This window comes from Aspergillus tanneri, assembly GCF_003426965.1.
Source record: "Aspergillus tanneri strain NIH1004 chromosome Unknown AapTan_3_pilon_pilon_pilon, whole genome shotgun sequence".
Lineage (NCBI taxonomy): Eukaryota > Fungi > Ascomycota > Eurotiomycetes > Eurotiales > Aspergillaceae > Aspergillus > Aspergillus tanneri.
The window spans coordinates 4,477,507-4,615,300 of NW_022984630.1; the positions used below are offsets into that span (position 1 = coordinate 4,477,507).

The window sequence follows — 137,794 nt, forward strand, 5'->3', positions numbered from 1 at the left end:
AGTTTAAGGTTTAAAATTTAAAGTTTAAGACCAGCATAATTAATTTAATGCCGAACTTCGTGCTGTTCAGCCAAAAAGGTGTCTAGACATATTTCAAGCCAATACAGTAACTTTCTAGGTTAATACTAAATGTCAGGCTAAAAAATTACTGTATTGGCTTGAAATATAGTCTAGACACCTTTTTGGCTGAACGGTAAAAAGTTCAACAGTGTCAGGGCCAAGGTGGGCAACGATAAGTTCCTGCACCGATTAATCGATTATTTATTGATAATTGGCAGACTCTCACCGCCTATAATATCTACACCGCTACAAACATTTTTCTTGATTTCTTTATCTTTTTCATATTCTTTTATATTATCATACAAAAATAGATTCTGATGCAGATTCATCTAATATTTTACCTTTACCCACGCTAGGTTCATGTGAAATGCAGTTAAAAAGGGGGAAAACAGCCACAGCTCAGCTAACATGGGCTTATACGCGTCCAGCACAAGATGGGGAGGCCCAATTTTATAAAAACTCCTTAATCCAGTACTGTGTATATTGTACTGGATTACTGCATAGAACTTTAGTTACCACTAACATGTGAAATTATCTCTGGTTAAAGCATTAGATTATTATTAACCCTATCCTAAGCACACTACAACAAATAACAATGGATCGAGTACAGCAACTTTATTATAAAGCAGAGTCCTTAGGGAAAAAAGAAAAGGTTAATTCTCAGGTCCTTTAAAAAGTATTAAATCAAGATATTATTAATAAGGCATTAGTCTTATTAATTGTTGTACGTGTTGAGAATCTCGGGGAAGAAGCTATGTCGTGAGGTGCTAGGATAGCGGTGACTGGATAGTATATTGAAACTATCGGTGCGATCTAGTATCGCATGGTGAGTATGTTCTTCTATCTAGGAGAGAGAACGTAGACAAACGCTTCCTTATGTCTACGTGTCCCTTAGCCCCTGAATGTGATATATCAGATGGCCGCAGGACTAGGATACCCGAAGGTGCCTTAGGCATCCTGATTTTCAACAGTACGGAATCTTCTGTTTTATATTGTTGAATGGCCTGAGTTTCATGCTTTTTACCGAGTGCTTAATCCTGAGTTAAAGAGTTGTATTATTACAGCATATAACTCAGTCCCTGTAAAAATCAAACAATTATGGCAGGTACATATGGATATTGTATAAAAAAAACTTTAGTCTGCTTTGTTAAGTATTCACCTTATACTTGATATCTGGACCTCTCCAAATCGGCTGCTTTTTCTTGGGATTTGTGCTTACTTTGTTGAACAAAGTTAAGACTAGTTATTAAAAGCTCTCCTTGGTCTTTAGTGGAGAGGAGAAATTTGTTACTCTTTTTCCAGTGCTAAAAAATTATGGGATTATATAAAAGCTTGGATCTATTATTTATAATAATCACACTGCAAATTATAAGCTTTGCCGTATATTAGCCATATATCTAGCTACCAGGCCCATTGCAGAGCCAGTTTCATCAAAATTGTAGATATCTTGTGCAATTCGATGTTGTGTTATAGTGATTTGTACGCGATCAACCCACTCCCTAAGAAGCTTAGAATACTCACATTTAGCACGCTGGTAATTATACCGTCGATAATATCTTAATTTAAGCTCATCACGCCGTTTGATAAAGTTATATACCCAATTTACACCAACTGTCTGAATAGGTGTAGTACCACGGTTGGAAAGCAGAATATTAGCCATTTCTGTTGGAAATCAGGATGCCTAAGGCACCTTTGGATATCCTAGTCCCGCAGCTATCTGATATATCACACTCAGGGGCTAAGGGAGACGTAGACATAAGGAAGCGTTTGTCTACGCTCTCTCTCCTAGATAGATGAACACACTTACTATGCGATACTAGATCGCACGATAGTTTCAGTATACTATCTAGTCACCGCTATCCTAGCACCTCACAACATAGCTTCTTCCCCGAGATTCTCAACAATTTCTTGTATATTGTCAAGGGTTGAACCCAATGTATTGCTCAGGCATGGCCTTCGCTCCTATATAGGGCGCTAGATGCGACTGATCTCTGATTAGTCGTCTTGTACCTTTTTATATGGTCAAGTGGTTTTATCTCTACTAGCGCAGAGACAACCAAACCATCGCATATTGCCTTTTTTTTTTTTTTTTTCATATTTAATATCTTACATACAGTAATACAATATTTATCTGGAAGAAACCAACAAGGTTTCAGATAGAATAAGATTATGCTATTATCTGGAACAAACCAACGAGGTTTCAGATAAATCAGATTATGCTATCCCGTACTACAGTACATGAAGCAACGTTGACAATTATAGAGCATAAATAATTGGCGCAAGGAGATCCGTAAACTAAGACAATTTCTTCGTTACACTATCTTTAAATTTTTAATATTCCTTCTGATGCAAAATCTACTGTCTTTAGTTAATGCAGTGATTACTGGTCCCTAGTCGTTTTTTGAATAATGCTTCTCCTTATTTTACTTGCAGGAATTTAGCCTGCAATCTGGGCTTTACCAGCTCCCCTTATTAAAAGCTTTACTGTCCATGTTCCTATGGCTGGTAGCAATTACTTATCCGACTTGATTGCCCATCAACAAGACCCAAATTCTCAATATCTACAGAAGTCTCTTCCTCCAGCTGCGCAGAAGCGCCATGAAACTCCAAAACTTGAACGTCTCATCAAACGTCAAGATGAATCTGGATTTTCTTGGAATGATTTCCCAGACAATCTCAAAAATGCAGGCGTGACAGAGACTGAGAATGGTGATCCACAAATCTCGGATTCTTTGGAACAAAGCGTTAACAACATTGCACTTGAGGATGAGAACACTGCCCCTGGGGACGAGAATACAGCCTCCGGGGACCAAAAGATACCCACGGGGACCCAAGTAGCAGGTTATACGGAGGGAGAGAACGGGCGCCGCTATCCTATTTATCATGCATCTGACGGTCACCGTTATACAGGTGATATAGTACCGGACGACTTCTTTCGAAGGGAGGGGTCTTGGACCACTTCACCTCGTCAACCCCTAGATATTCCCCCAGGGATATCCGTGGGTGAAGGCTTGGACAATTGGCTTAAGGAGCGTATTAAAAATCTTCCGGGGACTATTGTCAGACCCACGACACCGCGAGAGGAAGTGCATCAAAATTTAATCAATAACGGCAACTTTTGTGACGGGTTCAATGCACATTGGGCAGAAACCGCCCGCGCCAGAACTCCTAGGCCTGGTAAATTTGGAAAAGGTCGTTCCTAATGACTGAACCGTATACGGGATTGCAAAACAGTGCCAAGGCGCTATACTCTCTAATTTTGGAACACTATCGTTTTTTTCACTGCTTCTTTAGTACGAAACCAAAACGGTACGGCATCCCTTTGGAATTTTCCAAGGAGATTCAGTCGACACAGCTACGGTCAACGCTGGTCCTGTCATTATTGTTTCGTGGTATTCCATAGTGGGAGAGAGCCTTCAAGAATGTGATATGACTACACCTGATCACATAGATACAAAATAATGGGATCTAATGGACCAAGTTTCTACTCCGCCATCAAATGCAAGATTGGGTTTACGATAGATGGCATTCTGTCGAGTAGTTTGTTAAAGTTCAGCACTGAGCATCAATACTTCCCACGTTCCATGCCGAAAAATCTCGCATCATATCTTGCATAACCTCCATGTATTCACGTTCCTCAAATACAAACTCTAGCAGAGACACAAATATCCCTTTGCTCATTAACAAGGATGAAGCTAGCTAGCAAACGCACGTGTGGATAGAATGACAGAACACATAAAAGTACCCAGGCAGTTCTGTCGCTGAAATGATAAACTTAGCACTTGTCATGATATGAGCATATATAGTAGCTTGGTGTTTGGTCGTCGACCAAACATTGTGGCTTTTTGGCTTGTTGGCGTATATGGTTGAAACCAAGCACTACCGTTTTGCTACAGCATGGCTCAGAAAGACATCCGCATGACTATATAATGGCAGGATCGTGTTTAGAAATCTTCTGTCTTCGTGAGAGCTAAACTGTTGTGAATCAAGGCTCGATCTGGTAGAAGAGTTTCATTCAGATCAATGCTGGTGTGGCGGCAGGCAAATCAGATGGATAAGATCACATTGAGTCCTATATCGAGAATACTAAAGATGGGGAGGAAAGGAAGAAGGTAGAAGGGCGTTGTCATGGCGAGCGACGATATGGTGTGAAGCTTTCCAGTCCTAGCCCTGTGCCCTCAGCCCTTCCTTATCCCAATACGGCCTACGTGCAAACCATATTAGCATCACGTCACCGCGTTAACCTGAGCGCAGTGTCCAAGGCCAGGTCGTCACAGCTGAGACTTACAGTAATGGAAGATCTTGATCTCTTGAATCTAGCATTCCAAATTCCTCCAAAATAGAGTATGCATAGAACTCCTGATCAAAAGCTGGATAAAGTCCTTTCCCTAATATCTTTTATTGAAGATTAGGAGTGGTTAGGTAGTCAGTCACCAATCGAGCAGAATCCCCTACGTCCTTTAGGTCGTTCCGGTGCGTCAAGATCATCCCGAGCTTCTTCGAGAGCTTCTTCGAGGGCCTCTTCGATCGAACCAGAGAACTCGTCGAATCAACCTCAGACACCTTACCGGCCCAAACAGGCCCGTGAACCTTTAACTGTACGACGATCCGCTAGATCCAGAGAAATCCCGTCCTCTGCTCGTCTATCTTCGAGGCGTTTGTTTGACGAATTACCCTTAACTGTTGAGCACCGTGAGGATACCAAGTATCGTCAACTATCTGATATGTCTGGATTAAACACTTCAAGTCACCAGCCTAGCGGCCCTGGTGGAAACTCTTCAAGTACGATCAGCTACCAAGATGGATGTCCCGTAAATACCCCTTTACCTCCTGTTCCGACAACATATCCTTCGCAGGATGCGTTGGCCCAAATCCTCACCTCGATAACCCAGATAAATAACCGGTTGCAACGACTGGAAAACCGGGATAACAACCGATCCCAACCCCGTCAAGGACCACCCGGACCACCCGGCGATCGCGGACCTCCAGGACCTCCTGGCCCCACGGCAAATGGAACACTTGGTGGCCCTTGGAAAACAGAAGAAATGGGCTACTTCTGGCCAGACCTTAAGGAGGATGTCGCGTTGAAACAAGTGAACAACCACGCCTACTACAAGGATATTAATGTATTTGTGGACAGGGTTAAAGACATAATAGCTTATAAAGGTGAGGCGATGGTAAAAGCTAATCATCAAGCCTGTCGTCGGGGATTATTCTTAAGCTGGTTTATATCGGAGCTTTCGGAGTTTGAGAAGGCAGCTTTGCGATCCTTGCAACTTGCAAAAGGTTGGTTAAGCCAACTTAGTAAACACTTCAACCCAAACCCTCTAGAAGCTTTAAACAAGGTTAACGTGCTTAGGTACACTTATGGAGACGTAACCGCAGGTAAATCCCCACAAGCCTTTGCAGAGGAGGTTATTTGTTTAGCCCGAGCTGCGGAGATTACCTCGCCGTTTTAGCAGATAGCTATAATCTGGAATGCCTTGGATCCCATTTTATAACAGCACGACAGGCAACCGACGCCAGATACCTCGAAAACGGAATTCTTGCAGGAACTTAAACGTCAACAGTTTCTATGGCAGAACCTGGCATCCTGTTGTCTGACCCCTAAAGGCCCTCCTTATGGTAAAGCTACTCCGCAGGCCCAGACACAGAAGCCCTTTGAAAGGAATAACTGTCAAGGACCTCAAGCTAATGCCTTTAGGCAGCCCTTTAGACCTCCCCAGGCTTTTTCTTACCCGTACTACGCTTAGCCACTGTTCCAAGCCTCCCCGTCTCTAACGCCGAGATTTGGATACTCTGCCTGGACGTCAGATAACGGACGTGGATATAATGGGTTTAGGCATCAGCCTGTTTACCAACCGAGTCAAACCAATGGTAACGGTCAACAAATGACCCCGCAAGATCTACCAAAACCACAGCTCCAGATCGCAGATAAACCAGCTAATCCTGCGAACTTTAACCAAAGCTCTTGGAATCGTCAAGGAGCATTAACAAATTGTTCCAAACAAGCGAGAACCAGACACCCGCAGGGATTACAGACCAACAAGATACTGCGTATACTGTTAATAATACTGGAAATACTTACGCACCGCTATCCGACGAACACTTTGTCCCTGATAACGCCGCCTTTTAGGGATTTAACAATCATCAGTATGGCGAGCTATATAACGAATCCTTTAACGCCTATAATACGTACACTACAGAGGTCAAACCTCTGGAGGTTGACCGGCAATCTGACTATTTGCCTTTCGTTGAACTAAGTGGCGTTGACAAAAGTAATGTTGGTGATATAGTTACATTATGCACCTGTTGCGGTCAAGCCTACTTGTTAAATAATCAGTTGCATAAGCACCTTCTTTCTTGTTCTAACAGTGGACATAACACCCAAATTCTGACTGTCGAAGCCAATTCGGTTGAAATTGTTAAATCAAATCGAATTCTTAATATTACTTCCTGCAACTTGGTAAATATTCGGACGTCGCGTTGCACTACCGCAACAGTTGGGTTAAACCAGACGTTAACAAGATATGTTTGGATTCCGGTGGTTTTTTAATAATTATTAATAAGACTTTTGCAAGGAATATCCCAAATATTAAGATTAAAGAAGTTTCTCCAATCACGGTAACAGGGATAGGAATAACAAAGTACTATTTAATAAATGCTGCTATTTTTTCGGTTTATTTCGCGAAGGCCTTACCCAGGAGCTCCGAGTCCAAGCTTGAAAGTAAATTATGTGGAGCTTTTTTTGCTAAAATTACTATATAAGTGTATCTAGTTCCTTCTATTTAGGCCAAGTTGTTAATAGGCATTAACATACTTGTGCCTGAAGGGATATTACTTAACTTTGCTTGTTAAAGTGCTTTAATTACTTCCTACAAAGGATTTGTTTTTTCTATTATCTGCAAGGCAAAGCCCTGTTATTAACCCAAGCAGGCGGTATATACTGCTCGCCGAGCGGTTATTTTACTAAGGACCCAATGCAAAATTCCTATTAAGCTAAAAACAGGATTACTTGGAGACCGCGACTACACTTTTAAGCCTTGGGATAGTACTCCTTTGGTATCTCGGCGTATCTAGTAAACAACTCCTTTTCTTTTAAAGTCTTAAACAACCAAAACAAGCCAGTGACGCTCGCAAGGCGCTACCGCCTAGGTACCTTGCTTAACATAGACAACTGTTTTGCCACTGCGTACAGGGCTAAATTAGATCCCTTTCTGCCCAGTGGCGAAGATCTAGTAATTCCAACTTTTAGTTATCCCTACTAGCCAAAGAAACCGTCAGTTGCTAAAGGCACTGCGGGAGTAAGCTTCTCTAATCTTCCTGCCTTAATAAATCGGGATACACGTCGTTTCGCCGAACAACTCTGAAAATGCGAGGAGAATTACAGTAAACCTAGATTTATATATTACTGGTATATTAAACGTTCGTTTACCAAAGCACTTTAGGCTTTCGAAGCATTCCATACCTTATTAGTTGGTACCGAACCACCAACCGGGCTCGATTTAGTGTTACCCAATAGCATTACCATCCATGGAAATGGCCCTGAAGCCCTTAAGGTTCAACATATCCTCGAAAATCACAATATTTGGGCTTTGCCTGATGGTTCCAATATAGGAATTATAAAATACCTTGGAATAAATAAATGGAGATTCCACTACAACCAGGCTGGGAAAAGCACATTCCTAAGGCAAGGATTTACCGGGTAGGACCCAGGGGGGAGACCGCTATTAACAAGATATTTAGGCCCTTGTGCAAGGCTAAAAACCTGATTTCATAGCCCTAGCGGTTATCCAGTATTTGTCGTGATTAGACCTGTATGGAATAATAAACTTTGTTAGTTTAAGATTAAGGAATGTGTGGTTGTCGACCTTTAAGCTATAAATAAAAAATCTAAGCCCGATCTTTATCCTTTACCTTCTCAGGAAGAAGTTATTACCATGGTTAAGGACTGTCTGTATATCTTAGTAGTTAACACTGCCAAGTTCTTTACTAATAGCTAGTTAAACCTAAGCACGTAAATTATCTTGCCGTGGTTACCCACCATGGTCAGGAGGTTTTCCAAGTAGCTATAATAGGATATATTAACTCTATTTAAAGACACATAGACCGAATTTTTAAAGACTTTCTATTTACTAGAGCTTATATTAATAATGTTGTTCCTACTTTCAAGATACTTAAAAACTATATTAAACACCTAAACAAATTTTTCAAGCGGTTCGAGCAGTTAAATATTAAGCTTGAACCTAAGAAAGCCTTTATAGGATTTCCTTCGGTTAAACTACTTGGCCAAAGGGTTAATAGGTCCGGGCTATTAACCCTGGAAGAAGAACTCTAGGCTATACATAACCTTTTATTCCCGAAGACTCCCGCTAAGCTAGAGCACTATCTTGGCCTTACCGGGTGGTTTCGTCACTATATCTCTAGGTATACTTGATTTTCTAGCTGGGGCAATAGTTTTCTCTTTTCATTTTAGACTTTTTTACTTACTAAGTAGACCTAAGCATACCCTAAGGCTAAGATGAAATTCTCTATATTTTTGTTTAGATAAATTTATTTATTTATATTTATTCTTCTTAAATAATTACTCGTATTAGGTAGAATCCCCTGATCCACTTCGAGACTGGAGAATTAATAGATCCGACCAATCAATTGACAGTTAGAAATCTATTTTAGCACTTTGACCCTTTCTGAGCTTTCTGGCCTCCTCGCACTAAATCATGACCCCCTCCGAACTGCGACTCTCCACTCCACTCTTTTTGTGATTGGCACAACAGACATAGCTACTCCAACAAAATTGGAAGCCTAACCAGTCGCGGGCAAATCGAACGAGTTGCGGTCTCTATAAACTAATGAATCCCATCCGACTGGTTTGATTCTTCTGCCAAGCTCGCGTTCTTTCGGATCCTCACACGAAATATGCTGATTCCTCGATGTCTTCTCGCCTGTTCCCATCCTCATCTTCGACACGGAGTCCGGCTCCCTCGGTCGCGTCTCAGGCTACTGAGTCGTATACCAGTGAACCATCACCACACTCAAGCCACGAATTCCCAAACAAAACAAGATGCCGTTCCTCGTGACACAACTCCGAGGCCGGTGGCCCGAAAACTTCAGAGACCCATTGCATCACTATTTGACTGGTTTTCACGCTCTCAAAGCCGACGACCATATATTACCCAACTGTGCCTTACACCGCTGATATTCTGTCTTGGGGACTTTTCAGCACAAATGATAGGGGATGATGATGATTTCGACTATTATCGCTCGCTGCGGAGTGCCATCGCCGGTTTTGTTATCGCGATTCCTAGTTATGAATGGTTCCTGTTCCTAGGGCGGCGGTTTAATTACAGCTCACCCTCTCTGTCTTTGGGGGCGAAGGTAGCTGCCAACCAAGCCATTTATACTCCGCTGTTCAATGTCTATTTTTTTGCAGTTCATGGACTTCTCGCCGGGGATGGGCTTTGGGGTACAATTGAAAGAGTGAAAAATAAAGCATCTATAAGTATTCCCAGAAGCTTTCTATTTTGGCCTTTGGTGACGACATTCAACTTTTCATATATCCAACCCCAGTCTCGGGGAATTGCGACATCGATATTCTCTGTTTTTTGGCAAACATACTTGAGTTGGTTGAATACTTCTGCTGGAGGGGGAAAAGGAAAGGCCACATGCAATTCTGGGTCATCTGGGGTGACTGCCGTGGAAGGTTGAGATCGTCCAATGCTCATGTTCGACAACTAACAAAATCAACGTCTTGCGATCATAGTTCTCCGGATACATATTAGACCTCTTGTGCGAACATATAAGAGAAGTTGCTATGTTATGTTAGACTCCTGGATCCTTCCAGTATCTGGCTGCGGCACTAGTCCACATACCCACACGGGGCCCCGCTGCAGATCTAGCTTGCCTCTAGGGCCTCATGCTCATGTTATAGTAGTGGGGACCCGTAAAATCTTAATAAATATGGGGTTAAAATAAGTCCAAATGCTCTAGCATTTGGATATCCTGTATCTTATTCCAATGTCCGGATATTAGCTAATCGTGCCGGGCGCCCCTATATCACCCGCCATTAAATTCTCGCTAGGGACGCTCGCTTCATAGCTAGTTAGCTACCCCTCGCGGGCATTTTCTACCCCCGGCCATCTGCAACCTCGCACCTCGTCGTTTCTTTCCATTCTTCGGAAATCAGCCATTTCCGCTCGGTTGAGACCCTGCCTTTAGTCTATATCTATATCTATATACATATGTCGCTATGCCAGACGAAGAGCAGCATAAAACCTCAACGAGGAACGCCGCTCCACCCAACAATGCAGAGCCCAAAGTCAAAAGCACCGCCAAGGAGGTCCGACTGCTCGATCACTTCACATGGGCTAACTTCACCTGCACGCAGTCTACCGGCGGCGTGGCCATTCTCCTGTCCGAAACCCCCCATCAATTTCGTGGGCTGCAGACCGCCGGTGTCGTAGTCTTCATCCTTAACCTAGTCCTGTTCGTCTGCTTCACCGCAGCCATGATCTGTCGGTTCGTACAGAGACCTTCGAACTTACGCAGATCCGTCACGGAACCCCCCGAAGCCTACTTCACAGGCTCTCTATGGCTCTCGATGGCGACCATCATCATATGCATGCAGCGTTTCGGTGTTCCTCACGCCGGTCCTTGGGCCATCGTCGCCGTCCGGGTTCTCTTCTGGGCCTATGCTGCTATCACCCTGACGTATAACGTCGTCATCTTCGTCGTCATGTTTGTCGTTTACCCCCTCGAGCCTGGCACCATGAGCCCACCAATGTTTTTGATGATTTTTAACGCCATGCTGACCGGCACCGTCGCGTCGTGTATTGCGGCACATCAGCCTCTCTCACAACAAATGGCCATCATCGTTGCCGGCATTGCTTTTCAGGGTCTTGGGTGGATCTTGTGCCTTCTCTTTCTTCCGCTCTTCGTGGGCAACATGCTTATCAACGGTCTCGGTCCGGCAAACCAGAGACCCGGACTCTTCATATCCGTGGGTTCATCGGGATACACCATTGTGGCTCTCATTGGGTGCGCCAAGGCGATCCCTGACGAATATGGATACTTTGCGAAGCACCCTACTGCTTCGGAAACCCTGAACGTCGTGGCCTTGTGGATAGGCATCTTCCTTTGGCTCTTCACATTCTGGCTTTTCGCGATTGCACTGGTCGCTCACTTGCCCATTATAATTTCCAAATGCGGCAATAATAATATGGCGCAGCCACAGATGAGTTTCACCCTTCCTTGGTGGGCCATTGTCTTCCCGAATGTTGGCTTCACAATTGCCACGATTTACATTGGCGAGGAGCTGGAATCCAACGCCATATCTTGGGTGGCAACAGTCATGACCGTGCTAGTCTTTGCGGCATGGCTCATGGACTTATTCCTGCATCTAAAGTCTATATTTCAAAGGCGCATCATGTAACAAATGTTGGCAAATCGACAATACATCCCTTGTCAGATTATCTTCAATGCTTTATGCTCCAAATCGGGCCAAGTGGTCGTATATAATTTGCTATCACAGTGGTTATCAGTGGGCGAATTTTACGCGATGTCGCAGGCATCTCCTAATGAACAGCCCGGGCTGGGACAATAGAAACTTGTGTAGCCCAGCCATACGTAGGGCATAGGCGGCAGACAATACGGCTACGGCTACGCGCACGCTTAAATTGCTTTCTAGGACTCTTCCAAGGCTACGTGAGGTCAATTAGCGAAGACCCGGCTTCTACCACACTGCACATGGAGGGACATCGTCGACAACTGGAATAGGAGACCATGTATACTAGTACTCTTAGCTTAGCACGTCCCCCATGCCCCAAGGGAGGCTCTAGGGAGACAGGCCACGCCTGGTTCTTCCGCTGGACGTTAATGACGACTACTACTACTACTACTACTACTACTACTACTACTACTACTACTACTACTACTACTACTACTACTACTACTACTACTACTAAAACAATAGAAACTTGAAGATGGAATCCATTCCAGAATTATCGTAATGTAAGATAACTAGAAGAATTTCCATCCCAAACATAGTAGCATTTCCCTTTGTTAAAGAGAGAACAGCGCAAATAGCATTTCCCCTTTGTTGGAAAGACAGAAACTGTTCAGCATCCATTCACCTGCAATCCTACTGGCTCGTGTAGGTTGCCACCAGCTATCTAGGACTCGAGAACCGAAGGGATATCGACACACTTAGGGTGCAGCTCGATATTGCGCTGGCTCCACCAAGGGTTCTTCGCGGCGATCAAGATCAAGTCTCTCCCCTCCACGTCGGCGTATTTTCCTAGGTAGAACGAACATAAACCGTGAAAAAGTGCCCAAAGAAGAACTTTTTGAAGAAATTGTCCTGGTTAAGGTCGATGTTGACAAACTCGATGTTACGGTTCTGCGGGACATTCTTTCCACCGAACAGCCCTTCCAGGATCTTGATCTTACCCTTCGTGTAGTCGTCGGCATTGGAGTCGAGGAAGGTGACGATGGCCTGCTTTTCGGCCGGATCGGAATAGGTAGCCACTTCAGTGTGGGAGAATTCGTGCAGAGGTTTCAGTGCGTCAGAACCATGGCGATTTCGTTGAAAAACATGGCTATCTGCTTGAGCAGGGTGACGTACCAGTCCACTGTGCTCAGCAGGGCGATCCGGCTCCCTCTCAGCTTCTCGGCGATGGTCTTCTGCTCGCTTGAGGGTTCCCTCGTGGAACTCGGATTTCAGGAACTTGACCGAGTCCTCGAGCTCGGATTGGTAGGAGGAGTTTGTGATCTTCAGCTTGTGGAAGAGATCGAGGAAGATCGAGAAGAACTGCTGAACGTGATAGAGGGGGTATTCCCGGTCGGCATGACGTAGCTTATACTGGATCAGCGAGGTGCCGTGCTCCTTGCACAGAGAGGCAATCTTCCCGCCTCCAGAGAGAACGATCAGGTTTTTGTTTCGGGTCATCTCTCGCATGGTGTCGAAGAACAGGCACGGCTCGACCGACCAGCCGCTATAGCAGATGAATGCCAGCGTGGCCGGGTCTTTCATGGTTTCTCTGTCAACAAACCAGTCCAGGTCGTAGTCGTTAATAACCTGGACGTGCATCGGGATGCGCTCCGTTAGAAGTCCTTGACGATGTCGGACACCACCGAGGAGCATCCCATCCCATAGAAGACGACCCTCTTGAACTGCCCAGACTCGATCCTAGAACGCAGTCCCTTGTCCAGTCCATTTAGGTCGTACTCCTGGGCCCAGAGGATGCTTTCGAAGAAAGGATCGCCGAGCATGGGCTCGAGACGCTCGAGGTGTGGCTGCGTCTGTTTCTGCAACATCGTTTTGAATGAGAAAAGCCCAAGGCAAGGAACGGCTTATCAGTGGTATATAACAATAGTTTAGCTTGGGTCTGTAGTCGAAAAGATCAGGCTTTGGACAGTGGATATAGCAGTATAGCGATGTAGGAGAGAGATAAAAAACTATAGCATTCTCAAGGAGTCTACCTGGGGTTCTCATGCCATTATATAGGCATATTTGATCCCCCGCCTCATTCTCAATGAGTTGTACTCTGCCTTATTCAGAAGGTACCGGTGGCTGCGGAGTTCACATGCGTGTATTAGTTGTACTTTTGGGAAGATGCAAGGCTTATCCTAGGCGTGTCAAAGCCAAGCTCTTGGTATAGATGACATCACCCATCTACCGCTCCTCGCGACAAACAATTGCCAGAGAATGAACCCTTGTGCGAGTCCAGACTTCGCCATCGCCCGTACTCTCGACCAATATGTCTCTACTATCTCGACTAACCTCGCTATTACAATGATCGCGCAAGGGGAATCTCGCCGACCTCAACATCCAGCCCCTCGAGCCGTACCGTCAATACTACCCCGGTGATATTGTGAAGGGTCTCGTGGTACTAACTGTCGTCAAGCCTGTACGTATCACGCATCTTACCGTTGCTCTACATAGCTTTGTCCGCATATTCAAGAGCCCTAGTGCTCGCTTGACCGCGCAATAATTGCCTCTCCCTCTGGATCAAGATTCCTCATACGAGGCCATGCAGATCTACCTAAGGGACAATTAGATAAATATCTCATAAAAACAACGGTGTATTCTGCTATACTATCTCGCATACATAAGGTGGAACATGCCTAATATGCCCCTCCATGGTTTGAGACATCACATTTCCTATGTCAATAAAGGATGCCATTCACGAAGAGGGCTGGTATTTTGCACAGGATTTTGAATTTATTGGTACTTCTGATCTCGGGTATACAGGATTGTAGCCACGTCCGGATGTAGAATCTGAAACCGTCATCCATGCTGTGTTTTCGAGCTTTGTCAACGGCACCATCTCCCAGGACGCCAACTGCCATAATGGTGCTGATGGTGGCCCTGGTGTTAGCTGCGCTATCGATTTACCCGGCAACTACTCAAACATGTATCACCTCCGAGTTCAAAATACACGAGGCACAACTTGGAATGGCACGTTAATTAACACAGTCACTGGCATCGAGACACATATCGGGTCGTATACACTGCCAACAGGCTCGCTCGGTATTCAGGGGACACAGCTTGGGTTTGTTAAGTGGTGGCCTTTCAATAATGGGTTGCCGGCGACCTGTGAGTCTCTCAGTCAAACTTTAGTGGTTTTTGGGGTACCCACAACTTCAACAGATGGTGTCGGGCCTGGAGAATTGGAGAATGCATATGAGGTGTATGATTGTGCCGGCAAGCAAGACTTTAAGTCCCAGAGGCTGTCAGATGGCGTTGAGGTCAAAGTTGGTTTCAAAAAAAGCCCGCCTTTATCCAAAAAATATTCACCGTACCCTGGACCGTATCCAATGTGACATCATCTGGCCTTTCGGATCTGTCATTCCCCATTACATTCAAAGAAGCTGACAGGGATGGAAAGTATATATTGTCGCAATTATTTAGTTTTGGCAACCATTCCTACGGCTGGTCCCTGGGGTTCCAACCTGCCTCTGCCAATGGAAGATTAAATTATCTGCAGGCAGAGTTCCATGGTTTTGTTCCTGGTACTACGACAAATAACAAAAATTGCGGGCCTTGCAATTATGGGTTATCGACTCCTGCTCTGTTCTTTTCAGGGGGGATTTTTCTCACACCTACCACTTGACGGTCCACAATAGTGGAGATACAACTTGGGTCGGCACTGTAACTAACATTACATCTGGGAGAAAAATTCATATTGGGTCTTACAAACTCCCTCCGGGAGGGGGTGGTATTACTGGCTTCCAAAATGGGCAAGTAAGATTTACAGAGAACTTTCAACGACCAACTGCTAGCAACTGCAGCTCACTGGGCAATATGTTCGTCGTCTTTGGGAAGCCCATTACATCGGTTAATTCGGCTGGTTCATCAGACCTGGGAGATGTGCAAAGCTCTAGTGATTGCGCTGAATATGGCAGCAGAAAGGGCATCAATGGAGTAGAGGTATATATCCACTCCGGGAATAGGGGTGATAAAGGGAAAGTGAGTTACTACAGACTGCCCCTGCTGATCTACAGGAGCTGACGCCGAACTAGAACCAGGACACACCCCAAGAAACACCCGGCCCTGCTCAGCCGGCTCAGGCTGTTACAGAAACAAAGTTGCCGCAATCCGCTGCTAGGGGCAGTTCTGGGGATGGAACGTCTTTAAACGCTGCTTGGGATGGACAGCCCTAAGCGCCAAGGCTGACGAGGGTCAGGTTACCCACAAATAGTGGGAACATTATATTTTTTTTTTAGATCAATTTGATGTCCAACCTGATTATCAGGGCCTAGGTCGAAACCTGCCCGAGGCACCAAGTCTGCTTCATTCACTGTTGATCCCACAATGTAGAGATTTCCCACATTTCCTGTACGATAGAATTTTTTCTTCCTTCCTTCTCTACGTTTGATGTTTCGTTAGATCGCCACCTTAGATAGAATACATCCATTTTACCAAGGTGTATATGATCATCACACTTGGATCCCTTCGGCCACTCAGCTGCTCTGGATGCGCATTCGCCGCGATCTTCTCGGTTATTATCTTTTAATATTCGAGAATTTGATATTCGATACACCCTTATCAAATAACTCTGTGTCCAGCGCGCATCCAATTAAAAGAAAAAAAATATTATTCACTTCACAGATGGCTGCACCAATATGGCTTCTGAACCTCCTCACGGAACTAGCGTAGAAGGCCTTCAGCAAGACCACTAATATCACCAAGGCCGCTAGCTACATCACCAGTAGCACTATCACCACGAAAGATGCCACCAAGAATGCCACCATTGGGGCTTTCACCACTGCTTCCACCAATAGGGCTGTGTCGTTATGCAAGGGAGGTTCTCACTACACAAGATACTCGTCGATTTGCCTTGGGTTTCACACTATGTGGATCTAATATGCGTCTGTGGGATTCGATCGTGTGGGAGCTATCGCCTCATCGCCCTTTAATGAGGCTGACCAAGGAGCATCCGTTCTGGTTAGCCGCGGAACGACGAAAATACTCGCAGTTATGTTGGACTCAGTCTTGACAAGCTCTTAGCCTGAGCCTATCCAGTCAGGATCCCATTTGGCGGAGGGCTTACCTGAAGATCTACAAAGTAACTAGTTAAGAAACATACAGGCCCAGAGGAGCTCCAGACGAACATACTCCAAAAAATAAATTGAAGATTATATTTAGAGCATAGCTCTTTGTGTCATTTAATGTATCGGTTAACACAGCATTCGCCAATAGTTACTTCTTTTGATGGCGATAGCCTGGCAGAGAGTATGATCTGGGCTAGATAGCGTAACGTAGCAGGACACCGAATGGCCCAAGACAGATAGAATAGCTCCCTGCGCATCACTTCCCCTGAATTCCACAACAATGAAATTCAGATAAGACATTTTTACCAATCGTACTCTATTTCCCCCTCCGAACCAGGAAAGAAGGAAGGAAAGCAGGAAGGAAATTACGTGATGTACTTCAAGGGACAATAGGGACAGTAGGGACAGTAGGGACAACAGGAACCATAGGCCCGAGAAATTAAATGACTCCTAGCCCTTTACAAGTACATTTGGAATTAATTGGCGCAAAACACGAAATCACTGCTATCATCTTTTTCAGAATAGAATCTATTATTGGACTGGAAAATATTCAGCTCGTCTACGGGTGGTGTAGGGCATCCATGGCAGGATTGGAGTAATTCTTTGCTAAGGACAATTGTTGCTATCTGTGCCGCGGCTATATATATTTTTATAATGGGCTGCAATAATTAAATAAATATACTTCCCATGGGCGTAGATATCTTATAATTATAATATGTAGTATTATGTAGAAGCTAAAATACAGGCCAATGCAGTGGCTATCCCACACCAACGGGCGTACTATGGAGGCCTTCAACTAGCTCTTCGGCTTTTCGACTATTACTTCCTAGAAGGTCTCCGCGCTGGCGCCCAAGATAGTAGAGCAGCACACGGAGTTGGCAGGAATCCGAGCGTGCAGCTCGATTAGGATAGAAATGGACAAGTTATTTTAATTCCCGACATTAATAGCAGGAGGAGTGATTGTGCGTCAAGTGCTTATTTTCTCTCGGAATGGCTACCGCATGCAGAATTGGAGGCCTACGAGCAACTAAGGGAGTAGTGACCGACTCAGTTTCTCGAGTACCGATCGTAGTCCGGTAAGGAGTACTCTTCCTTACTGGGCCGCACGCACCGTAACAATCTGGGATTTGGACACGTAGTGTTTCTCTCTCCCGGACTGTTCTTCACAGCCAACGAGCTCAAGGCAACGCTCTTCTGCATCCTGCTGAATACGACTAGGAGTTGGTGCCAAACCCAGATATTCGGCCGCTGGCGCTGCGCAGCAGTCACTTTAGTCCACCCTTGGGGTTGTCCACTTGACGATGTGATCGCCATCCAATCCTCTATAAACCTGATTAATGCTTAGGACCATTGCTTGAACAAATACGCGCCCCTACTCTCTTCCAGCTAACAACTCCTAAAGTCCCGGGCAATCCCTCGTCGCATGCCTCCGCACTTTGTTCCTCCGGGGGGCCGCCAAGCAGGCTATTGTTGGCGATCCACCGAGTGGATTCGGATGGTCAAAACGCTGGGACTGGAAGATCTGATTGTCCGCTATTTGGAAGCCAATGTAGCACAGGGAGGCCGGTTAAGATTCTGTACTTAGGTGGATGCACAAAGCTTTTTTCTCTGCTTTATTTGTACGCAGTAGTTTGTATAGGAGACTGCGGAAGAACTCGATCATCAGTAGAGTAATGGATTAAGGAGCTCTTGACTTAGAATAAAAAAAACAATAATCCCCGTGATAAAGTGACCGATAATCAAAAAGGTGTAGTTAGTGTAAAAAGGTATATAGTATTAAGACAAAGCATTCGACAAAGTGAAAGCCCAGGCTTCTAGTAAAGCCAATATAGTGAGTCATAGTAGGAAGTTTCGGCAAATAGCTATTGCAGCCAAAATAATAACACACCGTCTGCTTGCTATAAGCAACGAATATCATCATTGTAGCTACAAGATAATTTGGATTACTATTTACTAGTGGCCAGGTTTATACCAATATCTGTATTCTCGAAAGCTCTATAAATATTTCTATGTTTCATTGTGTATAATATTTTAATATATATAATATAAAGCATTATGACCTGTTAATTGTTTTGAACAATACAAATTTACTAGATTTATCTATATTAAATATATTTCTATCTAAATAATCTATATGAAATTTACTAATTATTCGTCCTATTCTATCTAGAGTGCTTATCTCCGCGGGTTCGTGTGGCAAGCGATTATCTGGTGCCGCGCTGTGATGGATTTGCATTCTACGTTTTGTGAAAGTTCGTGAGATACAAGATAGCATTCCACCGGTAGAAAATACAGAGTAAGACCTTCAGAACGGAGTAGTAAACTGACAATGAGGAGGCTGAGGTTGGGGCCAAAAAAAGCGACCCCCACTTGCTACACCCCTGACGTACAGAGTGGCCTGTTGTACGGGTTGGGTCTAATGTTCAGTCTTGTGTCTTATTCGTATGATTACTGCATATTTTCGCCCTGTTGCTCAAGCTTCTCATTGTCCCTGTGTATGCAGTATGTTCTGTACATAGCAAAGATAAGAGAGTCGAAATTCTGTCGGATTGTTTCGTATTTCTCCCAAAATATGAGTTTCATATCGCGTTAGAAATCCGTATCTGAGAGATTAAGAGAATATCTACACATTCTGGAATAGCTGGCAGTGCGATTTCTCACTGTTTTGGTAAAGACAGGCGAATGATTTAACATTAAACTACACAATCATTTGCTAATAAAAATGACATTTATGAGCACTATTTATAGACTTCGAGAGTGGGGTATAAGGCAAGGAAAATGTTACCAAGTAAGTAAACTCTACGAGACCTAGCGCTCCATCGGCAGAAATTTACCTCCAGAGAGGGATAGTCACGGTGCATAGCTATCCAACATCCCCACTCGAGCACCTGAATAAAGTTCATCTGTCGAGATTAGTTTACTCCGTTGTGCCAAGTTGTATCAGCTCGTTGACATGTATAAATATATATGCATTCATAATATCACATTTCCCCTGACGATCCTTGAAGTTAGGCCTCCCATACGGAAGGATTTTATAACGCTCGCCCACACGGAACTGGGGGTTACATCATTCTTCTTGGGACATGACAGAGGCTTATAGAGCAAGGCCTCCCAGAGTTGTGTGGCGTCGCTGATAGATGCACAAATGTAGCCTTTAGCTTCACAGTGGATCCGGCAAAATGGCCTGTTATTTCCGGTTATAGCGGATACATCTTCCTATGGGCTTCAGCACTGGATCAACCGCAAAATCTTCTCAGATTATTAGAGAAAAAGTTGACTAAGAATGGTAGCTGCTGCGCCTTTCGAGAAAGATGAGGATATTGTCTGGGTTCTTAGATACAGAATATAAAGATCCCGGCGCCTCATGTCACTCTATCATCCCAATCCTTTTCCTCTACTTTGCCTACTATGAAAACTATGAAATTTACCTCCGGCTTTGGGATTGCACTCTCGGTGCTCGCTGCTATTTCGCAAGCCAAACGTTTAGACAAACCGGCCTTGACACCAGACCTGGGCTATCTCTTGCAAGGAAGCGTAGACAACCTGCATCCAACCCACAGTACTTGGGACAAATGGGGCGATGGTTGGATACCCGAAGATTGCAAGAGCATGGCCCAGAACCCAAATCTCAACCTTAACCTCAATCCTAGTGATTTTGAGGTTTACAATGTCCACTACGATGATGTAGGCAGACACTGACTCGATTGAGTCCCTGGAAATTATATCCCTGGCTAATATTTATAGTGCGGTGATGCATGGGTTTTATGCCGCCACAAAGACTCGCCAGTTGATCTAGTTACCACAGTTGACATATTCGGCAGGCTCCCTGTGAGGATGCGCGATTGGGTAGGTCATGGGCACGGAGAAAGTTGCAGAAATAATAAATACTAAGTACAGGATAGGTCCGACATGTCATGACTGTCCCAGGAAATGACTACGCCTTCAACTTGAATGGCAACATTGTATTTTCCGGTAGGACCAGCACGAATATGGATGTCGCAATCCATGAGACCGGCCACAGCCTTGATCTACTAAAAGCATATGGCGAAGTTCTATCTTGTATGCTTCTATTCCTTATTTCCCTATAAAATTGCCCTGGGAGATCCCTCGAAGTAACCGTTCGCATAGCCAGCCAGACTTGGATCGACAACTATAATCAGGATTCGAACGTGCCAGATAATTACGCGCAATCAAGCCAGATTGAGGTAAAAGAGCCCTGTTGAAAGACAATGATTACTAGCTGCAGCTAACTAATGCGCCTCTTTATTTTTTCTTTTCTTTTTTTTTCAGAACGTTGCTCAAAACACAGTGGTTAGTGTCTTTGATAAAATTGTTCCTGGGGGGTTCGGTTCTGTCCAGCCCAATTGGCACAATATTTTCCACCAGTATGCCACACTGAAATCGAAGGCTGGGGATCTGATCCTGCCTGGCGGACAATGTGATCGCCGCTTAAAGGACTCGTCCCCAATTCCCATGGATTCCAACGCCAACGAACAGGGGTTGCTGTCTTGGAAGCCAAGAACGTCCTTCGTCAACACTTATAACAACATTGTGACAAATTTCGAGCCGTTTAATACAGCAGAACACTGTAAGGAATCCTTCTCCTAGCCATATAGTACAGCACCATCAGAGTCAAAGATGGAATAGCTCTATTCCCGCTAGTTGTCGGATCAAAGTTATATATGGTGATAGAAGCTTAGGTCGGGTTGCGGTGATTCTAGAAATATATAGCTACATGGCAGATGAATTTATGCTTCCTGTATTTAAATCATCCATTGTTGTCTTCCAAAGTAGAGTAGATGAATGCGTGGGCTATCGTAGACGAGAATTAATTAGGCATAATTTCATCACAGTCATCATATCATTCTGACTTAGATACATTAGTGTGCTGTTCAAATTACACATTTTATACATTTTATGTAAAATCCTTGTAGCTGAATTTGACATTGACTATCTTTCTGCATATAAAAATAGAAAGAAAAGAGAGGAAAAAGGAAGAGTAAAAGACCTACACTTTAAAAGGCACAGAAAAAAAATATTACTATCATGGCTTTCCCAGAGGTTGTATACCTCAGGCTCGCTTGATCGATAAGTATTGGCCTTAAAAACCATTCTCACGACAAGGTTATTGTTATGGGATCTGATTGATAACAGCTGTTGTTTTGAAACCTGATCCCTCGGAGAAAACAAATAAAAGGTGGAAATAGCACCGTGAAGCTCGTGACCAGTTGGCAAATTATCTACGTCGCTTTCCCTCTCTTGGTTACTCAAAACTATTCAACCCAATCAAAGCCGCAAGTAAAAACATAAATACAACAATAAATATGGCAGCGACACGCCCCACGTGGTTGATCACTGGTGTCTTGTCGGGCATGGGCAAGTCGCTTGCTTTGGAGGCTCTGAAGGCTGGCTACAGAGAGTCATTGGAACCACACGCGACGTGGGTAAGGCAGAACCGCTTATCCGGAATTCTCAGCCGAAGGTGGTATATAGATGGGCTTATATCCTACTAAAAGGATGCCTAAGCTCAGTTTCCAAGTGCTCTGAAGAACACAGTGTTGATGTCCTCGTCAATAATGCGGGCTATGCCTTCATGGGCGTTGGTAATACCAGGTCAGTGCTTCGCGGGATATTATCATGATAGAAGCTACTAACCTATGTAAAGTGAGACTGAAGTCTGTGATCAAATGGAAGTCAATTTTTTATGTGCCTCTTCGCACTGTCCGAGCCTGTCTCCCAGTCATGCCTGCATGGAAATCTTGTCACATTATCCTTATTAGCAGTGGCGCTGGGTAATTATGTTTATTTCCACGTTTTTCTTCCCAACCTTTACCTAACAAAATATCACCTAAAAATAGCTTCATAGCCCGTTCTGGATGAGCTATTTATTCTGCCAGTAAATTTGCTATCAAGGCTGTTCACGAGTCCCTATTCTACGTCGTCAAGGCCCTTGGTATCAAAGTCCTTATAGTGGAATCCGGTGGGTTCCGTGCGCCTTTTTCGAGCCGGATCCTTACTGCTGCTTAATTTGAGAATGACTTCAGCGAGGGTTACAATGGGGCCACGGTGTCAAGCAGATGGTCGCTGAGTCCCGACAGATCACGTCCATTCTGAATTTCGTTAAAGGAGAGCCCGACAAAGTGGCGCAGGCAATCATCAATGCTAAAATTACAGGTTATGATTATCTTTGTATGCCCCTGGGAATAAACTGCGTGGCTGCATTGGAGTCCAAGATCGGATAGCTACAGAGGGACTTGGGGGCTGCCAGGGCATTTGCCACAGATACAGACGTTGTTTATCTCATTCAGTTCAATTTTATAAATGGACAGAATAGGCTCCGAGCGGACGCAATTCCCAGTCTATATTGGCCAATGTAAAGAAACTGGTAGACATAATGTTCGTCATAGACAGGATAAGCAGCATATATTCAATTAATCACTCATTTTCATTCTCCGCTTTTGTCCAAAGGCTAAAAGAAGAAGAATGTAACCATACAGACCCGGCGCTGTTCCCGCAGTTTCGCATCAACTTAAGGCCTAAGCTACAAGTCGACGCCGAAGCTGTTGGATCCCACCTGGATTGTATGCGGTACGCGTATGGACGCCTACAAGGAACAGCTACCATGGATGGAAAGAAGTGTGGTGTCTGTTAACAAGGAGATTACAAGTGTTGATCTTACCGCTTTGTTAGATCAGGATCAGAACCTGAAGGAGAAGGCTGTAGCTGCGTTAGCTGAGTTAGCTGCATTAAAGCAAGCTAATCGGTCGTAGTTCGCCTCGTTCCCAGCCGAATTTAACTACTTGTCAATGGAAGCCGGCTGTCATGATTGGTCTGATGCTACTAAAAAGGTGTGGCTGGACAATGCATTGAAGTGCACGATAAATAGTCAATTAATTAACGTAAAAAAGAGAGCTTTGAGGAATACTGCAAGCAACTTCGCCAGATAACTAGCTGACCAACTAGAAGAACACAATCGCCACAACTACTGTTATACCCAAAGGCCTTAAGTACACCCCGCATGCTACCTGCAATTACATGGGGCCCTTCTCAGGCTACCAACTCTCCGAACTAGATCACTACATTGATTGCCACATCCGAGAAACAGAAGTTCACACCCGCCCCGATAGTCCCGTTGGTGATCCCATGGATGGGGAACCTACCCGAATGTTTCCAAAGGCCTTCCCCCCAGGGCTAAATAGGTGTCGATACCTACACTGCTTCAGTAGTAAACATTGAGTTGAGAAATATAACGCTGCACCACCCGTCGCCTTAGGTATACTAGTTAACGTTAGTAACATATTTCATAGCCAAGTGGTCGGCCCCACAGAGAGGTCACCCCGCATACCTTCGATCACTTTCAACCACCAAAGTGGACGCTAAAATGCACATTTAAAATTGATTAAAAATAACAATTAAAGTATGTAAATTTAGATATCCGATTATGGCCCTGAATTATTAAGTAGTTGGAGCAGGTGGGAGAAGTAAGGAGACAAATAAAGTCGTATTATTTTATTTTTAGTGCAAAAATGATTAAATTCTGCAGTTGTGTGGCTCCCATGACTATTTATAATAAGCAACCGGTAGGAATTAACGGTTGCAGCCTTGGTATGCTTATCAAACACGTCTTTAAGCCAAAGAAGACCTAAATTATTATTAGTCCAGCCATTTTTACTAACTCCAATTACCCATTCTGCAGGTAGGCCCATATACCAAGCCTTTTGGTGTTGTTTTGCAGCGACTATAATCATTGGTGGTAAGGCACGACGAGTAGACTGTATAGCTTTAGTTAGAGTAACCTATTCTTAATTTCTTGGCTGAATTATACACGCGCGGGAGGACACTTGACCAGTAATAACCTAGTTGCCATTGTCTTATAGTTAGTATAATAATATATAGAAAAAAAGACATTGGTAATTATACTTTTGCAGTTGGTCATTCCCATAGGAAATCCGGACTCGTCAAAATTATAAATACTTCTATTTATAATTCCATATTTTGCAATTATATTCTTTACTAATTGAAACCGGTTATTTATAGTATCTGGATCTTCGCATAAGGGCTTTCGTAATCATATCTGCGGGCATATTTTAATTTGTTCTTTTTATAACGTTTAGTAAAGCGGGAGACCCAGTGTTTTCTGATTAAGGTTTTTGTAAGAATACTGGCCACTATCGGGTACGGTCTCGATTCTAGAGACAGCCCACGTTGATCAGCATCAGGGATCCCTTTTTTTAAGGCGCCTTCCTGTATATGTCAATTTTTTATTGTTTAGTGTTGAACAAACGCGTGGAGTACGGCCATTGGGCGCTTAGTGCCGTCCGAGGCACTCCATAAAGTTTAGCTGCGGCTGAAATAGATTGAATATTGCCTGATTTTATTGCTTGAATTGCAAATAATATTGTGCCTTTATTTTTGAAGAGATAAATGACGCGTTTTGATGGCCATTTTGGTGGTTGAAAATGATCAAGAATTGATTGAGCTATGCAGGGTGAGCTCGGTGATATGTACGTAGATCTCCTGATTAGATAAGGGTCGATGACGCACCAATCCAACACATACTAGGTTGTAGGATCCGTCTCAATAATTGCTGTTGCAAACACGTACCTCCTAAGCTACATGCATGCTCACCGCTGACCGTTACTACGACTTTCACATAGGCCCAACCCACAATCACATCCCACATAATCTAGCATGCCACGAGTGAAGCGAAAGACTAAGGCAAGAACAACCGAGACCTGTTTGTACGACTACCGCGTCTGACATTCATACTAGGCCGAGGACCTTGAACGAGTCCGTGAGAACCAGCGCAAATGTCGACAACGCCAGCGCGACTATGTGGCCGAATTAGAAAGTAGGATTGCATCTTACGAGGAGGCTGAATCTCAGGCAAATTTGATTTTGCAAGCCACGGAACAGAGGCTTCGCAACGAAAACGAGAGGCTTGGCTACGAAAACGAGAGGATTCGCAACGAAAACCAGGTGCTTCGGAACCTGTTAGCTTCCAGTGATGTGGATCACATTGCCCTGGGACAGCATCTCACGGAGGAGTATCGAGATGGGGCGTCGGACGAGAATCAATTAGGCCTTAGTCCTGTAACAAACACAGCACCGTCCGCTATTGAACTGTACTCTGATCCGACACCCTTACATGTAAGTCTGCTCACTTTACGAATGAGAAGTGCTTGAGCAGCGTCTCCAGCAGCTGTGGCTAACTTGCCATATGTCAGGCAATTTTTGATTCGGTTGAGTCTCCCACGACGATGACAGAAGCCGTAGATCTTGTATCTCAGTCACCATCGGGCCTGGCACTTTCGCCACCTACAGCGTTTTATTCTTCTTTTGGCCTTCCGATGCCCAATATCTATGCACCGAATTCGCTTGAAAGAGTGTTGGAGCCCCATCTAGTTGACTTTCTGTCTCTAACTAACCAGAATATATCTGGTGAAATCGCCGCGGGATTGGTCGACGCCGTTCACCAGGATACAACCCTTTGCACTGTTGCAATCCAGATTGTCGATCTCTGTAATAAGAAGAACGTCAACATATTGGAACTGGATAGTAAGCTTCGCCGCGGTTATAGAAACGCTAGCTCCCCGCTAGAAGGATGCAGAGTGGATAACTGGGTTCTGCTGTCCGTGCTTGCTGAAATTCTATAATATCCCCTTCGCCTGTTGAGTAATAGCGAGGTATTTACCGTGACAGACCTGGTATGCAATCGTTTACAATTTACTGGACAAGAAAGGATAACAGAACTCAGCTAAGCTGTTGCACTACTCTCATGAATCCCCCTTTTCTTACGCACTATATCATGCATATCTTCCCTACAATAAAACAGTCATTAGAAGTATATTTAAAAGTGGTGACATACCACTCACCTTTCCTACAGGGGGTCGGTTTTGAATGTGCATAAACGGTGACATACCAGTTATTGCCGACCAATCAGAAGGTTTGTTCTACTGCTTATGCAAGATACATTTCAATAGTAGTTTTAATCCCTCAGCTTGCAATGAATAATGCCCCTCCCTCTTTCAAAACTATGAGCTCTGTCATTTGGTACATTAATATAAGACTTTGCACCTTTTCCCCTCACACCTGCCGAGCAATTTTTGCCAAAACGTGGCCTACATAATCGTTTCCCTCACCACTTAAGCCCACTCGTTACGTAAGTATTTCATCAAAGGAAATCTTCCTGAGATGGACGGAAACATGTATCAACAGGTGCAGTTCCGCTATGGCGATATTGCTAGACGCTCTTCCGTCACTGGCACTCAACACGATGGCGAAGAGCAGATTGCCATGGCCTTCGGCTACAGCGCAAAAGAGCTTTCTACTCTTCCAGAAAAAGCAAATCTGGGTTTAAGCTGTGGCAATCCTATGGCATATGCGAATATAAAGGAGGTAACAAAGGACTAATGTATGCTTATGGATTGAGATAATATTTCTAATTTGTATTTTTCTAGGGAGAGACAGTCATCGACCTTGGTAGTGGAGGTGGCATCGATGTTATTCTGGCAGCTCGTAAGGTCGGACCACAAGGGAAGGCCATTGGAATAGACATGACAAAGGTGAGACGTGAGATTGCACCACTACATGCGATCAGGAACTGACAAGTCCATCAGGACATGATCGAACTGGCAAAAAACAACGCCAAGGCCGCTGACTTGTCTAATACCTTGTTTATCGAAGCATCCATCACCTCTATTCCGCTTCCAGATTCAACTATTGACTGTATCGTCAGTAACTGTGTCATCAATCTCGTTCCACGAAAGGACAAAGCGTCTGTATTCCAGGAGATTGCTCGTTTATTGAAGCCTGGTGGAAGGGTTGCTATCAGTGATATTCTGGCAAGGAAGGAGCTTCCGAGAAACATCATCGATGATATGGCGCTCTATGTGGGATGTATTGCAGGTGCCAGTCAAGTTGCCGAATATGAGGAGTATCTCGAGCGCGCCGGATTTAGAGGTACGAATTTCTGCAGAGCCATGATCTTATATTGATTATACTATATTAACTCGACTTCAGACATTTTGATTCTCGATGCGAAAGCAGATCTTAACATTTATAAACAGTCACCCTACCTAGCTCAGGGTGGTTGCTGTGGGTCTGTAGATTCCCCTTAAGAAACCGTCAGTCGATTTTGCTGAAATTAATTTTAACGAGTGGGTTGGTAAGTTTCCAATTAATACTGGGTTAGCAAGGGTATTGATAATCTATTTAGGTTCTTTTCAGATTTATGCCATCATGACCGGTGGTAGTCTCTGATTATTTTGGACTGTATTTGCTGCACATGTCTTTGCATCCTTCTATGTTTCTTTTCCTTTCACTCCATTGAATGTAATCAGATAGATAGCCAGAAAGAAGGAAACTGACCTAAATTGAGTGGATAAACAGTTGTTCCTGCAGCGAAGTATTCAATGAAACTGATTTGGGTGAAATAAATAGGCACTTTATAATAATTCATTTTCTTCCTAGAAGTTAGTCACTAATATGGACATCGTTTCTAATCCTTCCAACTCAATTTATTCGCTAGAAACTTCACGGCGTAGACGAGCCCCAACAGCACCGGTACCTCAATAAGAGGCCCTACTGTAGATGCAAGGGCCTGGTTACTATTCGCTCCAAATGTGGCAACGGCGACAGCAATAGCCAGCTCGAAGTTGTTGCTAGCTGCAGTAAAGCTCTGTGTTGCTGCCAGCTTGTAGCCGAACCCCATTTTATATGTGATGAGGAGGGTAGTAAAGAATATAACCGTAAAATAAACAATAAGGGGCGCTGCAACGCGGATAACAGAGACAATTTGATGCACCACCTGGCGGCCTTGGGAAGCAAACAGTACGAGGATTGTGAACAAAAGACCGATCAAAGACCATGGGCTAGCCCACTTTAGGAAAACTTCATCGTACCATCGCGCACTTGCCCATCGAAGGGTGAAACGTGTAAGTACTGCGGCGCCCAGTGGAATGCCCAGGAACACGGCGACGCTTTTGGCGGCAGTGGAGTATTCAAATTGAACAGAGTCGCCACTGATCACTTGGATAAAGAAGACGCCTAAGGGTGCGAATAGCACCATTTGAAGAAGCGAATTGACAGCAACTAGAATAGCGCAGTATTCGCCATCACCCCCTGCTAGCCCGGTCCAGATCAAGACCTATTGGAAAAGGGTGAGTATTGAAAGGTACAGTGACAGGCTGTGTAGGCTGAGGTTTGCTGGGACCGACTCACCATAGCGATACATCGCGCCAGTCCAACAAGGATCAACCCCTGGCGCAGCTCTGGCTCATCAGGCAGAAAAGCCCACGATAATGCTAGCTAAATGTGCTCCACATTAGCAATTTTTCCATGAACCGCAATAAGGATCAACTTACCATGAAGAACGGAGCGATAACCCAATTGACAAATATGCTGAAGGCGATCTGGATCCAAACCTGACGGGTCCGAAAAACATGATGCAGAGTCTCGTATCGCACCTTGCAGAGGATAGGATACATCATAACCAGAAGGCCGATAGCTGTCGAAGCAAGATTGGTAAATGAAAGTCATTAATATCACCAGCAGTGCTCACCAATTGGGACCGAGACTCCTACGAACTTGCCCTTTTGCAACGCAGGTCCAGTGTTGGGAACGAAGTTACCTAAGATAATCCCAATCGCCATAGCAAGGAGGATCCATAAAGCGAGGAACCGGTCAAATATTCCCAGATTCTTGAACGCGGATTGTTTTTCTTTGGAGCCATCTGATAACCTTGAACCGTCCTGTTTTTCCACGTCGCAAGTCAGTGGACGGATCTGGCCAGCAACAGCGGAGGGTGTCTCCGAGTGAGCTTGAGTCACTACACAGGCCATGGTTGCGTAATTCTGATTTAAAAAAAATATGATGAGGAAAGTAAAATGGTTGATAAAGAAGACACTGCCACACTCGTAGGAAAGGAGACTGCTATGTCAGATGGGCTAGTACGGATGAATTTATAGACATGCATCAAGGCAATTTCGCCCGCTAACAAAGAATGGGATGCTGTGGAAGCTGTCTCGACCGGTAAGGCCAAGACAGTGTGTGTAGTGTGTTACATAGAGACCTGTTCTATTTCGTTCTTGAATATGGCTTGGCAACGGAAAATCCCGCCTGGATGTCACTGACAGATGTTGATTGGACAAGGCCCGGGGAACAAGGCCAATAAATATCAGATATTCGGCTAGTCCCAAATAGGAAAGAGAATACAATTTGCAAGAAAGCCTTAAATATATTGCTATATGGACTTTATTCTCTAGAGCCACTGCGACTTTCCCCTTCTAAATACCGCCGCTTTAATAATTTAATGAGGATAACTACTCAAGCCTTGCTTAGTAAGTATTCACATCACGGATAACCGCCTAGTGAGCGCGCAGAGCCTGTTCCGTGAGTGGCTCACCCTTTCATTCTTTATTTTACTTTTGTCAGCGGCTGAACCCTTAGAACCTATGAGATAGGTTATGTACAAAAAGGAATCGTTGAAGAAGGAAAGAAAGGAAGAGGAAAATGAGCGGTAAACAAACAAAGTTGTTAGGGACCTACCATATTCGGTATGGTCACGTGGCCTTACTTAGTACGGGTGCCATTATTTGTACAGGGCATAATCTTACTTATACAGGGCACTAAACTACATTTGGCATAGTATAAAATTCCTCCAAGGGATGGATCTTAATTATACAGGTCTCTTAGTAATATCCTAATTAGGAAATATTTTGATATTATTGATGTTTACATATTTATATCTAGGGATAACTTCAATACAATAAGCATTATAATGGATTATTTCTCAGATAATGATACTCCTTCTCAAATACCTTCTCCTGAATCCGGCACACAATTTAATACTGCTTTAGAGGCAGAAAAGGCCGCAAAAGCACATGCTCTACAATATGGCTATGCAGTCATAGTTGTTCGACGCAACAAGAACCGCAATGGTATTATTAAAGCAGTTTATCTTGGCTGCGATCGAGGCCTAAAGCATACTTCAAGATCTGCTGGCCAATGTGAGGCTAAATCTCGACGAATTAGCTGCCCTTTTAGCATTCGAATTAGCTATTTAAAACATACAACAAAATGGACCTTAATTGTACAGAATAAAATATATAATTATAGGCCATCACCAGCTATTGCACATCCTTTAATTCGGAGAGAAAAGGTTAAGCAAAAAGAAGAACAAATTAAGGCCTTTATTAAAGTTGGCATAGCAACTCGAGAAATTATTCGAATACTCCGTCAAGAGAACCAGGATTCTTTAATCCAGCGACAAGATATCTACAATCTACGGGTAGCAACATATAAAAGATTTCTTGCCGGAAGAAGCCCAATCCAGGCCTTACTTACTATCCTTCCGGATAAAGGTAGTTGGATAGTACAGCATGCTACTCAAACTGGGCATGTTTCTGCTGTATTTCTTACTCATAAGGTGTGCCTTCAGCGGCTAAAGCAGAATCTATATATTCTTTGTATGGACTGTACATATAAAACCAATCGTTTTAAGATGCCTCTTCTTAATATTGTTGGTGTATCAGCTACTGGAGGCACATTCTATGTTGCATTTGGCTTTTTAAGCATAAAAAAAGAGGATATTTATTCCTTTATTCTAGCTTTAATAAGGAGAGTTTATCGGGTTCTTCGGCTTCCGCTTCCTCTTGCAATTCTTACAGATAAAGAAAAGGCTTTAATAAATGCAGTTACACATTTATTTCCTGAAAGCAATTATCTTCTTTGTATCTGGCATATTCTTAAGAATATCACAGCAAAAGCAAAGCCTATGATTGCTCGTACAGTTCAAATTCAAGACACAAAAAAAGAGAATTGAAGAAATTGATAAGCAGATACAAAATCTTGAAAAGAACTGGACCAAAATTGTCTTTGCAGCCACAATTGAGGAGAAGAATCAGAGATGGGAAGAATTTAAACAGATATATAACTCTTTTCCAGAGTTAATACACTATCTGGAGTGGGAATGGCTTCAATACTTTACAGCAAGAAAATTTCTTCATTGCTATACCAATTCCTATACACATTTTGGAAATACAGCAACATCTCGCAACGAAGGTGCTCATCATAACATCAAACGGGATCTAGATTGTACTACAGGAGATCTTTTAATGGTCACAAGGTCCCTGGAACGTACAATAATAGATAGAGACGCAGAAATAGAGAGACAGATTGCTGAAGATATGGTACGATGGCCTATATCTTTAGAGCTGCCTCTTTACCGGGATATAAAGTTCAAAATATCCCAGTTTGCACTACTAAAAATCCGTCAGATCTACAAGAACCATCTTCCTAAAGGCCCTGGGAAGTGGCAAATTAAGCCTTGTACAGGAAGCATCCAGAAAACACTAGGAATTCCTTGCATCCATATTATTCAAGAATATGCAGACAACCAGAGATCACTAAATATGGACCATTTTCATCGCCAGTGGTGGATAACAGGCTATTTAAAGGAACCACTAGATCCTCGGCTTCTAGTACTAGATCCACTTGTTGTGCCTTCTTCCTACAGCAGTCGATCAAACAAGCGAGAATTATTATTATATGAGCGGGTGGATCGGGAGGTACGAATAGCTCAGAGAGGTCAGGAACTTGCAGCCGCTGCAATATCTGCAGAGGCAATATCTGCAGAGGCAATATCTGCAGAGGCAAGGTCTGCAGAGGCAAGGTGTGCAAGGTCTGGGGAGGCTATAGCTACAGATATAATAGCTACAGCAGCAGCAAACAACATACTGCTTGAAACATCAAACAAGGCAGGGCCAGAGATATTATCTGAGGCGTCAAGGCAAGAAATGCCTCCAGGACGGGGTGGAGGACGGGGTGGAGGACGGGGTCGAGGAAAAGGGCAATCTGGAGATCTAACATGGGTGTCAGTGGAATTTTGATATCTGCATTCTGATTGGCTGGTCAAACTGTATTCTGAATTGGTATATTAATGTCTAATAATTGCGTCATGCTATGTTGCACTTTTATATGGAGAATCGAATAAAAAGCATTTCCATTAATACTATGATGCTTTCAAGGTTGTGGGTCACATGATATATCCTAATCTAGTATAGTCTCAACCTGTACAAATAAGTATTTCCCAATTGGGCTAGTGCCCTGTATAAGTAAGATTATGCCCTGTACAAATAATGGCACCCCTTAGTACTGTCAGATATACGGCTAGTCCCGAAGAGGAAATAGAGTACGATTGGTGAAAAGGTCTTATTTGAATGAATTGAGCTGGTTGGGCTCTTCTTGATTATGTTGATTATTCTTCTGTTGTTTTCGTTGTGTGCTCCGCGGAGGTTTTACCCTATCTAGTCACATGATTCTGGTCCACCAAAGGCCATATTATTTGACAGTCACCCATCTAGATAGTCAGCTCGCCCGAGCCCCTGAAATGAAGAGAATTGTGCCTAGCGAACAAAGGTGGAAAGTCACGTGATATGGATCGAGGGCAAATGGGCCAAAGGTGCCAACAGGGCCAAAAGGGACAGTAGGGACAATAGGGACAATAGGGACAACAGGGATAATAGGGACATTGGCCCGAGAGGTCAAATGGGCTCCAGCCCTTTGCAACTTTTAACTATGATTCCAACTGAACAATTATTAGTGCACACCACCAGAAGCGGATCATATTTCCTCTTACATCCAAGACAAGCCTGACTATTTTGCATATCATAGAATCTAGATCTGATTTTAGTTAATTAGAGAGTTATTGGATCCACTTATTTAACGTGTAATATACTCCTCTGCAGGGATTTGACGCCATCTCAGCAATCTACCCCTCGCCAAAAAAACTACAGGCATCTCGCAGAGGCCGATAGGTCTCTCTGGCATATGTTGCACCAATACGCCTATGCCTTGCAAGCGTGTCCCTCTGGTTTTCTCCTGGAGGCTGTGCAACCATTCGATTTTAAAATCTGAAAAACTTTTCATTATATTCTAGGGGTTACTCAAGGCCGCATCATGGTGTAAAAGGCTCATGCAACAAGTAAATATCTTCTGCGCATCGCATGGGGTATACCCAGAATGTACGCATTCTCTTTTGCCATCCTGCTTGCTATAGTAATACAGGTAGTCCTAAGATAATTATGTTCAAATTCCAACACAAAATCAGGGCTAGATGACGAGGCCGAACTCAAAACCAGATCTTCACGTCCAAGAGAATAGTACTCCATATAGGATCTACTATATCGCCTGATGATTCTGCAGATACATATACTGTACAAAGCTCTTTAGCAAACTTCCCTCCCCACACTCAATATGCTATATTACCATTCAATTATTTTATTCATTATAATAGTCAACCATTAGGCCTTTTTTCATTTATTAATCTATACTATCTCTGTTTTTTCAGCCTAATGCCTTCCTCAGCTGAGAGTCCTAATGCGAGTGACACCGAAAATGTCAATAAGGTATATGGAAAAATCGCCAATCGTTAAGATGGTGAAAAGTACAAGATGGGAATTCAGCAGGATGGCCGGTTCAGCAGTCATAATTGCGGGGAAGGACGGAAGCGGCCAGCTAACCCACCATCCATCAGACAAACTCCCTTTGTGAAGTAGTCTACCAATACGGTGCTCCTTTCACTGCACTGGGAAGCTATAGTCTAGGGTGTTTGACATCGCTCCTGACTTTATTGGCTCGTATGTACAGAGCCGACCTGCTGCTGGCCCAAGTAGGTACACTTTGTTCTAATAGTAGGTTTGGCGTAAATTATAGCTGGGTTTAGAACCCCAGCTCCGTGCATGACACGTCCGCGCCATCCGTAGGAAAATCGTAAAGAACATTCATTCGGACGCAGGATATATTACTGGTCTCTTTGTCCTCCAACGTCCTTCCGGGAGAGTAATTTTTTTTTTGTTTCACTCAGACAACAAAATCTTACTTCACTCTTTCCACAATAGACCCCTTTGGGAATAACCTGCCTACGCGTCCTGTGCCGAAAAAAAGCGATGCCATTATCAATAGTACTGAGTCCAAATTAAGCCCTCTCGGGAATTCTGAGCTCGCCCTCGCAGACAAGTATAGCTCGCCGGATGTTTACATCGATGGGGAGAAAGACACCTGCTGGCATCCCTTTACCGACAACCTAGAGTGGAAGCCAATGCGCTTCGAAACCAGAACCGGAACATTTGTGTTGGTCCTACGTATTTTGGAAGATACGTGGTTGGGCAAGCACCGGCATCGAGGTAGCGTATCGGCAGTGACCCTCAAAGGGCAATGGAACTACAAAGAGTATGCTGCCGCGAAATAGTATTTCATATCCAACGAATGGCACGCTGAGCCCCAGCAGATACGATTGGGTTGCCAAACCGGGGGACTACGTGGTGGAGAATCCGGGAACCATTCATACTCTACATATGACCAAAGGAACGAAGGTTGTTTTTACGATCTCTGGCAGTCTGGAGTTTTTCCACGACGACGGTACTTTGAAGAATACGATGGACATATTTAGTTATGCTCATCTGTATTACGAGCATTGCAAGAAGCAGCGGCTCAAACCCAATGATGGTCTTTGGTACTAGTGAGTTAGGCTTCCTAGGCTTACTGTCTTCTAGAGACCCAGGATGAAGCCATGGTGGTTGGTCCTCAGTGCACGGAGCACCAACTCAGGGGATTAGAGTCACTTGCCTAGTTTACTACTATGTTACCGAATGGAACAACCAGGTATTCCGTGCTTCTAATGAGAGCACACAGTCCATATACGACTGCTATAATTTTTATATGATAGGTGGAGTGCCGCTAAGGGAACATGCACCCACGACAGTCTCGATCGGGACATACTTAGTCCCGAATGCACCCCCAGTTCGATTTTGTCGGTCAGCTGAATACGCATGAGCTAGTATCACTGATCATATCATATTATGGATCTGCATTGAAAAGGATAAGGCCTCTTAAGGTCTCTAAATCTATCTGAATCTATCTGAGAGAATTGAATAAAAGGTGAAAAACAAAGGAATCGGATGCTGAATAATGAGTAGTAATATTGGCCCACTTTGGTCGACAGATTTCGACCTCTACATTTTTCAATGAACCCTTCTGTGCATCTGCAAAGCGGCGCACATTCTGTTAGATCTCTTTACTATCATCGAGAGACTCCTTAGCCTAGTTGGCGATAATGGCGTCCACATTGCTCTAGTATAAACCTGAAAACCTCGGACGACTCTTTGTAGAACTTATGACCTTTCAGTCATATAATGCATGCTTCCCTGGTGGTCTCTGTCGTGGTGCTGCTGGTTGAACAAATTCGTAGCGGATTTTTAATGACATTCAACGCTTGGCTACTTTGTGTTTTCTTTAATTATTACCATTCTCCGTTGCTTCTCTGAGGTCAGCGCCGATAGACCAAGGTCTACTTCTGCGTGTATCTTTTATTCCTTCTACGATATTGTAACCGACTAAGATCAGTTCCCTGCGCACGAGGACGAAACAAACTCCTCTTCCAAATATTTTTCCGACCGTGATGCTGCGCCATGTACCTGTTGCCCTGTCGCGCCCCACAAGCCTGCGCATCATAATAATAGGTTATCAATACGAGATGATATTCAGTCCCTTTACCCTAAACGTTCACGCCTAGACTGAGCGTGTTCTTTCTTTAACTCGGATTTCTTGGAGGAAGTGCGTCGTACCCACTAAATTTAAAAGGCATGAACGCGCAGATTATACCGCCGTAAAGTCTCTTCCCTCCCTCCTCGTACAGTGAGAGAAAATGCTGTCAACTAACAAGCTCTCCAGATACCTCTTGACGGCTATTGTTGTGTCCCCCAGCGCATATGGATACGTGGGCAACCTCGCACCAGACACCACAGCGGCCCCGGCCGGGGCACTCACCACGCCTTTCGTGCCTCCAACGTCGTGTATTGATGTGCGAACCCTGGCTCCTTATGGAGTTCCTCGGCTTGAAGCTGGCTGTGCGCAAGGGTCCCTGAGCAGGGAATGCTGTCCGCCAAATTGGGGCGACGCTGTGTATTACAGTCCGGGCATGTGCCCGTCGGCCTACCATGCCTACCCACTTCCAACATCGAAACAGCGTCAGGAGACGACAAATTTCTGTTGTCCTGGGTCAGTACGCTTTTTGTTCCATTACCTGCCCCGGTCTAACTCCACCTATAGTGGCTATCGTCTCATTGACAAAACATTTTGCTTATCGCGTCTTGAAACGCCTGTGACTATTACATACAGCGATGAGACTATCTCAACTCGGCGTACACAGGACTATGTCCAGGCCACCCCCATTCAGATCCGGTTCCGGGCTTCAGAGTCTGACATTGTGCCTGTACCAACGAGTTCGTTGAGCTTGCCACGAGACTGGCTACGTACCCGTGAGAAGGTTGGCATTGGCATTGGGGTCGCTGCGGGTGTGGGTTTGATCTCCTTGGCATTGTACTACTTCTTTTGGGTCAGACGGAGAGGAAGGAAGCAAATCCCGCAGCAGGCAATCCCATGCATCCACGAAGGCCAAAACGCTGATCAAGTTCCTCCACCCCCTTACGCTGGAAATGCCAATACGTCTACAAAACAGTAGATGATATTTCTCACCAGGTTAATAGTTATTCCTTTGTTGTTACGTAACCCTGAGGCATGGGTGGAATGAACGTTGCAATTTTTATCTGCAGTTCATCGTTGCACCGATAGGGCAGTTAACTTCCTCGAGAATCAGTCAGTGGAACTGCTGAGTCGAATTTTTTGCGACCCAATGGCCTTCTGACGTTCATTTCCCACAGCCCGTATCAGTCTTATAGCCTGACGGCAGTGGCAACATCTGCAGTGCTACTAAACTGATACACTTGAAATCCAGTACCTACTAGTACATCCTGTGCTGATCCATTACGTATATTGGGCATTCGCGAACCAACTGAGTTACGAATTGGCCTGGTGACACGGTTCCCCAGAAGGAAAATTTTCAATTCCTGGCTATACGACACTTCCAAAGCTTGTACCGGATTGTAGATGGAATTGCAAAGGCACCAATAGAAAAAGCATATAATATTGCACTCTCAGATCCAGATAGCAATCTCTATATACCAAACCTAATAGCTACTGTCTCGTTGGGTAGAGCCCGCTCGTTTCGACAAGCCGCAAAGGATCATCAGACTACAGCAGACGGCACCAAATAAACCCGTGGATAAAGACCCTCTGGCCCTTGGCTAGCTCTGCCATGTGCGCCGCCATAGCATAGGCCGTGCTCCAGCAACACAACAACGCCGTGACCCGCTGGTGATTGAGTCCCTCAGGTACTTTGATGCGGTACTTCTCGGGCTGACTGACGAGCTCTGCCTGGGCGTCGTACTTTATCGGCATCACCACGGCGTCATCTTGCTAGACTGCGGTGCATCCCTCGCCCAGCGAGCGGGCCTTTCCATCCCAGAGTGAGGGGCGCGGGATCCGGGTTCCGGTATATGCCCTTGCGTATGTTGATGTTGCCGCCATTGAAGCCGAAATATTCAGTCGCGATTTGAACGTGGCCAGGTGGAGGGGGGAACAGGTGCTCTCGGCAATCATGACCACGTCGACGTGTATTCTCATTGCAGACACCGGACAAAGTTGATCTGGCTTCGTTTATACAACTGTACCGGCTCCTTCCTCGACCGGACCACTCCCGATTTGCATGCATAGCCCTGTCTAGTCCTCTGCCGAGAGCGCGGTTACTATTATAGAACATGGGTCGAGAGATCACGCTCTCCGTCGCCTATTCGGCTACCCCATGCCATGTTTACCGAAAGAATGTGTTAAAGGCGGGGATGGCAATGTTAAGAGGGGACATCCCCTAACCAAATGCCCTTCACAGAGGGCACGCAAGACGGACATGCTCAATCCATTGCCGAACTCGGTGATGAAGACATTTCGGAAGGATGTCATTGTTGCAGCGTGGGTGAGATGTGCCGTCTCTGTACATGACAAGCTGGCTGTTTCTTCTAAACAGTTACTGTAATCGAGAGGGCTTCAATAGTTGATCTTTCCAGCTGATTTCCTGCGCCATATATCACATGGAGCGCTTATCCACTTGTTGTGCCTACGGTGAGAACTCGGAGAATGAATCGGTTGAAGGCTGGCGGTGATGTCATTTGTTTGTTTGCACTGTTTGACTGCCAGAAGGCGGTGAGAGTGGGCATGTAGCCATAGTGGTGTTTATGAAATTGGTCGTATTTTGTTCAACCAATAGTATTCATAATATGACTACCTGAATTGAGGTAATAAAGGTCTGATTTCCTAAACTACACATATTTTGCCTACTTATATGTGTGTGGAGAGCTCGCTTGAGCCGCCTCAAGCCTTGCGAAAAACCTGTGCCGCACTGCCCAACCTGCGGCCGCATTGCCCAACCCCTCGGGTTCATGATAAGGAACTCCCTCGTTGTGAATATCTAGAGAGCTAAACAGGGGATGAGGTTTCAAGAGGACGTTTCCCTTGTGATTCTATATCTCTGGGCAATTAATCTTGTTCAATCACCAATGAATGTTGTCGCGATCATTCTCACAGATGAGAATACTACCTGACAATTTACCGCAGATTGGCACGCCTTAGTGGCTGCGGTCAGGCAGTTCCTAGACAACCTGGGGAAGGACAGGACCTGAGTCTGGAAACTACTCCGGTGGGATGATCGGTTTTGTCGAGGAATGAATCTCACGGTTAGATGGTAATTAAATAGGAACAATTTAATTGGCACTCCCTGAATAAATCGCCACGCAACATATCACAGAATGAGTAAACGGCTCCTAAAATGAATGGCAAATAATAAGATAACTAGCTGTTATCCTGACTATTTTGATTTTTATTCAGCCCGAGATAATGGACGTTACGTGTAATTACCTTATATTTGTATGTAACCATTATTCACAAATTTATGCATTTGTTTGCAGTGTTTGGCTTGCCCTCTGCAATTTTCACAAAACATTTACAAATTCGTCAATCACCTCGAAATAGTAACTTTCCAAATTGTAGCCCAAACTACAGATTTATATTGGGGAAAAGTGTTTGATACATCCCAAATTATCATATCCACCTTTAAACTAAGTATGAAGTCCTACAGCATGTTGTGGCTCACAATATAACCCAACGGGAGCTGGAAAGACCACTAGGGCGCAAGTTGGACCAGACGTGAGGGCTATTTGGGGGTTGAAGAGACAGAAAAGTGGTTACGGAGGAAGATGGTTCACTGATAAAACTAGTGTGGTGTATTTTGTTAAGGGCTATCTTACTCAGGCCACTCATCCTTATGCTCAGTCCCTGGCTCCCTGCTCAGTCAGCTCAGGCTGCTCAGGGTGTGCACTAAAACAAGGCAAAGCCGTCAAGCTCTCTAGAAATCAAGTACGCATGCAGTGCTTGGACTGATTGATTTATTCGTATTGATTATTCTTGTTGTTATTATGTTGGTTGCGTGATGCTCAGAACCTTTTGACCCCTCTTTTGTCACATGATCCTGGCTACGTACAACCATACTATTTGACAATAAAGAACAGCCGACGAAACAGATTTCTTAAATTCGCCGAACCAGAGCTGCCTCCTAATTATTTAACAGCACCACTTCCTCCAATCAGAACGTGGAAGTGACATCCAGAACCACCTGCCAGTCAGCACAGCACCTGATTCATCACATCTCTACAGTAACGTAACCATCATTTTCAGGGCAAAATAAGAGTAGGGCCAGCAACTTTAAACAGCAGACTCCTCAAACACTGTCAATCGAAACATATTTCACTAAAGATGTCTTCAACTCAACTTCCATGGCATGCAATGTATCCTGTTCCAAGAAGTGTCGCGCCCTTTCTATCTCGTCAGGAGCTATTACAGTGGTTTCAGGCAGGTAAACAAACCGGAAAGGACTTTGTCCTCGTAGATTTGCGGCGCACTGATTTCGAGGTATATTGGCATGTTGCAGATTTAGAGATCATTGTCAGCTGACACCCATACTAGGGTGGCACAATCCGAGGATCGTTGAATCTCCCTGCTCAGAGTCTATACTTAGCTATTCCAACAATTTATTATCTTTTAGTAAACAGCAAAGTGGAACATGTGATTTGGTACTGCGGTTCGTTTCTCGTTCCTGGGCTTCGAGGAAAAGTGCGAGTGCTGATTTCTGATCATATGTAGGATCGTCAAGAGGCCGTGGAACACGCGCGGCATGCTGGTTTGCAGACTACCTCGAAGCACAGCAGGAGACAACACTGAAGAGCCTGGTACTTGAAGGGGGAATTAAAGGCTGGGCCACGGCAGGGCCAGAATACACAGAATTTATGGATGAGTATGACGCGTCAGCCTGGATGAAGTAAACGATGACTAGTTGGTAGTAGCTCGTGTACTTACCACTTGCCTCCAGCCTGAATCCTATATTTAAGCAGTTAAACTGGATTATTCTCGTGGTAGCACAAGTGAAAAAGGGATGGAGTTAAAAACTTCTATTACAGAAAGATACGGTATGACATTGCAAGGGCATGCCATCACACACGCTCCATTTATCGTTTGATGAAAACCGGTATGTACATATGGACAATCGTTATCTTATCTAGATATATGTATGTTCTTTTTCGCCTCTGCCGCTCTTCTCCTCCATTCGCTGAAGCGATCTCGGAAAAGAGCTAGGTGAGGTCGCATCAGGATAGTATATTTCACAAATTCCTCCATGCAATCCACCAGACGGTCTCGGTTACTACTGGGGATAAGTCTCTGATCGGACGGTTGGCCTTCATCTGGAAAGTGCTTATATGCCTTGGGAACCGAGGATTGATTCGGAATGGTAAACATCCGCATCTACCGGCCAAGAATACGCAAGGAGTTGACCGCATTGAATGATTGTGATCCACCACACACCTGGGCAATTGCAAGTGTCTGGTCTTGTGTCGGACGGATGCTTCCGGTACTCAGAGGAATCCAGTCAATCTGATTCTCGAAAACCGCATTCTAGCATCATCCGAAGGCCAAAGTGGATGTAAGTATTCACCGCATGATGTATTGACATAATTAAGGAAAAGAGATCACTAACCAGATTGCCATGCGGTTTTACCGATATGCCCATCACTCCACTTGCTGAGCTCACGGAGCTCCAGCACCCTTGGGATGGTTATGGCCCGTATCGTTCTTCGCCGGTAGTCCTTCAAGTTCAAAAACTCGCATATCACAGCCTAGTCGGAAGAGAATACAGCAAGCTTCGAATGCCACAAGCCGTGAGTATGACCCTCTGCGTAGACTACCGTACAGTACCAGGATTTTCAATCTCTCACTTGTATTCCGCAAGTTATTCTCAGCGATATCCAGGACGGATGTTAACTCTAAACCGTTGACCCAGTCATCCGCTGTGTCAGCATTGAGAATGAAGGGACGGTACTTTCGGCTGGGATAACCTATACCATTCTGCATGCTGATGCCGTCGCGGAGCTAGCCTCGAGCAAGTAGCTGCACTTGACTTGAAATACCAACGGTAGTCTTAGGAAAGGATCCATCTAATATTGTTACAGGTTTTCAGGTATGGTGCGTTGATCTGCACAAATGTCAGAATAGCGCTATTCTATATTGGAACATCATGTGCAGTAATAAAGTGACCTGGCTATATAAGCCTTGGCTCAAAAAGTGAGGGCCAATGACAACACACATCACAACGAATTAGAGAATATTTAATCCTATATAGAATTACACCTCCAATTCTAACAACAAGTCATCCACACCTGCTTATAAAACAGCCCATAACGGAGGCAATGCCAAGATATCTCAGTGTGTCACTGCTAGACGATGATTGGACAAGGTAGAATGGAAGGAATGGAATTCAAAGATGAATTAATGTCGGATCTTTCCAGAAAAAGCTAGCTGATAATTTGGCTGGCTTGTCGGATTAAAATATTTCCGAATTGCGTTATCATGACTGGATTCCCTATCTCCCTGACTTTATGTGAATTCAACTGGCTTAACAACTCTAGGACTCTCTGTGTCCTGGAATGGCCTGCTGACTTCACGGAACCATAAGAAACCAGTTCATGCTAAATTAAATGGATGTCAATTGAACGGATGTCTTATGCAGGATATTAGCTCCGTAATGTGGTCTGTTTCGTGCTTTGCTCCTGACAGACATGAATACCAAGGACACATATAGCTGCAACATAATTACAAAGGTTAGTAAGCTGACACACTGAAGACATGCTGTTAGGGTAGAGCCTTTGCTGACTATGCTATTTCAGGCTGATAATCTTGCGCCATCCACACGAGTCCGTGACAACCAGCGGCGTTCTCGCGCGCGGCGTAAAGAATACGTCCGAGATCTTGAACAGCGATTGCGGAAGTTTGAAAGCCTCGGGGTAGAGGCGACACGCGAAGTTCAAGCGGCAGGAAGAAAAGTCGCGGCGGAGAATGCTCTCCTCCGGTCGCTGTTAAGACGCCGCGGTGTGACAGAAAAGGAGATTCAAGAATACTTGGAATCACTTACAACAAACCCTGATTCACTCAGTTGCTCTTCAGCAACTGCTCCAGCGTTCGTAACCTCGCACCTACCTTTAACACAAAATGTTAACCGCGAGGCGAACGACGCATTGCGTGAGACGGGTGTTGGTAGAAGACTTAGCCCATCTCCGTTAAATCCAGTTGCTAATAGACATGTGAACTTTCCCAATACCCAAGCGTCCAGTGCAGATCAACCAGTCGCTGTCGATCCTGTTACACCTAACACCCTTGACGTTCAGCAGCCTAGAGCTCATTCTACGCCATGTGAGGCAGCAGCTAGAATTATCACGACTATGCGGGGCCACCTAGATGTACAGGATGTGCGATCTGAATTAGGGTGTCAATCTGAATCTAACTGCATGGTGAGGAATATGGATATCTTTGATTTATTAGATAAATGATGGGTTCAAGTCATCGATTTGGCATCTTTTCTACGTGTATACTATATGAGACACTAAATTTACACCCGAGACAAATAAAATCAGGAAGGAACGCTTTGCCCTCCTAGCTTCCCTGAAAGGAGTTGCGCTCTCTGTACAACTTCTCAGGTAAATAATAAAAGGCATCCAGAGCTGGTTTGGATTTGGTTGAAGGCTGGCCGAGGAAAGATCCTCGCGGAGACTCTAAGAAAGTACTCCAAGATGCTGTCAATGAATTCTTTCTCCAGGTAATCGTGGATGCCAACACACAGCTAGAGAAAGCCCTCTGACTGGTGGCTACCCAATTTGATTCAAACCGAGGTGCTGGATGACCAGCCTCGCTGGCACATGGTCGAGCTGCAGGATACATTGGATCTCCCGCAAAACCCGGAGGCCATTAATCATTATGCCCGATTTTTGGTCCTAGTATATGCCTTTGATCGATGGGCCCATGATATGTCCCAAGCAGCAGAGCCAAACCGAGAGAAGGAGCAGGTCATTAATTCACTGAAGAACGTGCCCCTTGATTCCATCGGCAAAGACACTGTAGCTGACCTACACTGTGTTTTCCAGCGGACCATGTCTCCAGAACGGCAGGCGTGCATCACGTATATCCAGCCAATCTTCTTGGAATGGGTGGTTGACCGGACCGGCGTTCCATGTCTATCATGATTGAGCTGCATCGAGGAAAATCGGTCACACCTAGCCAGCAGAAGCATTATTGTGTGAAGATGGAGATTCATGAGGATTATACGGTTGATCCTATAATTGCTGGTTGTTATCTAGCCCTGGTGGCGACCGAGGCAACAATTGAAAAACCAACAAGGCGCCCCGCAAATGTCTCGAAAAGCTGGGTCCCGCAAATCATTTGCACGGAGACGGTACGACGTATATGAGGCTAGTGGGGAGATCCAGATTCGAACTATCTACAAGGACGATGCCAACGATGCCAAGGCCCGATGGCTTTGGTGGAAGAACTATCCGAGGAAGAAATTATGCGGGAAAGAAGAAACCGATCATTATGAATCGGAGATATAGATCTGTATATGCTACCTCGTTGAGGAACACAATCTGCTGCTCGACAAGTACTTTGGCAGCTAGCATAGTTAAGACATCGAAGCAGCACTTTAATTATAAAGTTATCAGAATTATATACCCTTGCTTTACTTCCCATGGGCAAGTGTAATGGCTCAACAGCTCCTGCGAGAAGGATCTGATATTCAAAAGGCTACCATTTATGGTGATACGGCTGATTTTAGCTGCTATGGACAAGCCCGAGGAAATTGTAAAGCTGCTACCTACGAAGGACAGTGTGAACCCTATCTTCAAGGATGACTACAGCCGGACCTGCTGCTCCATTCTGCGATGAGGACGTGGAGACTATCAGGCAGTTGCTCGCGAAAGAGATCGTCGAGGTGAACTTTCAACTCGATTATCTTCAACTTCGCTGAGATATGCTACTCGACAAAAGGCGCGAGGCCGTAGTAAAGCGGCTACTTGAGAGGGATGATATTGATTAAGACTCCAAGGCCTCTGACTGTCGGACGCCGCTGCTAGTTGTTCCGCAGCTCGGGGGGTATATCGTCGTTGACTACAACAAGCGTCCCCTCCTGGATTACTTATATTTCTGCTGGTTACCAAATTTATATCCCTGGTTCTATCTGATTATTATACATAATGAGAATTTTTTTCAAGATATCCTCGAATAACTGAGAACAACCATATTGCGAATGGGTGGCAGCAGGTAATGAAAGGTTTCAATCGACAACTCCTCTTACATTTGCTATTGTGTAATGTCCTCTAGGGCATATAGTTTTCCTTAATCAGATCAGACGCCCTTTCTGCGACAGCGTAGAGAGTGCTCGTTAAGTGGCCACTGACTTGGAATGGCAAGATGGAAGCATCAACCACTCTTACATTCTTGCTACCGTAGACTTTTAGCTCAGGGTTAACAACGCCCCCTTTTTCCCAAGGAAGCATACTGGCAGTGCCAACGGGGTGGAAGTTAGATCTATCTAGAAGGAGTTTAGCAAATACGTCATGCCTTCAGTTGTCAGAAGGGAGGCAAAAAAAAAAAAAAAAAACTCACACTGTGACTTGACCCAGTTTTCCCAAGTAGAGGGTGGCGCGTTCTCAGGAATAAGACCTAGGCCTGGTTCAAGCTCATCCCCGACAAGATCAGCAAGAGGAGCAATACCATATGCTTTGCGAATATACTGAGCCACATCTGTCTGAGCACGGAGATCTTGCTCAAACATGAAATAGTTCGGATTGATGGCAGGCGGCTGTGAGGCGTTTGAAGATCTTATGTGGATGCTACCTCTCGAGAAAGGAAGGAGATGCCAGTATTCGCTGGCAAATGAGTCTCCAGAAGGAACAAAGACAATCTCTGCAAATGGAACTTGTGACTTGAAGATTGTATCGTACTGTATTTGGAAAGCAACCAAGAGATCGGCTTCCTTTACCGCACCGTTTGATGCCTTAGACACGGACTTTGCATAATCGGCAAGGCTGGAGTTGATAGCGGAGGCATAGGCGGAGACGTCGTTGCCATATAGCTGGTCGACCGATGGTAGAGCAGAGAAGGCTGGTAGACCAGTCCAGAAATCCTTTCCTTCCCATGTGAGGCCATTGTTGGTCTGATCTTGCAAGTTCTCGCCAACAGTAGGAAGGTTGATCTTGGGAGAAATCCCGTGTTTCCGGAGAATTTCGGGGTTTCCAACACCAGAAAGTTCTAGGAGGACGGGCGATTTCAAAGCGCCAGCGGACAGGATGACCTCTTTTGAAGCGTAGATCTCCTCCACTCCATTAAGGCCAGACACCTCGACTCCAATTGCGACAGCCTCACCGTAGGAGTCGTTGGCCCAGATTATCTTGGTCGCATGAGTATTTGAGATGATCTTGAGATTTGTCCGGGATTCATAGGGCCAGTAGTAAGCCCTGGCAGCATCTTGACGGACGTTGGCCTCTCTATCGATGGTATCGGGATGGACTGTGAATCCGACCATTTTTCCACCATTAATATCAGCATTATAAGAGATGCCGAGTTTTTGCATAGTTTCGTTTAGTGCAGTGAGAGCGCTGCTGTTGGTCATCGCTGCAGGCCAACCAACTTTCAATGGGCCATTGGTTCCATGATAGCTGATATCGTAACTGGCACCATGTACAATTTGATCCTTAGTGGGTATCTGGAATCCTTCCGACCTTTTGTAGTACGGTAAAAGACTCCTCCAATTCCAACCTTTGTTTCCGGCCAACTCCCAAGAATCAATTTGCACATTTTGGGCTCGTGTGTAGGACATGCCTGCAGGGTCGGAATTAGTGAAAGCTTGACATCCAGAGATTCAGCACAACGTACCATTGATCGTACTTGTACCACCAATCGCCTTTCCGGCACGCATGGTCTGCTTCAAACCTCCGGCATATGTCTGATTCTCGGTCTCGTATGCCCAGTCAATCTCGGTTCCAAAGGCCCGACTATATCCCATAACATCGGAAACATTGAAATTGCTGAAAACCGAATCTCCAGCTTCGATGACGGCCACACTAATGTCTCTCATTTCCGAAAGTCTGTTGGCGACAACTAATCCACTGGTACCCCCGCCAACAATGACGAAGTCATATTGTGGAGATGAACCGTGCTGTTTCCAAGCCTCAACTGCTCCTAGTAGGAGAACCACAAAAGTAAGCGTGGAAGCAAACATCTTCCTTATGAGTGGAAAGCACAGAGTACAATGATTTTTTCAAGGGAGTGAAGTAAAGGAATCATTATTTATATATGAGATGGCCGCGCAGCTAGATAGACTATTGAACTGGGTCCATCGCCAAGCTCAACCAACAGTTATAACGGAAATCTGCTAGCTCCATATTCTGAGGTAGTTATCAGACTGATCCATCAGCATTAGTCAGAATAAATAAGATTATTAATGATCCCATAATTCGCAAGTTGGTCTGTCTTGGCAATTTTGCTACGCGGTGGAACCAGTGCCTCTTAAACATCGGTACCATCGGGATGCCGAAGCGAATCTCGTAGCATCCGTGCGGAATCTGTCCGCCGAGCAAATCCTTTACTGAGCTCGGATAAAATAGCCATCCCCACCCCATCTACAGGCAATGCTTGACCTGGACCTAAAGTTGAAGCTATAGCAACAGGGGAACTGGTGTTCGCAAGGCACAATTCTCTTCAATTCAAGGGCTCGGGCGAGCTGACTTATCTAGATGGGTGACTAAGTGAGACCACGTGACCATACCGAATATGGTAAGTCGATAACAACTGGAGGCAGTCACCGTTTTCAGTTTTATGTTTTAGGTTTGATCATGGTGGGGAACAGAACCTAGCAACCCAGTTCAATCACTTTACCTCTATAATTATCAAGCTCGCTATCATACTTATTGATTGCAAGTTTCTAGACTTGCCTAACACTATGTCATACTTCATTTTTCAAAAAGGGAATTAATTCTATCAACGAAGCAAAGGGGAATGTGGGAAAATGTGACCAAGCAACATCACCGTTGCTCCCACAGACTTAGCATGGTCTTTAAAAAGTCCCCAGTGTAGAACTTCTTCAGAACTGTCCCGCAATTCAGCCGCCGTTGCTGCATTAACGCCTGCTTGACTGCTTGGAAACGCATGGGATCCCAATGCAGTCTCACCATCCAGTATATCAACCTATCCGTATCACATGAGGATTCGGTACAGCAGCTTGCCAGCATCTCCACATCATACTGAAAGGGATCTCGTGCCCTCCGTAGAATAGAAACGAGAGCATTATGTAGATGGCCCGAGAACTCCTTGTCCAGCACTTTGTCCAAGCCGATGTGATAGCGTTCTTCGTATACCCGACTGATGGCACACAGCTTGGCATCGGAGGCCCCGAGAAAAACAGCCGACACAGCAACTTCATCTGTTCCCACTTGTCCCTCCATAGCACGGTGGAGTTCCCGCACATCGGCATCGACTGACTGTGAGTCAAAATACGCTGAGTTTTCTGGCCTCCTCGCGTCAAGTAGCATAACAAAAAACCTCTCCGTCTTTCCCGATAAATCACCTTTGATATCGTCTGTCAATGATTTCTGATACTTGTCTGTATAGGCCTTCTTGATGGCGTTCAAGTCCGCATTCGACCGACCAATGAGAATGTCATCGAGCAACTTTTCGTTTGTCCCCATCCCGGCCAACGATTTCCGTAAATGAGTCACATCTGATCCCAGTGGTCCTAGTGCTAAGGACACCAGTACATCTTCAAAGCTTCCAGAGGTCTCTGATCTGAGGTCCTTTTCTAGATTCCGTCCAATCCGCTCCGTGTATGTATGTCGGATTAGCGCCATCTGCAGCGGATCTGGTTTGGTAAGGACGGAAATCAAAGCGGCTTCATCGGTGCCCCAGCCTTTCATGGCCTTACGCAGAGCATCAGCCTCTCTGCTCGCATCACCGGGTGCTTTCTGAAATGGATCATATCCTAGAGAAAGGGGTACCGGGGCTGGGGCTTGGGGCGGATAATTGTTGTAGGCTTGTGGGGGATATTGTCCTGCAGTATGCTGCGGGGGGTATACTGCCTGAGGCCATTGTTGACCTGGAGCCTGTTGTGGGGGAAAAGGAGGGGGGTTTGGTGGCATATTGTATTGTGGATGTTGCTGGGGAGGCATTCCTTGGCCGGGAGCTCCTTGAGGGGGGTACCCATGTGGCTGGTATCCCTGGAAAGGAGGATATGGACCCGGCTGCTGGTTATATGGGGGATAGCCAGGAGGATGGCCTCCCTGAGGTTGATATTGATATGGAGCTTCTACCCATTGTTAGAAGCGCCTTTTCCTTTTTTTTTTTTTTTTGGTAGTGGGGATTTAGTGGAAAAGGGATGCATACGGTGTGGCTGATCGTAAGGATTCGGGTAGGCCATGTTATTTAACACACAATGGTAAGTTAAAATATCTGTTGAAATACTGGCCGAGCAATGAAGAAAATAATTCAAACGTCAGTGCATGTCCTCCACCCATTCATATAAATATGTTCGGGTATGAAATTAGCTCAGCCTACCTACCCTCGTATTCTATGCACAGCCACAGAAAATAGCGGTTCACATGCATCTGCTAAGGCTAAGTTCAAGAACTGACGAATCAGTCATGGGAAAGCCACAAGTGGATACGATATGATGCAGATTAATTAAGGCTATGAGATGCCATATTTGGCCAAGTAGAAACTTTATTGCCCAAGATGTGGTCATCGCTTAAATTCCCCCCGAAAATCCGGTTCTTACAGAGTGCCCCACCACCATACAGTAACTATCTTAAAGTACCGTACCCAACCACCCGATGAACGCTATCACCTGACGAACGCATTTCCCGTTCAACCTCGGAGTAGAGATGAAGTGTACAGCCACAATAAAATAATAAAATGATTGGTTTCTTTGGCGGAATAAAATACTAGATATAGATAAGCTGCATAGCTAATTTTTCGTATCTTTGAATCGCTAGGGAAGCTGTATTTGCTTTCCTCGCCTATTTACAATAACAGATGCCTCCTGTATTATTCCCTCACTTTTCAGATAAATATCTTCCTTTTTCTTTTCTGCAGTAGGCTCTGTAGCCTTCTTATTACCTTCATTCGCCTACTTTATATCGTTTTGAAGCTGTACAGAATCTTGTTTTGCAACATTCTTTTGCCATCTCTTTTCTTCGCTTCCTGCATCCGCGTACTCCTATTAAAAGCCCTTATTCTCTTTCGTTCTTCAACCAAGAGTCATTTCTCTTCCTTCTCTTGCTGCCGGCGTATCATATCCTTCTCTTTATCAGCTTTAGCAAGGCGTGCAGCTTATTCCTTTTCTGATTGAAGATCAGGTGCTTGTTGAATCTTCTTCGGGATATATAAGATTGCATTTCCATCTTCTAGAGGATGAAGCTGAAGCTGTACATGGTTCCCACGCTGTCGCTTCTTTGTTTGACCAGGATATTCTCCGTGAAAATAGGTACTATTGATCATTCTATTTCCGGACATGTGGGTCGTAAACATTAGAAACAACTTGCTTAAAAAGCTTCTCAATGCGGAGGGAGTCTTCTGCCTTTAAGACAGAGTGGGAGGTCTCATTAGAAGAAGGTCCTTCTTCTTTCTTGGTAGGGCGTATCAAAACGATCTCTGGATTCCAAGGGCGCAAACCAACAGAATTCCACGCGCTGTTAATATTTTGAATTGACATAGCCTTATATAGCTTGGCCAATACAGTCAGAAGAAACCCCGCTTTGTAACATGGCTATTTCTTTAATATAAAGGAGATATCAATCAGTAAAACAGTAAGAATAGTTTTCGACGATTCTATTACCTTTTAATAGTACCCCAATAAGGAAACTTTTCTCATCCATATTGAACATGTCTCTAGGTTCAATCTCATATTCGTTGCCTTTCTACCATAAGCTCGAAGTATAGCGAGTAACTGGAGGCAGAATCAGCCTTTTTGCGTGAAGTACCAATCTTAGTTTTGTAGACTGAAACAAGCTTATCATCTTGCTTCTTCAAAATATGGTTTGGCCAGCATGTTCCAGGTTTATTTCCAGTAATTTCCTCAACATCGGGATTCGGGATCCGATATCCCCTGCTCCTTGGAGAGCGCTCAGCGTCATCCTCTCGAATTATTCCCATTCCTTTAAATAGTTGAAGTTGGTGAGAGACAGCACGTTGGCTACGGTGGTTGAATCAGTTGATTGTTATTACTGTGATAGGTAATCCTAAGTAGGCTACTGGCGTGCAGCTAATAGTGCTCTCCCGCCCACCATTCCTTTCCCTGAGCAAGTAATCATAACACAAATTCTCGCAACATTGATTCAGACCTAATAAGCTGCGCTCAGCAAGATTATTAATCCATTTAATAAGTTCTTTTGACTGCTGGGTATTGTTAAATGAACCTCACTCCCATGCTTTCATTACACCAACATGCTTTGCGTAACCGATATATTGTGCAGATGCTGACACGTATTAATTGTAGATCTTTTATTTCTCCAGTGTGATCAGATCATAGCGCATTCCCCGCACTAGTAACTCAATGTTAGCTTACGGTGTGCACTATTTTGAGCGTTTGGCTATTTTACCAAACTATAAATGCATGCTTACCCAGTAATCAACCACATGTGTCTTTTTTGATTTTATTTAGCTGATATACAAGAATTGCTAATGCAGATGACTTATCTATGTAGGTAGTAATTGACCAATCTTTCCTCTTTCAATACACCATCAGTAGTGAATTCACCCCCGTGTGTAAAGATTAGATCGCTCTGGGGGAACATACAGTGGATAAGTGGTCAGCCGGCCAAAGACGAAAAAGCGTCGGGATTATGTTCTTGGAGTGTTGAAGACAGCCCTGAGTAGGACGCGGATGATATCAGTAGTACTATAAAATTGACCTTGTCTACTATGTTTTCCTTCTTCTCGTCAGGTTCAGAATAAGCATTGCCTTGAAAACGAAGAGTCAACCACTACGATTTTGAAACATTAATAATGTCCAGAACACTTATCCAGCCCTGGAAGGACACCCCCGGCGAGGCGAGACTTGCAGCCCGCAATGAGACCTGACTTAAAGTCTATGAGGGTGACAGGAACCTGGCTGGTGAATCTTTCCCCGCTCTCCAGGTTGAAATCAAGATGAACAAGCTCATATAAGGCGGCCTCAGGCTTGCGCCCGTTATTTAACTTTCCATTGTCTTAGCACGAATTAAGCCTTAAAAAGCATGAGTTCAAGTCGATATTCCCGGTATAACCTTTTAAGTTTCTATCTTTGATTGTCGACTGTGAAGGACATATGTTGTTGGAAGCATTTTCTGGATTATCACATGCTTTACGGTAACGGGGACTGTGTCTCAGAACTTATAGCTACTGAATGACAGAACTTCTTATTTGAAGCTCTTGATTCATTTAGCAATGATAGACTAGATTACGGATTCCATGGTCTTGCTCCACGTAACATACATCTTGTTAGGTGTGGGTGCGTCACCTAACATTACAGTGCGCTACTATATAAGGTGCTCAGGAATATCTGATCTAGTGGTCTTTTGGTCCAGTGGAATAGTTAAGATCCTGAGCTTGGCTATAACACATCTCCCCTGCTGGCTAACCGCCATTTACTCGTCTGTATAATCGCATATCACTAGCTAATCAAACTACAGAAGCCGATGCATTCTGAAAGTTTTTATTACCATTAGCTTCTGGTTAGCATCTCCACCTATAACTTGTAGCAGGGAGTGATGTACTTGCTAATATGTAGGATGTGATGACTAGGGTTTGGAGTCTGCATCTACATAAAATAGCAGATATCCCTCATCTGTTTCCGAGTATCTAGCCATGTCTTTTATTAGCCACCAAATGCTCACAATTTTTCTTAAGTTCCGTTCCTCTAAATGGTATATTATTGCCGTTGTCAGCCTTGCGACTTTCACCTATGTTTTTTTGAATGTTAGTGTATGTTTGACCTTCGAGAATGCCCTCTTGCCTAGTAGGTTGTATTTAGATATTATGTCGCAGATTGTTCCAGTTGTTCCATTCTCTCTCACAAGTCGTGCGGGCGTTGCCCCTGATGATGGTACTTTACTCCTGAGTGTATAGTGCAAATTGTTGTTTCATTTCTGATCCGTGTATAGTTCAGCATTGGACTGCAGTCTTTTTGGCAATCAATGGTGCAGTTCTGGTTGCTATGTCCCATACGTTCTCGCCTGACATTCAAACATGTTCGTCTTCCTCGAAACTCCGTTCACTCTAGCTATCGCGGGGTGGGCTGCCGACGGGACCGATTCTCGTGCCATACCCATGGCCGCAAGCCTGCTGCTGCTCCTTGGAGCTAGTTTGATGCTCTGCTCAGGACGAAGTTTGAGCGTGTACATCGTCGGCCGCATACTGTTGGGCATATCTGGTGCTGTGCTCTGGACAGTAGGACTCGCCCTGGTCGTGGGCACTGTTTCCAAAGATGAGATAGGAAAATGTCTAGGATATGTTTTCATGATAATCAATATGGCTGTTCTCGTTGCACCTTTGTTGGGAGGGGTCGTCTACGCAGCTGCCGGATTTTACGCTGTGTATTCAATGTCTTTCGGGCTGGTTGCCGTCGACGTCGTTCTTCGACTGGCACTGATTGATAAAAAGAAAAAGACCCGAAAATGGCTCTCGGAGGGTCAGGGGAGTCCAGAAGAGGGGCAAAGCAAGGAGGGGGAAACTTCAGGGACGGAAAACCGGACAATCATCGATAATGTATATGCCGCTGCGATTGGTCCTTCTAGTGCATACCCCTCAGAGATAGAGGATACTACTAGTAGTAATATCCCACAGTTATCCCTACAATCGCCTGTGCATCGACGGTCCACTGTCCGCTTCCGCTTACCTGGCCTCCTGCCATCGCCCCGCGTGCTGACGGCGCTGCTCGGCTGTCTCGTGCAATCCACACTCTTCTCCACATTTGATGCCGTACTTCCTTTGCACGTCCATGATCACTTTGGCTGGACCTCCTTGGAAGCTGGATTGATCTTCCTCGCACTGCTCATACCCTCCTTCGCCTCACCGTCGTCGGCTGGTGCTATGGCAGGGTCGGACCCAAATGGATTGCCTGTCTTGGCTTTCTACCATGCTTCCCACCCTTGGTGCTTCTTCGAGAGGTTACACAAGATGGCATCCACCAGATTGTTTTACTCTGTACCTTCCCTGTTTTCATTGGGTTTGGCGTCAACTTCATTGCCATACCCTTATCTGCGGTCAGCTACGCTATTGAAGCCAAAGAAGCAAGGGGCGGGGAATATACGGTCCTCGGGGAGCCTACAGGCAGGAATATGCGCTTCTGAATACCGGATTTGCAACAGGAAGCCTCATTGGGTCTCTCTGGTAAGGTTACTTGGTAACAGAACCCGGTTGTGGAAGCCTTGGTTGGACTTTGGGATTACTGTGCGCAGTCGCTGCGCTACCTGTGGTGACCTGGACTGGGGGAATGCGAATGAGGATAATTAAAAAGAACAAAGAAAACGAAGAGACTGGATAGGCATGCTGATTCCAAGATTAAATGGCGCAGTGCAGCGCTAAAAAATGAGGTTGTTGGAATCAAGGTTATGGTCGGACTTGGCTTCATGCCCCGCATCAATAGTGATCCCCTAATATTAACTACCTGGTAAATTATAGATGGTCATAGACACAAGTAACCAGCTATCAGTTTTCATTAGATCCTGTCTTTATTTTAGATAACACAGGGGATGGGCCACGCGTAATGGAATTGGCTTCCTTCCTTAGATCCAAAGCCCAGGCAACTGATTTCCAATTCCCTCGCTGAAGCTGGTTTTATTTATGGCCCTAAAGAAGACTAATTAAAAAAAGTCCAGCATCTGTGGGCGGATGCCGTAGTAGGCTATGTGATAAAGTGCTATATAAACCCTAAGTACTACATGGAACTATACTTAGCAAACACTACCGGCAACTCTAGTAAAGTGTAGTAATCCTACGGATACCTTGCACCTATATGTTTAGAATGATTTGACGCAGAAAATCATTCCATGTCATTATTTAGTCACATTGTAAGAAATACTCGTGTTGATTTTCGCCCATACCTCTACAGCATAGTATCGGCTGGTGCGTGACCACGCTACATAAGGCCAGGAGCCGTCTGCTAAAAGTAGTATGTGGTCACCACGTCGAAACATGCAGCGATCATAGGTGACGTGAACCACGAGATCTGGATTTCTTCGCCGTAAGTCTTCAATCATATCGTAGCCGTCAAATACACCCAAGCCTTTTGTGGGAACGAAGACAACCCTGGTCCAGCTCTGTGCGCCCCGCAAGAAAGATTGGGAAAGGGCTCCGACGCGCTCCTTGTCCATCAAGGCAGCAAGAAGTTGTAGGCCAAAGTAGTCAATTTCGAAGGTAACTGCTGTTCCCAACAAACCGTATATTGCTCCTTTCATGTCGCACTCATGCTGCGATAGGCCGAACGGGTAAGCATTGAGGATTCCTGAAAAGCGTTTTCTGAATCGCCGGCTTTGAGAAAATCGAGAATCATGTTGGCATCGATCTACGGACCAGGTATTAAATGGCTCGATGACGATTTTTTCACTCACAGTGGAATCCGATTATGTTAGAAGGGAGATTGCGAAGAAAAGGCCTCGGGAATTGGTGACTTTGGAAACGCCCTCGGAGTTCTTGTCTTGGCTAGGTTTCACAATGAGGGGATATTCTATCAGGAACAGCTCCAAGATCAGTTAAAGTTCATCGAACCCAGACACTATACTCGCATTTTGTGTTTGGGTCATCCTATGGGAATATCCATGGCTTCAAGCTGGCTTCAGTGTGCTATTTCCGAATATATGCCTCAACCCCGGATCCCGGACTCCCGCCGAAGTCACCCCTTTTCTACTCACTGCTCTCTAATCGCCCAAATACCCCTGAATCCCCGAGATACTCGGTGGAGGCAACAACCAACGAAAATATCCATCTCTCTGGAAGGGCAGAGACCCCCGCATTGTTGCACAAGTGAGCTTGATCTGACCTGGTACGTACACCTAACGATCAATGACTATATGGGAGACGAATCCTTTAGAGCATTAACGATGAGCTGTGCTATAGGGCAGCGACTAACCTTGAAACCATTAATATCTGACCTCAAGTGTCTAGACAAGCAGCTGACACCCGGTGGATTCGACTCAGCGGCTGTCCCACTTCAAGGCGGAGGACCCTGAGTGTACAGCCAACTGGCCCATTATAACTGGACATATGCCCCAGTAGAATCGCTTGCAGCTAACCAGTGGCAGGGCCGAAGGATTTTTGTCACTACTGTTGGCCTCATGATGGTAGGGAACAGTACGTTGAACTCGTCTCTGCCCAGCCGAGCGGCAGACTACATCGCAACCAACTTTGGAATTTCGAGCAAGCAGCAAAAGACTTTGCTGGTGTCTATCTTTCTGATTGGGTATGTCTTTGGGCCGATTGTATTTGCATCCCTGAGTAAAGTTTATGTACGGAAATCGGTCATGCTCATTCCATTTGTTTCCACGGCCTTCAGTATCGTTTGCTCCCTGGCCACGAACTAGATCACTCATCTGCTCTCTCGCCTTATTGTCGCAGTGTCAGCTGCAGCGTCGATCACGTCGTCAGTGGGATCATGGCTGATATCTATACGGCTCCTGTTCCAAGGGGGTGAGCCATCACCCTCACAACGGTGGTGAGTTCTCCACTATCGAGAATAAGATTGGCTGCAGTGACTGATGGATTTCTGATAAAGTGCACTGCCTTTGGTCGGGTCCTGGGTTCAATCGACTCCAAGTCCCTGTCGTTGCATTCCTGGCGATGGATTTACCGCCAACTTTGCAAGCTTGTCATGGCCGTAGCTGATTATGCTTCCTGGTGCCAGAATTGCTCTTATGCTTTTTGTGCAAGAGCTAAAAAGACTACCAAGACGTGTGCATTTACACTGTTTACTCGGCGCTGCAGCACGTCCATGAATGGTTTGTCTACCAGAACGAGAATCCCATACGGCTGTCATGAGAGATCTATTGACAAGGGTCTTGATACGACCAGTCACTCTGCTGTCGGAGCTCATAATCAGTTTCAGCTGCACGTTTCTCACTTAGAATATGGGGTCTACTATCTCTTTTTCCAAGCGTATCCTTTGATCTTCCAAGGTGCGTGGTCCGGCTATGAAATAAACAGACTGGCTTATCGTCGAAGACATTTATAGACTGAACTTGACAATATCTGCTTTGGCACTTATTCCTTGCTAATGATATCGAAAATCTTAGAAATACTCACGTCTAATGGAACTATTGGGAATTGGAGCAACTATGGCCGGAGCGTTCTCTTTATGGTATGATGGATTTCTGCGCCGGGCCCAAGAACGCCAGGCCTCATGGGAACTTCATGAGGAATGCCTCCAACTCGACTGTGTTGGAGGCCCCTCTGCAACATCTCATTGTTCTGGCTGGTAAATGAACCCGTAATCGTATATAACGGGCCTTTAAAACTGTGTGGATGACTGGGATGGGCGTCCCAGAGACCAATCCATTATCTAGTACCAATGGCCGCCAACATTCCGTACGGTATGGGCTTTGAGCTTATTTGTATCGGCCTTCTGAACTACATGGCCGACTCGTATACCACGGCGACGGCCTCTGCCTTAGCATCTTCAACCTTTAGCAGCAGTATCTTGTGCGTACTGCTTCCTCTGGCCGCTGGTCCGCTATACAACTCTCTAGGAATCCATTGGTCATCCAGCTTGCTAGGTTTTGTAAGCTTGTCTTTGGCGCGTGTGCCCTTCGTGTTCTTACATTGTGGGGAAAAATTCAGGAAGCGTAGCAAAATATGCCATCCAAGGTCTTCCCAGAAAACGGTTCATCCTGGTGCACCGAATGTAGCACAGCCAGGATGGCTATGCTTCACCTTTCTATACTACGAACAGAAAGCTAGATATTATTTTGGTGGATGTTTACCTAATGTTGCCTCAGTTCCTCTATACCCCGACCTCCCGGACCAGACCTCTGGCGGGAATTATTGATATAAAAGACAGGAGACCGTTTGACCTCTCGGGCCTATTGGCTCTCAAAGAACCACAACATGCGACGCTCCTCCTCTTTCTCTTTCTTTCCTTCTCTCGACATGATCACTATAATTCAGGGGAAAAGGGGCAGAAGAACACTATGTCAGCTACACGCACGAAGCCTACTAGAGGTCGTATTTGATGGTATCTATATTGCCTTAATTATTATCTGATGAATACACCCACTATCTATGAATAGGAGTAGATCCTGGGTCCATATATCCATATATTTCCATATCACCTTCGATTCCTTTTTGTACATAACCTATAGGCTTTATGGATTCAGCCCCCGACATAGACGTTTTTTATTACACTGATTTAGGATTCACTACTTTGTATTAGTATAATACACGTGTTCGTATGGACACTCCAAGGATCTTATTTTCTACACTAAAATCGCAATGTTTCGTAAAATTAAATAGCTATACCCAAATACTTGGCTCGCAGCCGGGGTTCGTTTGCTGCTCTAATTAAGGGACAGGAATTTTGGCACCGTGTAAGTGACCAACCGTAGACGATATTGATTGATATTAGAAAGAAAACTAAGCTCGAAGAGATATAGGAGAGAATCCTTCGTAGGGTCGGATCCGTCCACATATGTGCGTAGTTCCTGTGGTCAAGGTTACGGGTTGGGTCGGTGACATACCGCCATTTTCCCGGACGTATATCTCACTATGGGCGCAGTCTCTTCGATCTTAGAAACATATAGTCTGGCATTGCCTCCCGCACAAACGTGTCTATCATCTGGCCAATATCTTCCCCAAACTCCGTCTTCCATCGTGCTGCCTCTTTGTCAATGTCAACGCATCCAGTAGCCTTTGAGGGGTTGACCCCGGTGGACTCGTCAATGGTGGACATCATTGCTTTTTCTCTTGGTGACCGCTCCTGCCTCTCCTTTTCCCACTTGAACTTCAGCTTGGTAGCGTCCAGCCCAACAAGATCGCAGAACTTGGCTACGACTGTGGGATGAGTGATAACATCATCCGCGTCAAGCACCAAGGGCCAGAGATTGCAATCATTGCATGATCCTTGTGCCGATTCCGTAGCCGCAAAATGATCGGCGTAAAAATCGTATAACTGGCGCGTCCAACGTAGCGTCATCATATACCGATTGTATCTTCGCATCCGACTGGATCTAGCATAATCTTCACCCCCTATCCGAACTACTGCACGGTAGTAGGACGGGAACGCGAGGGCTGGATGCCTTATGAGAAAGGAAGGTTTCCATGTCTTCAAGAAGCTGTCCGAAAGAAGTGTTTCATTGTGAACTGAGCGTCCTTCCATAGGCTGGGTGAGCCCATTTTGTTCGTCCAACATCCATGGCATTTCATCAGTAACACTATTTTGGCCATCTATGGCACGAGTTTTCGCCACTGGCTCTGTCAAAAACGTTGTATGTTCTTTGACAAAGGTGAGCTGATTTTTTGCTTCGGCCTCGGTGAGATGTTGGATCAGCCTGCTGAAACAGCCTTTCATGCACTTAATCTCTTTCTGTTTCTGGTCTGGTGCTAATGCCTCAATGTGGGTCGACTCAGAGCCGTGATCGAGTCTTAGTGCATGCAGGGGAAGGAAGAAGTAGCTACCACTTTTGACATTAGGCTGATCCTCGAGTGCGAGAATCTTCAAAAGCAGATTCGATGCGGTTCGAGGATATGTCAGCAGATAGAATCGACGGAGAGGCTTGTCTGACTGCATATTTACTAGTTGACCGGAGGATAACCTAAGGTAGAGATATCTTCATGTAATCCAGGAGTAATTTTTGCTAGTTGTAGGCATATCTTCAAGACATGAGAGTGCACACTATGGCAGGTATCATTTATTTGAAGTGCCCAACCCCGCGGGTGCATGTGCGGGGAACATGCATTACATGATGTTTTGGTCATTCACTCAGGGCAAGGAATGGGTGGCAGAAGAACACCATACCAGCTACACCCCGATAACCTAATAAGGATCGGGAGGATAACAATATCAGAGTGCGCGGCCAATGCGCTCACCGACGTGCTCCATCTCTTTTTTCACCAGCCACTAAAGGAATGGAAGCGATTCAGGGATGGCGCTGCGCTCTCGCCATGCGGATCCCGAATCCCAAATATTGTCAAATAATATTGTTATACGTGGAAAGGATCATGTGATTAAGGAGGGGTCAAAAAGGCGATCAACAAGCGAAAGAACAAGATCAAGAAGAATAATCCAAAAAAAAATCCATCAGAATAATCATTATAATCATCAAGACGAGCCCAACCAGCTCAAAGCATTCAAATAAGACCTTTTACCAATCGTAGTCTATTTCCTATTCGGGACTAGTCGAATATATAACAAATATTCTCTATCATATGACTTTCCCAGCACAACATACAGGACAGCGCAGTGTATGTACATACATCAACCCAGAAACTCCAACACAAACACCATCATAAATCTGCGTATTATCTGGACTGTCAGTCAATTTCCTTTAATTTATTAAACTTGGGACCGGCCATTAAGGCGTTCCCAGTAACGAGCATGTAGATCACTACGCAAAGTTTGCAGGCGTGTACAACTTACGCGCAGGAAACAACCCTGGTCTCTGCGTGCCGTCAGCGCCTCCGTGAGCTGGCGTACAAGACATGGCAGGAGGGGGTGAGCCTCCGCAACACGCGGCATACACAATACTCCTCGAGCCCACGAAGCGGCCTCTATGAGAGCGTCCGACCGTCGAAGAGTTTAACTGATTATCGGCGGTATCTGGACATCTTGTCGACTGCGGTGCAGTCACGGCTCCTCGGCCAATTTAGGAGCTTAAAAGGCACCGTCCTTGCGCCACACAACCCGTAGGCATGTCTTCCGATACACAATCGGGCATTTATTCAAAACGAGACCTTTATGCCTCCAACCCTTCGGGGTTGCAGGGACACGACACAGAAGTATAACATGGGCATGTAACCGACGACCAGTGAGGCAGGCGTGGAGGTGAAGCGCGGTTAGTGGTCACGAAACATATGCAGAGCGGTTGGATATAGTGGTTGGGGGCGAGATTGAATTTGAATTTTCTGATTTTGTGATTTAATCACATGCCTGTATCCACGTGCTCTGGCAGTGAGCTTGGCAGTCAGACGGTGACCTTTTCCAGCAATCAGCGCAGCGCCGGCAGATCCGAGTATGAATACTACTACTACTAATACTACTACTACAGCAACAAGATCTGAAGGCATCATCCAAGCGACACTAGAAAGCAGGCACGCTTGTCAACTGAAGGGGATAAGCTTGGTCAATTTGGAGCTTCTCCCCATCAATGGATGTGTTCCAATACATGCAGGAAACCCTGAAGGATATCGGTGACATGCAGGAAGAGTGGGATAATTCCATAGTGGGCTTGGACACTCCAGTTGACAACTGCGTAAGAGGTCGGCAGCGTTTATCAAGCAAGTGGAAGAACGAGACAAGGAAACTCGGTGGACCAAAAGCAGCTCACTTTGGCACAGAGAATAGAAACAAAGATAGATTGGCCCGTGGGCACTCCTTGTATTCGGGAAAAGGTACCCAAATCTGGCTGGGTGGCTCATAGGGTGTGCAGATTATTATATATTATTATAGCAGTATTCTAGAAGGTATCCCTAAATTATTCAAACATTTCTCTCATATTCTTCAGAATACGTATGTGAAGTAGAACCAGACGACAGCAGTAAGATAAGGAATTGCTGAAGGTAATAATAGAGTTTGGCTAGTTGAAGGGTCTTGTTCAGAGTCACTTCAGACATTAATCCTGAGCTTAAAATAGTTGACGCTTGGGGAATTGCAAAGACTCTTATCCAAAGAAGCAAGTTCATCGATTTTAATGGCAGTACGGCATTCGCCCATCAGAGCAGTTTCTGAATTGTAGGACTCGTGGGGTAGTATAAAGGACTATATTTTCCATAGACAATTTGCCAATGCGGCGCGATATTGCACATTGCCATACGAGAACTTCGTCAGGTCAGAAAGTGAATCATCCAGAAACATAGCGCAAACAACGACCAGACACAACCAAAATGGGTTACGCGATTGACGCCCGCAGGCAAGTCTCTCTTTGTAAAGCGTCCTCATATTAGCCAAAGTAGCACTGGGGACCAGCCGATCACCCCAGGACTCATATACGCAGAATATGGAGTGCTCTAGGTCTTTAGAACCATCCGCAGAGACTTTCGTCATCTCACGGGACAATAATCTGATAGCGATGCTGTAATTCCTGGGGTAAGCATTGTCGGGAGTCGTTGCAAAGTTATAAACAGAGGTAATGACCTGCATCTCGCAGCAGCAGATCTCGAGCACACATCGCCGTTGACGGAGAACAATAAGCAGCGATTCCACAATGCTATTTTGACCCAGAACGCAATGTTTTTGTGACGCTACTGCGTTGTCTAAGAACCATGGTAGGCTGTCCAGGGGATTTGTTTTTCTTGAGTTACTGGGGATGTTGTGTGACGGGAATAGTAGTGATCAGTATCAGGGCTTGGGTTGTCCGTATGGCTCCGGCCCGGGGACAATGCAGCGATAAAATGTATAACGAATGAATCGCCCAGGTTGAGACGCCACCAACTAGATTGTAGGAGGCAAAAAATAGAGCCAGTCCTCTATAAATGGCATTTTCAATTGTCAATGTTTCGTGCATCAGAGCTACATGTTCAGGGTCGCCCTGACTCGCCCATTCCAGAGAGGCTTCACCTGCAACGAACCAGAGCAATCAATGCCACAGCGCCCTGAGGGTAGCCATGAGGAAATCCTGGATGTTAAAACAGAGTAACAACCGCCGAGTTGGTGGTCTGAGAAGGTCATCGTGACTGTCAGCCACAAACTTGTTACAATCACCAGATATCCACTTTAACATCTTAGGCAGGGTATGAAGGAAAGAGGGAAAGCGTCATCCCAATCATCTTGGGCGGTACAATAATCTATGTCATGGAAAGGAGAAACTTATCATTAGAAGCCCGCAATTGTGTATGTACAGCAATATCACTTTGTCATTAATATCACTGCACAACCGCCAGCCGACTTCGAACTGGTATATTAACATTTCCTCTCATGGGAAATCCAGTGGCATTTACCCCATTCCTCAACATCAAAACCGAGGTCGAACCGCCGTAATGGAACATGCCTATCTCGTCCCCTTTCTTGACACGGTCCCCCGCTTTCACGGTAATTTCACAAGAGGACACGTCAGCCAGTCCTACTCCAATAAAGGCTACTATCCCAATGTCCGGGTTGTCCGACTCTATAAATATCAAACCCCGCGTGGCCATTGCGGTTGTGTATGCATACGCGTCCATTTGGCCTGCTATGTTGATCTCTTGGGAGTGATTGAATACATTCCCGACTCCTCTGGATAGGGGTATAGAGTAGTACGTCCCGGGGATAACATACGCTTTAACAATCCGTCCTGACACGGGAGCATGCCATCGATGATAGCTCATTGCAGTGAGAAGGGCTTGGTAGATTACACCACCGACGAAATGGTCCGCCAGGGGATCCTGTCCTAGCATATCAATGACCGAATATGTTTGTCCTTTCAGCCAGAACTCGTCACGGGCTTTAATATGTTGCACTATATTGTAGGGCTGGGACTCGCATGGATTTGCGATAACGCTGTTATCATCCGGCGAATCCACAGGCCTAATACCTTCTCTAAAGGAGCGTGTGAAGAAGTCATCCCAGGACCCGAAACCATGGTGTGGAGACCTTGGGTCACAAACATACATCTCACAGAAGGTATAGTTGGTTCGCCCCGCATTCCCAACGACGGTCAAGTTGTGTATTGCGGTCTCACCTAACCAGCCCGTTGGGCCGCCGTCTAAGACCGACGCAGATGCGGGTGATTGCAAATAGGTGCCCCATTTATCTAGCACTTTCTTCAGCATGACGTTTACTGCAGGGTCGATAAATGCAGAAAAGCCACTAGGGGTGCCCATGGCCCATGCCAGGACAGCATTGATGGGGACTGGCATAAAGCTGGGATGAGGAGATGTGTTGTTCCAACTGGGTGCGCTTCCCACCACAGAATTCAAGACTTGTAACATATGCTGATAGTCTCGAAGGCGGGGATAGCCGTTTAGATCATTGCTATACAGAGGAGCATTGGGAATCTCCTGGAACATGGCACTGAAGAGCATATAGATACGCGGGTTGGTCTCAATGAACTCCTGGAACTCCTTCATCACAGGGTGCAGGAGTCGCGGGTTCCGGTCCACGTCTTCGATAATATTGGAAAGCCAGCGTTTATGGGACTGCACATCTTGCAACATCCACATGTCCGGTCTGTCTTCCAGACAGAATATTAGTATACAACTTGATTGAACAAGGCATTGCCACCCTAGACTCTTGGATTCACGCAAAACGCACCTCTGGGGCAAATCATTGACTGAAAACATGTCATTGCCTCCCTATGGGAGGTTTCACTTAGTAGACGAACTCGGTATCACCAAAATCCAGTAACTGTGCTCTCACCTGGCTCCCATAAACCCCATTAGGGGCAAATACTGCACCCTGCAGTATAGCTGGTATCCAGAAAACTGCATTCAGGCGCATTCTTTCCTCATTGAATTGACAAAGTGGCTGGCCAGGGTTGAAGAGGTATGGATTAAATGCTATTTAAGAGCACTTCAGAGAGAGAGTCTTTTGCCAGAAGGGCGCTATCATTCCCTCCATCCCAGTCCAAGTTGTGCTGCAAGGTTTTCCAGCTTGCGGTTACAGGTCAAATTACAGAACTTCCTAGTTTAGAACATGGAGGGTTCTCCAGCATATTTTACTAACCTTTTCAGATTCCTGCCTTTTCCGATTGGCCGGTTGCACTGATTGATCGATTCAGTGCTCATCCCTTACAGCAACACGCAGTGCGATTGTCACCCAACAAATCCCGATCCAGCGTGCGAGCCACTCTGCCCGTTGAATATACGTATATTCAGCCTGGAGCGTCATAATAGACTATGTCGACGCAGCTCCATAAGTGCCGGGAAGAGCAACCACATGGACAACTCGACCGGTGCTATATAGAATGGATCCCAGAACATACAAAATCTCTCAGAAAATTCCTAGGATTGGATCTCAATGCTTAGTGCCCCCCGTCTTAAAAGAAGTCGGATCTCATCGGGATTGATACATACACCTCCTCCCATACCCCCAGACCCACACAGTGCTCCTCTATTGGCAATAATAACCTTTTCCTCATGGCCAGATCAATGAAAAGGGTTGTCCATGCATAAATGGCATCCCTTGCTTAGTAAAGAGGGGGCATCCTCACTCTCCTCCGTACACCGCAAAACAGCCAGGATCCCCAACAACACTCTGGTTCCACACGTCACAAACAAACCTTCAATGAAATATGATCATCCAAATTAGCCTCCTGTTAACCGCCGTACTACTTCTCCAGAGCATAGTCACCCGCTCCAAAGCCCACAACGCCCTCCTCTCAGTCCCTCTCTACCAAACCCTATACGACTGCTGGCAAGGCAGCGGACCCATAGCGATCTACAACCTGCGCCAGCGCCCGTTACTCGAAAGGCACGGTGGCGCCATCTATACCTGGAACGCCGGTCGATGGACCCTCCTCGTCACGAATCCCGAATACCTGTCCAGGATATTCCGGAATGAGAGTATCATCGCGAAGGGAGGCTTCTACAGGAAAACACCCCATGGAATCTTCGCGCGTCTCTTCGGACCGAATATCATCACCTCCAGCGGGACCGTATGGAAGAACCTCACCCTGATCATTAAACCAGCTCTTCAGAGATCGGTCGACGTCTCGTTCATGATACGACATTCTACAAAGCTGGTCTCCCGTGTCCTGGAATGTCAGGCCGAGAAGCCGCCCGGACGCGGTGTTAACATCGACCCGCTCGTGGAGAACTGGTCTGTGGATATTTGCGGAGAATATTTTCTGGATTTGAACTTCGCGGCACTGGAGACTGGATTCAGTAGAGTGGGAAATGCCTTCCAGAGATTATTCGGTAAGCTCAGTGGACCATTCTACGCGGCGTTCCCTTTACTCGAGAGGATCTGCAAGCTTCTCCCATCGCGACGTCGTGCCGTTGCACTGGTTACCGATTTCGAAGACACGCTACTCAACGCCGTCGAGAATCACCAGATTCCATGCAAAGATTCATCAGCATCATCATCTCGCCCAGACAAGCTCATTCACCGCCTCCAACAAGCCCACCGTACGGGACAGATATCCGATCTCCTCTACCGCTCCAACTTGAAGATTCTCTTCATCGCCGGCCACGAAAATGTGAAGTCGGTGCTCACATCCGCCATGTGGGAACTAGGTCGTCACACCCACATGCAGGAATTGCTCCGTCAAGAGATCCTATCGTCTCTCGCACCTCGCTCCCCGCCCTCCCCAGAAACGCTGAAGACCTTACCGTATCTCAACGCAGTCATCTATGAAACCCTCCGGCTATACCCACCCCTTAGTCAACTAACCAACCGCGTAGCTCTGCAGCCCTTCCCTCTCGATGACACGCTGACTGTGGCCCAGGGCACGTGGGTGGGATGGAACGCGTACGGCGTCCACACAGACCCCCAGAACTGGGGCGCGGCAGCGCACGACTTCCAACCCGACAGATGGGGTCACGATATCCATGCTATAAGGGACAAGGTACGTCGCACTCAGGCGAAATGCACCTATATTCCTTTCAATGCGTATCATAGACGATGCTTGGGGATGGAGTTCGCGCTGCTGCAACTTCGGGTTGGGCTTGCTGAGCTCGTAAGAGGCTGTGCCTGGAGGGTGGATTCGGAGTATTCGTTTTCATTGATAAATGTGAGTGGGAGAGAATTATTTCTTGGTAGGGGACAATGCTGATTATAAGCTGACTGGTATTGCGGAAGGCAATTCTGAGGCCAAAGAATTGTACGCTGGTTTTTACGAGGATAGAGGGTTGAAGGTTCTGTTCTGTCCTGTGGCCCTTGGGTATTCAGGCGATGGAGAGAAATCTGGAGAAGTATCCTGGTCGGTATAAAAGAGCTGAGATGGATGGATATTTGGAATTAGCAATGATTGAAAGTTTGAACGAGCCGGATAGCATAAAAACACATACTTCTGGTAATCATCAAATTATTCATTTTTCTCTAGGAAATATATAACCAAGTCCATCTATCGTCCAGTTTTCAAAGCAAGTCGTATCATACAAACCCCTTCTCTAATTCCACCTGAAGATCATGCACGGCATCGATTTTTCATGGAATGGCCCGGGATTTCTGTAGCGCCTGCTCTCCCAATCGGCAGGAATCATGTCCTGCAGCTTCTGGGTACTCCCAGTCGGCTTGCACTGCACTTGGCTGGTTATATCCATTGTGACGAGAGGTTCGGCAACATCCTTGGGACCCAGGATGAAAATATAGTTATATTTCATCTGCTTGGCACGCTGCATCTTCTTCCCCTGCGTCTGACTGCCCCTAGCCACGTCGATCAGGAACATCGAGTTGATGGCGGACAGTGGCTGCGGTGGTGCGTCCGTATTCTGATCGTGCTGTAGCATACCGAACCCTGAGATCTTTGCCGCCACGTTGTACGCCTGCCGCACAACCGATTTATCCTGTTAACGGTGAGGATAACGCCTTGACGCGGCGATAGCCAGAACGACCATCGTCGGCGTATCGCTCGATCAGCAGCCGAGAAACTTTTCCAAGGAGCTAAAATTCGCCCGGTGGATCAGCGCAGGCATCGCTCGACCTGAAGTTGCCGGATTACAGTCCTCTTCTCCATCGGCGACTTAATACTCCAGCCCAAACGGCTGGGGCATATTCATATCCAGCTGAACAGTCGACAGATGATAATATTTGCCTGATTGGTCCTGCAGCTGGATATCGAGCTTGGGGCCGTAGAACGCCCCGTCACCCTCGTTTATAGCCCACTCTCTCCTATTATTCTCCAGCGCCTCGCGCAGTTAAGCCTCGGCGCTATTCAACAGGTCCAAGCTCCCGATGAAATCCATCTCCAGTTTCCTAGAGAGCACCAGTCGGTAGGGACCCAGTCCAAAGGTCGTTATCACCAGAGCAACAAACCACAGCATCGACGCGATCTCTCCCTTGATCTGCTGCGGTCGGCAGAGGATATGCTCGTCGTCCTGGTGGAATCGACGCACCCGGGTCAACCCGCTCAGGGAACCCGAGAATTCGTTTCGACGGAGGGGACTGAAATCGGCATACTGGATGGGGACTTCTTGATAGGAATGATTTTGCAGCTTGATAGGAGGCAGTAGCCGGGGCAGTTCATCGCTTTCTGTCCGTACGATTCGTTCTCGCCGATTCCCCGTTGGATTCACCGGTCGCTCCGCATCCGCGGACCTCGTACACGTCAGTAGTTCTGCCAGTGGCCCGAGACCTCCCACTAGGAACCCTTGTAGATGGTTGGGGTCAGGACTTCGCGGAGTACGTATTGGAGGTATTGCGTGCGTAGGAACGAAATGAGCTTGCTGATGACATGGGCGCCATTGGGGAGGAATAGAGGGGATCTGGGGCTGGGCTGTACAGGGTGGTGGTTAAGAGGGCGTGTGACGTGCCCAATGTTCGATAGTCGGGGTGAGTTGTGGACCAGTGTGAGGCAGGCTGTTTAGACGGCGGACCGGTGCACACACAAAGTCTCGAGATAGTCGATGATAGCCATTATTGTCGCGGAAACGGATTTCGTCGTGGATGACAGTCCTGACGTAGAAACGCGGCGCGCCAATCCCACAATCCCGCAATGGGGGGAATGCAGTGAATAGCTGAGTCAGCCTGAAAAATGCGACAGTTATGGTTTGAGAAACGCTAAACGCAGCCATAGTTATCACAAAATAAGTCCTGACGTAATATACTTTCCAATTGACTTCCGAACCAGTGGAGTGTTGCTGAAAAGAGAAATTCATATGCTATATTAGGGCACATAATTTTGCTTCTGGTATTAAAATTGGGATACGAAGGCTAGAACTTACCATGACCCATTGAGACTTGAGGTTTGTGGGTGGGTTTCATTGAAGGGAATGAATCATTACGGCCCGAACCCACCCGTAGGATATGTTACGGCTTGACGATCTTCTTGTGTAACTATGCAAAGGTCCAATTTATAATAATCTGCGTCAATACGAAATCATACACTAGAGCACGGAGCAGACGCGATTTTCTCTCATCCATCCATCTCTGTGTCGACGACTGATTCCCTCCTACATCCAACCATGAGGCCTCCCAAGCTTGTTGCGTTGCTCTCTCTGGTCGCTCCCTCCAGCTGCTGGCCCAAAATCAAAGACCAAGTCAGCCTTCAATGGTCGATCTGCGAAGCGAATCCTCACACGGTGTTGACGAAACTGGGCGCCGTGGGCCGCAACCCGGACAAACTGGACCCGATCACCTACTATGATACTTCTCCCCCGGTGTACACACACCAGGGGCTCATGTTTCGAACCAAAGTTCGCGGTGGTCGAGAGATCTCTGTGGTGAAGATTCAGCCGGCGGTACCGAAATCTCATATGCGCCATCACGCGAAGGTCTGCCGATGGGATCGGTATGGTGATGAGACAACCTTTGTGTGCAAGCGACAAGATCCTCTTAAAATATCCCACCTCTGGACCACAAGGCAAAGGGAGTTGGCGGAGGATTTCCAGAGCGACATCACCTGGGAGAAACTCGTTGGCTACGGTCCGTACCCAAATCCTAAGTGGAAGACGCTGCGAGTCGAGGGATACAGGGCTGTCTTAGACGATGTGGCCGTCCAGTCCCTGCATCTGTTGGAGTTGGAAGTCAAGGTACATCGCGCGGAGGAGGATAGAGCCTACCAGGTCATCACGGAGTATCTCAGCGCGCAAGGGGTGGTGTTGTGTACCCGGCAGGAGCCCAAGACCATGCGGTTGTTTCGTGCGATGGGCTTTGTCACGACTCAGGACGAGTCTCAGGATGTGTACACTCACGATCTCTAGATAGGAAAAGCCGTAAATCCAATGGATCTCTTTACCACAACGCCGGAGTGTACACTCCTTGAAATAGGTGTATCTTACTCTGCTGGCACCGTATCCTCGGTCCCCACCCAAAGCCATCCATCCCGCCATCATCGATAGTGCTCGCAGGAGATAGCTCGGGCGCTTGTCTGGCCCTGGGCATACTACAGATCCTGCTGCAGTTGATGAGAAGGAAAGCGCCTGTAACTTTCCACGGGCAGAGTATTGCGCTCGCTGTACCAGCTAGAGTTGCATTGGCGAGCGTGATAACTGATCTAGCGAATGCATTCCCTTCCTTCAATCGAAATTCTTTCTGTGACAACTTCCCAGTGCCTATTAAGAAACTTCTTAAGTTGTTTCCTACTTGCCCAGCCTAGCCAACCAACCTACCCTGCGCCAACCTCTACTGCAAGGCAGGCATGTTGCACCCCCTAGCTAGCCCAGCTGGGGGAATGTTTGTATATGTGATAGGCACAACAGAGATAGGAAAAAGCAATATGAGCCATTGTGACGACTGGTGCATTGTCAGCTTGCGTTGTCAGTTTTGTGTTATTTGTTTTATCTACTAGGTTTAGTCATGCAGGAGCAGTGGAAATGGTATGGGGATATCTACTCCTTTGCTTAACTTAATTCTCTTCCTTTCCTCTCCATGATTAGTATTCTCGTTGCAGGCACCTAACATAGTTGATTTGGCCTTATTTCATCTCTGTTTCGTGGACTGACTTATTGTGGGGTATGCCAAGACTTGTCAATACTAGTCAGCCAATAACAATATGCTGATCGCTACTAGACAATCGATAGTGACTACAGGTCAGCGAGTGGGCCGGACCTCGCGCAAATAGCTTAACCGCTTTTGGAGGTCATGTGATGTGCCGCCCACAGATCTGTATTTAATCCACTTTGCGTGACCTAAATTTTTTATTACCTTACCAAACCTTTACACCGCCTTACTAACTTTCCCAACTTAGTTAGACTATTTAGTCAGTTAATGCAAGTGAGTGTCCGAGTTTTTACCGCAGCTTACCAACAGTTAGAGAATTTTTCTAGTTCTTGATTAATTTAGGGAAAGTAATTGTAGCGGGCAGGACCCGCAAAATGCTCGAGCCCGTAATTATACTGGGCACTCGCGGAGAACTCTCTCGACCACGTGATCTAGTTTACCGCACACACATTTACCTGTTCGGCTGCCGCGAAGCTCCTCAGCGAGTTCTTTTAGTCCAAATCTATTATATAGGTTGAATCGGCTACTAGCCCGTGATAAATAGCATCAAATTGACGGTGACAGTGTTAATGACGGTTACAGTGTGGCGCACCCACAGCGGGAAGCGGTGTGGGTGGGCGAAGGCACGGATAATCTACAACCCATCACCACAACAGCTCGGTAGGTGTCATGTGAGAGTGCGCATTACTGGATTGCGTATTAGCGCCAAAAATGGCCCACATATTCCACCCCCGGTCTTTCAAGGGGACCGTGATGTGAGAAGAATTAATTAGGCGTTGAGCTGCCAACTTGTATATCAAATGCATCATGACAACATACAACTCCTATACTGCATACAAGCGGGATACCAGACATCTAGTGTACTGGATCATCCGTGCTTCGAATGCTATTATCAAGTCCTTACTAAACTTAGAAGATGATGCACCAAGCGAATTGAACACTACAGGTCTGATAACAGTGCCAGGTCTCTTGTCTTTGTCCAAGCTCATAGCAAAGCACATCAACCCTATTCCGTTAACTATCTATCGCTTATTCCAGTCGGTAATAGAGGCTAGAACCGCTATCCATGAAGTATTTTAGGGAATTGTGGCCAAGAATCCAGATGCTGAAATAGAGAGGAGCAATGCTTCCTATAAATACTTTATTAATATTCTAACCGAAGCATTTAAAGCTCTTGGAGGTGAAGACTGGGTATCAAAACAGAAGGCTAACAGCGACAAGTCCGAAGATAAAGAGAACCTTAAACAAATTATTTTCACTAATAAGTTCAATGTGCTCAATCTGAGGGAGACTAAAGAGCTTAGCGAAGAGGGTGATGAGATGAGTAATGGAGAGCCTGACAAGGAATTCAAGCCTGTCGCGGCTCCTCGAAGACGCCAGCAAAAGAAGAAGTCGGGCAAAGGAAAGAAGAGTAGGGGGAAGAAAGTGAAAAAAAGGCAAAAACAGGCAGGCTTCGAGGAGCGAAACCTGGATGATGTTCCTTTGGAAAGCTATCGTATTATTTAAGATAAGGATGGAATTATCACAGATTACCTTATGGCTGTCTATACACTCGTACAGGAATGGGCTGACCTTCGAGATTACCTCCAGAGTCTGTGGCATGAGGTTGCATACGACGGCCTCAACAGCGCCATTGCTGGGACCCTGTGTAATGTCGCAATTACTATGGTTAAGCGAACGCAATCTGCCATATTTGTCGATTTTCCCGGCCATGATTTATACAAGACGGTCATGAAAACTATCACGCGGGGTGATCCGGAAAAAGCCCAGACCATGTTCTCTGCCCACATTCTCAAAATTTCACCGGATTCCGCCAAGGGTGAAGTGGTTCAGGAAAATAAAGTTGATATTAAAGAGCAATTCTCGATACATGCGTATCAAGACCTCCTCGACTTTATCACTAACTTCCAGAAGACCCGAAGTGGGAAGCCAACTAAGCGCATGCTGGCTGAAATTCGTAACTGGGACCCTTAGCTTGATCTTCGACAAGCCAACAAAGAACAAAGGATTAAATAGCGACGTTTATACACTATAAACTGGCTTTACAACCTAGTCAACGTCTTTTTATCTATCGTTGTTCAACGCAACACCATAAAGGGCGAAAATCACGACTACACCAAGATAGACTGGTCTATAAACGGCCCCTGGAGTGTCCACAGGAGGCTCTTTGGCTTGAACAAGTTCGCCGGTACCATTACTTCTCTTGCAATGCAGCAGCCAAATACAGATATCCGTGACAAAATTCTTCCTCATCATGTGTTCCAACTCCAGTCCATCGTCGATTCCCTGACAGTGTCACGCGGATGGTCACTAAGTACACTTAGAGGCCATATTCTTAGTCCTCCGGCGCGGGGATTCCGACCAAGACGAGACGTCGATCTCTTCCTGGATCGGAACAACGAGATGATTGGCTCAGGATATCTGAACGGAGTGGATGTGCTCAGGCAACTGTTAGAAAAAGATAGCATACTGCACGCAGACCCAAATCGCCATCAAGCACAGTCCGAGTTGCTCCAGGGCGTTCAAGAGGACTTTATTAATTGGCTAGGGGAATCCAACTACATGCACGGCTTGCAGACCATCCCTCTGTCTTGCTTCTCCAGCACAAACGGCCTCTGGGAATATTCACCGTTCCTCTGTGGTGTTGGTCTAATAGAGGGCCTGGAAATTACGTACCTCCTGAACATGAAGATCTGGGATCGAATCCCCGAGCCCGTGTTGCTAATACACCTTCATAATATGCTGCTACAGAAAGGTTATATTACAAAGCCGATTGGATTATACGCATCCCTTGAGGAACTCTTTCCAAGCTCATTCTTTAGTGCTGGCAAAGTCCCCACATCGAACTTTGCCGGGGCTCTTCTTGCGCGGATAAACGAAACTGGATCCCGCCGGCTTATTTTCGAACGAAAGGCTACTGCGCGAACTGCCGCCCGTTCTGCTGTAGACATTCACGGCCTCTTGGATGTCAATGCGAATCGCTTCTTCAGGACCAAGTCAACTCTGACTCTCTATCGACAGGTTGACTGGGACCCTGAGCGCATTGCTGACAGCGACATTCGCGTGACCTCTTTCTTGGGCATGGCCCGCCTTGGCCAAAAGAAGCAGCTTATCGGTCCGATGACAGGCGAAAGACGACTGGAAGATACCGAATTAGTCAACCGTGCGAGAGCCCAAGGTATGGACGAATTGGCCCTTTTAGACTTGTTATCTCTACTAGGCCGGCTGAAAGCAAACGATGATGTGCGTCTCCCGGAAAATTTACTTGGTTCTTCTTCCAAGGGACAACGGCTGCCGGAACTCAGCAAGAGAACTGGTGGGGCCACGCATCCGAATGACGTGCACAATGACCTCAAAGTTACAGGACAAAAGCTGTTAGAGCTTCTGAAATGGGACATCTTCGCAGATGTATGCGGTGAACAGCCACTGTTAAGTCTTAACTACGTCTGGGTTACGGCGCGCTTTATAATGCTCTTCATGCAAATAGAGGAGGAGTTGCGCCGGCTGAAAAACCCGCTGTACGTGCGCGCCTACGAGACTGAGCGCGAGTGGAGATGGCATAAGAGGGTCGGGCTTACAATGATGGCGCTGTCAGGGGAGGATAATGAGTGCTTGCAGACGATGGCGAGGGAGTTCCAGAACCCGCGAGTAGGCTTTATGACTCATATCTACTGGAAGGATATCGAGGAAATGGGGACCAGGATAAAAAGCCTCAATCAGCGCACAAAGACGAATGAGGGAGTAGACGGGTGCGTTGTGATGTAGGATGGAAGCTGCTGCTATTCTTAATGAACAGGTATTATAACCGCGAGTAGGGATGATAGTAGGTGTGCTGATGCTCTTGAGAGACCGCTACAAATCGTTGGGAGTATACAGAGACAATTTGTTCGCCCTTTATTGCCAAGCGAGCTGTTACCTACTGGATGAGATGAAACTTCGAAGGCTGGGATATTTGGTTATGATTATCCCGCTTTAATCAACGGGAGACAAGGACAGGTAGTTATAGGATGTGCGTATCTCGTACGATTCTAGGAAGAGGCCAAAATCTGACAATCACGAGACAAATATATATACCTCGGGGATAAGGACAGCCAAAGGAGTTGTACTTATGTACGCTGGTGATGTGCAGGCCGTATTGGAGCAGCTATTCGATTGCAAGCCTCGTAGATGGCAAATGGGTGAAAAATTGAGATGATGCACTTAAGATATTCAATTTACATATCATTTAATGGCGAAAAGAGGATGGATGTTAAGTAGATAAATGTTAATTGATATTTGATAACTGAGTACATGTGATATTTCAGGATAATAATCAAGGAGTTCACTCACTGTGGGGTAATCCTTTGACATCCCATACCAAGACGGAGTAGGCTGCATAAAACCAGAGAACACAGCCATGCAGCTTAGTACAAGTCAATTTCTCGACATTAAAAGATCAGACAACAGCACATACAGCTTTGAAAGGAACACGAGGCCGAAGCTCCAAGGTTAGGCGAGAATCAACCCCATCCGAGAATCGTAGTTAACTGTCGCTCTGTCACCGGCCTAATTTCTCACTTTCAAATCCTAAATCATCAACCGTACAAAAGTGACGGTAGGGCTGTTCATTTACAATAATAAATGCCTGGCGTCACTCGTTCCGTGGTGCTGTGGCTGAATATGGTCATGTTACTGTAATTGAATTTTCCAGACTGGGGACGATCAGGGATGACTACGATTTAAAACTTAGGAATACGGTGTTTCACAAGTAGGCTATGAATGATAGACAAAGATCGACTCTTACACAGCAAGACCTGTAGGGTCGAGAATTTCAGTAATCCTGGATAACGCTTGAAGATCTCCCTTGCGAGATTAGGCCTTGTCCTTATCAACTCATCTTTCCGTAACACCTCCCGCAAAGTCAATGATCCAAAGATTGTCGTCCATATCAACTAATACATTGTCTGGCTTCGCATCACCCCATATAATTCCTGCGGCTTGTAACCTTTGAATCATATTTTGCAGTTGATTTTTCCACTTTACACGAACAGACCAAGGTGTAACATCTCTATCGATATCCGCTAACGCATCGCGATGCTTAATGTATTTAAATCCCTGAGATATTTGAATGTCCCCACTGGCCTTTTACTAACTCATGTAACGTAGGGGTGCGTACAACGTTTGCCAGGCCGCCATGGACTTAATATGAACCAATGCCAATATCTCACGATCCGCTTGTTCGCTGCAGTAGGTGGGCTTGTAGAACCGTATCGCACTAGATCCAACTGAAACTTTCTTCGGCCGTCGAGGAAGATCCCCGTCTATCTCATCCCGTAATATTGTGATTTTCGAAGCTTCAACGGGTGGGATTTGAGTAGACTTGTTAGGCCCAGCCCAGGAAACCCGGCCCAACCCGTCAAGGAATGGGCTGGGTTATTGTGGACCCCGGTCCATGGGTCGATCGGTTAACCCACGGGATATATACAGCGGCCAGTACAGCCAACTATGTAAATTGCGGAGATCTAGTAGACTGTATCTACTTCCGTATTCTTAATTTTAAAGTTAGATTAGTAGTGAATACAGATACTAAGGCAAAAGCTGCTAAAAATTGTTGCGCACTCATACAGGTCGGAACTGCATAAGTGATTCTCGGCAGTCGCCCTAGTTCATTCGTCCATATTTCGAGCGTTTGACCTCGTCCACCTTCAATCTCAAACTTCACACTAATCAATGAAATAACGCATGTTCTTCCTCTGAGCTTTTGTGTTTACACCAATCAATCATAATAACAATCACTTTACGTTAGTTGAGATCAATGAACGAGCTGCAATACGCCACTACGATCGATGGCCCAGGCTGATACCGTTCAAGGCGTCAAGGAGACGCGGATGTCGCGATTAATCAAGGAGTAATTTGGTGGTCTGGAATTCTCCTATCAGGAAACCGTAAGTTTTATCTCTAGGCCCACGAAATCCAGAATAAACGCCGACGACGGAAGCCCACTCCGCAACAGGACGACGACAGGAGCTGTGGCATTAGGGTAGTCCGGAATTTTGGACGTTTGTCAAATAGCCTTCCGATTGGGACGTGGGACACTGTGCTGAACCCAGAAAGAATGACACTGGAGGTGGTGGAGGGCTTAGTAGCCTGTGTTGAGGGTGATGCAATGAGGAGATATAGATAATATTGACAGTTCGGCAGGGTTGAAAATCTTTGTCTTAATCTTACAAGTTACCTTGGGAGGGTATACCCTTCCAGACAAATATATTAGAAAGTACTTTTACAGCTAAAGCCTGTACTTCAGTCTTCGATAAAGTGGGGAACTAAACAATGGTGGTGACAGGACACATGTCCTATCTGTATTCTTCACCAATAGGATACATTAACAATCACACGTCAGAACCCATCCGCAGCCAAACACGTTTTAGAGGTTTATTGGCAGAGGTTGGTTAGTTAGACTTCATCTAAATAGAGTCATTCTGCTGGTCAAATTCAGCAACTGATTGAAAGCCAAAAATTCTCAGAATACATATTATGAGCTACTGACACATATCTATCATGGCTCGCTCTTTAACAATAGCAGTCTACTTAGTATCATTACCACCCGCACTCCTCGGTATGATTTTGCGTGACCTTGACTATTCGTCGAAATTATCGCTGCAATGGACGTACAAATCACTTTACTCGGTTGTGAAGGAAAACAGATCTTCTGGAGCCTACACCATGATGGATATTCTCGAGATGGAGCGATGGCCTTTCCTCTCTAGGGGACAACAATTAGAGGGCATTAACCAACCAATACCACGACTTGATTATTATGCCTGCCATATCTGTTTGAAGATCCGGTCAGCAATATATTTCTCCAATGCAATGATGAAGGGCCGTCGTAGAAAATTATCCCCTACCTTATCTCCAGAGAGAAAGTCCCGCTTCTGCATTCCATGTGGTGTGCGATCCAAGCGTTACCATCCTGGAGTGAGACTCCAATTTGGAGGTGCGACTGGAGGAGATGGAATAGTTTGTTATGGATGCCATTGTTTTAAAAAGGTGGCAGGTCTCGTTGAATTTAAGCAAAGGATCTCATATAGCGAAGATAAAGAGGTGGAGGCACGCCGCATTGTTGATGATATCATTAAAAGTATTGAAGACAGTTAATGAACAAAGGGCTCATTGGAGGACTTATTAAGGCTACTACAGTCTGCTCGCAATGTAATATTCTAGCTTACTCACACAGGCGCTATTCAGAGGAGAAGAACAAAGTGGAACATCCTCAACATGTTGGTAAAGTGCAGAAAGCTTTTAAGAACTCCTTCTCGCAGCTTGGACATTTGTATAGTCACCCTCCATCTTTAAGATCATCATTTATATACTTCCAGCTCTGGCAAACTCGTGGGTTATATTATCGATTTCCTCCTCAGTAACACCTGACGCGCAATTTCCAGACTCCAGAAGGATTAACCTCCCGGACAGAGACTTAAAGTTCTAGTAACAACCGTAGCATTCCATGTTTCGAGGTTGATGCTTCTGTTGGTGCTAAAGAGAAGACTCCGTTAGAATTAAAAAAACTGAGGAATTTAACTTTACTTGGTCCCCTACCATTTGTAAATTGTTCTTGTTTGCAAAGTAGTCACCACATTTGATACAAAGGTGGTGCTGGGTAATATCATGTTCTTGAAGTTGTTAAATAGAATTGCAGTAAATCTCGCAATCGGGACAAAGGTAATGAGATTTTACCAAATTGTCTTCAAGCTCTTCATTGGTCTCAAAATCTGGTGACTGCGGACAGATAGAACAGATATTATGTCTGCTGGACTCTCGAAGATGCGCATGTTTGGCCGGAGTTTAAATAAACACCTGATAACACCTTTCACGCCACACGTGTCGTAAACTCGTAATGTCTGTCTGCAATGGGCGTAAATAGCAAGTTTGGAACCAAAAGACCGCTCACATATAGTGCATCCGTAGTAAATACTATTGTAAGCAAGATATGGACCTAAACCCATATTTGATTGTGTAAGTAAGGACCTGTGAATTCCCGCTTGATACGAGCACACCGGGATGAATACGATGCCTGCGATAGAAATCCTATGGCTATTCTTCACAGCCTGCCTCATCATCAATGTGCGCTTGGACAGGGTATCCTGCACCGTTGCGGATTCATATTGTACCACTATACCAACTGGTATGCCTATATTGTGACAAGTCTCGTGACGGTCCATCCGGGCAAACATGTGAAGCGGGGTATCAACCATGAAACAACCAGGGATACTTTCACCAATAGCCCAGTGGATTTAGGCTTTGCAAGATGATAAACCAAACGGACCTACACCAGTGAGAGCATATGCTTTTGGATGCCAGTTCTTATCCGCAGCCGACCATGTTGTTGCGGAATAATAATTATCGGGAGAATATTTTGATACAAGGCTGAACCTCATGCCGGTCAACATGCCAAGAACGCGCAGGGGGCTCGTATTCTGCAGTAAGCAACGTATGAGATGCTGGTCCTGCGCAGATCAAGTCAGCCCCCACAGCGAGAAATATGAAGGGCTATCCACCAATGAACAAATAGGCTAATGCGTACTCCGTATTTAAGGGAGAGCCGAACTCACTGTCAGGAGAATCCGGGGAATTTTACATCTAATAACCCTTAACGATTCAGCGTCCTAAATAATCCAACATCCTGAACGATGCTCTTGATACCCCTGTTCTGAACGCGCGGAGAGTCGAAAGTCACTAAATCTCCGGCTCAGGACGTTTTTTCTTGGTCTTCTGAAACTCTTTCTAAAGGGCCAATCTCCCGCACTTATTCTATTTCTGTCACCTGCATCACAAACATGACCCGACTCACAAACTTCTTCACAGCTCTATACGCACTCTACTCTCTCCCACTAATCTCCGCTTGGACCTTTGTCTGGAGAAATGCCAGCGACACCCCCACCGTCGAAGAAGGCACCGGCGCACAGCCCTGCAAGGCAATCGACCATGCAAAAGGCAAATATTTCGAATTCGACGCCGAGGACAGCATTGTGCGGATCTACCTGTACGGATCACCCAATTGCACGGATAGCGCCGGCGGTAGGGCCGAAGATTATCTCGCGAAGAACTCGAGTAGTCTGATACGGGGGTTCGCGGTCATTGACCTAAGAGGCGCGAATACGAGCACTGGTGGTGAACTTGAGCCGTTCCCCGGAGCCGACTGGTTCAAGTCATCTCCTAACAGCCCGATCGTGACTGCCATGGGAAAGAGACTGGTGGCGGAAGACTGTGGGAAGTACACAGAGAGTCCGGGCCCCCAGTGGACTGAGGCGGACCGGGAGTCTTATCAGTGTTGGCAGGAGAAGCTTGGGTACACAACTAAGGACGCTGATGGGTGGCCCGGGAAAGTAACTTGGGATCAGCTCAAGGTGCCTCTAACGAAGAGCACCGGGTCTTCTACAACCACGGAGATGCCGTCTAGCACGAGTACAGGTACGGGAGCGCCTACGGGTACGTCTGCTCCGGATACAAGTGCCTCCTCGGGGTCGTCACTCGGCGGAGGGGAAATCGCCGGGGTAGTGGTGGGCTCTCTGGTCGGGCTGGGACTCATCGGGGCGATAATCTATCTCGCGCGACGTATAGGGCGACGATCTGCTCCGGTTTCCGAAGAGCAGGAGGCAGAGGGTGGTGGTGGTGATGAAGATAATAATGTCGAAGGTGCTGCAGTAGCAGGAGAATCAAAGTCGATGGAGAAATTGCCTTCAGAGGCTGAGGCTATTCCACCAAAAAACCAGAAGCAGCACTTTGCTGCCGAGCTTCCGGGAGAGTCGATAGTGGAGTTGAGTGATAGTCGAGGGATCCTTGAATTAGAAGACAGTCGGACAGAGGATAAAATAAAGCAGTCGGCTTGTTAATACTAACATACTATCACGAATAACGATTTGTTTATGATGGAGCTTGATATCATCGGCTGGTCTTAATGGAACGAACAGTCTTCTTGCCTGAGTCACGACAGAAACTGCATTTTAGATTCTAAATGTTGAGTTTATATACATATTGAAAGGCCAAGGAACTCGGGATTTGATATACCCCCTATGCTTTTCGGCTTCAGGGGGTATATGTTCGCGACGAGTCGGGGTCGCAAAATACGTCCAAAAGCATCACAGGCAAACCAATTGTCCCTATTTCTAGATTTATCTAGTTACATATTTTAAATCTTAGATAACCAAGAACTCTCTAGAATTTTATCTGTAGTTCAGGTGCAAAAAGTCCCTATGAGAGCGGGGAAGTGGATGGCCGCAGACCAAAGCCTTAGCACCGCAGTTACTCTGCTAGGTATCAGAACTGAAGTCTTATTGGCCAACTATCCGTGCGGCCCCGGTTAGTCGATACTCCACTTTCAGGAAAATAATATCGACTAACTGTGAATATCGTCTTACCGGGGGGATTTTACATATAAAAGAGAGAATCGGTGCTATAGATTTCTATTGTCTAAACGCGAAATTGTACTAAGTGGGGTATCGACTAAACGAGGTTTGACTGTACCCCTCAACCCAGGACTGCTACCATAAATGGGGGTGTGGAGAAAACTATTTAGCGCTGATTGGTTGTATAACTAAATCCCAAGTGGGTCTGGCGGGTTGGGTATGATTGATTGAAGAAAAGAACGACTATCATGGGGCGGGTTGAAATACCCCATGGATGGCTAAGATACACGGTGTTACGACAACGTAATTAGCATTTCGATGAGGGACCTCCCAATGGGAGGGGCAATCAACCCCATTGGTATCTCAACCAAATCGGAGGATAATTGGTCATGCGAGCGACGCTGCATTAAAAATTAGAATCCTGACTGGCAGTCGTAAATTTGGCGATAACAGGGCTGTAACATTCAGAGACTTCGAAAGTTCGTAAGAACACGCTAACTTCGCATCACCTTCGTAACGAGCGAACTAAGTAGGTGGTGTTGTAGCTATCTATTCGCTCAATTTTCACTTGCGAAGATGCAGTCGCTTAGGAGTCTAGTTAATTTAAAGCTGCTCTCGCAGGTCGTAGTGATGCAAAAATTTCTAGCCCAGCATATTAGGCTGCCCTAGATTTTATGAAGTCGATAATAACCGAGATATCTTCTATCAATCTCGGGGCCATAGGAGTCCACCCCAACCGCTCCCTCGTCTTGATGCTTGAGGCTGCATTGTCAGCCGTGCGCTGAAATAAAGCCCGCCGAAATGATCTTGGGCGTGTTCCGGTTGGATGCTGACAACAGGAATATTAAGCTGGTTCCCAACCTTAGTCACGATTTCCTTCACTGACACACCCTCTTCGGCCACGGCATGAAAGATGGAACCGGGCTTAGCCTTCTCCACAGCTAGCTGGTACAGTTTAGCAGCGTCGTCGCGGTGGTCGCCGCACCAGCGACCACCGCCCTCGCCAACATAAGCCGAGACACCCTTCTGTAGTGCGACGGTGATAAACGGACTCATGTATGGAAAGGTGGAGATTTCGGTTTCACTGGTTTATCCATTTCCTTGGATAAGGGTTTAAGATATAATCAGTGTACTTGGTGACACTGGTGTCAGATGTGCTCATGTAAAGACCTTCTTCGCCGTCCCCCATTTAAATCTACCCAGGTACCATCCAGCACCAATATCATAGCCTAAGTCTGTTTATCTTATTTCGTGGTCTCCGTGACGTCCCCAACAATGACCACCCCCGTCTTCGAGCGGTCATAGAACTTATCCTCGTCCGCCGCAATCTGCGCACTGATTTCGGGGGCATAGGCCTTCGCCACGCAGGCCTCCCAGCTCGCCTGATCCGCGAACGTCATCTCGGCCAGACAGTCATAATCGTAGTCGGATTGTTGGCCGACAACCACGGTTGCTGGAGTTGTCGCGTTGCGTGCCGAGGCACCGTCTGGCGCCGCTTCGACGGCCGTGCGAGCAATGTAGACGCGCCTGTGGGAGAGCGGGAAGTCGTCGCCGACCAGGCGCTTGAAGAGCTCGATGTGTGCTTCGTAGTGCTGCTTGAAATCTTCTGGGGAGATTCCTGGGAGGCGGTGGGCGTAGACGAGGACTTTGAATGTCATTTTGTTTTAAGAAGAGAAAATTGTGGAGAGACGGTGATGATTTTGGATTCGATAGTGGCCGAGTTCCCATTTAAAATCCGCTTGACTCAATCCACATGCTGGGATTTTGCTTGGTATGGCGGCTATTTCTAGAACAGACTCGAAATCCCTCGAAGGATCCAGAGTAAGCCAGCACCGGGCTGTTCGACCTCCCGTTCTCTTTCTTTCCTCACTTCATCCCCTCTATCTTGCACTCAATACCGCACCCCTGCAATTCCGCCTGCCCAACCGGACTTCCCGTCTGCTGCCCACCCGCTCCCTTTCTTTTCCGTCGGCTTCCATCAGGCGACCAAGCAATCGAGTAGACCAACCCACTATGCCCTTCAAGAGTTAACGTGCACTGACTGGTGACCAGATTCCAAATCCTGATCGTCTTATTCAATACAGACATTATACTTGATTCAACAAAGCCTCAGCCACTTCAGGCCAGCCAAGTGAATCATCACCCTACCTATCCACGGGAAGCCTTTGAGACTATCGCTTCTCCTTCCAGAGCTCACTAGCTGAGGTGCCCAAGATTTCCCATCACTCAGCATCATGGACAGCGCTTGCTTCAGCTGGGACGCCTAAGGCCCATCTTCACCAAGCCACTGTAAGGAGCGATTTCGGACCTCTAGACACTATAGACCCTAGATCGATTGAGTGAAGCATGGATCAACGCTGTAGAGTAACGTAATTCACGTCCGACCGGGCCACCCAAAGCACCATACTAAATGCGATTTTTCAGATCACAATATATAACAACCAGAAGATGTTTTTACTTGATTTTTAGTAGGCTATGATTTCCTAGCATTAGAAATGTATAGACAACTGACATACTAGAAATGATTATATCCTTGCATTACCAAAAATACGCTCCGATCGAGATGTAGATATATATATCTACATTGTCACACCCCGAAATATTTCTCGAGCTCAGAAAAATACCTAGTATGATATATTCAAGACCAAGATACCCTAAGTCCATATATTTAGCCTTGAGCGTTGAAATATGATGTTGTGAAATATTGCATTTAGTATGGTGTTTTGGGGTGGCCTGGTCGGCCGTGAATTCGTTACCAGGGACCCTCAGAGACAGCTTTTAAGAGACCTGGGCTCTTCAAAAGGCAGTCATGTGAAGACATTCTTAAGACCAGTCCATTTTCGGATATGCCGTCTCAAGACTGATTTCCTCTTGAGAGGATCTGCTTAGGTCAGTGATATGCACAAGACGGAGGCTATCCTAGGCTGACCGTTGGGACGGGATTCGGGATCCCGGGAGAGTTTCAGTCCCGTCCCATATTCCCATTCCCTTCCCATCTATAAGCTCGGTCCCGTTTCCCGTCCCATTCCCGAACAGAAGTTAGAGGGAATCCCGCTCTAGGGAATGGGATATTCCCTTAAATCCCTAATTCCCATAAATTTCCTGAAATTGGTCCCGTTCCTGTCCCGGTCCCGTTCGGGAGGGAAATCCCAAGGGAAAATCCCCTCCCAACGGCCAGCCTTGGCTATCCCAAGACTTCCATCACAGACGCCTCCGGCCCAAACCACGGTGACCTTCAAACAAAAAACATGCTTAAACTTGGCCTACTAGGTTTCGATGACTTCTATTGCCACAAGATCTCGCCTTTGGGAATTGTTTAAAGCAATGTAAATCTGGCGTGGTCCAGGCAACCCACTGGTGAATTCGTGCTCATAACTATTGTCAGCGCCTTCTACCTATTGTTCAGGTCAGAACGCATCTCCAGGCTAAGGTTGTTGTCTCCTGGGGCCGCAGGTCCCACATAGATCGTAGTCAGAGGACATGAAGCCTTTGCTGTTACTAAGCTAGGGTGGCCGCTACTTGACAGTTTGAAAGCCCACCTAGACTGGGAGCTGTGGATGTACGTCCAAAGTGGATCCGCGTCCACAGCCGCCAGACGGTCGACTCGAGTCAACTGTTCTGGGTCCCGGGGCCTAAAGCCAAAGCCTTCCCACCACATCTGCCTAGCGCGAACCCACATCTCCAGACTCGAAGCCCGCCTGGACACGGCTCCACAGCTCTATTACTTGACTGGCCACAAGGCACTGGATATGTGTCTCTTCCGGCCTGGGACCACACAGGCCAAAAAACACTCTTTCTGATACCCAGGCTTGCCGCCCCCAGTGCACTGCTCTACTTTTCACTTCTCTAGTTTTATCACTACTGAAGTATTGATATCTCTGTAGTATAAAACCACGAAGCGATCCCAGGCTAAGCTTAAAAAGAGCCGGGGAATTTGTATGATGGTCTGTTTATATTCAGCCTCTACGGCTTCTCTAGTTTTATTACTACTGAAGTACTTATATTTCGGACGCTAGTCCCTGGGGCCAAATTTGGATTTTTCTCTGGTTTTAAGACTACTCTAGTTCTTATACTAATGGAATCAGTCTGACGGCTCAGGGCTTTTTCAAGTCTCTTATTTGATCACCACGGAAGTATTGACACCTCAGTTGTACATATTAAAACCACAGAGGTTTATAAAATTACGATGTTTTTAACTAGATTGTTCTAACTAACTTGTTACTTAGTATGTTTAGTCAGCTCTTTGGACCCAATAATCATGGACATGTCTGTTGTCAATTTTACATTAATGCCATAACGAACACCTGCGACACTCTTTTGGTTCCGTTGCTAAACCTCTAGGCCAATGGGTCTCTATTAATAAGGGCTCCAAGTCCCTTAGAGTTGTGCTCAACGCTCCAGACCTGCGACACTGACTGTCGCTCTACGCTCGGGCTGTGCTCGGCTGGACTCGCAGTATAGCAACCATTGCCTACCCTCAAAGGGCTTGTTCGCAATTTGCAGTTCGCGGTTCTGAATAGCAACTTAGTTACAACATCCCACTTACTTCGTACACCCTCTGGGGAAATATTCACAGTTCCGTCACAGAGGCATGTTTTTAGTCATCTTCCTGTAAACCAATCATCAGCTGGTTGTGCGGTCTGAATGTAGAGGCATCACTGCGTCATTGGTGGTCCTGTGGTCTGCCAGGTGGATTCCAAGCTAATTCTGGAATAAATGACTTGCGCGTATCATTCTAACATACCAGCAGTACAGGACCCAAGCACATCCAGATAATGGAAAGCTTGAGATAATAGTCGTGGCCTTTATTGCTTCTCGTCTTCAAAAATACACTTCCAAACTAAGCAGTGACTTATCAATACATCTCTTGTTTAAATACATGATCTTTGAGCGGTTTCATTGTGGGCAGGCTTTGGGTTTCTTAGGCGTCCACCGGATGCAACAATCATCCCACATGGTTCGAGACCACCAGAACGGGCGGGAATAGATGAGAGCCTCGGTTTTCGATATTCTCGATAACACAGCGACCTTGTTTGCGAATGATCTGTTTCAAATGGTCATTAAGAGATTCCGTTTACTCTGATATATAGGCAGTTGGATCTACACAATCTTTACATTCACTAGCCCCCACCTCCGAACCTTCAACACCGATGTGTGGCCTCCTGAAAATTGATAGAAACCCTCGCTTATGTTGGTCGAATTGAGCTCGAGGAAAGTTTGCCTGAAAGTGGGACATGTTCCATTGCAGATTTCAGGCGACCCGACTCGGACGGGATTCACCTCGAATCGCCTAGCGAAACCCGCCCACACGCCCTCATTTGCAGGGGCCAAATCAGGCGCCTAAGTGGAGTCGGTGCTTGTCAGATTTAAAGCTGCTGCGCTGCCCCTTGCGAAGTCGCATCCACATTTAATCTACGTGCCCTGTTCATTTCCATTCCTCTTGTCTACACGCATCTCGTCTAGACTCATCTGGGGTTTGTAAAATGAGTCGGTCGCAAGTACATCCCCCGCGGAAGATATTGCTCGTGGTCACCACGGGAGGATTCACCCATGCTGGTAAGAAACAAAATGGCATCGAAGTTCCTTGTTCCTATTGAGCATTCGATGGCGATGGGATGGCATTAAGTGTTAAGACTTTTCACAGGCCCTGTATTAGAGATTGGCAGAGTCTTGGCTGAACGTGGCCATATCATAGAATTTGCGACACTAGACGGCCAAGAAAACTGGATTAAACGTGACGAATACGGGTTCATCAGCGGACTCCATCTAATGGGTCCAGGGCCGACAGATGAGCAGCTCGATGACCATTATCGGCGAATGCAGGCATGGGATGTCCGCGAGGGTATAGGGCCCGTATTTATCTCTAAAACAATGTTCGATTCCTTCTGGCCGCAGACATATGACGGCCTCAGGAAAATCATAGAGAATCCAGCCACCCGTCCCAACATGATCATTGCCGACTTCTTTGTCGAGGCAGCTCATGATATGCAGGTCGAGTATAACCTACCCCTTGCTATTGTGTGTCCTAACTGGCCACCACTCCAGCTGCCTTGCTCCTATATCCCGGGGCAACCAGGGTTTCAACTGCCCGGGACTATGACCTCGGAGAATGCTTCAATGTGGCTTCGTATCAAAAACGAGTTGATCATTTTGTCGGATTTGCCCGCCATCATGCGACTGTTCAAGCGGACTCGGAAAATGCGCAGTGATCACGGCATCTTCCGCCCACTTCACAAACCCAAGAAACCTGACTATCTCTTATTTGTGAATTCCTTTGTGGGTCTTGAAATCCCTCGCGATCTGCCTCCGACCTGTGCTCCAGTGGGTCCTTTACTGAGTCCCACTTGGGCTCCTTTGGATGAGGCCTGCGACAGTTTTCTGAAGAAGCATAAGTCCGTTCTGTACATTGCCCTCGGCACGCATATCATTCTACCACATAACGATGTCGCCACTATTGTGACCGGAATATTTCGCTTAATGGAGGAAGTTCTGATCGACGGCGTGATTTGGGCCATTCCAGAAACTGGCCGGGGCGATATTGATGGGAGCCAGACTTTATCCACCGAGGGGGATGGTCAATCAACAGATCTTCTCCTAGGAGATCTCCTCTCCAACAAGCACCCGGACTGGCTGTTCCCATTCTTCGCGCCCCAGCGTGCGATCCTTGATCACGATTCCACCAAAGTCTACTTTACGCATGGTGGCGGCTCGAGTGCCAACGAAGCTCTCTTCCATGGGAAGCCTATTCTTTCCATGGGAATTTTCTTTGACCAGACCGCAAACACGACCAGGCTCGTCGCAGGCGGAGTGGCAGAGTCTCTTGACAAAGTCAGCTTCACCGCTGACGAGGTCTACACCAAGATCAAGAAGATCGTCACAGCCGACGAAAATGGATCTTATCACCGCAACGTGCTACGGATGCAGCGCATCGCACATATTGCAGCACGTCGCAAGAACCATGCCGCCGATCTTGTCGAAGAGATGATGTACGATAACGAGCTGCGGTTCGACGCGGATGGCAGAGAGCTGCGCCCGATGCATCTGCAGACGGCAGATTCGCGCATGTCAGCGTTCAAGGCCAACAACTGGGATATGTTTCTAGTTAGTGCCTTGGGCTTGGCCACCATCGTGGGGTCAATCGGACTCGCGGGTCATTCTGCATGGAGATATCGGTCCTTTTTGGTTGGCCAGACCAGGTCGATTGTTTTGGAGGGCTGGGGGCTCCTCCAGCAGGGAAGAATCTGGCCTCGGGCCTAGTTATTCATGACGGGCAATTGTAATATAGAGAACCCTTTCAGGCCATGAATATTCAAATCTTTACTCTCAGTAACGCAGTCTTACCAGTCCATATCTAGTTTGGGAAGAATCCGAACATTAGCAAATGCTCAATTGAGAAACCACCAGGTCTCTCGGTTGGGGATTTTGATTGGACTTGAATGGTATAAGTTCTTTGAGGATGGTTCCTCTCTTTCTTATCTTCTCCTGCCGACCATCCCTCCCGTCCCCCTCATTCCTGACACGCCGCAGGCCTCTTTTCTTTTCCGCCGTATGTATTCTGCCATCAACCCCACCCTCCTTGATTGACTCTTCCTGTTTGACATTCAGATCATTTATCAGTCAACAAACATACCTCGAATGAAGAATAATATTCGGTATAGTTCTCACGTAACATCACAAGAACATGTCGTCATTTGCTTCCTATCGCGGCGCAGCGGTGGGTCAAGTCTTGGCATTTAGTACTCCCAACGTGCCGGCGACTCCCATCGACACGCAATATCCTTTTGTCAACCATAAAATTACGCGTATTCGCAAGTATCGATCTTTCATTGAATTAGGTCTCTGATTCAACTAAACTACCAAAACATCTCGCGTTTATAAAGGCGAGGTAAACAAATGAAGAATGCAAACTAACTCATATAGGAAATATAGGCGATCCGATGATGTTGTATCAACCATATTTGACCGAAAAAAGGTGCTGAATAATCAAAATTACCATAATTGTTGACACCTTTGTGTATTGGCATGAGATCCTTGCATGAGTCTTTGACAGCATCTTTTACGTGACTCCAATCAAAACCTGTTCTTGATCTCTTGATTGCCAAGTCGGCCTCCACGCGCCCCCGGCTTCTCGAGCAGCTTCGTCACGCCTTAATTCAAGTTGGCTTTCTTAACGTCGCGAACCACGGCGTATCTCCAGGGGTGATCGAAGACCTGAAGAATTCTCTTCCTATATGGGGACCACACAGGCCAGAAAACACTCTTCCTAAATCTATGGAGGCCCCAGGCACCCAGACTTGCCGCCCCCAATGCACTGCTCAGCTTTTCACTTCTCTAGTTTTATCACTACTGAAGTATTCATTCCTCTGTAGTATTAGAACCACGTAGCGAGTCCAGGCTAAGTATAAAAAGCACCGGGTACTTTGTATGATGGTCTATTTATAGTCAGCCATATTATAACCAGAGAAGATGATGATGATTCATACTCCGACCCCTTGCCTTAGGGCGATATGCAGGATATCCCTATCACTACACTATATGTGCTACTATTTACAGCAAACCATTACTTCCTGACGAACTTGGAGTCTCGTCAAGGCCTGTGTTGGCCGATACCTGGTGTTCTGTTCTGCCGCCCTCGTGGCGCGCGACTTTGAAATCTCTCAGATGCCTCTGCAAAGTCCTGTACCGCATTTAAGATGCTACTGTCTTGCGCGGTATCTTTTAACCCTTCTTACCTTGCCCTGCTCCTCCCAGCATATCTAAAATATTATTAAACGCCCTTCCAATCTTTCGCCGTAGTTCTTGTCGCAGCCCGATTAGCGGCGGGCAATTAATCAGTACATGGACTACAGTTTCCGGTGCTCCAATTCTGCATAGTTTGTTATCTCGGAAGCCGTGCCGCATACCATGCGTCGCAAGCCATGAGTGGCCTTTTCGGAGTTGCGTAAGCAAATAGGCTCGATTCCGGGGGAGTGAGCTGTAGAGCCGGCGAGTACAAATTAAAGATAAGGCTGTGTTAATTCGGCAGAGGTGCCCTCCTTTCTTTAAGGCCCTCTATTCTTGTTCCCACTCTTCGGTGATTCTGTCTCGGCACTGTTTCTGTCCGACTTGGTATAGTTTAACACTCCCAATATATCTTTGGCCTACTAAAAGTCCACTGTTAATAATCCATTCTGCTGTCTCTGGTGAGTTTAACTAGATACTTATTAAAGTAGATCTGCTTAGGGGCCTATCTTTCTTCTTCAGCCATGCGATATCTTCTACCTGGAAACCTTATTTAGTAAGTTTATTTTCTTCCATGATTTTCTCCAATCCTTATTTCTTATTCCCTTCCAGGTCGAAGTCTTCTGTCGGGACTCGGTAAACTATAATACCAAATCAAGTTTTTACTATTTTAGTGTCGTCTCCCAGTTCTACTAACCACTTGGAGCTGTTCCGGGCCGCCTTAGTAGACTAAGCGTCTCGGAATCTGATAATGTATCCTCTTTTTATTATGCTAATACCTGCGACTTGCACTTCCTTGGTAGGTTGTGCATTCAGCAAGGCAGACCTGATATGTGTGCTCGCCGCTTCGGTGAGCAGGAATCTTGTAAACTAATCATTGTCGATATCTTTATCCAGAGTTGGCGCGGTGCTGATTCGAACACAATTAGGTTCCTTTTGGGGGCGTGGAACAGTTGTGTTGGGATTATAAAGGGGTGGGCCGGCGGCGACTGCTGCCCCTGACTTCGGGGTTGGTAGGGTCTGTACTTTAATTTAGGACTAAAAGGTCTGTATCTCTTCCCGTAACTTTGCATTTTTATTCTGTAGATCTTGCTGTCCAGTTTTAATCTCTTGGATTTCTGCTCTGGCCGATTTAATGGTAGTGTTTTGGTGGGGGATCGTTTTCTTTAGGTTGACGATTATCTCCCAGACTCTCTGATTGGTGATCCGTTTACTGGTGTCGTCCGGTACGTTGAAATCCAGAGGTGGGATTGCCGTGCTTTATGTGTGTATTCTCCTTGTCCTAACCCTATGGGCTGGTGCCAGCGTCGGCTCGTCATTATTCCTCGCAGAGTTTTCAAGCGTCCTTGAGGTGTTTTCGGGATCCCCGACGGGCGGAATCGGGCCGTGTTTAGCTTCCGCTCGGCACACAACCACAACCACAAATTAGATATTCAGCGATCAATTCAAATATGCACCTGCCTCTCGCCAATTCCCCACAATGCGGGACAGAAGACCATACAGTATTAGTGTCGGATATGGATGATGCTGAGCGAAAGCAGAATGTAGGTAGCTTATGAGAGCTCAGGTAGGGAAGCATTTCGTAGGTTTATTCAAAATTTGAGAGTAGATTACCTAAGTCCGTTCCCGTTCCAGTCCTGTATCCAGGCCATACACAATGGACGAGCACCACGAATGGGAGACCACGGATGTGGTCATCTGCGGCTGCGGACCGACAGGAGCATTGCTATCAGCCTATCTGGGTCGACTGTCTACGAAACACATCGTGCTCGAAAAGGAGAGCGGAATAACCACTGACCCGCGAGGAATTGCTCTCGATGAGGACGGTATCCGGTTACTTCAGGGAATTGGGATATAGAGACAAATTTACAGCGAGATAGGCACCTGTATGTCTTCGTTAATATCATGGGTTTTGTCGGTGTGTGGAGAAAATGGTTACGTGCTGACCATTGCCTAGGCATGAATCGGTTTAAATTCATTGGCGGGATACAGAAGGACCTCCAAAGGAAGGCATTTGTCGAAATGGACTATGCTACGGTTCGACTCTCCTCGTCTAAATATGCATCTTGATGGCAGAGTTGCTGATGTCGTTAAGACCGAGGGAGGAACGGGACATGTAGGCTTTATCTGTCATCGACAGCCGGTCCTGGAGAAACATCTCCGAAGTGCGATGAAAGCATCCGAATCCTGCCAACTGCGATCTGGATGCACGGTCATGGATATTCAACAAGGTGCAGAGTGGTCTTACTGGCAATACCGTGATATAGGCGGGGAGATCCATAAGTTAATGTCCCGATTCTTTGTCGGTGCCGACGGTAAGACCGGATTCACAAGAACTACCTTGAACCACTGGGGATCCAAATGGAGCAAGCTCATGAGTATGCTCCCGTCACAATGTAGAAGCAGCAAGGGCTGATCTCCAATAGAGCATTCTACGATAAAACATGGGTAGCCGTGAATTGGCAGATTGAGCTCCCCTCTCAGAAGACTCATCCTCAGTTCCATTTATGGTCGTTGGGATACACACCAGAAGATGTTTATGATCTGTTCTTCCCCGTGAACTTTCGCTTCCTGTGCAATCTTCTGCGCCCATCAATATGCGGACGCTTTGGACTCCCCTCAGATAGACTCTGGCGGTTCGAATTCGTCGTGAGATCTGAGGAAGACGGCGATGAGATGGCAACGTACTCGAAAGCACGAGAGGTCATTTTGCCCTACCTGACACACACAGGCGAGCGCTATGGGTGCGGAACCGCGAGTACCTACCCCAAGGAACTGACTGACATTGTTTCCACTTAGGCTTACATCTGACGTGCAGTATCCCGAGGACTGTATCCGCGTCCTGAGGTCGCGGCCCTTCCGCTTTTCAGCACGCGCGTGTAACAGATGGTTGCATGGCCGGGACACTAGAGCGCAAACAACAGTTGGAAAAGTCTCTGGCCTCGACCATCGATAACGGCAAGTTTGTCACAGAGGTGAACCCATTTAAGATCTTCCGTACCTGCTATCTGTTCCTCATGAATCTTGTCCCCAAGTGGCGACACGAGCTGCAGTTGGGACGCCGGAAGGAGGGGATGGTGCGATACCAGCACCGCCCCGGAATGCCATTTATACCGGAGCTGAACGGGGGGCTTTGCTTACCGCAGGTTTACTGTAAGTCCGTGGGAGAGAATAAAGAGGTTTTCTTTACAGATGACGTTGTGTTCAGCTTGAGCAAAAGGGGCCTTTTTCAGGTGCTTGTTTATCTGGAGCACTGGTCTGAGCTTGAGTCTGCCAGAGAGACGGTTGCCAGCATGAAGGCAGTAGCAAGGAATGGGGTTTGTGTCGCAGAGGCTACGTACATTATCCAGGATATGGTGGGCGAGCCCGGGCGTGGAGTTGGGAGTCTGGCGGCGATATATCAGTTGGCAAGCGCTGACGAGTTTGCGGCCTCCCCACTTTGTGAGGGACGACCGGAGCCGCGACACTATGACCCCTACTACCTTGCGAAATCCCTAAGAGGAAGCAATTATGTGATCGTGCGCCCAGATAGGTTCATTTTCGCTGCTTGTGCAACTCGTGGGGAGTTAGAGAGAGCGATCAGTGCTGCGGTAGAGTACCTGTCCACTTAGGTTTTGGCTACTGTTTGCATATCGAATGGCGTATCATATCTGTGATTTGTTCATAAGCGCAGTTGCATAATATTACTGTGTCCACGTAGGTGGATTTGCTATCGCTCTTCCACATCAATATCTGGCAAAAGCAAGTTCAGTATCCCTGCCAATCTCTTTGATAATGCCCAGTGGCCCATGCGCTGTAATAAATCAATAAATTCGCACAATGTCGACGACTCCGCCATCACAGACCTCTCCAATCTCGATCCTCTCGCTTCAGAAAGCACCTTCTGGCCGTTTATGCTCATCTCGTTCAGCTCAGGGAACTGTACTATTCGGATTTCTTGTAGTTGCGGGGGCTCTGAATTGTCTTGATACTTTGTGTAGCAGAACCAGGCTATAGCCGCTCGGAAAATAACCCGGGGAATATGGATCGGTGTTTCAGTGGCTAGGGCAACCTGCTCCAGGTGGCTTAGAATGAGCACTGCGTGGAAGGCAGCTCGCTGGCCGCTTGGCGAGTTCGCCCAGGTGCGCAGATATTCGGTGATGAGCGTGGAGTTGGCCAGGCGAGAGTCTTCTTTCCCGATCGCGAGTTCAAGGTAGTCAATATTTGCGGTTATGGATATGAAGATTGAGTGCCAGAGAGCAAGGAGGCAGAATTTGTCGTATTGCTTTGGTTGCGACTTGATATGAGCGGTGTAAAAGCGGATAAGGGTTGGGGTAACATGGTTTGCGAGTTCTTCTGATTTATCGGTGTCTAATATTAGGCTCCTGCTTTCGACTACGGAGGCCACAATGCCTTCAAGCTCGAGGTACGCGTTTAGTCTAGGAGTCGCTTTCCGCAAAGCACCGCCGTTTTCAGCGATCTGCGATGAGGTTAAGTGATGGGCCATGAGCTTGGACCATTCCTCAGCTGTGGTCGCAGCCCAAAGCTCATCATCGCATAGGGTTGGCCGCTTTGACACAGTATGTCGTAAATATGTGTCCGTAACAAAGAGATCCGCGAACTCGATATCGTGGATATGGAGTGCTGCGGCGATCCTATTCATTGAGGTAAAAGCAAGTTAGCCTATGATTGTGATCGAAAGTTGTCAGGTGGCGAAAGTATATACCTATTTTGCTCCTCTGCTTGTACCCAGGTCCGCCAAGCGCTTTGGGGATGACGAGAAAGGTCTTCAAGTGAGATACAGTCAGATGGTTTTCTCGACTTGAACATCTGGTACCTTCTTGCCCACTGCAGTCGGTTAGGTCCTGATCTGTGGCAAGGGGTAGATGAGCTGCGGATACTCACCGCAAGTAGTGTACCGTGAAACGTTTGCGCTATGAAGAGGTCCTTTTGTCTCTATCTCATACAGTCAGCATACAAGCGCCCGGATCAAAGCAACAGCCAGCTTACACCAGAAAGGAGACCAAACGTTTGACCGATTAGAGCCGCTTGGATCATAGGGGTAACCTCCGCCCCTCTCCCAGACATGATGCCTTCCCACTGTAGGTCGGTTAGGTTGAATCCCAAAAAAACACTACAGGCGCTTACAGAGGCGAGGATTGCTTTGTTAAGCGTCTCAAAAATCTTCACACCTTGGGCTTTGGCGTGCGATAAGCCAACAATTAGACTCCCCATAGAGCATATTGATAGTAGGAGGAGAGATCTATTGGCTGATGGTCGAAAAGTCGGGGCATGTATAACGGGAAATAGTGGGTGAAACTTTGTAAAATACGCCTGGATGCAGATGTTCTATCTAACGTCAGCCTAGGTCGCATTATTTGGAATGGGAATCAACCTACCAGAAAGTCAGTAGATGGAAGGGGGAAGATAGGAACGTGGTGCTGCAGTTTAGCCTCCAGATTCGCCCGGTACGTCTCGTCAACTTGCGTTTGCTCGGACGAAATATCTGGTGTAAGAAGACCTGATCTCGAAGAGCCGGTATACGTGAACCATTCCCTCTGCACAACATCCTCTACTGGGGATGATATATCGCGGCCCAGGGGTTGAATTTGCTGCTCCGCCAACCCATTCACAAGGTCAATCGGCAGAAATTGGTTCGCAGACTTCATGACAGGCGTCCTGCTATCTGCTAGTCCAACAGAAAATTTAGATCGATACCTTATTCGTCCGGTTGTTAACACGATTCAGTCCAAACAATATAAGCCCACGGCGCCTATTCCAAGCGCCACCATGGTGGAATGGCATCAACGCCTATCCCATGCCCATTTTCGTGCTATATTGCAACTCGCTAGGATTAAGGTAATAAAAGTTAAAGGGCCAAAAACCATGCCTTTCTGCGAAATCTGCCAACAAGCACGTCAACCCAGGCGGAATCACAAGGATCCCGCTCCTTGTATGGTGAAACTGCTAATGCGAATTCACATCAATATTATAGGTAGAGATGCAACGCTGGATTGTGATAATAATCACGCACCTCCTGGCCTTAAGAATATACGATATTTTATATTAATCACAGACAACGCTACTTGAAAGCGTTGGGTCTATTTTCTTCGATCGTGAAGTGATGCTATTCCCATGTTTGGGTAATAGCTAAAATATTAAATATCAAGGACTCGATGCACCTGCGTACACACGCAGTAATCGCAAATTCCTTATTAAACAAACTTAGCAACTTTGCAAAGAATACGGCATCCATTGGGAACCAACTGCAGCCGATTCTCCATGGCAAGATGGCGTTAGCGAGCGTGGAATCCGTACGCTTATAGCCCGCGTCCGTGCCATGATTTTTGACTCCGGCCTGCCCTATTTGCTGTGGCCGCAAGCACTTTTATATAACGATCAACGCCCAGGATTTACCACAGCAGATCCTACCGTGAAACCTTCTTCGCATGTTACGCCATATTCCGCGTGGATAAATGGCGATATTAAACTTTAGTATTTTATTAAATTTGGATCACCCGCCACGTTGCACCTGCACGGCGCGTTAAAATCAACCGGCAGGCCTAACACCAAGCTTGAGCCGCACACAAAGAATATTTATATTGTTGGATATCGCGGAACTTATATGTACATTGTATGGGATCCTAAAATAAATATTATATGGGAGACTAGTGACGTCTCTGTTAATAAGATTTTCCGTCTAATTCCCGCAAAAGCGCAAAATAACGCACCGACAGCGCCTTAGCCCTTAGCTAAAGAAGTATTAGCTGTCCTAGACTTAATATCTAAGGACACCTCCGAGATTGGTTTACATAAAGACCTATATCGACCTGCTAAAGGACTCGCTGTTTTAAAATCTATAGACTTGTCCTCCACCGCACCATCGTCTTATCGCGAAGCCACTACCAGCCTAGAAGCCGACAAATGGATTAAGGCAATGCTTGAGGAAATCAACATATTAAAACGCAAGCATGCTGGGATCTTGTATAAAAAATAATATACTTTCTGGCGCGCGCGCTATCCCGGGACGTTAGATTTATAAAAAAAAGCTTAATCCTAATAATTCAACTTGGTATAAAGCTAGATGGGTGATCCGCGGCAATCTTTTTAATAAATTAATATTTAAAGGAATCACGTACGCACTGGTTGTCAAGACAGTTACTGCTCGCATTTTATTTGCCACTGCCACGAATTACGGATAGCATCTTCAAGCAGACGCAGTTCTCGCCTTTCTTAACGCGAAGCTGCATGGTACTCCTGTATATGTGTAATAACCTCTGGGATTTGCAGAAGGAGAACCTGGAGTGCTGGTTTGCCTACTTTGGTAATCCCTGTATAGTCTCACACCTTCCGCATGTTTATGGTATAATAATTTACGTGTATTTCTTAAATTTATTAGATTTAATATTTCACCACATGATTCCGGCCTATTTGTTTATTCAGCTAAAAGACTTTATATCACCACCCACGTGGATAATTTCAAAATTATTGCAGAAAGCGCTGAAATTGCACAATAAGCACTAACTAACTTAAAATCTCGCTTTGAGATAAAAGATGTGCCTGATTTTTTATAATATCTAGGTATAAATATTCACGCGTCCTCTACAGGTATTAGGTTATCACAGGAAGACTATATTCATAAATTAGTTAACTCCTATGGCCTCCAAGACACTTATCTAACCAAGACGACACTTAATCCAGGCACTGTTATCGACGACACTGTCGACGTGTTTATTAATATTAAAGAATATCAACGCGGTACAGGCAGTCTGCAATATCTCGCTAGTAAAACTAGGCCAGATATCTGCCGCGCAGCTTGCTATCTCGCTAAATTCAACGCCGCGCCTACTCCAAAGGCGTGGGCAGCGCTCATGCACGTGCTTAAATATTTTAAGGGCACGCCAATACTAGGTATTAAATATTAATGTTAATCCACCACCACTAATATTTCGCCCCCAATTGCGTATAGTGATTCCGATTGGGGAGGCCCACATACAAAGGCCCGCAGATTAGTAGGCGGATATGTCTTCATGCTCGCAGGAGGACCTGTCTCCTGGCAAGCTAAGCGCCAAACCTGCGTAGCGGCTAGTTTAAATAAAGCGGAATATATCGCTGCTTCCGAGGCTGCACGCGAGGCGCGCTGGATTCGTGAGATTATAAATAATCTCTGATTATTCAAGGAACTGCCTGCTCCAAGCATATTACTGCATATAGACAATAAAGGCGCAATAGATCTTACCTCCGCAAATGTTTAAACTAAATATTCCAAGTATATTAACGTCCGATATTATTATACGCGTGATATAATCTCTATCAGCGCTTTACGCATAAAGCAGATTCCAACCGCAGAAATGGTTGCGGATGGCTTCACCAAGCCACTTTCTTCGCCTGGTTATTCCAGACTTCTACGCCTGCTTCAACTCCGCAGCGCATAATTATTTTAATTCCGATTTAGGCAACTGTATCTGTTTGCTTTTTATGTCATATTTCTGCATGTTTTCGATGACTCGCTCGTTCGAGGGGTGGTGTTGGAGCATATCGCCAAGCATGGGCGCCTGCCCCCGGTTTCGACCTCGCTTAGTCATCATTTATGTAAGCTAGCTCTTAGTAGTAGTTAGTTAGCGGCCACCCGGCCGCCCATTCAATAGAACAAGCAATCGCTTCCATCACCCACGTGACTAACACCGGTTGTTAGGGACCTACCATATTCGGTATGGTCACGTGGCCTCACTTAGTCACCCACCTAGATAGTCAGCTCGCCCGAGCCCCTCTGAATTGAAGAGAATTGTGCCTCGCGAACACCGGTTCTCTAAACCGTGTACAGACTAACTGCTCCAGTCTATAGATCAAACCCGCAAGTACCTGAGGGCATCACAAAGACAAGGGCCGGTAATCCTTCAGTCACCACACACTATGTATGACACTAGGGGCCAAGAACCCTGCCTCTACTACATTGTCAAGCGGGTTCGTTCCGATGAACCGTTCTACATCGAGAAAGGTCAGGAGAGCTGTGAATAACTTCCGCCGCTGTCACCTGGGGAAACCTAATCCCGTTACGCCTCGACAGATCTCGTTAAGGATGTTGGGCTACAGCCCCCACCTAAATACCCCGAGGCACTACACCTAGCAATTCGTCAAATTGATATTTGCGTTTCTTGGGGAGATATATGTCAAAATTTTCGGCGAGTCCCGAAGAGGAAATAGAGTAAGATTGGCAAAAAGTAGTTTGGAAGGTAAGCCGAGATGACCCTACCGGCGATGCCCTGAAACGGTATACCACGAGCTGATGGGCTGCCCCGGATATGAAGAGCCCCGCTGTGAGCTCTGGGGCGCCAATCGACCTAAACGAAGTGGCGGCGGACTCGGCAAAGATTCCCTTGGCCATGGCCTGTTTGCCTGCATGCTCCCGCCCCCGCCGATCGTGGACTCTAAACTTCAGATCGGGGTGGGGGGCAGCACTCCGACGCCATTATGTTTTATCCCTCTTTTTCACACTTCACGATAGAACCACTCTCTCATATCCTTCGGCAGCTTTTGCGAACGTGGCATCTTGCAAATTCTATTGGAGGTCTACTATGTATGATTTATGGGGAAAGGAACGTAAAAATGGACCCAGTCATGGTAGCATTAGACCGCATCGTCATTGTGGGTCGTGGGCCATCCAGGTGGTGAGTAATGGGGTCCATACTTCCCGGAAAGCATTTGTTTAGTATAGATTTATATAAATCATGCTACTAATACATACATATGACAGGATACAGCCATACCGAGTCGGTCCCGATGCCACCTGCCACTTACTCCTACAGCGTGGTCGGAAGGTCGGCATGACAATTCAGCGAGATTGCCCCGGTCCGTGTGCCTTGTGCTTCGCCACAAAGTATTTGGGTCCGAAGGTTCGTAAATAGCGGGGCAAAGTTTGCCTAGCGCCGAGTTGGAAACTTGGCAAAAAGTTTTTGACATCATGTTGGAGCGACAAGGCCTTGGCGGCTCCAGGTATTGGAAATCGGGCCTGCGGATTCCAGATTAGACATCCACACCCTGACCAGTGGACCCGCAAATTACCAAGTGCCAAGTGCTTCCGCCAAGTGCCAAGGGAAAGGATTCCTTCGCCTCTCCCCGCCTCGCGAACTCCATAGCCTTCGCTGGACCTTTCCCGTTTGGGGTCCGACCAAGGTTGCAGTAAGAGTCCGATAATTATTCAACTTACCATATTGCTATAAGACCGCGAATTTTTCTGCTCCGACGTACTCTTTCTTTCCTTACTACTTTTTCCCAGGTTTCTTTTACGCCCCTCCCCCCCAAACAAACTTACGGCTCTTACTTTGTTCCTACCGTCAACATGTGGACGACCACCAGCGGCTTGAGTGGTCGGTCGCTCCGGTTGAGCATCACCTTGGCCGCTGTCATGGGTTTCTCGCTCTTTGGCTACAACCAGGGCATGATGGCCGGCCTCCTCAACGGCGACGAGTTTGTTAACTCCTTTCCAATCCTTAAAATGCCCGAGAATCCGACTGCGGCGCAAAAACACTACATCGACGTCATCCGCGGTGCTGTAACATCCTGCTATGAGCTTGGCTGTTTCTTCGGCGCGTTATTCTCCATGTTCTTCGGCGACGGACTCGGCCGCACTCGCCTGATCTTTATGGGTGCCAGTGTCCTGATCATTGGCGCCTTGCTTACAACGGTCTGCTTCACTGGTAGATGGGAAGTTGGTCAGTTCGTTATTGGCCGTGTTGTATCGGGCATTGGAAATGGCATGAACACGGCCACGATCCCGGTCTGGCAATCAGAATGCTCCGGCGCTCACAATCGTGGCTTCCTGGTCTGCTTTGAGGGCGCGATGATCGCTGGTGGCACCTTTATTGCCTACTGGGTGGTCTTTGGTATCTCGCACGCAGCGGATTCTGTCCAGTGGCGATTCCCTGTGGCGCTCCAGATCCTTTTCGCTCTGGTTGTGGCCACCGGTGCCTTGATGCTCCCGGATTCCCCGTCATGGTTTGTAATGAGAGGGCTTGACAAGGAGGCTTGTGAAGTTCTCGGTAAGCTCAAGGGCACCTCTCCTGATTCCGATCAAGTACTTCACGACTTCAACTTCTTAAAAACGGACGTGGAATCCTCAAAGAGCGTACAGTCAAGCTGGAAGTTAGTATTCACATTTGGCAAAACCCAGGAATTCCAGCGCCTTCTTATCGGTTGCTCTGGTCAGTTCTTCCAGCAGTTTACTGGCTGTAACGCTGCTATCTACTACTCAACATTACTTTTCCAAGAAAACCTCCATATGGAGAAATATCTGTCTCTAATTATGGGCGGGGTATTCGCGACTGTTTACGCCCTTGCAACTATCCCGTCCTTTTTTATGATTGAAAAAGTCGGCCGTCGTAATCTATACTTGATTGGTTTTCTAGGCCAGGGGCTTAGCTTTGTTATTACATTCGCTTGCTTAATTAAGGAAACCGAGGAGAATTCTAAGGGTGCTGCTGTTGGTATCTTTCTCTTTATTACTTTCTTTGCATTCACTCTCTTGCCACTGCCCTGGATCTACCCACCGGAGATCAACCCCCTCCGTACCCGCACTGTGGGTGCGGCGGCGTCAACCTGTACCAACTGGATGTGTAACTTTGCCGTGGTTATGTTCACACCGCTTTTCGCTGGCCAGAGCCCATGGGGTGTTTATCTCTTCTTCGCACTATTTAACTTTGTCGGTTTGATATTCGGCTTCTTCTTCTATGTTGAGACAGCCGGCCGTGAGCTTGAGGAGGTCGACATCATCTACGCCAAAGCCCATATCGAAGGGAAGATGCCGTTCAGGGTCGCCCACGACATGCCCAAGCTCAACTTCGAACAGATCGTCCAACAGTCTCGCGAGCTGGGCTTGGATACCAACGATCATGCCATGCCTGAGAGGAAAGAGCTTGGCCTTAGCAGTGACAGTGGCCAGGAGACCGAGGAGATCCAGGAGAAGCAGTAACGCCTTTTTTTATACCCTAGTTGAGGAATAGGTAGGCAAAGTACATAAAGACTTAATGATATAACTCATTGGCCAGAAGAATAACTCAACCATTTATGTCCAAAGTGCCCTTCCCTTATATTGTAACAAAGCAAGACACATATATGTCCTGTGGGGTTATACTGTGCATTGCAAAACCAGACCGTCTTAATCGTGCAAATATGAAACCATGCCGAAATGGACCAAAGAAGTTGGTTCTATTTTTCTCGCGCTACATATGTATCTAGCGCGACAAGAATAAAAACTTGTTTGTGAAAGACCGATACATATATAAACCCTTCCCTTGCTAGTAGACTTCGACTATGTTATAGATCTATATTCCAATAATATAACTAGACTGTCTTGCTTCTTTCTCTTAAGCCATGGATTTTTTTTATAAGCTTCGGGGACCTTCCAGAGGATATTGGTACGACTTGAGGGACTTTCCTAGTCCGATCGATGTTGAGAATTCAGCTCCAGCTTTATAGAATTTTATTTTTAAAGACACAACCTGGCTTGATTTAGCTCTTACATATGATTGATGTCTTCCTGTACTAGTTGGACGCGACCTTAGCTTATTCCGACCACTCAAGCCATTAAATCGCCTTTATATTACCCTCCTTGCAAGCGACCATTCTGGTGATCTTAGATACAAAGAAACTAAATTTTTCGTTCTCTTCAGGACGGTTTCAAATATAACAAAGAAAAGTATAAGCTCTATTTCCCCTCAGGAATCACCATTAATATATACGAGGTTATTAGCGGACATAAAGTGGCATATGTTCCGCTAAAAAGGCTGTTTTCTTGGAAAAATAGGCTCGAATTACAGTACCACTTCTACCAAGGCGACGGATTAATGGTACTTAAACCACCAAATATTATCGGAATTGGCGGCCCAGCAGAAAAATTGGGGAAGATTAAGCATAGTTGTGCTCTCAACCTTCACCACCATGGAAAGCTTAAACAATATATCGTCGTTCGAAGGAGTAGCAAGCTAAACCTTTTGGCTAAAGCAACGGACAAATCCACGAATATTGTTTCCTTGTACTACATGAGTTCATCCTTCACATTTCGTAACCTTCCCATTTTCCATTTATCTGGTAGCTGATGGTAAGCCATAGCATTCCTAATCTGTCTTGATTTTCGCATCAGTGTTCGAAGATGTCTCAGCTCCTTATCAGTAGTAACTGTATGAAGTCTGCTATCTTCCTGTTTGGATGCGTTTCGTAATATGCTGATAATTGTAGGAAGGTCTGCAGCCTGGTGGCAGGTGAACCCCTCAGTCTCAAAGCTACTTGGGTTGATTATCTCAATGAGAATATAGCCTAGAAATTCCAACTCGTCATTCCAAGTCGTTAGTTGCTGGTGCACTTGGAGATACGTAATTTCTGGCTCCGACATTTTAAAATTGATCTATAAGGTCGAGCTTGATACTCCATGCATGGGACAGAGGAAGAGAAACAAGTGTGTTCGCACTTTTTATTATTATGCTTTTGGTGACTCTAGCGGGTCTTACTGTTATATAATACCAGTACAACCTGGCGAGAAACTGCTTCAAAATGGCTTTATTCTGCCCATTGGGTCCACCAAATATCTCCAACTTTTTATCGTCTGTTATTGGTTGTCCGCTCTGTTTTTGTGCAGCCCAAACTTCTAGCATCCGATCTAACTCTCTCCATGCATGGTCTTCCGAGCGACATATCCCAGTTATAGTCAAGGGCGGTCTAAGGGAGGTCCCAAAGTCCTTTTTGACACATGCATAGTACGTTGTCTAATCGTCAGTTTTAACATTAATATCATAGTCACCACTGCCCCAGATGATCTGGCAGTTGGTTTGGATGCGTTAGCCTTGAGTGGAAGACATAAGCAGGTAGACGCCAGACCTTTACGGGAATGCATGGGAATATGTGGGAATACAGGTGAATATATTGGCACGCATGCACAGGCCCCCTCCACGAAGTCTGGAATAGGCACCAGCTCCGCTTTATTGATTCAATGAGACAGACCAGGGACTTTGTAACAGCACAACAACTATTCAAGACAAATGTACAAGCATAGCAAACATATAGATTTATGATACAGGCGATGAAGCTTAAAATATCAACTCTCTTCCAAGATATAAGAAATTTGCTGATAATACAAGAAAGAGCGACTGTTTAAAAGGTAACACCATCACGGCGATATACACACACTAATCAAGATTAATTATTCATTTCGATGAGAGGGCCATCGATTAATGGTGCACTGATTAATCCCCCAGTACTGGTGGAACTGGTACTTGTTTGGTTGCCATTGCTTGCTGCCGCGGAGGTTACACATCCAGTTAAACCTGAAGGCAAGTAGGTTAGCATAGAGAGAAGCGAAAATTGGCCTTTAAACTCACTGCATGCAGCACTGCTGCCCTCCAGTGACTTCCCATTCTGGCTTGCTTGGCCGGATCCAATCGAACCTAAGTATCCGTTCGCATTTGAAACAGAGCTGGATCCAAGATGGTTCCCATCTCCATCGTCGCTATCCAATTCGAGCCATCCATCCTCGATAGGAGATATATCGCCGAGGTCAAGATCTTTAACATCGATACCAAGAGGTGTTGTGATGTCCTGGCGAGGTAAAATGGAGCCGTTGTCGTCTGGAATGAGTGGGAGACCATTTGTCCAGATAATGACATTCATGCCGATAAGTACAGCGAGGTTGTAAGAATATGAAATTCGCATTGCTACTTTGATAGCGCCAGAGCTGATGCGAATCTACTTTTGATCTGGGATAATATAATAACGGTTCAAAGGGCGTTTTGACAGGAGGGGGCAGAGGGCAGATATCTAGCAAATTAAAAAGGACGGACATTAAGCATCGCTAAACAATGTTGGATAAGATAAAACCAGCGGCCTATATATACTCGGAGCATATAGGCCACGCTATGCTCATACATAGCAGCGGCGAGTTCCCGACATCGTTTATTATAACTGGTAGCTCGAAGCATGTGATCAGGGGGAATGGGTTAATAATTAATCTACACTGTGATGAAGCCTCGGCAATCAAAACTAGGCCACGTCCGCGTTTGCAACCCACTATAATTGATAGTCACGACTGCCTATCAAATTTCCATCCCTGCAAACGATCCGGATCAGGTAAGGATACCCATAATGCCCAATAATTGGGTTGTGTCACGGCCTTGCTGCTAGGTGGGCTTCTAGGATCTCAACCGCTTGTGCTAACCATTGAGCCACAAAAAGACCAGAATATCAAGTACGCCGTACTTGATATGCCCATCGCCTTATATAGCAAACCCCCGAAGGGTGCGAAGTCGTCACATTACCCCCGCCTACACAAGGTGGCTGTCCCTAGGCTGGCCGTTGGGAGGGGATTTTTCCATGGGAAATCGGGGTGGGATTCCCTTCCCGTAAAATCGGGACAATTTTCTTGAGAAATTCGGGAAAGGGAAGGGATGGGATTATTTCGGGATGCTAAATATTTTAAAGGGATTTTCCCTTTCTAATCTTAATTCCCATGTAAGGGGCTAGCGCCCCTCAGCCTACTCGGGCCCTCAGCCCTCGTGTTTCCTTTCTCCTCGCCTGCCACATGATTAGTATATTGATTAGTACACTCTATCATGTGACTTCTTCCCCCCCTTATTTCGCAATCGTCTCATCGCTGTTTCCTCTTCTCTTTCCTCTTCGACGATTCCTTTTATATCCACCCTAGTTATTAGGTTATAGAGGTTTAGCCCTTGACATCCCAAGGGAAATTCCCGTGTGGGAAATGGCACAGGAAAAGGGAATGGGAATATCCCATCCCGAATCCCATATAATAGGAATCCCTTCCCGAAAGTCTTGGTAAGGGATGGGATTTTCCCTTAACTGTTACTAAAGTTTGTTACTTATAGCGCGCCTAATTATAACCGAACGTCGGCTTAAATTGCGCAAGGAACTACAATGCAAGGAACCACAACGCAAGGAACCGCAACGCAAGGAACTACAATGCAGGGATTGCGCTGGTATCTGGATGCCAGGTAGGCCTCGTAAAGAGTCGCGACCCTTTTTTTAGATTTGATTTAACTTGGAACCGTGATCTAACTCTAAAAGTCTTCTCGCACGTTAGGTTCCACAAACAGTGAAAACATAAAATATAAAAAATTGTGCATGTTTTCTAGATGTAAAATTAGTATTATATATATATATACTAAGTAATATTTGTTGTAGATATAAAATATGTAAAATATGTATACTTGTCGGAAGTGGACCACTAGACTAACCAGGATAGGAATAGCCATGGGCTATTCCTATTGATTTAGAATTAGCTTAGGGGAAATGGGCTGTGAATACTATTCTATAATAGTATGGTAAAAGAATAATGGTATATGGGGATAAGTTATGATTGTTCCATCCACATTTCAAGCAGGGGTTTGACCTGCTTTTATACCTTTCATATCCTAAGGTTCTCCTTCCAAATTAATCTCGGGATTAAAATCGGTTTCATATACTTTCGGAAGTTCGGAACGGGCCGCCGAGATTTCTGTTTCCTAATTAAGTAATTAGAATATCTTAATATGCTGACAATACCATACCACTATCCTTAACAAGATATCCTTGTTTAATACCCGCACTGCCCCTGTTAAACTAAATTGGCTAATTAGGGGTTTTTGAGTAGTATATATTATGGAATTCCCTTTTTTACCTTCTCATGTCGTAGAATTATAGTGGGAGGGGGTAACTTAGGCTGACCGTTGGGAGGGATTCGGGATCCCGATAGGGTTCAAGTCCCGTCCCATATTCCCAATGGGAATTAAATTTTGATTCCCTTCCCATGCCAAGCTATTTGGGAAGGGATTCCCATTATATAGGATTCGGGAAGGGATATTCCTATTCCCTCTTATCTTAAAAATCACGTCCTGTTTCCTGTCCCACTTTCTAATATAGTATAGTCTAAAAAATTTTATAGTATAAAAATATAAAATTGTCATCCCGGATGACTAAGATGTATAGTGCCTGACGAATATGGCTCCAACACGTAGGCACTCCGAAGACACGATCCCACATCATACGATCCCAGATCGTATGATATGGGATCCCACGGCAGTGCACTGGAAGACCTCGGTAGACATTAGGTTAAATAGCGGTCTGCTACCTAAGGTAGCAGACCAGAGAGACAGAGGACTTATCAAGGATAGCTTAGGCAATACATTCCTTCAGAAGACTCAATAGAATTCCCTCAGTCCTCCCCAGGGCCGCCATCAGGGCGGCCCCTGGGGGCCCCCGTCCCCTATTCGACTGTCCCTACAGCTCATAGTGTTCTACTACCTCGTCCAGTCCCCTACCTAACCGGCCGTGTGATGAGCGATATCGTGCACCCAACTCCCGTCTATGACGGGAAGTCCCAAGTCCCGTGGTGGGAGTCCCGTGGGACTTGTCACACACTAGCTACAGCCCGCCGTCTCAATGACAGTCCAAGCTGTCATGGCTCAGTCACCAGACTTTCAGCCCCAACCCTAAGTTGACACGTGATCCCACACCTTCTTCAACCCGACCACCACCTCTACACGTAGTTCTTCCCTTAAGTTAGTTGTTTCGAATATGAGTCGCCCTACGTTCTGAATAGATCTTGTTTCATTCTTTCTAGGTTAGGACCGTGTCACAAGCGGTGTTGGGTAATTTTACGATCGAGCTGCTGGCCTCCTGATGTCTATACCTTTAGGCATCATCTCGGGCAGTCCTTGGCTAAGGGCAGACTGGCCGGTACGTTAAAGGGCATACGGACTTTACCGTAGTGGGCTATTCAGATAGAACCGAGGTTGCAAGTCCCCGTATAATGCACGCACGGTCTAGACCACTCAGGATCCCTACAACGGAGTAGGCTGGCCGTTGGGAGGGGATTTTCCCTTGGGATTTCCCTCCGAATGGGACTGGGACGGGAACGGGACCAATTTCAGGATATTGATGGGAATTAGGGTTTTTAGGGAATATCCCATTCGGGAATGGGACGGGAAACGGGAACGAGCTTATAAATAGGAAGGGAATGGGAATATCCTGATTCCTGGGAAAATCCCATGGGAATTTCCCTTACTTTAATTATATAATAATTAACTACTTTATATTACTTTATATAGTAATATTTTATATTTTTATGCTATAAAAATTTTTAGACTATACCATATTAAAAAGTGGGACAGGAAACGGGACGTGATTTTTAAAATAAGAGGGAATAGGAATATCCCTTCCCGAATCCTATATAATGGGAATCCCTTCCCAAATAGCTTAGCATGGGAAGGGAATCAAAATTTAATTCCCATTGGGAATATGGGACGGGACTTGAACCCTATCGGGATCCCGAATCCCTCCCAACGGTCAGCCTACCGGAACGGAGCGCAATACCCCCCCCCCTCTTTCGATGCTACGTGATCCACAACCTAGGAACTAACTTTTGTATTTGAAATATGCCAACAAAAGGGGGCGACCAATAGAATCAAGGCAACCTGATACTTGATCATCCACCGACAGCGGATCAGAGGGGCGCGTACAAAGCGCAATTAAGAGAAAAGTTGAACAGCAGGGAGATATAATGCAGATGATTACGATATTCACACGAGACTCTTAATAGTGAGGCATTACTGACACTACGTAACTACCCCTTTAACCTCCAGGGCATTTCTCCCTCTACTTGCGAATCCTGTACGTAAGGTCTGTGCGGCGAGAGGCTTTGAGTCGACCGACTAGCGGCCACTTCTGCATCTACAGTCTGCACTAAAGTTAACGGGGTGCTGCAGCCTGTCCGTTGGAGATGATCGACCAGCTGCCAGTCGTTTCCCACGAACATGCTATCTGAACGACCAACCAGTCTCGGAAGGAACTGCAGATACTGGCGTGGACTTTGGACAGGGACCGAACATAATCGCGACTATGCTTGATCATGAGAAGGTGCTGCAGCCTGCAGCAACTCATTTTGCATAGTGACCCACCCCCGATGGAGAAATTCCGCATTATCTAGGGAATATTTGCCTAGTATTATCTAGTCTGTCAAATCAATGGAATATAAGAAGTTCTTCCTTGGATTGCCTATCTCGCTGTGGCTAATACCTAAAAGTCTTCTGCAGGAGCTGATCACCTGGAAATAATGGGGGCTTGTGGGTATAGTATAAGAGGGCATGATTGGATCAAGAGGCAAATAGGATCCTTTTGAATTTAAACTACTGTATTACGACAGATCGATGGGCTCTACTCCGCACCTCGTGGCAAATTCTCATGGGTATATAAACTGTCCTTCGTTTAGATAGCCTGTACCACGTAGAGCCGACCTAATAATTGGATCCGGGGGCAGCGATGTTACCCTGGGTGTTCTAATTCATGAGGTACTTGACCAAAGGGGAAGATTTTTTTTCACCCGAAAGGGATTGAGGGTGGTTAGATTTACTGGAATTAAAAAAAAAAGAGCACAAAGAGGTGATGAAGCCTTCTAAGTCTGAAACAAGGATAAGCGCAGGATGAGACCTGGCCAGGGCTTGTCAATGCCGATCTCACGCCATCAAGAGCGGTTTGAGGTCTAGCGCTTACCGCTAGCCATTGCCCTAGTTTCACTCGTTCCGGAGTCCATCTTTGGTTCTCTTCCGAGATTTCCACGAGGTTGGGAGTGATGAAGTAAGAAATGGAATCTTTGTAGATTAGAAGAAAGACATGGTTCAGTAGGGATATGTTTAAAAACAAGAATTGTTACGGAAACCCTATAATCCGCCCGACTTGGCGGTGCGGAGTATCTGACAATCGATTCAACCCCTGAATCCTTTAGATAGTAGAGCACCCAGATAGGAATGCAAGAGACTCAGTTGGTTGAGATACTGTGATTCCTGGTGTTTCCACTGAATGACATCTACTTCCTAATTAGGCTAGTTGGCCTGTAGTTGATAGAATAGCTCCCTGCGCATCACTTCCCCTGAATTCCACAGCAAGATGTCAAGAATTAAGAAAAAACAGAAAAAAAAAAAGGAGGGGTGAAGAAAAAACTCTATACCCAAGTCCCGACAAATTCTAAAATAAATAGCGCATAGAAGCGGGAGGTTCGAATAAAGGTGGGATACGGAGCCGGCTATGATGGTTTTATTCAGGTCTCCACCGCAATCAACAGTTTTTGTCGATTTCTTTTCGCCCCAGTAGCCAATCTTTCGCAACCATAACCCATAATCGACGGCGTCGGACGGGATTTTCCGATTCGAAGTCGAGAACACGTGCCAAGAAACCCTAAAAGGCGTTCGCCAAAACCTTCCCTTGGCATAGTCTCCTCCAAATCCAATCCATGGCTTTTCTGAGGCTTTCCAATCCTTTCGAATTGTCGATTACCAAAGGCTGACGGTATTTGAATCCACATTAACCAGAAAAAAAAATGAAAAACTATCTCTGACCTGGTGAAAATATGTATGCCGGGAGGTGAGGGGAATACTGGAAACAGAGCGAGAACCATGATCTGCTGGCGTCTGATAGACTGATAGTAGGTACATACTCTCTATTCTCTTTTCATTATATACCTTATGGAGACAGTTCGGATAATTCATGCACGGAAAGACGGTGGATTCTGAATTGGTCGTGCGCCGGGGGGGAGGGGGTCAAACTTTGGCCCAGTTTCACCAACGTTTGAGAAATAAAATTACATGAAGCGAGGATGGGGGCGTCCCAATGACCCAAGATCTTGGTTAGCTCCAGGCACAAGGATCATCATGGCTAAAGCTGTAAGCTGAGGGTCCACCCAAGAACCCCCGATTGTTTGGCTAAACACATGGTTGCGTGGCCCACTTTCCCGACGGAGCAATTGATGGCATCCAATAAAACTTCGGCTTCAGGCCAATCGAAGCCGGTCAGGAGGGTTGGTTGCTTGGTTGGGGTCTTGTTGGTATCGTGTGCGACGCTGCACGCTCACCGAAATTTATTATCCTGCAAACCTCGACGTCGGCGTCTCTTTCGAAAAGAAATAAAAACCCCCGTGAACTGAAACTGACCCCCAAAGTGTAAAAGAAAGACCCATCCCCACTGCTGACAGGCGAAACACTTCGATCATCACAGTGTCATGGCTCCGGAGGATGCCGTCTTCGCAATTTCCGCCCAGGCAACCCTGCTGGGAAACCGTATCTCTGTGCGGATGCTAGACTACCTAAGCACCGTTCATGACATCCCGGATGGCTTTGGCGATCTCTCCAAAGTCTTTCTCGATACCTGTCGTTCCCTGTGGACCATTGAAGCTGGCCTCAGCGAGTCGACCACGGCCAAGCGACCGCTTCCACGGATTATTGTACAAGAGGTGGAGAAGAAGTTCACCGAGGCATACCGAGACTTTCAGCACCTGGACCGCGTTGTGACCAAGCTGATCCAGTACGAGCACCGTGGGACATTTGGAAAGTTACAAAAAGGATGGAATCGGCCGAGTAATGAGTTGCACAGAATCCGCGAGTCGCTCAAGAAGATAATGGAGGCGTTGCAGATCAGTGTCCTGGCGTTCCATTGGTCTCTCGGTGATGCAAAGCCGGAGGAATCGGTTGGAGTTGGATACGCAGGACTTGCAGCAGCCCTCGATCGGATGGCGAAAGGCAGATCAGTGACGGGAATCAACAAGGCGAAGTCTCTCGAACAAGGTATGGCTGGGATGAAGCAGCCGTCCCAGGCTGTGAATATCGCGCCTGCGAGTCCTCCTCCGTCTATCCCAGTCCCCCCTGTACCGCCGAAGCCATCATCTAGCCACGACGATGTGGGCAAAGTCACTGGCGTGGGGAGCTCACATAGAGCCCCCGTCGACTCAATGCCGGAGACTCTGTCATCGGTCTTATCACTAGACTCTCTCTTGATATCCACAGACCAGGACTTGGATTTATCTCATATCCGGAGTCATAACACAGCGAGCAAAGCCGAAGACTGTCAACGGCTCCAGAGCTCGTCAGCGTCAACACTCGCCCAAGAGGGGGAGACGGATCATACCCCTTTCTTGCCGGGTATATCAACCTACCGGAAGCGTGAGTTACCTAACATGCCACGTCGAACGCCTAGCAATACGAGTGCTGCAAGCGTGGGCCATTTGCAGAGCGCTTTGGTATCCGCGGTTCGGGCGAGAAACCATCAGTTAATGGAACAACTATTGGATAGTGGCGTATCTCCGGATATGGGAGAGAATACTCATCCGCTTAATGAAGCTATCCTTCATCGCGATATTGAGGGCATGCGACTCCTCCTTGCCTTTGGATCCAACCCGAATGCGCCAGATCGAGACGGAAAGACACCTCTCTTCTCGGCTGTGGAAGGATCATTCACGGATGGCGCCACAATATTATTGAAATACCGCGCCGATCCAAGCTTCATGGCTCGGTCAGAGCTGGAATCCCCTCTCGGATTGTCTATCCTGAGCCTGAAGACCGGTCTTGTCCACCTCATCCTTGCGCATGGGGGAGACCCCAACCACGAGATGAGAAATAGGAGCACGGTCCTTATTGAAGCCATCCGGAAGAGAGCCCCCCAGCGACTCGTCGATCTGCTCCTGGATGCCGGTGCAGATCCGAATTTGAAGAACAGAGAAGGAAAATCGGCTTTATTTGAAGCTGTGCAGGCCGACCAAGTGGCCATTGTGACAACGCTGTTGGATCGTGGTGCGAATCCCAATCTCCCTGGACCGGAGCATGTACTCTGGTCAGCCATCTATCGAGCGGCATGTCTACAGATCCTGATGGCTCGTGGTGCAGACGTGCGAAAGGCCCCTGGTATTATGGAACAGGCAACTAGCATCAACAACATCGATTCTGTGCGGATCCTCCTTCACGCGGGCGTTGATCCCAACTCCAAAAAGGACGGAATTTATACGCCGCTGTGCTCCGCCATTCGCGACAACCGCGGGGACATCTTCGCCCTATTGCTGGCCAACGGGGCCAATCCCAACGTCATGGCATCAGAATATCCCGCCTGGAAGTGCGTGACTCACTTCCGGACGCATCTCTTGCCCGACCTTGTCGACGCGGGTGCAGACCTCCACCAACCGCCCGGCATCGTGGAGATGGCGGTGCAGATGAACAACGCGGAGGCCGTACAATGGCTCTTGGAGCATGGCGGTGCGAATCCAAATGACCGGAATGCACAAGGACATACCGCTCTCACGACCGCGATTCGAGATGACCGCCTCGATTTGCTGACTTTCCTTCTGGCGCATGGGGCGGACCCCAACCAGCGTGGCCAGGACTGGCCGGTTTGTATGGCGGTCCGGTCCCCCACGATCTTGCAGCAACTTCTCCCCGCCGTGACCGACCTGTCGGCGCATAAGGGGGTCATGGAGCTGGCCGTCATTGCAAATCAACTCGACAGTATCAAGTTGTTGTTAGCTGCAGGGGCCAGCGTGGAGTACAAGAACGGCGGAGTGTTCTCGCCCCTGACGACCGCGTTGCGCGAGGGCCATCAGGATATTGTGCGATTCTTGCTCGATGAGGCCGGAGCAGACCCTAACGCACCCGGTGAGCACCTTCCCATCGTTAAAGCGGTGCGCCGATGTATGGATGGGGACTTTACCATGATCGAATTGCTTCTCGAGAAGGGCGCAGATCCGAACAAGACCTACCGCGATTGGAACGCGGTGATGCAAGCCATTGAGAACCGAGATCTTAGGCTCCTTCGAGTTCTCATCGAGAAAGGAGGTGGTGTGGATGTGGGGAAGCGAGATGAAACTGGCAAAACCGTGATGGAAATGGTGAATGCCTCTGGCTGGAGCGAAGCGACGCAGCTCCTGCTTGACAATGCGCGCTCATGAGAGCGGATTAGCACGATGAGATATCTTCCTATGCTATTTCTTTCCCTTTCCTTTGCTTCCTATTTTTATTTTTGCCTACCGAGAGACGGGTCTCTCCCAGTAGATCTTTTGAAACCCATAACCCGGTGATGGAAATCCCAGTCAGGAAGGGTTGCTCAATAATGGCAGCCTATACGAAGTCCTGACTTTCTCGGACGATGCCATCACATTGTATATAATTTGATGTTGATGTTCTTATGTCCCGGGCTTCCAGCGCACGAAGGTACCACATGTATACGAGACTGTGATAAATAATCTAATTCACGAGATCCTTAGTTCATATCGCTTGTCCGAGCATTCTTATGCTAAGCTCTACAAGGGAGAATAGCCCATGCTAATACAAAAGAGTAATTGAGTAGGAATCTCTCCGCCTTTACTTTTTGCGAATAGTCGAGGGCATATATACCCTCGATGAACATCTAGGACCGGCCGCAATGGTAAATATAACTCTGGCCAAGATATTATACTACAGTGGACTCTGATCATCGGACAACGGAGAGATCCACTCCATGATTCATGCTTCTACTTGAAGCTACAGGATTGTGCAAAGCCCAACTGCCGCGACTGTGGCAAGATAGCTGAAAGAAACATAGAACGACCGACCAGCTGCACCTGTTTGTGTGGGACTAGGCTGGCCGTTGGGAGGGATTCGGGATCCCGAGGGAGGTCTGGTCCCGTCCCATATTCCCATAAGGATCCTGGGGGTGGTCCCGAATCCCGTCTCAAGAAAATGGGAAGGGATTCCCATCCAGAAAGAAGGGGGAATCCCAGTGGGAATCTCTTGGCATTCCCTTCCCATTCCCATTCCCATAAAATCTTAGAAAATCGTCCCGTTTTTATGGGACGGGAATCCCATCCCGATTTCCCATGGGAATTTCCCTTCCCAACGGTCAGCCTATTCCCGTTCTTATCTGAGGTGAATTGATTTTGATGTTCAACTCTGAATGGTGCTGCTTGTGATAACTGCTCATTCATAGAAATGTCCACGATGGACAGCTAGGTATGGTAGCATTTCCAACGGAATTCAACTATGGGAGGGGAAACACTATCATACAAGGATTGTTGTGTTGTGAGAAATAGGCCTGCCTGACCACGTGACATAAAGATCATCACAATGCCTACTCCTGGGCCTCATCCAGCACCTTCTTCGGGCCAGTACGCGCTGAACGAGATTTGACCGTGTATGCGGCCCTTCAGTTATTGGTAGGAGACACCAAACACCCGAGCCAACAGTGCGATTTTGGGCTCCTTGCGCTCATTATACGCGCGCAGCGCATTACAGAGTTGATCCTCGATTTCGCTGGAATTTTTAGGCATTACGTAGTTAGTAAATAAATGTAAAAGAGAGTTTGTTAGTAGAAAATGATAATCAGACTAGGAGATAATTAACCCGGGAGGGCCTGAATCGTGAGAGTGGTGAGGCCCTGGCCAGTATAGCCTATTAAGAGCCTCCCAAAACGCTCCTAGCGAGTGAGAAGCTCGGATGAAGAGTGTGAAGAACAACAAGTTCCATTCATGAACAAAAACTAAATGTTATCTAGCTCCTCTCCGTTGATATTGTTGCTTTCGTCGCAGCCTTGACCACGAAGACGTCGGTTCTCAGCTTTGAGCTTATCGCACAGATTCCGGAGCCTTTCTTTCTCTCGCTCGATCTTTTCACAGCGATCGTCCAAAGCCGAAGCAAGAAACTCATTTCTCTGTATCCAGAAGGGGCACTGTGAGTGACTAGATTCCAGTTCATCATAATCTCCTTGAACTTTTGCTAGCTCTATCCGTGTTTCCGCGAGCTCGGACCTGAGCCTCTTGTTCGATTCCGTGGTTGTGCTGATCAAATGTTCGCAAAGTTATGGTCCTCGATCGTTCCATCAGACTCCTAGTACAATTAGTCTATCGTCCAGGGGCAGGATTATGGTTAGACGCCCGACTCACCGAAAGAATTGTGTCGAATTCACATCGTAGACGTCGTCTCTTTCCTGGTCGAGGCAGATCAACCGGGTTCCGACCGGGTATGGCTGCATTTGGCATGATGTAAGATTTGAGAGAAAATGAAGACCGAAGCTGAAGACACAAAACTTTGCCAAGCACCAGATTCTCGTGATTCCGAAGGCCACAAATCACAAGACGCTTGAATGAGTGACTGGTAAATCCGACCTTTGTGTGGTAAAAGAACGGGCTTTGTGCTTTATAACTTGTTTTTTTGGACCCCAACGTATGTAATTATGACTCGATCAGTTGAGGCTTAGCGGGTGCTTGAAGGGCGCCGGAGCTTTGCCTGGGTTCCATGGGATGCTAAAGAAATCTCTTTCCTAGTCTGAATAGGGCTTCCTTCGCAAGCGCCGTGGCTCCCTAGATTGCCCACAGCGTGGATTCGCCGAAGCCAACGTCTGTTAGGTAACGTCTGTTGGAAAATATGTCAGGGGGAAATGCAAAAGGCATCAAATTAGTAAATTTAGCGATTGCTTGCCATATGTGGGACCCCGACTCGTAAGAGATGTGGTCCGTGGGTCTTGCCCTTGTCCTCTCCGTATCACCGAGCAAAACTACTACAGCAGATGTGTACTGGTCTGCTACGGGAACAGGCATGCAGAACTATTCCTTTTTAACATCATTTCGGTTTCGGATGATCTTCCGCTGTATGTCAGACATAGGAACGAGAGAGCTGGACGCAGATCAGCTTTTAGTTCAGATTATCAGACCCAACTCATGGCCGTTTAATCCGTCGGCGGCTTGGCCGCATTTATCGATTGGCAAGATGGGTCTAACCTACTAGGGGGGGTAGTTATCTGGGTGGCTACATCTCGAAAAAAAGGGGCAAAGCGTTTTTAGGATAGGAAATTCCCCACAATAGCGCTGGTAATCTACCCACGTCACGCAAATCCACGTATCCACGTAGATTGTTGCTTCTGAGTTTCCAGCAATTTAGGGATGCGCTTACTGATTCCCACTCAATCGAAGATGGTTCTTTTCCGGAGTTACCGATTTAGCGAGATTGCATCGTCCATTTCTCACCATTGTCGGGTAACGCCTCATCTTTTTTTTTGCTTGTCCACCATAGGCCTTAACAAGTCCCGTGAATTTGGCCCCGCCTTGGCGCCAAGAGGGACTGATTGGAAATCAATTTGAATCAGAATCATTGTGGAACTCTTCTCAAGATCGAGCCATGATTTGGGCACAAAATTGGAAGCACCAAAGCGTCCTCGACAAGTGTATATTGCATCCCACCAGGTCGAAGAGATTTTAAACCTAACAGTCAAGCAAATCGTTTCATACTTTGATTATTCTGTCTAATACTATGTATAATCACAGCATATAGGCTTGTTTAGGAGAATCATTGTTCCTTTCCGTTCCAGTTATAGTTTAGCCCGCTTTCACTTTACGCTACTGAAAAATCTATAATACAAGCGCAGTTCAGACGCTATACCCCTTTTAATGTACATCCGCCTTCCCCATATCGTCGAAACCCGCCTGATCGCATGTTGAAGGAAAGGACTATTTTTTCAGTATCGTTCGCCACTTCCAGGAAGCCCAGCGAAGAAGGACCAATTACTTGAAAATTGACTGGATGTTGGTGCTATTAACTCATGGAGTCTTTACCTCTGCAGTAAATGGTTAGAAAGGGCTAATTTCCAATAAGCAAACTTTGTGCTCCGAAGTTAATTCTGCACGTTCTGCCTGCTTATATCTAGAAAAGGATCAATCACTATAACTTATAACAAGAACAAATACTAGCATATGCTCCAACATTATCAGTGTGCCGCACTACACCATATTGAAGTGCTACAAGACTTTGCTGGTAATTGCATTGTCGGAGAGGGTGGTTTGAGGTTTAGCAGCATTCACCATCCAACATTATGGAGTTTTGTACCTGTCTCCTAGTTTCAGAGACTTCTATTGGGAGCTGTGATTGAAAAGCGGCCCCAATTGCCTGATTCCCCGGGCCCACTGTTTGAACCGTTGCGACTAGTGTACTAGTTCCGGCGGACTACTTTATCTGTGCTGTCAGGGCGGACTCCCTCCCACATAAGCACTAAAGACAAATTCCCGAGATGTAACCTCATGATCGTGCCTGCTGACTGACGTATATATAGCTGCTTGCACGTAGGACGGGTCTTTTGTTTCATACCTTCCTATACCCCTAACGTCGATCTATAATAGGATTTGTCGACATGACTAGTGGCAAGGAAGTGATCGAAGTCGACTCCGGCGACGATTACGGCTCCAATTTTGTGGCGACTGACTCGGAAGTAACATCACTTCGGAGCAGCATCGCCGACTACATCTATGAGAACGGTCGACGATACCACGCCTACCATGCGGGATCCTATTGGGGATCCAACGACGACAAGTCCATTGACGCAATGGAGATCTGCCATCATCTATATAGGTTGCTATTACATGGCCAGTTATACCTCACTCCGATCATGAATCCCAAGCGGGTTTTGGATATCGGAACAGGAACTGGGTCCTGGGCCATCGAATTTGCCGACGTTCACACCGAAGCAACTGTCATTGGGACGGACCTTTCCCCGATCCAGCCAAATTTTGTCCCTCCCAACGTATATTTTGAGGTTGATGATTGTTGCGATGAGTGGCTGTACAAAACCCCATTTGACTTTATACATGTGCGCGGGTTATATGGGTGTGTGGCGGATTGGGGGAAATTTTATCAGCAAGCCCTGAAGTATGCTTCCGTAACCAAAGCAGCCGCTACCTGACGCTGAATACCTTGTTAATTAGGCACCTTGGCTCCGGAGGATATCTGGAACATATCGAAATGAGCGTTACCCCGATCTCGGATGATGGAAGCACCGAAGGCACGGTATACGAAACATGGGGCGAAAAGAGCCTCGAAGCGGGTGATAAATTTGGCAAAACATTGCGAATCGTGCATGAGTCCAAGCAGCGAATGATTGATGCTGGCTTCGTTAACGTTTTTGAACAACGTTTTAAGCTGCCCATTGGCCCCTGGCCCAAAGACCCGCATCTTAAGAACCTGGGTCGGTACTTTCGACTCGTTATCAGTGAGAGCCTGGAGATGTGGGCAATGATGCTCTGGAAAAGGTCCTTGGAGTGAGTAGCAGCTATCTAGAACAAAGGAAGAGGAGCTAATAGTGGCTATTAGTGGTCAAGAGAAGAGGTTGAAGTGATTTTCTCAGAGATGCGAGAGGCACTAAATAATCCAAGCATTCACGCATACGTCGAGGTATCGCTGGTTTACGGGCAAAAACCAGAAATTTAGCTACTACGCATGACCAAATTAAACTGTTATGACGAACCTATTGTCTTATGATATTTGCCTAAAAGTTAAAAGGGAGTCGCCAGTTCCTATGATATAGACAAAGGCATAGAGACTCTGTAGTGATGGCTGTCGATCACGCTACTCTGCCTTGCTGGACTACGCGCTATTTCACGTCTGCAGTACAGTTTCCTGAACACTGTCAGTATGTCGCTTGCAATCCGCTGGATGAGTAAATGTCTCTCCACAAAGCTTACGGATGAAAGGCCGAGCGTGCCTTTCAACCTCGACTGAGGCATCGCCAGACGGACTGGGACCGAGCTCGGAGGAAGGTTGGGCGCTGTAAAAGTAGATCCAATCGTTAAAGGTATGCCAAAAGCATTGTTGGATAGAAATAAATCTATGGGAAGAACGCATTGAGTATTATCTGGCGGATATAGGTACTCAGCGTGATGATACTACAACAAGCCTCATCATTGAGGTTGGCGCCGCAAACTGAGTCCCGTACTCTACATAACTCACCCTCGGAAATACCGAGCACATCGGAACAGTTGTCTCAAAGGAATGTGCATATAACTTTTTTCGAATTGATGGACATCACCCCTCCACCAATCAGGTCCTTCATTATAGCACCTTAATCCGAACGAGCCTTCATACGTCGTGACATTCTATATATATAGGAGGGTGAACCGATGCTTCTATTGTAGGAACAGGATTCAAGAAATATATTCAGAATCAGCCAACGATAGCTCCTGTTGGTAATCGAGGCTCGATCAAGTAAGCTATAGAGCTTCATATATGGAATAAATTCCGTATAGAATCAGACTCATGGGAAATCAGCGAAAATCTGACAGCTGGTACAAGTGATAGTCTCTTAGATCCGCATTTCTTTCTTGTGCTATCTGTCGAGCCACTTTCTTTGTCCATCCATGCGATCGAAGGGTCCGGCTGATTGTGTATGTGGATATAAGCACTTCGAATTCATCTTACGAGAGCTCTGCCATTATCCAGATATAAATCCGGGTTCGCTACCAAGTATTCGCATGGCGCTTCGAGCATGACGGGTGTGATCACACCGGGACGGCCGCCAGGGGTCAGGGACGCTCGGACGACGCCAAACATTTGGACATGGCATTGCTGGTTATGAACGAACGTTTGCTGCAGCCAGTCGCTTCAGCCATCTAAGAAGTAGTTAGCAATATGCTGCTGACCACATCCCGGATCATCACAAGCTGGGAGGGTGCAAGTCGGGGAGCCATAGTGTTGTCGTGCTGTTAACGAAGAAGTTGATATTCCACCTTGAATATATGACACTCTTTGCTTCATGTGGACTACTCTCTCTGCATCTTTAGTCTAGGCGTTTCATCAGAAACACACGGGATTAGTCGCATTGGCTCATGAGATGCATGTACTTTGGATCACAGCCTCGCGCCTGGCGCCTAACTTACCCATCTTTATCTCGCCAGGAACGCCCAACCAATATTCCGAACCGAATTTTCGCACTTGAGTCGTCATTGTACCTGTCTCGTGGAACATAATCATTTCTACAGTGTCCTCAGCTGGTAAGTAGGCAATGACTATATAATCCCGCTTAGTTCGCCAAATTCGTGGGTTGGAATCAGTTGGAGTTGAGGTGGGATGTGGGCTCGTCGAGCATGGCGCGGGCCGTGCCGCCTCGAGGGGCAAGGGCATATCGCATCGTGTAGTCATCGGGCGTGAGGGAAGCCATCGCCGTCGCAACAGGAACAGGCGAGATATGTCGTAGATTAGTCGAAACTCACTTCGCCAGAGAAAATCTGCACGCTACAGGAACTGAATGGAGGAAATCAACAAGTCAGGGAAGGAAGAAGGGTGATCAGCTACGTGGCCTGTAAGGCTGACTCACTCGACAGGCTAGCCATCTACCTGGGATCATATCAATCATAGAAAAGCAGTACATGCTGTACAGCATGTCTCAGGCCAAATTTCTAGGATTTTAACCTACTCTTTAACTTTAACCTACAACTGGAAGTACTCGTCCGTGCAGCTAAGGAAGTTGTGGACCCTGGCGAAACTGAATGGTCTCCTTCCATGGGTCGGGTCTGGATTTACTTTGCCCCACGGGCACGGTTTCGCCAAGACCGAGCTGCATGGTTTCCTTACAGTACTGTATCGTCTGGTACGCTTGGTAAAATGTGCGGATAATTGTCGGAACTTATTACGGATTAGTAGTTGAAAGAACGCGAAAGACAAACCCGCAAGGCCTTGCATTGGAGGTAAGTTGAATCTCTTAAGATCGTATGAGAGATGACAGCAGATGACAGTGAGATGGTGTTGGTATAGAGGGTAAGTTGACCACTCTTGGAATTCTGTGAACCGCCAACATCTGACTGTGGCGGTTAAGATAGTAATATAGTTTGCTGTGGTCACACGGTGCTTGGAACACCGGAGATAGGACACAAGAACACGCGTAATTAAATGACTCTACGAACTTAGCAAGGAGGCTACATGCAGCCTTAGGTTCCGCACAGCCGGAGGAATAAAACCTGTTACGATACGAGACCACGTGATCGCTATCACTAGCGCCTTGGCTGATCACCTCCAACCCCTGAAGGCTTTACCCATTAGCTAGCAGTAATACAAGCAAGGAAGCGGTTGAGATAGTGGATAGAGTCGTCCATAGAACTGAGTATCTATCGAATGGCATCCGGTCCTCAGTAGGCTACGTACGTGTAGCAGATGCAGCCTCATCCTGCCCATCTTTCCCCTGAGATCACAACAGAGATGTTTGGGAAACATTGTAGGGCGCGGAGGAATGGTCTAATAGGTGATGAGAGACGGGGGTGATGCAAGGCAGGTATCAACGGTGTTTCACGCGGAGGTAGGATTATGGAAGGGGTTGTTGGAGTATATACAGGGAGGTTTTTGAAGAAGTATAGATTACTAGTGGTTGAGGGGCAAATATGAGGTTGAGGAAGACGATGAAGATATTATAGTGTTAGCGATAGTGTGTGACGTCAGTGAAGGAGATGAGGGAGGCTTGGATCTTATGTTCACACTGTGGCCTGAAAGGGGTTTATAGCAGGGATGGTTCTTTGGTTCAATGGATGGATGTCGTGAGCCGGTGCTTGGAACTGGGCATCATTTGGTTAGTCTGTGGCCGGATTATAGGGCTATGGCAAAAAAGGTGGAGTATAGATGCCTGGTGGTGGGTGAGAAGTGGGTGGGCGAGAGGCACGAGGTGTTACAATGTATAGGGGATGATATATCGGAGATGATTGAGACTGGTGGTAAGGAGGCCGTTGGTAAACGATATATGGCGATTAGGGTTGTGTTTACTGAGGAGGTTGAGGTTGGTTGTTGGGTGGGTGATGACGGAGAACAGGTTGGAGGGCCTGGGAAGGGCATAAGTGAGGACTTGTTGAGTGTTTGTTACGAATTTAGTAGGTATATTGGTCCAAGGACGGTGCATTATGCTTGAGGTTGTTGAAAATATATATATTTACATTTGGTGGCAGAGTTTCTCGAGCGCGGTGAAAAGACCTGTAGGTTTTGGTGTGTTTGTGGAGGTATTGAGGTGCAGAGCCCCTCTGTGCGAACGAAGTGAGCCTAGACGTATCGATCACTGATACCGATATATCGATCAGTATCGTATCGGTGTATCGTTGCCAAGCCTGTCTGAAATATTCATGCACAACCATAGCCAATCACTCGGACAATGGCCATCACCTGAGGACCTTGTTAGGACTGATGAGACTTGACATCTGACGGTTTTACAGTACCGAATAGTAACAACGACAACAAAAAAAGCTCCAACTACTGTGTTACGGAAACACTATAATCTGCCCGACTTGGCGGTGCGGAAATATCTACCAATCCATTCTACCCCTCAATCCTTTAGTTAGTTGAGCACCAGATAGGAATGCAAGAGACTCAATTGGTTGAGATACTGTGATTCCTGGTGTTTCCACTGAATGACATCTACTTCCTAATTAGGCTAGTTGGCCTGTAGTTAATAGAATAGCTCCCTACGCCCTATTTCCCCTGAGTTCCACAACATACTGCAGCTCAGAGACGTGACACTCGCAGAATGGCTGACGTCAAGACACGTTGCAGGCCATCGTCACAACCACGGGAGATGAAAAGAATCCTTTGTATTGAGACCTCTTGTTACTATTTCTTCGCTGTTTGTCCATAGCACCGTGGCTCTGGTTATTTGGTGAAGCTACTTGATCTCCAGGGCAGCTGTATTACTATTATTATGGGAGGTGGTGATCGATTTCCCGACCGGCCCTCTGTCTGCCAGCCCCTCCTTCCCGACTCCTCGCTTATTCAACCCTCTGCGAAGCAACGACACTTCGCGCTGTAGTCAATCTGGGCAGGTGAGTCATCATTTTCATCACAAATTTTGACTTAACCAACGGGTCAACATCTCCGTCTACGACGCCCATTTTAACAAGGATGGAAGCGGTCGCCCCCACTTTGCTGGCCATTGTTCTTGTATACTGCTGTTTTCATCTCGTACGCCCTAGAACATCCCGACTCCCTTTGCCTCCAGGGCCCTCCCTTCTCTCCGTACCATTTCCCGAGAAAGATATCGCGACCACATTTCGAAAATGGAATAAAATATATGGCCCTCTAGTTAGCTTCAAGATTGGAAGACGTACGTTTGTCGTCCTCGGAACCCGCCGAGCCGCACAGGATCTGCTGCAGAAGCGAGGCAGCATCTACAGCTCTCGGCCCCCTTCGGTATGGATGGAAAAGTACCTCAACAAGGGACTGGCAGCAGCATTCATGCCGTATGGCCCTGAGTGGAGGCTGAATCGGCGTCTGCATGGCTCCCTGCTGAGTGCTCATCACATCACTGCATATCGTCATTTGCAAGATATCCAGAGCAAGCATCTCCAGCACGAGTTTCTCTCGACCAATAACTTCTCCCACTGCTTTCATCAATACACGTCGAATGTAATGTTTACTCTGGTGTATGGAAAAGGAAAAGGCAGGGACGACAACGATCACAGAAGATTGGAGCAAATCAACGATATGGCAGGTTTTTGTTGCAAGTGGCGTCTTTCTGGACCGTCCTGATTGACCTGTTCCCCATTCTCGACCGTCTACCCCGGATCTTTTGGAAATGGAGGGCAGAAGCCGCTCGACTTCATGACAAGACTATGGTTGTGTATCGCGAATGCTGCGAGGAGGCTCTTGCAGCAGAGTGCTGGAACTGGAGCAAAGAAGTCACACAGAAACCGGATGTCATGCAGCTCCCTTGGGACAATGTATGTTACTCGCTTGGGGAACTGTATATAGCAGGCATTCATACAACCAAAATGGTGCTAGAGCTGTTTGTCATGGTGAGCATCTTGTATCCTGACGTGGTACGCAAGGCACAGCAAGAGTTGGATTCGGTGGTGGGCGCAGATCGGTTGCCTTCATTCGACGACATGGAAAGTCTGCCGTATATCAATGCGATCATTTCCGAGCTTCTGCGATGGCGGCCAATATCCCGTATTGCCGTGCCACATGCGGCAATACAAGATGACGAATACATGGGATATTTCATCCCCCGAGGTACAACAGTCATTGCGAATCAATTCGGAATGAATATGGACGACGCATTGTTCAACGACCCTTCCAGCTTTCACCCGGAACGGTATGTAGAGGACCCGGATCTTCCAGTGTCGGCTTTTGGGTTTGGCCGGAGAGCCTGTCCAGGTCATCGCCTGGCTCGGTCAAGCTTATTCATTGTCATTTCGCGTTTGCTTTGGGGTTTCAATATCACATACGCGGGCAAGGAGCCACTGACCGAGGAATCCTCGCCGGCTGCAGTCAAGGCCACATTCCAAGTCCGGAGTCCTCACAGACAAGAAATCATAGAAAGGAATTGGGCCTTAGCAGAGAACGATGAACGCATTGTCCTATCACAGATCGAGTTTAGAATTCATAGTAAATAAGAAATTCAATAACCGGATGCCTACTTCCTTATCAGTATCCCATATCTACAATCCACAACAATACATATTTCAAGGACTACAATTAATGCGCTACCGCATCAACTCAAGGCTTTATATAAGCGAGTTAGCAGATACCAAGAGTTTTGTTACCGAAATGAAGCCAGACTGGACAAGTGCTAACGCCAGAGTACTGCGACGACTGTGTATTATTAGGGCATATGCACAAGTATTGCCTATAATTGGTCGAATTTGTGTTGTGCAATTTCTTATGCTGACCTTAATCATTCTGCTTCCGCACAAAAGCTTCCCCAGATGCCTCGGATCTTCCGTTCATCTGCCGCGACCTCCTACTCAGCCTAAGTTGCCAACCCTAATTTGCATATACAAAACCTCAAAAACTACTTTTGAGGCTTGATGAATGGAGAAAAGAATTAACCCCGAACCTAGCCCCTCACTTTTTCAGGTTGAACTTATGGCCAATAATCGTTTGTTTTTCGCCTGAGTGCAGCTGCTAAACTTTGAGCACTGAGAACCTTTCTGGAGTCACCGTCTGCCCAATGATCCGTCCTGCAGGGAAGACTGAGGCGCTAATACCTATACTGAGGGTGGCTGGCTCAGCCAGCTCTTATCTGGTTTTCAAATGTACATGGCCCAAGGCAAGCGAATTTAAAGCCCAGTGACCTCCATTTTAGACCTCTGCGTGACCTTCGCGGAGGTTCCAAGGTCCAGAACCTCGCACCGCCCCGCGCGAGGTGAGGTTCCAACCTGAGCGACCCGTACCCGACCTTCGGGCTTCCTTTTCTTCTTCACTTCCTTTTCTTCTTCGCTTCCTTTTCTTCTTCGCTTCCTTTTCTCTTCTTCTTCGCTTCCTTTTCTTCTTCGCTTCCTTTTCTTCTTCGCTTCCTTTTCTTCTTCGCTTCCTTTTCTTCTTCGCTTCCTTTTCTTCTTCGCTTCCTTTTCTTCTTCGCTTCCTTTTCTATCTGCGCTCTTTCCGCTGCGCTCCCTCACTTTCATGGGGAAAGGGTGTGAAGGATAGGACGAGAATCGGCCAAGCTCGGGTCTTGAATCCTTATCAATAAGCTGGATGTGACGCAAAGCTATGGTAGTATCTAGGCTGACCGTTGGGAGGGAATATCACGAGCTATTCGCGCAACAGTAGGATAAACCGACTCGATAAATCTCCAATGCTCAAGTATATTAATCTTTAAATTACATAAAAGTAGTTAGTTAGATAGATATTATTCTATCTTATTCTATTATGTGGTATCCTTTTGTGCTGGCCTTTGACGGCAGAATAGGGTATTAATATCCTAGAACAAAGTTAGTAACTTAATATAAAAACCAAACTATTACTAAATACTATTATTTTAATTGGAGAGACATCTCCCTTATCCTTAGGAAGCAATTTTGGAGGCTTAAATTATAGGTAGTTCTTTTTATAGAACTAAAAAATCCAGCCTTTCTAATATCACTGCTTATTCTTTACTGTAAAGGGGCGAAATGCCTTGCTATCTAATAACTAGATATACACAAAGAGGAATCGCTGAAAGGGAGAAAGTAAAGGGGAGGAAGTGTGCGTTCTCATACTACAAGGAGTCATGTGACTACGATAAGCGGACCAATTATATGTGTTAATCACAGCGAAGGTGAACCCGAGCAACATACAGGCGTAGCCCGTGACAATATTAATCCTAATCCCACTGGCCATGCGCTAGCAGCGTTGGAGCATGTAACATAGCTTAAGAAAAAGTAATCCTTGGTTAAGGATACACTTAAAAAGGCGTAAAAAGCTATAATAAGGTAATATAATAAGCATCGGATTAACAAACAATTTAAGATTGGTAATTAAATTATACTACAGGCAAAGAATATTTTTACAGTGCGACCTAATATAAAATTAAACCACTACTAGCTAGGCTTATTTTCTATTATTAATACATGGGGAAACTAATCGTACAAGCTTTAACTACTACTAAAATATTACTATCTGCATCCTGTTTTCCACGTGTTTTTATTAAAGCTATACTATAAACAACCGGGTTAATAAAGCCGACCCCCGCTAATACTAATTAACAGCAAAGAGGAGTGGGAAGTTAATTAAATTCTGGAGGAAAAACACAACAAGAGTGGTAATATAAGCTATTTAGTGCGATAAAAGGGCTATCCACCTAATAATAATACCTAAAAACCAAGATTGCATGTTAAAGAGAGAACGCGGCTCACATTGACAGAATATTTGCCTCAGGCCACATAAACTTTATGTGGCCTGGGCATTTTTTATGTGGCCTGAGGCATTTATATGTGGCCTGAAGAAACGCGATTACTAAGTATCACATGCCCTGAGTCACGGGACTTACTTGTATGTAAAGCACGGTTCCGCATATTCTAAACTTTCCTTCTAATATATTTCTGACTAATCGCTGTTTTTCTCCCCTATCCACACCCCACAGTGCTTTCGAAAAAAATTTAGCTATCTAATTGCTTCAATACTACTTCGGAAAGGGGAATTTAACTACTACTTAACAACTGGGAAGGTGCTTATCTAGCGGTTGCTAGGTACTTTGCAACTACTTTAAAATGGGCACCAAATTTCTCGCCGACTGCGAAAGCCAGGGATGGCAATGATAAGTTCCCGCTCTGATTAATCATAATTATCGCTTATCAGTGATAACCGATAATCGATCGATTAATCATGATAATTGGCAGAACCTCACCGCCTACAGTACCATACTAAAAATTATTCGCATAGTTTCTACTCGTCAACGTGTCACGGCCTAGATATCCAATCACAAATATTTAATCAAGAAATCACTGCAGCATAATAAGATTTATTACCCCTCATCTATTTGTTGTCAGTGATCTGCAAAGGGATAATGTTGGAAAGGTTTATAGTGTATATTACTCTACTTCTGTTGTGCGGATTACTTGTACGAGCAGCCCCCCAGCTTAAGAAAATAACTTAAGATTTAGCTTCTGTATCTATCTAATTTTCTATATTAAAGTATCAAGTACTATTTTTACTGCTACCCGGACACTTTTTATTATGGATTCTGAGACAAATTCATCCTTTCTCCAACCTTTACCTACCGCTGATTCAGTTGAAACTGACTCAAAAAAGGGAAGAACACAAGCATCACAAATGACATGGGCGCATACTCGTCCAGCTTATGATGGGGAGGTTCAACTTTATAAAGATCAACCAATTCGATACTGTATTTATTGTACAGAATCCTTGTACAGTACGTCTGTTACTACAAATATGCGAAATCATCTTAGATCGAAGCATCAGATTATTATTAATTCTACTTCAAGTCCCTTACAACAATCAACAATTAATCAACTACAACAACTCTACTCTACGGCAGTATCCTTAGGTGAAGCAGAACAGATTGATACCCAGGCCTTTCAAAGAATCTTAAGTCAGGATGTTATTGATAAGGCATTAGTCTTATTAATTGTTGTACGAAATCTTCCATACTCTCTTGTTGAATGGCCTGAGTTCCATGCTTTTTGCCGAGTGCTTAATCCAGAATCAGAGAGCTATATTGTTACAGCACATAATTCTATCCCCAGAAGAATAGAGCAATCATGGCTGAGTCAGAAGGATATTGTACGGAAAAAGCTCCAGTCAGCATTGTCAACTGTTCATCTTTCACTAGATATCTGGACCTCTCCTAATCGGCTTCTTTTTCTCGGGATCTGCGCACATTTTGTTAAGCAGAGTGAGGAGAAGCTATCAAAGGCTCTTCTTGCCCTTCGTACGGTAGCAAATTACAGCGGAGAAGAGCAATTTAATACTCTTCTTCCAGTTTTAAAAGACTATGGGATTATACAAAAGCTTGGAGCGGTTGTTTGTGACAATCACACTGCCAATGATAAGCTTTGTCGTACCATAGCCAAATATCTTAGTGAACAAGAAGAGATTGACTGGGATCCAACATATCGGCGAATCTTTTGTATTGGCCATGTTATTAACTTGGCTGTACAAGCCTTCCTGTTTCAAAATATAGTGGATATTGAGCAACTTAGCCTGTACGATGAGCAAGAAGTAATAGAAGAGGAGGAAGTAGATAAAACAGAAAAACAAGCTATATTCCGCTCAATTGGGCCACTTGGAAAGCTTCACAATATTATAACATATATTCGTGGCTCAGCTGGCCGTACGAAGGAGTTTAAAGATCTGGCTGGGAGACTAATTCCACTTGACAATCGCACAAGGTGGAATAGCTGGTATCATATGCTATCTGTGGCTCTACAGCATGAAGGCGCTGTAGATAGCTATACAAAAAAGCATTTTGATACTCTTCAAGCAGAATATCTATCTCCAATAGACTGGGAAAAGCTTCGTACAACAAGTAAATTCCTAAGTCTTTTTGACCGAGCAACCTTACAAACTCAAGGGAATCAAGCAACAATTGACAATGTTCTTTTTATTATGGATGTTATTATAAAGCACTTTGAAAAGGCTCTGGTAAGTTTACCTACTTTGGCGTACTACCTGTCTAATATTATATGGCAGGTTGAACATGCGTTAGATAAGGAATTCTGTGCTCGGATTCAAAATGGTTGGAATACCTTTGACAAGTACTACAGTAAATCAGATGATTCACCTCTTTATGCTGCAGCACTTATTCTTCATCCAGCTCGTCGTACAAAGTATATTCAGGCGAATTGAAGAAAGAGTTGGCAAAAGCCTGCACTGCAAAAGGTTAAAAAGCTTTGGGAAGAGTATCGCAATAACACTCCTTGTCCTATAATTATGCGATCGTACGAAAATGATCGCCCTCAACATCTTGACGACTTTGACCAAATTATTGAGGATCTCGATAAGTTTGCTCGACCAGCAAGTCAGGATAAATTTGAAGATTATAATAGCGAGCCTCCATGCAAGATTCGTACCAGTGCTCTAACCTGGTGGTGTCAAGATAAGCAACAAAAACGCTGGCCAAGGCTTTCATATATGGCAATTGACATCCTATCGATTCCAGCAATGAGTGATGAACCTGAGCGTGTTTTCTCAGGTGCACGTCGTACAATCTCTTGGGAAAGGGCGCAGCTATCAGCTGAAAATATTGAGAGAATAGAATGCTTAAAACACTGGCATAAGAGTGGTATTTCGGAGGAGAAACTCGAGGGGTAGCTAGTTAAATTGAATGTTTGTTGAATCCATGCACTGACCATAATGCCAAGAAATTATCATGATAATTCCGATATTTATCACTGATAACGATTATTGATCGGAAACTTATCGGTTTATCGTTGCCAAGCCTGGCGAAAGCTATAATCGCTATCTTGCTGAGGTTCCTGCTGGCAAACTTGTTCTCCCTGAATATGACCTTGTAAGTACTTAACAAATATTAGAAAAGTATATTCCAGTAATTAATTAGTGCTTATTCAATATATAGAATAATAACAACGAAATTATTATTATACCTGGAGAAGTGTTCTGTCGCCTGAAGCACTGCCCCAAACGTCGTGTAAGTACTTGCTAACTACTTTTAAGGACTTAATAAGTACTTACCTGGTATTTAGGTCCCATTCTCCAAGACTGTTAACCTTCGTGTTCATGTTGCTAGTCATACAAATGTGGCAGTTGCTGCACACAACATTGGACGTTTCAGAATGACAGAGATGGATGATGTAATCGGTAAGTACAGTCAGACTGCTGGAGAAGTACTATATAAGTACTTTCCCAGCAGTATATAATTACTTTTTAAGCTGATATTAAGTGTTTTGTAGCTTGGTACAACAGACTCTTCGAGGAGGAGAATCCACAGGAGGAATCGATTAATAGTAAGCCAACTGTGGCTAGTACAACTACCCCTGAAATTGCAAAGTCGTATGCTCCATGGAAGGTGAACTTGCGTGAGGTAAGTAATTATTCTACTTTTAAACAGCTAGGAAAGTATTTACTCACTGCTTTAATTTAGATCAACTCGAACAAGACGCGCGCCAGGGCTAAGGAGCTTGGTGCCCAGATCCCCTGCGATGGTTGCAAGGCGGCAAATGTCGGCCGAAGTGAGTACCTCAGCCAATTAGTAACTAGAGAAGCACTTTTATAGTATTTATTAAGTACTAACTAACCGCTTAATTATCTTAGAATGTTGCCAAGAAATAAACTCGGCGTGCACTGTACTCACCATCTACTTTGAAATCCTTGACCCTGCCGAGCTAAAGAGGTTAGGCCTTGACCCTCTTAACCCCTGGTAATATACTTTTAAAGTACTTCAGCAGTTCTTTAGTGCTTATTCTTTGATAAATAATGTGTTATCACAATACCCTAGCAATGGACGGTGTTATTGGCGATGAATTTTAGGTTTGTCTTTAAAAATCACGGTATTTTAGTGTTTATTAAATAGTTTTTACATAGCGTTTATGTTTGTACTTAATACAAATACATCGAGTATCTAATAAATAACTATTTATTAAATTCTAGTAAAGTGCTTTCCTAGTGGGTGTTTAATAGTTGTTTAATAGTTTATTAGTAGTTATTCCCAAGATGTATATATATATATATATACAATACAAAATAGCTGTTAAGGCTGAACCCGTAGAATGTACAGGATAGACTATGTATAATAAAAAAGGAAAAATAAAGATAGTAGGGACAGTAGGGACAGTAGGGACAGTAGGGACAATAGGGACAGTAGGGACAATAGGGACAGTAGGGACAATAGGGACAGTAGGGATAATAGGGACAATAGGGTTAATAGGGGTAATAGGGATAATAGGGACTATAGGGACTGTAGGTGTAAAGGGCTGGAGCCTATTTAACCTGTCGGGCTAATATCCCTGTTGTCCCTATTGTCCCTATTATCCCTATTATCCCTATTGTCCCTATTGTCCCTATTGTCCCTATTGTCCCTACTGTCCCTACTGTCCCTACTGTCCCTACTGTCCCTACTGTCCCTACTGTCTCTATTTTTCCTTTTTTATTATACATAGCCTATCCTGTACATTCTACGGGTTCAGCCCTTAACATTCAATTATTATTACTATTTATCTCTGCCTCTAACTGCTGTCTTTCCCTCTGCTTGCGCAGTAACTGAATCTTTAAGTTTTCAATCTCTAATTGCCTTTTTAGCTCCGCCTCTTTATCCTGTAGTCCATCTGTACAATTAATATAGTTAGTATATACTTTAAAGTACTTTATAGGCACTTATTAAATGCTTATAAGTTAAACAAAATATGCTTACTATTCTGACTTCTTGTCTCGGGGCTGGAGTTCTTGATATTTCTCTTCCTGTAGTTGAAAAAGCTGTATTCTCTTTATCAACCTGTGAGCTTATTTCTGAATTATTGACTTGAGACTTCTTCCGCCGTTTTGCTAATTTTAATTAGTAAGTGCTATTAAAGTGCTAAATAAGTACTTTAAAATACATACCTGTCCGATGCATATAATCAAGATATGTTGTCTCAAGATTTCGTGATCAATTTTCATAACGAATTCCATGTTCTTTAAAGCTTTTATACTGCTCGATATCCTGCTCATCAAGTGGCCATGACCTAGCAGCCTTTAATATTTGTTTATAAGGTGCTTTTTAAGTATTAAATACATACCTTTGGATTACTTGTATTAATGTTAAGCCTTTTCCATATGCATTAGACTTATGATGAGTCTGCTTAACTGGATTTGTATTTTTTAGAGCAGAATCCCAACTATGTGCTGGAATCAAAGAACAGTGTCGGTTTAAGCCTGCTGCAATAACTGGATTTTTTTTATGTAAAGCCCAGTTTCGAATAGCTGGTGCCTCATGCGCTGTCTTATATTAGTACTTTAAAAGTACTTTAAAAGTACATTAGAAATACTTACTAATTAGTAAAGATATCAATTCTTTATACTCCTCCTCTGAATGACAATCAAGTAGGCTTTTCATTCGATGAAATAGGCCCGTATTAACTAAGTCACCTGTAATTATCTCTTCAATTCCACGTAGAAAATGAACTTGACAAAAGCGAATAGTATTTTTTAATTGCCATTCAGTATCACGTCCTTCAGGATCCAACATCTGAAGCCACTGCCCGAAACCTAAATAATTAGCACTTTAAAAGTACTTAAACAGCGTTTAGAAAGTACTTAGTAATTTATACCTTTCGCTTGTGCCATATCCATATCCATTGTAACTGTATGCCATCCAGTGCCATGCAAATGCCTCCATAAAATGTCCTGTCCTGCCTTTTTCTTGATCACCTCTTCAAGGTACTTAAACATATTGAAATATGTAGCAGCATCCTCACGTGTAATAAAGCAGCGGCAGAGAGTAAGGACTAAAAAGTGTTAGTAAAATATTTAAAAAGTGCTTAAGAAGTACCTACTCTTATTTGTTTCTGGGACTTTTGTTGCAAATACTACCTCTTTGATTGAGCTTGATCGGACACGTTTATGAGACATATCCATAGAAAAATGTGGGATTGAAAGCCATATTTCTGCTTGTTCCTTTGTAAGACAGAAAATATAAAATGAGCTATTTGTATTACACTGTGAAGAAACATATGTCTAAAAATATTTTAGTAAATACTAATAAAATACTTTATAAGTACTTACATTCAAATTTGAGTCTCTGCACAACATAAAGCGTAATCTATTATAATCTTGACCAAATAGAAATCGAAGAAGCCGCTGCTTATATATTATTCCACGAAGAATGTCAAGATTTGAAAATGCTCGATGTAATTTTGCAAGAACCCGTCCTGAATTTCCTGCATTTTTTTGAACATATTTTCTAATCCAGGCCCCAAGCTGATTGCTAAATGCAAAATGTGCTAGAGTATTTAATCAGTAGTTTAATAAACACTTAAATAGTGCTTAGGAAATACTTACCAGGACTCTTGTTAAAAGCACTTTGCTTAATAAGATCCGTTAATCCTGCAATAACCTCTTGAGGTGCTTTTCGTGGTGGTGGTGGTGGATGTGTATGAACACCATATGAAACAAAAATAAAATATGGATATTTAAAGAGATCTTGCGGAATAAGCCAATGAAAAATAACTTTACAAGATGTCTTTTCTAGATACCCAACGCCTTGTGTATGAGCGTAGTCTATAAAGTACTTAGTAAATAATTTATAAGTACTAGTTAAGCATTTAAAAACAGACTTACTGCAAAATTTCATTCGTGTGTCATTACTTTCAATTGCACCACACTGCTCAGGGTTAATAATAATTGAACCCTGAAGAAGAGCCTTTAGAAATTCAAAATCAAGCTCGTTTTTGGGTATCTTTTGAGTATAATGGCCGCGTGGATCCACTGCAGTATTTACACAGGAAAGATATGGCTCATATTCTCCAAAAACGTTCTTAACATATTATAAGTAAGTAAAAAACAATTATTAAGTATTTAAAAAGTACTTACTGCAAAAGGTGCCTTTGTGAGCTGTACTTGACAGTCCTTATTCTTCTGAAGGCACCCATGACTACCACAGAACCGCCGTGCAGCAGTTAGAAAACTATATATTTAATTAGTATTATTTAGATGCTTTAAAGCACTTTAAAATAATTTACTTAAGAGATACTTACTGATATGCTTTCCGCTTCATAGGGTCTGACTTAATTAATGTAATCCCTTGACGAATATTATTAATCTCCTTCCATAATTCTTCAGATAGATGAGTATGGTGTAGGGATTTTAATCTTATTCCAGCCCATTCACAAAGCTTAACCCCTTGGCAGGTTGAGGAGCAATGATAATATCCTGATCCTAAAAAGGTGGAAAGTTGACCTGGTCAATTAAGATACCGCTGCTTCATTGCATATTGTATCTAAGTACTAGATTAATAATTATAAAGTACTTTTAATACACTATAAAAATACTTACGCTTTGAATCTTATAATCAATTGTTTTTCGCAAGTGATCAACTACAGGGACCACGTAGGCATATCCTTCCGGATTTGTAGATGGATACTCTGGTAAATCATTAAGATACTCAAGATATAAAGCCTTCAGCTGATGCTTAGGATTCTTTGTATCAGTCAGGTCAACTGGAATCCTCTATATTATATTAATATTTTTAAAGTTCTTTAAAAACATGCTATAAGTACTTACACAGTAATCACTGTCCCCATCTTGTAGCCTTGAGATATGGAACCCAACATTTTGAAGAGGAGAGGGTGGTCGATCAAGAGTTTCAGTGTCTTGCTCAGAATTAGAGGCTGAATCAATATCCTCTGGTAAAGGAGGTATCATTTCTGATAGACTCTCTTCAAGAGAAGCAGAAATATTAGTACTGAGCACCATTTTTAGCTTAAGAAAAAAGTGCGTGAGAGATTCTTAAGAGGTAATAAAGAAGTAATTAAGAAGTACTTTGCAAGTATTATTGTGCTCAAATATATTACTAGTTTGTAGGTGTATGGGGCGTAAACCAAATACAATCTAATCTAGGGCTAGGGCTTCATAAATACAGGCTATTCCTTTTTAGGATTCCAGGCCACATCATCAATCAGCTTACTGTGGCCTGAAGGGATACTGTGGCCGAAACTCTATTTACTGTTCATGCCACAGCATCGTTCAAAGAGACACTAAAGCCCTGGATATCTAGCTTACTAATATAGTACCTATTACCCGACGACGTACGCGCTACATAGCTAAAGGAAAATAGTATTTTATTTAACTAAGACAAGATAGTGCAATGGCCTAATAACACCAACCTCCCACCCGAAGAGACAACTTAACCCTTGAAGGGGGAAAGGACCGTATTAACAAAACAACCCAGGCAACTGGGAGTCACAGGAACGGGAGCCATGGGCGAATGCAATGGAGTGTGTTTAGGGACAGGTATAAATATATTACTATCCATATGTGGTATTTGAGGTTTTTAAACTATATATTTATACTCCCTTACCAGCCCAGCCACCCTCTCCTGCGCAGCAGGGCGACTAGACTGGGGAAGTCTAACAAACGTGCGATGTGCAGTAACTATAAAAATAGCCAAGGGACCAGCAGCAACCTCCGGAGCGATATAAGGGTGTCGCTGGCTAGTATAATAAACACAATTTAAACAACCTGGCAAGAAAACACATACTGACGCAGCATCTCGCTCCAAACAAACAAGGCAATGGTGCCGAAGCAGGAGAGGATGGAAATCCCTCCTATTCCAGCAAAACCAAGCAGGGCACAGGTGTGAAAACAACATTATCTTTAAAGGATAAATAAGGACGAACTCCACGGAGAAGGCAACAGTGTCGTGGTGCGGATTCTCCCGATAGAGGCGACAAAGCTTTGCGGTAAACTATCTGCGAAAACACCTATATTAGTAAGCTCAAAACATGCGAGAAAGCACTGGAGGAGCTGTTACCCTTATTAGCTAAGACAAAAGAGTATGCACGTACCGCAAGAAGCTTTAAAGGTTTTTTAAAAAAAAAAAGAAGAAGAAGGGAGGAAGAGGAAGTAAAAGCTTAGTGTTTAATAACAGAACTAAGCTTAAACGGGCGAAAAACTGCAGTGAATAAAGCAGAACTATTACTATAAAGTAATTACCTGCGAAAACATACCTATACTTACCCAAGCTCCAAGACATTATACCAAACATCGATCAACCGCATAAACTATTATAGGAAGGACTTAAGGGATTGGAATCTATAACATATTACCTATTATAACGCATAAATTCACACTACAGTTGTTAAGGCTTCGAGGGCGAAGCCTCTTGGAGGGGAAGATAGTGTTAGGAGCGCTCGGAAGCACGATAGCTAGATCCTTAGCTAAGATACTTAGTCAGGTGCGAAGTGTTTATATTCGCAACTGCAGGCCTAAACTCTTAAAGGCCAGCAATTAGTTCTGCAATATACGTGGTCCTATCTTCTCTCCCATATAGACACTCCCTTTCGCACCGTAGCGCCCCATTCAGCTCGTTACCGACCCCCACGCATAACAGACAGCTTCAGTTCTGGTATAATCAGCTTGCCAACTTGCTTAAAGATGTCCCCGCTCGCCTCGTGTATAATTTTGATGAATGCGGCTTTCAACCAGGCAGTGGAAAGCCTTAAAAAGTGCTCGGTACAAAGGGGAGAGTTTCTGATCTTCCTGAAGCCGAGCATGCAGAGAATATTACTGCGCTTGAGTGTATTGCTGCAGATGGCTGGATTATAACTCCGCTTTTTTATCTTTAAAGGAAAAAAATTTATGGAGGCCTGGTATGATGAAGCAATTCCCAATTACTATACTGCAGTCACCGATAAAGGCTATATAAACGATGAAATCACACTTAAATGCTTAAAAATTTCACGAGGAGACAAAGATCGTACAAAAAAAGGAGAAAAACGGTACTTATCTTCGACGGCCATACAGCTATAAAAGTTGAATTTCTTAACTCTGCGAGACCTATAAGATCCTCCCTTTTACTTCCGGCCTTATACAACTCATCTCTGCCAACACTTATGGAAAGCCCTTTCTCACATATAAAACGCATTTTCGCAGTGCGAATAACCTCATCGCGCAGTGGTGTGGAGTTCCGGGAGATAAAGCAGATTTTCTACGCGATATTGTTGCCGTACGTGAGAAGACCTTTAATCCACGCCTTATTCGCAACTCCTTTAAAGAACGCGGTATCTTCCCTACAGATGGATCTTTAATTATTGAAGCTATTTAAAATACTTTACCACCGCTACCAGAAATCTCTGCACCCGATCTTCGCGCGTATAGCGAGAATACGCCTCCTCTGAACCCATTATCTTTAAGCGTTGAAAATACGCCTCCAAAAAGCGCTCAGCAAGTCGAAAAGAATTAGAAGAAGCTATTTAAACTCTTAAATAGCGATACACCGATTAATCCTCGCGTTGAGCGCTATCTCGGGCGCTTATTTCATCAGCAAAACTTTAATCCGAACAGCTTGCCGTTATGAATTCAACTCTTGAGCGAATTAAGGCCGCGCAAGCACCTCGAAAGCGCAAAAAGACTAAGCGAGAGGTTCAACGCCTCGGGGATAGTGGCATACTACGCGTAAAGGATGCGAATCGGTCTATCGCGGACAGGAAAGCCAAAGATGATGAAAAGAATAGGAAAGCGGCGAATAAGGCGTATTTAAAGGCGTACGGTCACCCCCACCAGCGCCCTATATAGAAAATAAAACTACAGATTCAAATACAGTATTGGCAGAGGAATCAGGCGATCAACTTTATTTTATTGATTCTACAGGCGTTTAG

At 45.7% G+C, this 137,794-nt stretch overlaps 40 protein-coding genes across 40 annotated transcripts; 25 read left to right on the forward strand and 15 right to left on the reverse strand.

Annotated features, from left to right (window-relative positions):
- Window positions 1-2,558: 2,558 nt before the first annotated feature.
- On the forward strand, window positions 2,559-3,263 carry ATNIH1004_005259 (uncharacterized protein; the record flags this gene model as incomplete). Its single annotated transcript, XM_033569913.1, has 1 exon — window positions 2,559-3,263. The coding sequence occupies one exon, from the start codon at window positions 2,559-2,561 to the stop codon at window positions 3,261-3,263; it is 705 nt and encodes a 234-aa protein (XP_033428719.1).
- Window positions 3,264-10,309: 7,046 nt separating this feature from the next.
- ATNIH1004_005260 (tellurite-resistance/dicarboxylate transporter family protein) lies at window positions 10,310-11,491 on the forward strand (the record flags this gene model as incomplete). The annotated part of the gene is made up of 1 exon (XM_033569914.1): window positions 10,310-11,491. One exon carries the CDS (start codon window positions 10,310-10,312, stop codon window positions 11,489-11,491), a length of 1,182 nt encoding a protein of 393 aa, XP_033428720.1.
- Window positions 11,492-12,355: 864 nt separating this feature from the next.
- Window positions 12,356-13,374, reverse strand: ATNIH1004_005261 (uncharacterized protein; the record flags this gene model as incomplete). The annotated part of the gene is made up of 2 exons (XM_033569915.1): window positions 12,356-13,135; window positions 13,192-13,374. 2 exons carry the CDS (start codon window positions 13,372-13,374, stop codon window positions 12,356-12,358), a joined length of 963 nt encoding a protein of 320 aa, XP_033428721.1.
- An 849-nt stretch (window positions 13,375-14,223) lies between these two features.
- On the forward strand, window positions 14,224-14,883 carry ATNIH1004_005262 (uncharacterized protein; the record flags this gene model as incomplete). Its single annotated transcript, XM_033569916.1, has 2 exons — window positions 14,224-14,287; window positions 14,336-14,883. 2 exons carry the CDS (start codon window positions 14,224-14,226, stop codon window positions 14,881-14,883), a joined length of 612 nt encoding a protein of 203 aa, XP_033428722.1.
- A 481-nt stretch (window positions 14,884-15,364) lies between these two features.
- ATNIH1004_005263 (uncharacterized protein) lies at window positions 15,365-15,723 on the forward strand (the record flags this gene model as incomplete). Its single annotated transcript, XM_033569917.1, has 2 exons — window positions 15,365-15,529; window positions 15,583-15,723. The coding sequence occupies 2 exons, from the start codon at window positions 15,365-15,367 to the stop codon at window positions 15,721-15,723; spliced, it is 306 nt and encodes a 101-aa protein (XP_033428723.1).
- Window positions 15,724-20,022: 4,299 nt separating this feature from the next.
- ATNIH1004_005264 (uncharacterized protein) lies at window positions 20,023-21,222 on the forward strand (the record flags this gene model as incomplete). The annotated part of the gene is made up of 5 exons (XM_033569918.1): window positions 20,023-20,298; window positions 20,359-20,460; window positions 20,517-20,673; window positions 20,743-20,819; window positions 20,905-21,222. 5 exons carry the CDS (start codon window positions 20,023-20,025, stop codon window positions 21,220-21,222), a joined length of 930 nt encoding a protein of 309 aa, XP_033428724.1.
- Window positions 21,223-21,938: 716 nt separating this feature from the next.
- Window positions 21,939-23,384, forward strand: ATNIH1004_005265 (uncharacterized protein; the record flags this gene model as incomplete). The annotated part of the gene is made up of 5 exons (XM_033569919.1): window positions 21,939-22,058; window positions 22,146-22,227; window positions 22,280-22,293; window positions 22,659-22,803; window positions 23,149-23,384. The coding sequence occupies 5 exons, from the start codon at window positions 21,939-21,941 to the stop codon at window positions 23,382-23,384; spliced, it is 597 nt and encodes a 198-aa protein (XP_033428725.1).
- A 1,921-nt stretch (window positions 23,385-25,305) lies between these two features.
- On the forward strand, window positions 25,306-26,270 carry ATNIH1004_005266 (bZIP transcription factor; the record flags this gene model as incomplete). Its single annotated transcript, XM_033569920.1, has 3 exons — window positions 25,306-25,314; window positions 25,387-25,764; window positions 25,842-26,270. 3 exons carry the CDS (start codon window positions 25,306-25,308, stop codon window positions 26,268-26,270), a joined length of 816 nt encoding a protein of 271 aa, XP_033428726.1.
- A 538-nt stretch (window positions 26,271-26,808) lies between these two features.
- Window positions 26,809-27,785, forward strand: ATNIH1004_005267 (uncharacterized protein; the record flags this gene model as incomplete). The annotated part of the gene is made up of 5 exons (XM_033569921.1): window positions 26,809-27,012; window positions 27,075-27,179; window positions 27,234-27,576; window positions 27,637-27,711; window positions 27,775-27,785. The coding sequence occupies 5 exons, from the start codon at window positions 26,809-26,811 to the stop codon at window positions 27,783-27,785; spliced, it is 738 nt and encodes a 245-aa protein (XP_033428727.1).
- Window positions 27,786-28,114: 329 nt separating this feature from the next.
- Window positions 28,115-29,456, reverse strand: ATNIH1004_005268 (arsenic resistance protein; the record flags this gene model as incomplete). Its single annotated transcript, XM_033569922.1, has 4 exons — window positions 28,115-28,762; window positions 28,837-28,923; window positions 28,980-29,122; window positions 29,177-29,456. 4 exons carry the CDS (start codon window positions 29,454-29,456, stop codon window positions 28,115-28,117), a joined length of 1,158 nt encoding a protein of 385 aa, XP_033428728.1.
- Window positions 29,457-34,714: 5,258 nt separating this feature from the next.
- Window positions 34,715-35,135, forward strand: ATNIH1004_005269 (2,4'-dihydroxyacetophenone dioxygenase family protein; the record flags this gene model as incomplete). Its single annotated transcript, XM_033569923.1, has 2 exons — window positions 34,715-34,845; window positions 34,904-35,135. 2 exons carry the CDS (start codon window positions 34,715-34,717, stop codon window positions 35,133-35,135), a joined length of 363 nt encoding a protein of 120 aa, XP_033428729.1.
- Window positions 35,136-36,319: 1,184 nt separating this feature from the next.
- On the forward strand, window positions 36,320-37,135 carry ATNIH1004_005270 (uncharacterized protein; the record flags this gene model as incomplete). Its single annotated transcript, XM_033569924.1, has 2 exons — window positions 36,320-36,672; window positions 36,724-37,135. The coding sequence occupies 2 exons, from the start codon at window positions 36,320-36,322 to the stop codon at window positions 37,133-37,135; spliced, it is 765 nt and encodes a 254-aa protein (XP_033428730.1).
- A 3,179-nt stretch (window positions 37,136-40,314) lies between these two features.
- On the forward strand, window positions 40,315-40,880 carry ATNIH1004_005271 (putative arsenate reductase (Arc2); the record flags this gene model as incomplete). The annotated part of the gene is made up of 3 exons (XM_033569925.1): window positions 40,315-40,470; window positions 40,525-40,639; window positions 40,702-40,880. 3 exons carry the CDS (start codon window positions 40,315-40,317, stop codon window positions 40,878-40,880), a joined length of 450 nt encoding a protein of 149 aa, XP_033428731.1.
- A 760-nt stretch (window positions 40,881-41,640) lies between these two features.
- ATNIH1004_005272 (uncharacterized protein) lies at window positions 41,641-41,964 on the reverse strand (the record flags this gene model as incomplete). The annotated part of the gene is made up of 1 exon (XM_033569926.1): window positions 41,641-41,964. One exon carries the CDS (start codon window positions 41,962-41,964, stop codon window positions 41,641-41,643), a length of 324 nt encoding a protein of 107 aa, XP_033428732.1.
- Window positions 41,965-42,668: 704 nt separating this feature from the next.
- ATNIH1004_005273 (bZIP transcription factor) lies at window positions 42,669-44,492 on the forward strand (the record flags this gene model as incomplete). The annotated part of the gene is made up of 4 exons (XM_033569927.1): window positions 42,669-42,710; window positions 42,777-43,397; window positions 43,731-44,108; window positions 44,241-44,492. The coding sequence occupies 4 exons, from the start codon at window positions 42,669-42,671 to the stop codon at window positions 44,490-44,492; spliced, it is 1,293 nt and encodes a 430-aa protein (XP_033428733.1).
- Window positions 44,493-45,254: 762 nt separating this feature from the next.
- ATNIH1004_005274 (GMC family oxidoreductase) lies at window positions 45,255-47,158 on the reverse strand (the record flags this gene model as incomplete). Its single annotated transcript, XM_033569928.1, has 3 exons — window positions 45,255-45,469; window positions 45,544-46,758; window positions 46,813-47,158. 3 exons carry the CDS (start codon window positions 47,156-47,158, stop codon window positions 45,255-45,257), a joined length of 1,776 nt encoding a protein of 591 aa, XP_033428734.1.
- Window positions 47,159-47,960: 802 nt separating this feature from the next.
- Window positions 47,961-49,348, reverse strand: ATNIH1004_005275 (uncharacterized protein; the record flags this gene model as incomplete). The annotated part of the gene is made up of 2 exons (XM_033569929.1): window positions 47,961-49,237; window positions 49,315-49,348. The coding sequence occupies 2 exons, from the start codon at window positions 49,346-49,348 to the stop codon at window positions 47,961-47,963; spliced, it is 1,311 nt and encodes a 436-aa protein (XP_033428735.1).
- A 3,806-nt stretch (window positions 49,349-53,154) lies between these two features.
- ATNIH1004_005276 (uncharacterized protein) lies at window positions 53,155-54,420 on the forward strand (the record flags this gene model as incomplete). The annotated part of the gene is made up of 1 exon (XM_033569930.1): window positions 53,155-54,420. One exon carries the CDS (start codon window positions 53,155-53,157, stop codon window positions 54,418-54,420), a length of 1,266 nt encoding a protein of 421 aa, XP_033428736.1.
- A 542-nt stretch (window positions 54,421-54,962) lies between these two features.
- On the reverse strand, window positions 54,963-55,459 carry ATNIH1004_005277 (uncharacterized protein; the record flags this gene model as incomplete). The annotated part of the gene is made up of 2 exons (XM_033569931.1): window positions 54,963-55,327; window positions 55,372-55,459. The coding sequence occupies 2 exons, from the start codon at window positions 55,457-55,459 to the stop codon at window positions 54,963-54,965; spliced, it is 453 nt and encodes a 150-aa protein (XP_033428737.1).
- Window positions 55,460-58,660: 3,201 nt separating this feature from the next.
- Window positions 58,661-59,683, reverse strand: ATNIH1004_005278 (uncharacterized protein; the record flags this gene model as incomplete). The annotated part of the gene is made up of 1 exon (XM_033569932.1): window positions 58,661-59,683. One exon carries the CDS (start codon window positions 59,681-59,683, stop codon window positions 58,661-58,663), a length of 1,023 nt encoding a protein of 340 aa, XP_033428738.1.
- Window positions 59,684-62,733: 3,050 nt separating this feature from the next.
- On the reverse strand, window positions 62,734-64,525 carry ATNIH1004_005279 (phosphatidylserine decarboxylase family protein; the record flags this gene model as incomplete). Its single annotated transcript, XM_033569933.1, has 5 exons — window positions 62,734-62,766; window positions 63,049-63,625; window positions 63,698-64,255; window positions 64,340-64,380; window positions 64,445-64,525. The coding sequence occupies 5 exons, from the start codon at window positions 64,523-64,525 to the stop codon at window positions 62,734-62,736; spliced, it is 1,290 nt and encodes a 429-aa protein (XP_033428739.1).
- Window positions 64,526-65,318: 793 nt separating this feature from the next.
- Window positions 65,319-66,957, forward strand: ATNIH1004_005280 (cytochrome P450; the record flags this gene model as incomplete). Its single annotated transcript, XM_033569934.1, has 2 exons — window positions 65,319-66,758; window positions 66,808-66,957. 2 exons carry the CDS (start codon window positions 65,319-65,321, stop codon window positions 66,955-66,957), a joined length of 1,590 nt encoding a protein of 529 aa, XP_033428740.1.
- Window positions 66,958-67,137: 180 nt separating this feature from the next.
- On the reverse strand, window positions 67,138-67,584 carry MRPL39_2 (54S ribosomal protein L39, mitochondrial; the record flags this gene model as incomplete). The annotated part of the gene is made up of 2 exons (XM_033569935.1): window positions 67,138-67,533; window positions 67,582-67,584. 2 exons carry the CDS (start codon window positions 67,582-67,584, stop codon window positions 67,138-67,140), a joined length of 399 nt encoding a protein of 132 aa, XP_033428741.1.
- Window positions 67,585-67,884: 300 nt separating this feature from the next.
- Window positions 67,885-68,950, reverse strand: ATNIH1004_005282 (uncharacterized protein; the record flags this gene model as incomplete). The annotated part of the gene is made up of 2 exons (XM_033569936.1): window positions 67,885-68,336; window positions 68,911-68,950. 2 exons carry the CDS (start codon window positions 68,948-68,950, stop codon window positions 67,885-67,887), a joined length of 492 nt encoding a protein of 163 aa, XP_033428742.1.
- Window positions 68,951-69,150: 200 nt separating this feature from the next.
- On the forward strand, window positions 69,151-69,888 carry ATNIH1004_005283 (uncharacterized protein; the record flags this gene model as incomplete). Its single annotated transcript, XM_033569937.1, has 1 exon — window positions 69,151-69,888. One exon carries the CDS (start codon window positions 69,151-69,153, stop codon window positions 69,886-69,888), a length of 738 nt encoding a protein of 245 aa, XP_033428743.1.
- Window positions 69,889-72,163: 2,275 nt separating this feature from the next.
- ATNIH1004_005284 (uncharacterized protein) lies at window positions 72,164-72,601 on the forward strand (the record flags this gene model as incomplete). The annotated part of the gene is made up of 1 exon (XM_033569938.1): window positions 72,164-72,601. One exon carries the CDS (start codon window positions 72,164-72,166, stop codon window positions 72,599-72,601), a length of 438 nt encoding a protein of 145 aa, XP_033428744.1.
- Window positions 72,602-72,835: 234 nt separating this feature from the next.
- ATNIH1004_005285 (uncharacterized protein) lies at window positions 72,836-74,392 on the forward strand (the record flags this gene model as incomplete). The annotated part of the gene is made up of 1 exon (XM_033569939.1): window positions 72,836-74,392. One exon carries the CDS (start codon window positions 72,836-72,838, stop codon window positions 74,390-74,392), a length of 1,557 nt encoding a protein of 518 aa, XP_033428745.1.
- A 5,048-nt stretch (window positions 74,393-79,440) lies between these two features.
- Window positions 79,441-80,496, forward strand: ATNIH1004_005286 (uncharacterized protein; the record flags this gene model as incomplete). Its single annotated transcript, XM_033569940.1, has 1 exon — window positions 79,441-80,496. The coding sequence occupies one exon, from the start codon at window positions 79,441-79,443 to the stop codon at window positions 80,494-80,496; it is 1,056 nt and encodes a 351-aa protein (XP_033428746.1).
- Window positions 80,497-81,714: 1,218 nt separating this feature from the next.
- On the reverse strand, window positions 81,715-82,065 carry ATNIH1004_005287 (uncharacterized protein; the record flags this gene model as incomplete). The annotated part of the gene is made up of 1 exon (XM_033569941.1): window positions 81,715-82,065. One exon carries the CDS (start codon window positions 82,063-82,065, stop codon window positions 81,715-81,717), a length of 351 nt encoding a protein of 116 aa, XP_033428747.1.
- A 188-nt stretch (window positions 82,066-82,253) lies between these two features.
- ATNIH1004_005288 (EthD domain-containing protein) lies at window positions 82,254-82,667 on the reverse strand (the record flags this gene model as incomplete). The annotated part of the gene is made up of 1 exon (XM_033569942.1): window positions 82,254-82,667. The coding sequence occupies one exon, from the start codon at window positions 82,665-82,667 to the stop codon at window positions 82,254-82,256; it is 414 nt and encodes a 137-aa protein (XP_033428748.1).
- Window positions 82,668-86,492: 3,825 nt separating this feature from the next.
- On the forward strand, window positions 86,493-88,266 carry ATNIH1004_005289 (glycosyltransferase; the record flags this gene model as incomplete). Its single annotated transcript, XM_033569943.1, has 2 exons — window positions 86,493-86,565; window positions 86,654-88,266. The coding sequence occupies 2 exons, from the start codon at window positions 86,493-86,495 to the stop codon at window positions 88,264-88,266; spliced, it is 1,686 nt and encodes a 561-aa protein (XP_033428749.1).
- A 3,121-nt stretch (window positions 88,267-91,387) lies between these two features.
- ATNIH1004_005290 (putative monooxygenase) lies at window positions 91,388-93,341 on the forward strand (the record flags this gene model as incomplete). The annotated part of the gene is made up of 7 exons (XM_033569944.1): window positions 91,388-91,556; window positions 91,611-91,616; window positions 91,688-91,767; window positions 91,826-92,108; window positions 92,183-92,474; window positions 92,530-92,561; window positions 92,617-93,341. The coding sequence occupies 7 exons, from the start codon at window positions 91,388-91,390 to the stop codon at window positions 93,339-93,341; spliced, it is 1,587 nt and encodes a 528-aa protein (XP_033428750.1).
- A 98-nt stretch (window positions 93,342-93,439) lies between these two features.
- Window positions 93,440-95,378, reverse strand: ATNIH1004_005291 (uncharacterized protein; the record flags this gene model as incomplete). Its single annotated transcript, XM_033569945.1, has 6 exons — window positions 93,440-94,364; window positions 94,436-94,557; window positions 94,615-94,665; window positions 94,720-94,809; window positions 94,858-95,058; window positions 95,109-95,378. The coding sequence occupies 6 exons, from the start codon at window positions 95,376-95,378 to the stop codon at window positions 93,440-93,442; spliced, it is 1,659 nt and encodes a 552-aa protein (XP_033428751.1).
- Window positions 95,379-100,048: 4,670 nt separating this feature from the next.
- mfsA (glucose-inactivated glycerol proton symporter STL1) lies at window positions 100,049-101,677 on the forward strand (the record flags this gene model as incomplete). Its single annotated transcript, XM_033569946.1, has 1 exon — window positions 100,049-101,677. One exon carries the CDS (start codon window positions 100,049-100,051, stop codon window positions 101,675-101,677), a length of 1,629 nt encoding a protein of 542 aa, XP_033428752.1.
- A 2,219-nt stretch (window positions 101,678-103,896) lies between these two features.
- Window positions 103,897-104,409, reverse strand: ATNIH1004_005293 (uncharacterized protein; the record flags this gene model as incomplete). The annotated part of the gene is made up of 2 exons (XM_033569947.1): window positions 103,897-104,024; window positions 104,079-104,409. 2 exons carry the CDS (start codon window positions 104,407-104,409, stop codon window positions 103,897-103,899), a joined length of 459 nt encoding a protein of 152 aa, XP_033428753.1.
- Window positions 104,410-110,740: 6,331 nt separating this feature from the next.
- Window positions 110,741-113,449, forward strand: ATNIH1004_005294 (uncharacterized protein; the record flags this gene model as incomplete). Its single annotated transcript, XM_033569948.1, has 1 exon — window positions 110,741-113,449. One exon carries the CDS (start codon window positions 110,741-110,743, stop codon window positions 113,447-113,449), a length of 2,709 nt encoding a protein of 902 aa, XP_033428754.1.
- Window positions 113,450-117,654: 4,205 nt separating this feature from the next.
- Window positions 117,655-118,635, forward strand: ATNIH1004_005295 (class I SAM-dependent methyltransferase; the record flags this gene model as incomplete). The annotated part of the gene is made up of 3 exons (XM_033569949.1): window positions 117,655-118,169; window positions 118,226-118,558; window positions 118,611-118,635. 3 exons carry the CDS (start codon window positions 117,655-117,657, stop codon window positions 118,633-118,635), a joined length of 873 nt encoding a protein of 290 aa, XP_033428755.1.
- A 1,070-nt stretch (window positions 118,636-119,705) lies between these two features.
- Window positions 119,706-119,983, reverse strand: ATNIH1004_005296 (uncharacterized protein; the record flags this gene model as incomplete). Its single annotated transcript, XM_033569950.1, has 2 exons — window positions 119,706-119,882; window positions 119,936-119,983. The coding sequence occupies 2 exons, from the start codon at window positions 119,981-119,983 to the stop codon at window positions 119,706-119,708; spliced, it is 225 nt and encodes a 74-aa protein (XP_033428756.1).
- Window positions 119,984-123,164: 3,181 nt separating this feature from the next.
- Window positions 123,165-124,657, forward strand: ATNIH1004_005297 (cytochrome P450; the record flags this gene model as incomplete). The annotated part of the gene is made up of 2 exons (XM_033569951.1): window positions 123,165-123,668; window positions 123,725-124,657. 2 exons carry the CDS (start codon window positions 123,165-123,167, stop codon window positions 124,655-124,657), a joined length of 1,437 nt encoding a protein of 478 aa, XP_033428757.1.
- Window positions 124,658-130,288: 5,631 nt separating this feature from the next.
- Window positions 130,289-130,867, forward strand: ATNIH1004_005298 (uncharacterized protein; the record flags this gene model as incomplete). The annotated part of the gene is made up of 4 exons (XM_033569952.1): window positions 130,289-130,304; window positions 130,397-130,527; window positions 130,588-130,675; window positions 130,758-130,867. 4 exons carry the CDS (start codon window positions 130,289-130,291, stop codon window positions 130,865-130,867), a joined length of 345 nt encoding a protein of 114 aa, XP_033428758.1.
- Window positions 130,868-137,794: the final 6,927 nt, after the last annotated feature.